The 144,179-nt window shown below is 47.3% G+C and overlaps 1 protein-coding gene across 1 annotated transcript; it reads left to right on the forward strand.

Moving 5' to 3' along the window:
- The first annotated feature begins 200 nt into the window (after window positions 1-200).
- CACNG3 (calcium voltage-gated channel auxiliary subunit gamma 3) lies at window positions 201-81,621 on the forward strand. The gene is made up of 4 exons (XM_070955112.1): window positions 201-411; window positions 75,916-75,999; window positions 77,126-77,266; window positions 81,006-81,621. The coding sequence occupies exons 1-4, from the start codon at window positions 201-203 to the stop codon at window positions 81,518-81,520; spliced, it is 951 nt and encodes a 316-aa protein (XP_070811213.1). The 3' UTR covers window positions 81,521-81,621.
- The last annotated feature ends 62,558 nt before the right edge of the window (window positions 81,622-144,179 follow it).

Genomic DNA, 144,179 nt, shown 5'->3' on the forward strand with positions numbered 1-144,179 from the left:
CCGAGCGCGCCCGGGGATGGGGCTCCGGCGCCGGGCTGCTCCTCAGCCGCGCGCCCCGTCCCAGCGGGGCCGGGCGGGCAGGGAGTCCGCAGCGGGGCCGCGGCTCGCCGGCGCGGCGCCTGCTCGGGGCTGAGCGCAGTCTGGCTCGGCCGGCCGGCTGGCCGCTGCCCGCCCGCCCGCCCGCGGGGCCATGCGCGGCGATGAGGATGTGTGAGCGCGGCGTCCAGATGCTGATCACCACCCTGGGCGCCTTCGCCGCCTTCAGCCTCATGACCATCGCGGTGGGCACCGACTACTGGCTCTACTCCCGCGGCGTCTGCAGGACCAAGTCCAGCGGCGACAACGACACCAGCCGGAAGAACGAGGAAGTCCTGACGCACTCGGGCTTGTGGCGGACCTGCTGCCTGGAAGGTAGGCATGCGGGCGGGCGGGCGGCCGAGGCTCGGCTCGGCTCGGCTCGGCCGGGGGGCGCCGGGCGGGACAGGCCGCCTCCTGGCCTGCTCCGGCCGCCGGGCGAGGCGGTCCCGGGCGGCATTCCCCGGGGGAGCCAGGAGCGGAGAGGGCGCTCCGGGCCGGGCTGCACCTGTTGCCCCCGCGCGCTTGTCCGGCCGAAATCAGCCCGAAGCCACGCGAAGGAGGCTGCCTGTCGGGGTGCGGACAAGGCTTGCTGAGTGGGCGCTCGCAGCCTCTGCAGCCGCGGGGAGGGCGGACAGCGGACGCCCGGGGGCCACTTCTCCTGACTCCTGGGCAGCTCCCCCTTGGTGCCAGTCTGCTGCGGGAGAGAGTTATAGAGGAGCAAATGCAGTGAGCCAGAGATCCTTCCTTCCTTCCTTCCTTCCTTCCTTCCTTCCTTCCTTCCTTCCTTCCTTCCTTCCTTCCTTCCTTCCTTCCTTCCTTCCTTCCTTCCTTCCTTCCCTCCCCATAGGCGTCTCCCATCTGCGGGAAAGCCAGAGGTTCCTTTCTCTGCATGTTACCTACTTGAAATCTTACAGTCCTAACAGCTACACGCAAACACGCACCACACACACACACACACACACACACACACACACACACACACACAGAGAGAGAGAGAGAGAGAGAGAGAGAGAGAGAGAGAGAGAGAGAGAGAGAGAGAGAGAGAGAGAGAGAGAGAGAGAGTGAACAGGCAGAGTGCGTGAAGAGGTGGAGCAGCAGGTCTGCAGGTCTGAAGCAAGTCCCCTCTGGGCAGGTTGGTGCCTCCCTCCGAAGCCCCTGGCAAAGCAGGTTGCAGTCTTTTGTCTCAGGGTTCCCCGGAAGGAAGGTTGCTGTGAGCCAGACAGCCTCAACTTCCCCAAAGCTGAGCCTTGAAACATATTTGTCCAGTGTGTGTACAATATGTGTGTGCATGCCTGCGTGTGTACAACCTCCTCTGGGAAGCAGTCCTGCCTCTGTCCACTGGTCTTCCAACCCCCCCAGACAGAGGAAGTGATGCATCGAGACCCACACCTCAGGAACTGCAGCATGAATCAAGGTGGGAGAAGAGGGCTGCTCTTTCTCATAGGCTCTTATGGAGGCAGCCCCCTCCCCATGGACCACACCACATAGTTCAGAGACCATGTTTCCAGTGAAACGGAAGCTTCCAGCCATCTTCCACAAGTGGCTCTTGTTCCAAGAGAGGAATGTTTGAGGAGTGGGTGGCACTCAGACCACAGACAGCGGAGGAAGCTTGATAGGGGGCTAGCTGGGGAGACACGGAGGGGAAGCTGACAGTCCCTTGTGCCTTGCCAAAGCATGAAAGTCCATGGGCAGCTTTAGAGAACCAGCTGGATGTCAAAGCTGCTTTAGAGATGCACCAGATCCCTCAGCACATCCGGAGAGTGAATGAAGAGGAGAATGGCTCACCATTGAGTTAGAAGGCAATTCCACTTGTCACTTTCTTTCTCAACTGAGTCCTTAATAGAACCCGTCTACTTCGCCTGGGCCCCACATTCTGTTCAGCTGCTCCCCCCCACCTGCCCCACCTGCTCCCATTTTTGGGGGGGAGTTAGTTTTTGGGTAGTTCAATTGCTTCTAAGTCTTTGTGATCCAATGAGCATTATTTCTTCAAGACTGTCCATCCATAAGCACTTCTTAGAGTTCTTGAAAGCTTCTGCTCCCACCATCGGTCATAATATCAACCGCCTGGTCTCTTCATATTTTGGCCTCTTCCATTTTTCCAAGCATCATGGTCTTTTGTGATTCTCGCCTTCACATGATATGCCCAAATATTTTGGCTTTAGCATCATTATTCATTCTTCTGGTGAGCAGCGAGATTTTGCTTCGCCATCTGGTATTGACTTGCCTGTTCTTCTGGCGATCCAACATATTCCTGACTATTTTCTCCAGAACCACAGTTCAAAGGATCCGGTTTTCTTTGTTTGGCTTTTCTCATGATCCAGCTACAGAGCCATATGTTGCAACAGGGGAAACTAGAGCCCTGACAATATATTGACAGTGTGGTGTCTCTGCAGTTCCATATTTGATCTAGAGCTACCGTAGTTTTCCTCACAAATAGCAGATGTCTCTGTATCAATGCTACAGTCAGCATCGCGGTAAATTTTTGTGCCTGGAAAGACAAAGTATGTTATCATTCCTCCTTTTTGAGTTGACATAATGCTTCCCCCCCTCCCTCTATTAATGTTGAGCAGGAAAATCTGACTTTTGCACTCTCTTCATCTGCAAAAAAATCCTTTTTTCCTCTCCGCTAGTCATCAACCTATTTGTGACTGTTGTGGTTTCTCACAACAAAAATTAACTTTGATTGCTTCCAGCCCAGCATTTCTCATGCTTTATCCTGCTCAGGTGCAACCTAGGCACACCCTTTCCCCCACTTTGGACCTTTGAGATATTCTGTCTTTCATTCTAACTGTTGCTTCCTGGGCGGTGATTCCCTTGCCGTCCCCATGACCCCACACAGCTTCAGGTATGGGGCCTCAGGTGCCCCTGTCCCTTCTGAACAAGGCTCCAACATCTGGCAATTTTCATTTTCAAGTGTTGCTGAAGTTGCAAAATCTTGAGCATTATCTTACAGAAAGGGTGGTGGTGGGTAAATGCGTTTCTCAGTTTCTCCCCCCTTTTCATGCTTTTGAATAGAAGTGGATCTTTCCTGGTCCCTTGGGCACAGCTGCGTTTTTCATAGCTGCTTACAAACAACATTTGTTATTGCAAGCCCTACACCTCACTGCACTGTGGTCATTGTGAGATCACCAGTACATCTCTTTCTACCTAAGCGGCTTTGCGTCTCACCTGCTGCACCAGCTCTGACACAGTCCTGGGTCTTATTTGGCAAGGGCAGGAGGGAGGAGGGAGGCATCTGTGTGGCCTGAATCCAAAGCAAAGGCCTCCATGCTTGGCAGCGGGCCAGGCAGTTGGACGGGAACTTTTGTCTGCTTCCAAGGGCCATTTCTTGGGGCCACCGAGCACAATCTGTCTCTGCCTTGGCTGCCAGGGGCTTCCGGCTGTTTCACTAGTCTCCATGTTGTGCACTTTGCAGTGGGGAATCATCCTGTTCCAGGGAAAGGCTTGTCTGCTTGCAAGGGAGGGGAGAAGGGGCTGAAAAGAGCCAGCCAAATGGAGCCTTGTTTGTGCATGTGGCTTGAATGACTTTATGGACAGCACTGCAGATATGCTCAGAGACCGTGTCATTTGGGAAGCCAGCTGTTGATCGGCAAAGTAGGTACTTGCTTATGGCTGGAAACAAATTTCTCCTTGCATTCGGCCTGCTGGAGACAGGGCTGGTCCTTCATAAGGAGTGTGAGAAGTGCAGGAAGGGGTGGCTCTGTGGGGGAAACCGGGGGCCTGCCTCGTGAAATGGGTGGAAGCAGATGCTTGGGTGGCATTTGGAGTGCTGGAGAGCCCTCTGCAGCGGGAATTCTGTTTCCAAGCTATGAATGGGGCTATGTGCAATTATGCCTAGGCTGTTTTTGAAGGGCCCAGCCCCGAGAAGGCAACCTGCCAAGAGGGGAGGGAGATTCAGGGGTTAGAGTTACTCGGAGGAGAACGAGGAACAGTGGAAAGGCGGCCTATCAGATTGGAGAGAGGGGCAGAAATCTGAGCCACTAGTACAGTAAATATCGGGAAGGAGAGACAGAAAAACCCACCTTTGCTGCTGACTAGCAAATACCTGCCGTTTTGCAGTCTGGTGTGTACGAGACTCCCCAGGGAAGCATATAGGAGTATCCAGAGGAAATCAGATCAGTGCCTTAACACAGGGCGGCTTTGGCTCTAATTCATTGATTGATTGTATTTTTTATCCTGCCTCTATTGCTTTATAAGTTGCTCAAGGTGGTAAACATACTTAATACTCCTTCTTCCTCTTATTTTTCCCCCAACAACAATCCTGGGAGGTGGGTTGGCCTGAAAGAGAGTGACCTGAGTCGGCTTTCATGCCTGAGGCAGGACTAGAACCCAACACTTCCTGCATTCGAGGCCAGCGGCTTCACCACGAGACCAAACTGGCTCTCTTAGTGGTCTCCCTTCTTTCTTTGGGTGGAGACTAAAAGGAATGTTTTGCACATGTTCTTAATTAAAACTAACTATAATGAAAGGGTATTCGTCTCTTGTGTTCCCACATTTTCCTCGTCCGTTCAATCCTGACATTTAGGAACCACTTTCAAAGGTTCTCCAGAGCAGCCACCAACGTTTCCATCTCAGGTCTGGCAACTCTCCCTGAATGGAGCCCCAAGTCGGACTCTGCCCCAGCCTCCCCCACTGACCGGCCCGAACACCTGAAGGAGATGGGCAGGGCAGGCAGGCACCATCAATCTCACCACAAGATTTCCCTGCCGCATTGGCCTGCCGGGGGTCTCTGCCAGGGACCAGACAGCTGCCCCAAGGGGGGCATTGCAGTCTCTGCAGGCCGCTGGTGTCCCAGCCAGGCTCAGAGCTTGTTCTGCAGATAAGGACGTTGGTCCAGCATTGGGCTTGCTGGGTGGTGCTTCTTCTATTGTAGGCTGTAACACGGCTGCCAACTTTTGAGGTAGCCTCTGAAGCTGTGCTCTGAACAATGATTTTTGCCAAGCTGATGGCTGGAAAGGGCAGGTGAGGACAGGGGCTGGAGTGCAAAGGCCAGTTGCCAACAGAGCAGGGGGCTGAAGTAAGGGGCTGTCGCGAGAAGATGTGGTGCCCCCTCCCCTTGTTCTCTGCCTCAGACTCCATCTTGTTTCGTGGCTTGTTCACTGAACCAATCCTTGGAAAGCCATGTTTGCCTCCAGCAAAATGAAGAAAGCAGGGCAGCGGTACCGGCGAGGGGGAGCTGGGAGCTGGCTAGAATTTTGCACGGCTCACCTGAGCTTCCATAAACAAACTGGGCTGGTGCTGGCACCCAGAGCCTCCCCAGCAGCTAGGCAGGTGGAGGCGCAGCCCCCTGCAGCTGACATTTCCCCCTCCTCATTCCTAAAATGGGCGATAGGAAGGGGGCTTTGCCACAGGTTTTTCCCCAATGAGGTTGCATCAACTACAACATACCACTGTTGTTCTGAACAACTGCTGGCTGTGAGAGCCAGGCGTAGCAAGAACAACATGACCTGTGAATATTCTGTCTTGGGTTTCCACTACATGCTGGAGACATGTGTGCTTCTGTCCATGTGGTATCCCTAAGTCACGTGCCCTGTTGCTGCTGTCTCTATAGAAGCAGGGCTCTCCAAACGTGGCAACCTTAAGACTTGTGGACTTCAACTTCAACATGCTGGTTGAGGAATTCTGGGAGTTGAAGTTCATAGTCAAAGTCCACAAGTTGCCCAGTCTGGAGACCCCTGCTCTACAGAGAATCAAGGAAGGGACATATTGATCCCTGGTAGCAAAAGCACTTAGACTTCTATACCGCTTTACAGTGCTTTACAGGCCTCTCTAAGTGGGCTTTACAGAGCCAGCCTTTTGCCCCCAACAATTTGGGTCCTCATTTTACCGACCTTGGAAGGATGGAAAGCTGAGTCAACCTTGAGCCTGGTGAGATTCAAACTGGCAAATTGCAGTCAGCCAGCAGTCAGCCGAAGTAGCCTGCAGTACTGCATTCTCACCACTGCACCACCACAGCTCCTGCTGGTGAGCGCGCAGTCTCTTGCCATGCCTCTTTCTAACCAAGACCCAGATGGAGCTTTCCAGGTTGCCCGAATTTGTGCTGTTCTTTGTTGTTTCCATCCTACCTACAGTTGATGTTTAGCACAAATGTTGGTAATGGCCACTGCTATTTGTACTACAGATACTATAGTAATATATTTTATTGCATTTTTAAAAAGTTTTATTCATGATTGCAGGTCTGTATGTTTTATTGATGTGCTTTCTGATCCAAAGGGTTTTGATTTGATTTGAGGGCAGATCTGTGGCTCTTTCCATGAGAGTTGCAGGACCTGAACCAGTTGTGAAATCCAAATTTTTTTACTACTGGTTCTGCGGCTTGGTGGGCGTGGTGTGGCTTGGTGGGCATGGCTTGGTAGGCATGGCAGGGGAAGGATATTGCAAAATCTCCATTCCCACCCCACTCCAGGGGGAAGGATACTGCAAAATCCCCATTCCCATCCCACTCTGGGACCAGCCAGAGGTGGTATTTGTCTCTGAACTACTCAAAATTTCCACTACCGGTTCTCCAGAACCTGTCAGAACCTGCTGGATTTCACCCCTGACCTGAACTCCATGCCATAAAGCAGAGGTGGGAAACGATGGCCCCTTTTATGACTTGTGGACTTCAACTCCCAGAATTCGTGAGCCAGCTGGAGTTGAGGTCCACAAGGAATAAAAGGGCCATGGTTCCCCATCCGTGCCATGAAGATTGGTGTTCCCAAGATGGACTCCAGCTGTTCCATGGAGCTGTATGAAGGCTGTGGCTCCCTGTGGATGGAAAGGCAACCTGTCTATTTATTTATTTCCTTATTATTTTTATAAATATCTCAAGGCAGTTAACATACCTAATACTCCTTTCTCCACTTTTCCCCACAACAACAACCCTGTGAGGCAGGCTGGGCTGAGAGAGAGTGACTTGCCCAAAGTCACCCAGCCAGCTTTCATGTCTAAGGCGGGACTAGAACTCACTGTCTCCCAGTTTCTAGCCTGGCACCTTCACTATTAGATCAAGCTGTCTCTAAAGTAATGTTCTGTTCTCGAGACCATTATTTGAGACATAATATTTGATTAACAGATTAACAAAGTTGGAAGGGACCTTGTAGGTCATCTAGTCCAACCCCCCGCCCAAGCAGGAGGAGACCCTACACCATTTCTGACAGACGGCAATCCAGTCTCTTCTTGAAAGCTTCCAGGGATGAAGCTCCCACAACTTCTGAAGGCAACTTCTGTTCCATTGGTTGATTGCTCTCACTGTCAGAAAATTTCTCCTTATTTCCAGGTTGAATCTCTCCTTGGTCAGTTTCCATCCATTCTTCCTTTTTAAAATTATCTTTTATTATTCCATTATTTGAGCTGAATTCCTTTTGAATTCCTTCATATCTGCTCTTGTCAAAGGAACCCCTCTTGCCCAGTCTATCCACCACAGAGGAGTGTCCTCTGCAGATGGATCAGAGGCAGCTAGAGCAGAATAGATGATTGGGGGCTGAGAACAGGTGGACTTGGAGGCCCAAAGCTACACCCAGGGTGGTTCAGACCACCTGCTTTGCCAGCTGCATTCACATAGGAGGATGCCACTGTAATTCTTCTCTTTTCTTCTGCTTAGGAGAGGGCAAATCCAGCCAGCTTGTTAGGTTATGATTCATTATAGTCAACTAAAATGATCAAAGGCCTGGAGAGCAAAACATATGAAGAACAGCTGCAGGATTTGGGTTTGCCTTGTCTAAAGAGAAGAATTAGGGGTGACATGATAGCAGTATTCCAATATTTGAGGGGCTGCCACAAAGAAGAGGGGATCAAATTATTCTCCAAAGGACCTGAAGGCAGGCCAAGAAGCAGCGGATGGAAACTAATCAAAGAGAGAAACAACCTGGAATTAACGAGAAGCTTCCTCACAGTGAGAACAATTAACCAGTGGAACAGCTTGCCACCAGAAGTTGTGGATGCTCCATTAGTGGAGGTTTTTAAGAAGAGACTGGACAGTCACTTGTCTGAAATGGTATAGGGTCTCCTGCTTGAGCAGGGGGCTGGACTAGAAGACCTCCAAGGTCCCTTCCAACTCTTTTCTATTCTATCTTGTGCAACCCAGGAAACCAACTGATTCGGTCAACCAATGAAGCATGTTGTATAAACCCAGAGCTGTCAGTAGCCTGAGTAGCACAAGGCAATGAAGTTTCATTGCAAATCGATTGGCTGAGAAAAGAGCTAGAATGATCTTGAGGAAGAAAACTCAAGTGGGACTCAAATGGGACTTCTTTGGAACAGGCAGACACAAGATTCTGCCAAAATCAAAGTTCAGAAGACTTCATCTGGCAGCTTCTCGGTTCTGTGTCCTTACATGGCATCGTCTTTAGGTCCTTCCGAAATACGTGCACTTTGTCATTTTCAATAGTGTTGGCTGGTTTTACATGTTGGTATGCATGGGTTCTATTATGATCCAATGTATGAATATTATAAAACATTCCAACGAGAGAGTATCAGCATCTCTTTGCAATTGAACACAAGCACAAAAGGATATAGAAAATAAAGATAGAAGGCTTGACCATAAAGAGGTAGGCTTTTTTCATAAAGTTTACCAGGCAATTGAAAGCAGATTTATGCTTTATAAATTAGCCGGTGCAGAAAAATAGATTCTAAAGCTTCACTGAAACAAGTTATCTATATTCTCTACATAGGGAAATAAAACTACTGCTTACCTTTTTGTTTTTTTAAATGAATCTCAACATGAGGTCACAGTATATTTTGAATTACAGAGCATAGAATAAAGGGTTCAAAGGGACCTTGGAGATCTTCTAGTCCAACCTCCTGCTCAGGCAAAAGACCCTATATATATTCCAGACAATTGATTGTCCAAACTTTTCTTGAAAGCCCCCAGTGATGGAGCACCCACAACTTCTGGAGGCAAGTCTTCCCACCGATTAATCGTTCTCACTGTCAGGAAAGTTTTCCTTAGTTCCAGGTAAGGGTCTCTCTTTTAAAAGCTTCCAGCCATTGCTTCCTGCCCTGCCCTCAGGTGCTATGGAGAACAAATTGATGCTCTCTTCCCTATGACAGCCCTTCAAGTATTAGAAGACAGTTATCATGTCATCCCTTACCCTTCTCTTCATTAGGCTAAACATACCTAGATCACTTAACTGTTCATGATTGAGCCTTCAGACCCCCTATCATTTTTGTTGTTCTCTGAACTCTTACTAGGGTCTCAGCATCTTTTTGAACTAGATGCAGTATTCCAACTGTGGTCTCACCAGTACAGTATAAAGCAGTAGTATCCCTTCCTATGATCCTGATGCTATTCTTCTGTTGATACAGCCTAGGACTGTATTGGCTTTTTTGGCACCTGTATCAGACTGCTGGCTCATACCCCTCACTACGACTCCTAGATCCCTCTCACAGTTATTACTCTTGAGCCAGGTACCTCCTATTCTAGACCTTTGCGTTTGGTTTTTCCTGCCTAAGTGCAGATATTGAGCCCAGTAGTTAAGAGTGCAGTACTACAGGCTACTTTTGCTGACTGCTGGCTGCCTGCAATTTGGCAGTTCAAATCTCACCAGGCTCAAGGTTGACTCAGCCTTCCATCCTTCTGAGATGAGTAAAATGAGGACCCAGATTATTGGGGGCAAGAGGCTGACTCTGTAAACCGCTTAGAGAGGGCTGTGAAGCACTGTGAAGCAGTATATAAGTCTAAGTGCTATTGCTATTGCATTTTGTTGGATAGGCCCAGTGTTCAAATCTGTCAAGATCCTTCTGAATCTTGAGTCTATCTTCCAAAGCCTTGGCAATTTCTCTTTGCTTGGTGTTGTCTGCAAATTTGATGAGCACTCCTTCAATCCCTTCATCTAGGTGCTCTGTTGAAGAGCACCAGCCCCAAGTTCTGAGGTGCCCCATTGCCTGCTCTCTCTATGTAGATGTAGCTCCATTGAGGATTACACACTGACTGTGGTTGGTCGGGCAACTGCAAATTGATCTGATAGTGATGTTATCTATTCCACATTGTTCTATCTTACCAAGAAATAGGCTGTGATCTACTTTGTCAAATGCCTTAGTGAAGTCCAGGTATACTATATCCACTGCATTTTGCTGCTCCATTAATTTAGTCACTTTGTCAAAGAATGAATATAAGGTTTGTCTGGCACGATCTGTTTTTAACAAGCATTTGCTGCTTCTATTACTTGTCTTATTTGTTCCTGGGTGCTTGATTATCACAAATGTTTGATTATCTTTTCTGGGATCTATCCAGGTATTGATGAGCCTGACATCAATTGGTCTGTAGTTTCTTGGATCCATTCCCTCCCCCCCCCCCCTTTTTTTTTTTTTTTTTTTTGGTAAATTGGAACCACATCAGCTCATTTCTAGTCCTCTGGTAGCTCCCTGGTACTTTAGGATCTTTGAAAGATTTTGTTCAGTGGTTCTATGATCATGTTTGCCAGCTCCTTCAGAACCCCGGGTTGCAATTCCTCTCGTCCTGATGATTTGAACTCATCCTGAATGGATAGGTGTTCTCTTACCAGTTTGTTGACTATTTTGACTTGTATTTCTATTTTTTCTTCTGCAGTATTGCTTTTGATAGGTTAGACTATTTTTTTCCTTTTGCATAAAGACAGATGCAAGGAATGAATTAAGCAGCTCCACTTTCTCCCTGTTACCTATCACCTCCGTTGTCTCCCAGTTGATGTCAGGATAGTGAAAGTCCCCCATTACTACTGTAGCACGCTTCCTGCACACTTTAATTAACTGATTAGCAAACAGTTCATCTATTTCCTCTGTTTGTTTGTTTGGTTGGGTGGCCTGTAGTATGGCAATATCATTCCTTTTTCCTTTTATATAAACCCATATGCACTCAAGAAGGTTTTCATCCTAGTTTTATGTATTTCTGTAGAAACTGTTATTTCTTACATGTAATGTAACTCCACTTCCTCTTTTGTTAGCTCTGTTTCTTTTGAACAGTTTAAATCCTTCTAGCACAGGGGTGTCAAATTCGATTTCATTTGAGGGCCACATCAGGGTTGTGTTTGACCTTGGGGTGTGTGTATGTGTGGTCAGCTCAACGTCACTTGGCCCACCCAGGCTCCATTTTCATCCACAACAGTCTCCTGCAGCCCTCTGCCAGTGAAAATGGAGCTGTGGGGGCTGCACACAACCCTCCTGAGCTCTGTTTTCACTGGCAGAGGCACTGTGGGCTGGTCCTTCCCTGTTTCCAGGGTGGCCCTGCAGGCCAGATCTAAGCACCCTGAGGGTCACATCCAGCCTTGAGTTTGACCTTGAGTTTGACACCCTTGTTCTAGCAGTATGTTCCAGTCAAGAGTTTCATCCCACCAAGTTTCAGTAATGGCAACAATGGCATACCTGCCCTCCTATACTGGGACCTCAAGTTTGCCCTGTTTGTTGCTCTTACTTTGAGCATTAGTGAATTGGCATCTGAGTCCTTTTGATTGATCCTGTGTTTGCTTCCTACATCCCTCTTTTTTTTTTTAAATTTGATTTATATGCCGCCCTTCTCCGGAGACTCAGGGCGGCTTACAATGCGTTAAGCAATAGCCTTCATACTTTTGTATATTTATACAAAGTCAGTTTATTGCCCCCACAAACTGGCTCCTCAATTTACCTACCTTAGAAAGGATGGAAGGTTGAGTCAACCTTGAGCCTGGCGAGATTCGATCTTACTTTAATTGCAGACAGCTGGTGTTAAATTACAGTGCTTAGTCGGTTGAGCTATCCAGGCTCCTTTTGTATCTGAGTTCCCCTTCCTTCTCACCACTTGAGGTTTATGTGTGGGATTAGGTCCTAAAGATCATCTCCCCCCACCTTCCAATTTTAGTTTAAAGCCCTTCACGTATGCCAAGTCAGTTGTTTTCCAAACACATTCTTTCCAGTTCTTGTGAGGGGGTAGCCCATCCGCTGCCAGAAGTCCTTCATGCAGGTAACGTAGATTGTGGTCTGGAAGTCCAAAGGACTCTTGATGGAACCATCCTTTAAACCAGTGGATTACTTCTAAAATCCTCCATTCTCTTCATTGGATGTTGTCCTTTCCTTGGAAGTACAGATGAAAACACCACCTGTACCCCAATCTTTTTGGCCTTCACGTCTAGCTGCTTATAATCTCTTGATATCGTTCTCAGGCTCTTTGTTGTATTGTTTGTCCCCACAGGAAAGAGGAGAAAGGGATAATAATCTGGGGGTTTAATTATTTTAGTAAGCCTCAGTCGCATCTTTGATATTTGCTCCTTGGAGACAGCATGACTCCCTTGATAGATTGTCCAGTCTACAAATTGCTGATTCCATTCCTCTGAGAAGTGAGTCTCCTATCACCAACACACTTTTTCCTCAGTATTTTATATTCCTGTTATTGGCCTTGGAACAGTTCTATTTAAAGCCTTATAGACTGATATGAAGTTGGGGGGGGGGGTGTTCCTTCAAATAGTGTGAAAAAATGTAAAAAAAATAAAAATAAAGGGTGTGTCTGCTTATATGTGTGTGAACATACCTGTATGAATATACAGAATATCAGAATCAGAATAGAATAGGAAGGGACCTTGGAGGTCTTCTAGTCCAGCCCCCTGCTCAAGCAGGAGAACGATACCATTTCAGACAAGTGACTGTCCAGTCTCTTCTTAAAAACCTCCACTAATGGAGCACCCACAACTTCTGGTGGCAAGCTGTTCCACTGGTTAATTGTTCTCACTGTTAGGAAGTTTCTCCTTAATTCCAGGTTGCTTCTCTCCTCTACTAGTTTCCATCCATTGTTTCTTGTCTTGCTTTCTGGTGCTTTGGAAATTAAGTTGACCCCCTCTTCTTTGTGGCAGCCCTCAAATATTGTAACCCTGCTATCATTTCACCTCTAGTCCTTCTTTTCTCTAGACTAGCCATACCTAGTTCCTGTAACCATTTGCACTTACAACCACTTGTAGTGACCATTCAAAGTTAAAACAGCACCGAAAAAGCTGACTTGCGCACTTCTATTACAGCATTCCCACAGTCACATGATCAAAATTCAGACACTGGGCAACTGGCATGTTGCAGCATCTTAGAGTCAAGTCCTCACCATCTGCAACTTTACTAGCAGGTTCCAACAAGCAACGTCAATTAGGAAAGCCAGATTTGGTTAACAACAAGATAGATAGATAGATAGATAGATAGATAGATAGATAGATAGATAGATAGATAGATAGACAGACAGACAGACAGACAGACAGACAGACAGACAGACAGACAGGGACAGGGACAGGGACAGGGACAGGGACAGGGACAGGGACAGGGACAGGGACAGGGACAGGGACAGAGACATGTATGTTTGTATATAGCATGGGTCTATTCTATTCTATTCTATTCTATTCTATTCTATTCTATTCTATTCTATTCTATTCTATACTTATTCTATATTCTATTCTATTCTATTCTATTCTATATTTATTCTATACATTCTATATTCTATTCTATTCTATTCTATTCTATTCTATTCTATTCTATTCTATTCTATTCTATTCCATTCCATTCCATTCCATTCCATTCCATTCCATTCTTCCTTCTTTCCTCCTCCTCCTCCTCCATTCTATTCTATTCTATATTTATTCTATTCTATTCTGTTGTATTCTATTCTCATGAAGAGGAGTGAGATTGCACAAGATGTTCAGTAGCCTGGGAAGTTTCTGGAATCAGTGAACCCTTCGAGTCCTTGATGAAAATGCTTTTGCTGCAATACGTTGGAGATTAAATCAGACATTTTGCTTGAATGAAGCGCCTGGGAAGAAAGCTTGGGGATGTGGGAGGCTGTCTTTGACTGAGAAGGTGGATTTATTCTGTCAGTGGTGGGCCAGCCTTGGCTCATCTTACTAAGATTCCTTTCCAAGCTGTCTCTGCCCCCAATTGACTAAATATGTGGAAAGATTTGACGGGGTAGTTGTAATCACCATTAGCTTAATCTTATAAGAGACCGAATGTTAAATAACTTTCAGGCTAAGAAAGTAACTACCTTGCAGGTAGAAATCTAGCATAGAAGGAAATGGATATGGTGGAATTGATCATCATGTGCAGGAAGCTGCTTTGCTTCTTAATGTGACGAATACTGGAGACTTCTCCAAATAGTGACCTGATTCAATCCTATATAAAGCTCCCCTCCGGTCAAGTAGATCATCCACATCAGTTGCAGATTACATTGACCTCTTAGAACAAGGGTCTCCAACCTTGGCAACTCTAAACCTGGAGGACTTCAACTCCCAGAATTCCCCAGCCAGCTGGGGAATTCTGGGAGTTGAAGTCCTCCAGGCTTAAAGTTGCCAAGGTTGGAGACCCCTGTCTTAAGAGATCGTCTTCTTGGCCCAACTTTTTGGGATTGTGACTTCCTCTTTTCTGGGAAGGTAGATTTGGGGGCAGGGGGGATTTATATACTTTCAGTACCAGGATTGCAGCCCGCGGGGAGAAACTACATCCATTGCATCTCACCCTTGACAGCTATGGGGAAACTGCCCCAGATCGAACCCCGTATTTGGTCCAATTCTGGGGAGAAAAGATTGTGGTGGCATCATCCAACATTGGCAGTGCATAGTACGGGCACAAAGCACCAGTAGCCATGCCCAGGTATTGAAAATGCTGCCATGGCTGCAACAGCCGACAAAGAGAAGGCAGTTGGTAGAAACCTCAAGCCAACATTTAGAAGCAGTTTGGGTTTCTTGACAATTCCATTATGCTGCAGGAAATACATCAACAGTTCCTGAATGCTGCCTTGGATTGTTGTGTGTAGGCCTCTCCAGCACTGTTGGTTGTTGCCTGTACGTGAAGGGGTTCCTGACGATTAAGTCTCTGGAAGGAAGGACACAGTTGCTACAGAAGGAGAAGGACGTTGCAAGGAGACCTTGTACTCGAGCCTTCTCTTCCTCCCTCCTAGTTCTGTAGTTGCCCCTCTTGGGGGCTAAAGATCCTGATGATTTAACTGAAATATTAATTTGAGTTTTAACTTTATAAGATATCCAGGAAAACCTCACATCTATCTCAGAGTAAGGCACCATCTATTCTCTGGCTCAGACTACGTTAGAAAATCCCAGCTAGCAAGCATTGCTTGGTTAGAATTAGCCACAGTCTGATATGGATCTTGGCATTCAGGAGGGGAGGCAAGCGGGGCAGAGGGAGAGGAGATGTAAGGGACCAGCAGGAAGCTGGACTGAACCTTTTGATCAAGCAGCATCATGCTGGGCTAAGAGTAGAGTCCTTGCCTGCTAACTGAAGTCTTTCCTAATTCCTCTCTTCATATGTATTGGCAGAACTCAGCAATGGTTCAATAATCAGCTGTCAGTGTGATAGAAGAAAACATAGCATCTAAGCTCTCATTATAACATCTGAAATTCAGGCATAATGGCAAGCCACAAACTGGGAAATGAATTGCTCTTACGTGAATTGCTCTTGGCCATTTGAGTTCAGATCCTTGATCCAATTGCATCCTTGGAAACAAGGACCAGGAACACACCAAGATTGATATTTAAATAAGGACAGCCATGATTGCACATTTCATTAACTGTCACCACTATCGGCATTACTCCCATTAATTGCAGACTCAGAAGTTAAATTGTTAATCATTTTGTGTGTGAGGTGGATTCATCTACAATCAAGGGGCGTTGCAAGGCTTCAGGTTCAGGCTGGTCTTAAGGTCTAGGAAGGATACCCTGCAGCATTTTCTTTGAAATCCGGTAGGAGATCCTATAATCTTCAAAATGTTCAGGATTTGTTTCCCACCTGATTTCATGGAAAAGATGAAATTGCATCAGAAACAAAGGTTCAAGTTGTCATACTGAAGTCAACGGAGAATACATGTCAGACCTGCCCCAATCTGATCTCTTTGGAAAGAAAGACCCTCGACTCCATTAGGTTGAAGCGAAAGGTCCTTTACTAAAAAGATGTTGGCTGCAGTAAATTTAGGCTAGCTCTGGATTTTCTGTGCTCAAAAGATACAAAAGAGTTTCCCCTCATCCCAGCCATCCCCCATGACCAGTCCATCTTCAGCCAATCAGAATTCGCCAATATGTTTTGAGAACGCTGAGATGTTTTGGGATGATAGACATTCTTTCTCAGGGTGCCTGGCCTTGGATTCTGTTGCAAACTGGTGCCAAGCTTCTCTGGTCTTCATCACCTGTCATTCCTCCTCCCTATTTCCCATCACATACACACACAGCTTTATCTCCCTCCCACCCTCACCCCCACCACCCCCACTTCTAGCCTTTGATGGCAGGATGCCTGTGAGGTGCCAAGCCAAGCCTGGCAGACTTGACAATACAAATGCTGTCCTCCATTCTACCACATCTACAGATGTAATGGAGGATATGACCTGACACCGAAATCTGCTGGTACCAGAAGAAACAGTGGTAGAAACGAAGAACCTGGTGCAGGGCGACCTCCATCCCCCTCACATCTGCAGAGCTGTGAGCACAGAAATGGCATGAAGCTGGAGAAGCAGCTCAGTGTCCATGGAGCACCAGGGAGTCTTCTTCTGCGGACCAAGAAAGAACCAAGGAGCCGAAAAGGAACCTTTGCTTTCTGAAAGCCTTCACGGGCAACCTTTGGGACTCCAGGTCCAAGATCTTCAGGAACCCCAACTCCTGCTGACACCTTCTTTGGAGGCAACACACCCAACATGGGCAAGCCACAAGAAAGACCACATTTAAAACCCAAGCTTTTACATATCCTCTTTAAGACTCTTCTCCGTGCCTGTGATCCCAGAAGGTCTTTCCTTTTCTACACCGTGAGCAATAGCACAATTATCCTGGCTTATCGTTTCCCTGTTACTCAAAAGGTATTTTGTCTTCTAGGTATTAAAGATAGCTGGTGGGGGAGACTCTCAGCCATCAGGCAGATCAGGAAGATAGAGTTCTTTATGACATGAGTGATAAATTCTGCCTTTCATTTTGCTAGGTCTTCGGAGCTGTTTTCTATCCACAACAGAAAAGAGCAACTGCAGCAAAATAAAGCGGAAATAGCAATCCCAGTAGAAGGAACGTTTCAGAGTAGGCCATTGTGATGCCTCCTTCTTCCTTGGTAAAGGAAGGCCCATGTCCCAACACTGGACAGGCTCTTGGCAGGAGAGGGGAAGCTAAGCTGCTGTGCTTGCAAAGGACATCCTCGTCCCTCTGCCGTTCATTCATGAGGACCTTCTCCTTGGAACCATCTTCTGCCAGTTCTCTCCTCAAGGAACCAGGCCACCGTTCCATAGGAGAGAGGACATCCTCTGGTGTGTCAGTGCCATGGGTCATGAGGAGAGTCTGCCACAAGAACACACGCTAATGAACACTCTTCTTTGGCCCTTTCACCAGTCCGACTCCTTTTTTTTTTTTAAATTTATTTCTTTGCAAACAAAATATATAACAACATATAGATCGCGTTGAGAACCTTACACAATACATTATCTTCAGTCCAAATATACAAATAAGAAATAAAAGCTACGCTAACCTTATCCTCTTTTTATTCTATTATTTAGCCAAGTATACCATTGGTCCCAACATTGAAAATATGCGGATTCTTTTTGATCTCTCAAAGTTCTTGTTAGCCTATCGGCTTCTGCATATTCAATAATTTTCCCTAAGATCAAGTCTGACGTCCGACTCCTGACTAAAGCGTGAGAAATGGAACCGGTGCCACCTGATCCAAGATGGGCAGCTTCTAAATGTGTGTTTCGGCTTCTAGGATTTCCCAGCCAACATGGCCTAGGTGGAACATTTGGGGGGTTGCTGCATGGTAGGGAAGTCCACAGCAGGCCCTCATTACTCTCTCCTGCTGTCAGATCATGCCACAAAATGGATGCCAGTCGAGCAAAGATTGTTTTATCTCTGCCTTCGCTCTGATAACTGATCCCTTTAGCTACCCATGCTTCTGACTCAAGAAACAAAAGAAGGGATAGAAGTTCTACCAGCTGAATATCACCATAGGAGGTGGGATCTTATCCCGATGGGCAGATCCCAACACCTAATTTCTTTCTTTTGTGCCTGCTGATAGGATAGATCAGCCAGCACTACCCTAAGATGACTGTGATGGGTATAATGATTTCCATGACGGCTGCATGGAAAACTCATGAAGATTGGCATGAAAATGGTAGGAAGAAGCAAGATGGGATGAACGTTGAGAAATGTGCAAAGAAATTCTAGGGCAGAGGGGTGTGTCTGGCATGGGACATATTCTTGTTGTGGTGTGTTGTGCTGTGATACTTGACTGCTATCCAGATATAGAGAACAATGTTTGCATGGATCTGCAATTTCACTCCTCTTTATTCCATAAAGAGAAGCCACACCGACTGTTCACTGTAGGAAAAGGACTGCAAATGTTGAAGGTTGCTGGTTCCTCCTGCTTTCTCTCAGGCCAAAGATATTGGAGGAGAAGACAAGAGGCCAGAATAGCACTTAGACTTCTAGACCGCTTCACAGTGCTTTACAATCCTCTCTAAGGGGTTTACAGAGTCAGCATATTGTTCCCAAACAATCTGGGTCCTCCTTTTACCCACCTCGGAAGGATGGAAGGCTGAGTCAACTTTGAGCCTGGTGAGAATCGAACTGCCAAACTGCTGGTAGCCGGCAGTCAGCAGAAGTAGCCTGCAGTACTGCATTCCAACCACTCGAGAGGCTCCTCAATAAAAGGGTTCTGGACATGTTGAGGAGAAAAGTGCCTTATTCAACCTAAGTAGAATATAAGATGCCCCAGGCTCATCAGCCTGGCATTCTGCGCCTGCCCACCCACCCCGCTGTCCCACCCCTAATTCCATGACCAAGCATGTGCCTCTTGGACAAAAGCCATGAGGGTTTAATCTTCAGCTCCTTTCAGTCAACCTGTTTTTCAGCAACCTATTCCTAAAATGATACTTTACAACATTCAAAATTGCCTAAGCACCCTCAGATCAGGCCTCATAGGAAACTAGCATCTTGGTTCGTGTCCCTGTGAGACAAGACTGAAGAGGGGTCCCAACTGGTGGTCAGAAGAGCCTTTTTTGAGAATTGGGTTGTTTCTGCAGCTGGTGCTGGGATTTTCCTCTTAGCTTCTGTAAACTGATATCAAACGTCTTTTACAGATTGCACACAATTCTGTCAATAATTTCCAAGGTAGACAATCATACAGTCACAAATTTTGGAAATGCCGTGAAATAGAAGGAGTACTTTTCCCACACATGGTGGACACTCAAAAGCATTGGAAAGATATACATAGTACATCCGGAGAATTTTAGAAATTAAATTTGAAATTAAAACACATTTTACTAAGTTATAATCCTAGAATACATTAACAAAAGACACCCTTTGAGATTCAGGCTAACAGCTGCGAGGATAAATTTTGCCCTACGTTAAATAATTATCCACTTCATTTGAAGCAACTCCTTTTTCTTTTTTAGGAAATTGCAAATAACCGTACGGTGTAGACGTTAAGGATGAAGCATTAAGACCCAAGGTCCAAAGCTTTTCCAGATTATAAACCATTTCAGGCTCACTGCGAGAGGGACTCCCTGAGGCCAGCCGTCCTCTGGCTCCCCTTGAAGGGAAAAGATGCTTCACCTGGGATTACGCCACAGAGTGACGTTCAGGGCTGCTGTTGCTGCAGGCAAAACCTGCCGGGAGGAAGGGGAGGGAGACATTAGATTTGGGATTTGGGGCGGTGGGGTGGAGAAAAGGAAAGATGACCTCCATCTGTCTGATGCGCCTGTGGCCATCCTACTTTGCCATGCTCCCATCTGAAGTGTTGGCCCAGGTGATTCTCACAGGAGAGCTGCCCCACCTGCTTTAGCCTGACCGAAGGCTGATATGGGCATCCTGGGGTTCTCCAAGCAAGGTGAAAGTAAAAAGCTTCATAGTAAAAAGCAACCAAGATGATGAGGGGACCGGAGGCTAAAACATATGATGAACAGTTGCAGGAACTGGGCCTGGCTAGTCTAGTGAAGAGAAGAACCAGGGAGATAGGATAGCAGTCTTCCAATATTTGAGGGGCTGCCACAGAGAGGAGGAAGAGGGTCAAGCTATTTTCCAAAGCACCCGAAGGCCAGAGAAGGAGTAATGGATGGAAACTGAACAAGGAGAGATTCAATGTGGAAATAAGGAGACATTTCCTGACAGTGAGAACAATCAGCCCATGGAATAGAAGTTGCCTTCAGAAGTTGTGGAGCTTCATCACTGGAGGCTTTCAAGAAGAGACTGGACCACCATCTGTCAGAAATGGTGTAGGGTCTCCAGCTTGGGGGGGTTGGACTAGATGACCTATAGTACAAGGTCCCTGTTAATCTGTTAAACCTTTTAGTAAAGCTTTGGTGAAGCTTGGAAGAGGTTTTCTTGGCCACTAACTATTGGGATCGGTTAAGTGAGACCCTCTCCAGCCATTCCTTAAAACTATTCTTACGCTCAGTGAATGGGGCCAGCTGGGGGTCAAGGGCGATAAGCACATATCTCCCACTTACCAGGAATGCCTGCGGGACATGGCCAAAAATATCCAGATGGTGGCCATGACGCTTGGGGTTGAAGCTCTGCCTGCCAGCCTTTCTTCCTTTTTCTGCCTCCTGCTTACCCAGGTGTGTGTGTGTGTCTTGAGGCCGTCTCTCGGGAAAGACCGGCTGGGTATTTACTGCTAACCCAGTGTGGCTTTCCCTGCATCCTATGGTGCAGCTCGGCTCCTTGACTGAACAAAGCGAGGGGTTGGAAGGCAAGGAGTCACTGAATTATTCCTACTTGAAATCACACCCCTCCCCCCATGATTGGCGATCATTCTAGGTCAACCTTTACCCAAGGGGGGAGGGGGCCTTGTAGCTGGGAAGCTGCCATGAGGGCTAAGAGATGCTCAAGGCTCTGAGGGAGCCACAGTGCATGGCAGGCAGGCAGGCAGCAGCCACCTCTGCAGCTGCCGAAGACCAGGTACAAGAGCAGGCCAGTGCCAGAGCCGATGCCCACGTGCCTCACATACATCAAAACTCTTTAGAAGGGAAAGAGGCAAAGCTGGCCTTGAACTGATTCTGAAGATGGATGGGTAATTTAATCCGATCTTCACTTGTCTGTCTGAGTGGCTGCAGGAAAAGGGGGGGAGGAGGAGGAGGAGGAGGGGGGGGGAAAGATGCCAGGAAAAGTCAAACCAGACTGATTCCATATTCTCCTCCAGCCTCAGCCATCTTGGCAGGGCTGCTAAAAGTTCTTCTATGATGCTATGGATGCTGCAATCAGGCACCAGAGAGGAAGGATCAATATCTCAGGGTCCCTTCCCCATCCTCGGGACAAGGGGGCCACAAACCCCTGCCAGCTAGGATGATTTGCATCCCTGGCACTCTGCAGCAGACAAGCGGGTGGGGCAGAGGCTTAGCAACCCAGCAAGGGGAAGCAAAGTAGCCGAGATGGGGGTTTGTTTCCCACCACCAGTTGGGCCAAAGCATGGCTCTGCTATTGCCTCTTTGCTCGATGGAACCCAGCTAAGAGAAAGGAAAAGGATGGGAGAAGGGGTGCTCTCTTCCATGGCCCCTTGCATGCTCATGGTCTCCAAGGAGACTGTCAGTGGAGAATAAATACCATGGCCTCAACCCAGGTTATGGGGTGGGAATCTTAGCCTTTGACCTTTTAAAATACAATTAAAAAATAGAATAACACAGTTGGAAGGGACCTTGGAGGTCTTCTAGTCCAACCCCCTGTTCAGGCAGGAAACCCTGGACTATACCATTTCAGACAAATGGTTATCCAACATCTTCTTAAAAATTTCCAGTGTTGGAGCATTCACAACTTCTGCAGCCAAGTTGTTCCACTTATTAATTGTTCTAACTGTCAGGAAATTTCTCCTTAGTTCTAAGTTGCTTCCCTCCTCGATTAGTTTCCACCCATGGCTTCTTGTTCTGCCCTCAGATGCTTTGGAGAATAGTTGACTCCCTCTTCTTTGTGGCAACCCCTGAGATACTGGAACACTGCTACAATGTCGTCCTTAGTCCTTCTTTTCATTAAACTAGACATACCCAGTTCCTGCAACTGTTCTTCATATGTTTTAGCCTCCAGTCCCCTCATCATCTTTGTTGCTCTTCTCTGCATTCTTTCTAGAGTCTCCACATCTTTTTTTTACATCGTGGCAACCAAAACTAGATACAGTATTCCAAGTGTGGCCTTACCAAGGCATTATAAAGTAGCACCAACACTTCACGTGATCTTGAGTCTATCCCTCTGTTAATGCAGCCTAGAACTGTGTTGGCTTTTTTGGGCAGCTTTGAGGCTGTGCTCTCCAGATTTATAGCAAAGACCTCCAATTGCATTGCGTTGAATGCAGCCAAAGGCTCCCTGATGGGCTATGGAAGCAACATGGAGGGAAAATAAGCTCCCATGATCCTTTGCTGACCAAAACAAAGCCAAATCCTTCATCTCTCTCTTCTAGGATTTCCAGAACAACATTAAGCATCTTGGACTCTTTTTCTATTTAACATATTCTATGTTTGTTTAATACATTTATATGTCACCTTTCCAAAGATTGGCAGGCTGGTCTACCCAGCAGCTGTTTTGCCTTATGGAATGCAAGTTTGGAAGAGGTGCTTGAGGCCACTTAGGTAATAAGTTCCACCATCCTGCTGTCCTTGCTGATCAGAAGATTTTCCAAATATTCAGCTCATTTCCTGTAGCTTAAAACCATTATTTCATGTCCTGCAGTCTGGAACCATGAGATGACAGGTCTTGATCTTTTTTGTGGGATATCTTTGTAAGTGTTTGAAAAGGGATCTCATAACTGCTCTTGCTCTTCTCTTCTCTTCTCTTCTCTTCTCTTCTCTTCTCTTCTCTTCTCTTCTCTTCTCTTCTCTTCCCTTCTCTCCTCTCCTCTCCTCTCCTCTCCTCTCCTCTCCTCTCTTCTCTCCTCTCCCCTCTCCTCTCCTCTCCTCTCCTCTCCTCTCCTCTCCTCTCCTCTCTTCTCTTCTCTTCTCTTCTCTCCATACGTGCCTAATGTCTTCACAATGCTCTTCTCTGATCATCCTGACTGCTCATCTGCCTCAAGTTGGAAGGTTTCTTAAGTGTGTGAACAGAATTCAAGAATATCCAGTTCAGTATGATCAATGCAAAACAAAGTGGAACTCTATTTGCAACCTACAATGGCACTTGGCTTTTCTGCAACCACAAGAGATGGTTGGCTCATGTTCAGTTTGCAATCAACCACTATTCCAAGTTCTTTTTTCAAGAATTCTTGCTAACAAAAGAATCTCTCATTTACCTATACATTAAGTTTATAAATAAACTTGGCATTTGTCTCTGCTTAGTTTGATTCCATATTATTTTAACCTTTTACCTAATCTTCCAAGATCATTTTGAAAGTGATTTCTGTTTTCTAGGGCAGTGGCAGAGGAGGATTTCTAGGGGAGGAGGAGTAAGAAGAGGATTTCTAGGGGAGAGAGGGCGATGACAATCTCAACTCGGTGGTGCAGCGGACTAAGTGCTGTTAAGTGCTAGCACTTAGCTGCCAGCTGCCTGCAATTAATGTGAGTTCAAATCTCACCAGGCTCAAGGCTGACTCAGCCTTCCATCCTTTCAAGGTAGGTAAATTGAGGACCCGGATTGTGGGGGCAATAAGCCAACTTTGTATAGAACAACACCGCTTGGGGGGGCCAAAAGCCCTAATAAGCAGGTATATACATAAAAGTATGCAGGCTATTACTATAATGCATTATAAGCCGCCCTGAGTCTACGGAGAAGGGCAGCATATAAATTGGACAAATAAATAAATAAATAAATAAATAAATAAATAAATAAATAAATAAATAAATAAATAACTGAGGCAGGGGGAGGGAGTGCAGAGAACTAACAGTATTAACAGAATAACAAGAGTTGGAAAGGACCTTGGAGGTCATCTAGTCCAACCCCTTGCTCAAGCAGGAAATTCTATACCATTTTAGACAGATGGCTGTCCAGTCTCTTCTTCAAAGCCTCCAGTGATGAAGCATCCACAACTTCTGAAGGCAGCCATTCCACTGGTTAATTGTTCTCATTGTCAGGAAATCTCTTCTTAGTTCTAGGTTGCTTCTCTCTTTGGTTAGTTTCCATCCATTGGTTTCCTCCACCATGATCCCAGGGAAGGTTAAGTCTCCTCCTGCCTGGACTTGGAATGGTGAAATCCAATTTTTTTTTACTACTGTTTCTGTGGGCGTGTCTTGGTGGGCATAGTGTGGCTTGGTGGGTGTGGCTTGGTGGGTGTGGCAGGGGAAGGATACTGCAAAGTCTCCATTCCCACCCCTCTCCAGGGGAAGGATATTGCAAAATCTCCATTCCCACCCCACTCTGGGGTCAGGCAGAGGTGGTATTTGCCAATTCTCCGAACTGAGCAAAATTTTCGCTGCCGGTTCTCCAGAACCTGTCAGAACCTGCTGGATTTCACCCCTGGCTTGGTGGTGGAAGGAGAGCTACTGCTGTCTCCAAGACCAGCTTTAGGACATCTGTTGGTTTTTAAGGGGGCTGGCCCTGTACTCTCTTCACAGATATGGAGTCCTCCTGATTTTGCTTCCCTGCCGCTCTTTCTACCTCAAATGTGCTCATGTACCTAGATGGAATTTAGACCTCAGGTTCACCTGGTGCCCAGGTTAATCTCTCCCGTCATCATTTGATTTGCTCAGGACAAGCAGCCTTTCACTGCATTACCTCTTGCCTTGTCTTAGCATGTCTAATCAGCTATTTATTTTGAAATGAATAATTTGTGAGCCTTCCTCTTTCATACAATTTCTGTATCAATCTGCATGTTTTTAGAGAAGAAAGGCGTACCAAAACAATTATTATTTTCGAAATATTTTGGGCAGAAATCCTGGAGGAACGTTGTCCGTGGGGTCGCGATGGGTCAGACACGACTTTGCAACTAACTACAACAAAAATATTTTTCTATGCATTCTGCCTTGGAGCTCAAATAAATATTGTTATCTTTGGGGTTTAAAAACTGCATCAAAATACGGAAAAAACAGCTCCAATAGTGGCCATCCCCTCTGGGAGATCTCTTCTCACTTAGGTATACAGAGGAGTTCGAAGGGACCTTGGAGGTCTTCTAGTCCAACCCCCTACTCAAGCAGGAGACCCTATACTCTTCCAGACAAGTGGCTGTCCAGTCTTTTCTTAAAAGCCTCCAGTGATGTGGCACCCATAACTTCTGATGGGGCAAGCCGTTCCATTAGTTGATTGTTCTTACAATAAGGAAATGTCTCCTTAGTTCTAGGTAGCTACCTCCTTTTTCAGTTTCCATCCATTGCTTCTTTCTTTCTTTCTTTCTTTCTTTCTTTCTTTCTTTCTTTCTTTCTTTCTTTATTTATTTATTTATTTATTTATTTATTTATTTATTTATTGGTTCGATTTATATGCCGCCCTTTTCCAGAGACTCAGGGCAGCTTACAATGCGTTAAGCAATAGCCTTCATACTTTTGTATATACCTGCTTAGTAGGGCTTTCGGGGGGGGGGCCCTAAGCAGTGTTCTTTTTTATACAAAGTCAGCTTATTGCCCCCACAAAGCGGGTCCTCATTTTACCTACCTCGAAAGGATGGAAGGCTGAGTCAACCTTGAGCCTGGTGAGATTTGACCTTGCAGTAATTGCAGGCAGCTGGTGTTACTTAACAGCACTTTAGTCTGCTGCGCTACCAAGGCTCTTGATTTGCTTGCAAGGGACCGCATGCCTGCTTGCTTCCTTCTGCTTTCGGGTGGGCAAAGGCTCTGCAGAGCAACCAGGGACATGCACCCCAGCTCATGTCTTGGGGCCATTTCCTCTTCTCTCTCAGAGACCCTCAGTCCCGGGGCAGCTCTGCCTTGCTTTCCACTGAGACCCGCCCAATCTGGAAGAAGGATTTCTCTTCCCAGGCAAACTCTGCCCCCTTATGAAATGGGAAGGAGCCTTCCATGCTGCTGGGAGAAGGAGACGAGGCTGTTCAAATTTTGATGTTCAGATCTTCCCTTGGAGCTCCTCGGGGGAAGGAGAACAAGGGATCTGGGCAGCACCGTTTTTGCCGAGGAGGCTTCTCGGTCCCTGCAGATTCTGGCGGGTCGCCAGAAAGGCTCCACAAAGATCCTTCTGCTTCCCTCAAACCCTCCCCCCTCCTATTTCGCTTGAGGGTCCGCCTCCCCTTTTCCCCCTGAAGCAGCCTCCGCCTTGTGATACTTTCACTGGGAGCATTTCCTCTCTCCCTCTGGTGGTGCAGGGATTGGGGGGGGGGAGGAAGGTAGGAAGAGCTAACAGCTGGTAGCTGCATCCTCCGTGAAGCTGAGCCAGGTGGGCACTTCTGCTCTCCCCACAAGAGAGCCAGAAGCTTCTCCACCTCTTGATAGCAAATTCTCCAGTGCATTGAATGCAATCATAAACTGCTAGTAAACATAGATGTAGCATAAGGAGGGAGGGGGGGAAACAGCGCAAAAGAGAGCTGCAGGTAGCGTTTTTCATTAAACAGAACCCCAACATCCTTCACTGATTTCGCAAGATCATACCTCGTGGTAGCAACCATGAAGGAAAGTTTGATGCTTATTTTTGATATCGTCAAATTGTTCTTCGGTACAGACAGTCCTTGTCTTACAACCATTCATTGAGCGATCTTTCAAAGTTACAATGGAACTGATGCTGTTCCAGAGAAGGATAGGGCTGGGGTTGGACCTCAGAAGTCTTGTAGTCCAACCCCACCGTGCCCAAGGCAGGAGACCTTAGAGAACTCACAACTCACAACTGGGAGGCAAGCTATTCCAGTGATTAATTGTCCTCGCTGTTAGGAATGGCTCTGTCTTTAACACCTTCCTCCCATTACTTCTTAGTCCTGCTCTCAGGTGCTTTGAACCCCGTCTTCTCTGTGACAGCCCCTCAAGTACCGGCAGGCAGCTATCATGTCCCCCCTAAGCCTTCTCTTCCATAGGCTAAACATACCTGCCCCCCTCAACCATTCATCATGCTATTTAGCCTCCAATCTCCTGATCTCCTTTGTTGCTCTTCTCTGCACACTTTCTCTGGATGTAGTGTGGCAACCAGAACTGGATGCAGTAACAGATTAACAGAGTTGGAAGGGACCTTGTAGGTCATCTAGTCCAACCCCCCACCTAAGCAGGAGACCATATACCATTTCTGACAGATGGCAGTCCAGTCTCTTCTTGAAAGCCTCCAGGGATGAAGCTCCCACAACTTCTGAAGGCAACTTCTGTTCCATCGGTTGATTGCTCTCACTATCAGAAAATTCCTCCTTATTTCCAGGTTGAATCTCTCTTTGGTCAGTTTCCATCCATTATTCCTTGTATGGCCTTCTGGTGCCTTGGAAAATAGCTTGTCCCCCTCCTCTCTGGGGCAGCCCCTCAAATACTGGAACACTGTTATCATGTCTCCCCTGGTCCTTCTCTTCACTAGACTAGCCAGGCTCGGTTCCTGTAACCGTTCATCATATGTTTTAGCCTCCAATCCCGTAATCATCTTGATTGCTCTTCTCTGCACTCTTTCTAGAGTCTCAACCTCTTTTTTATAGTGTGATGACCCAAACTGGATGCAGTATTCTAGGCTTTATAGAGTGGTATTAGTACCTCATTTAATATTGATTGTATCCCTCTGTTAATGTAGTTTAGGATTCCATTGGCTTTTTTGGCTGCTGCCACACACTGCTGGCTCATATTTAGCTGATTGTCCAAGATCCCTCTCACTGTTACTGCTATTAAGCCTGGTTTTACCCAGTCTATATCTGTACTTTTGGTTTTTCTTGCCTAAGTGTAAGACTTTACTTTTCCCTACATTGAATTTCATTTTGTTAGATAGGGCCCAGTGTTCAAGTCTGCCAAGATCCATCTGGATCTTGAGCTTAACTTCTAGGGTGTTGACTATTCCTGCCAGCTTAGTATCATCCACATATTTGGTAAATTCCCCTTCTATTCCCTCCTCTAAGTCGTTTATGAAGATATTGAAGAGTCCTGGGCCTAAGACGGAACCTTGTGGTACCCCACTGCTTACTTCCCTCTATGAGTCCAAGTGTGGCCTCACTAGTGCAATATAAAGTGATATTATCATTGCTCATGATCTTGATGCTATCCTTCTGTTGATGCATTATGAAAGTCTTTTTTTAAGTTCCTTCCTGAGTTCTTTGTCATTCTGGGCTTTGGCTTCTCCTCCTGGCAATTTTCCTCCTCTGGTCTGCCATCCAGTTTTCTTTCTTCTGTTTCTTGGTCTTTGGCAGTTTCACAGTTTCATCCTTCACCTTTTTGATTGTGTCCACAGTTCGTCTGGTTCTCTATAGTCCATCCCAGGTTAAAAATGTCCGGCTGAAGGAGAAGCCCGAGATACAAATGCACTGCCAATGACTAACAATGGCAGATAGTTTTCTCTTTCCTTGAGCTGACGAAGCACTGAAGCTACGGAAGGCTTTCAGGAACAGGGAAGCCGCACTTTTTAAATATGCAGCCTGTTTTCAGCAGTTTGTCAGCCCGAGGAAGGACAAGGCCATCCACCTTTTTTAGTAATAGGCAGTCCCTAAGTAAGAAGGAGTCCCGGCTTAAACAGAAATCTGGGTTAAAGACAGAGTTAGGGAACGGGGGATGCCCTGTATCTATGAGGTTCAGGACTTGAAAGCAATTCTTGTTGATCTGAAAATGGAGGGTTCAAGATCCAATCATGGGAATGGGGGAGGGAGACTTTGTTCTTCTGCTTTGGCTGACTTGGAACCTGCACATGAGCAACTCTTCCCCAGCGAGCCCCCCCCCCACCATCTCTTGGCTGTGCAGAAATTCTTGGCTTGGCAGAAACTGTTGGGTCCTTTCTCCACTTCCTGCCTGTTTCTTGGGCCACACAGTCCAGCTACATTGTCCTCTTTCCACCGTTGTCATTTCGATCTGCAGGCAAAAGCAGCACATCTGGGCTAGAGAATTGGGTTTGTCTGGTCCAGTGAAAAGAAGGACCAGGGGTGATGTGATAGCAGTGTTCCAATATTTGTCTGCAATGGTATAGGATCTCTTGCTTGAGCAGGGGTTGGACTAGATGACCTCCAGGGTCCCTTCCAACTCTGGTATTCCATTATCTCGCTTGCATCTTATTTCAGCTTGAACTTGACCGTCAAAATCATCAACCTCCTCCTCTTCCGCCTGAGTGGTTGGAGCATAAACGTGGATGATCGACATGTTGACGGGTTGTCCACAAAGTCTAATGGATGCCCTTCCTTTGCTCTCTCCTTCCTATGAAAGCAGCCCCCCTGCCCCTCCTTTCCTTGCGGTGTCCCGAGTAGCAACCAGAACCCTCTTCTGATGGCCAGTGTCAAATTCTACTCTGTTTCCATTCACTGGTGCCTGTCAGTGTGTGGCTGTTTGATTTCATCTTTCAGGGAGTTGAGCTTTTCCCCACTTCCTGCTTCTCCTCTTCTGTGTTCCCAGGTAGCTCTGCCTTTGCAGCTTTGGCTTTTCTTTTTCTGCCTTGCAACATCTGCATCTGGACCTCCCAAAGGCTTTAATCTGGCCACATCGTAGCCACCATAAACACCGATGGGGCTCCAAAAGGTCCACAGCTCTTCCTTGGTAGCATGTTGAATGCCATCTGGGTTGATGGGACCATCCTCCAGCATTACATGGTCAGAACAGAACAGAATAACAGAGTTGGAAGGGACCTTGGAGGTCTTCTAGTCCAACCCCCTGTTCAAGCAAGAGACCTTATATCCGTGATGGTGAACCTATGACACGCATGCCACCTGTGGCACGCGGAGCCATGTTGGTGGGCACGTGAGCGTTGCCCTAGCTCAGCTCCAGCATGCATGCATGCGCTGGCCAGCTGATTTACGGGCTTTCTGGGCCCAACAGAAGTCGGCAAACGGGCTGTTTCCGGCCTCCGAAGAGGTGGGGAAGGCTGTTTTTGCCCTCCTTAGGCTCCTAGAGAGCCTCTGGAGCCTGGGGAGGGCAAAAAACGGGCCTAACAGGCCCACTGTGCCATCACATGCCAAAAGTGGGGGGAGCATGGGGAGGTCGCTCACGCATGTGTTGGGGGGGCAGGGCGCATAGAATTATGGGTGTGGTCACGCATGCACGCGACCATCCCGCATTCCCCCAGCTTTTGACACACGATGGCAAAACGGTTAGCCATCACTGCCCTATATCATTCCAGACAAGTGGGCCCTCAAATATTGGAACACTGCTAGCACTTCTTAAAAGCTTCCAGGGATGGAGCACCACAACTTCTGAAAGCAAGCCATGCCACTGCTTGATTGTACTGTCTGGAAGTTTCTCTTTAATTCCAGGTTGCTTCTCTCCTTGATTAGTTTCCATCCCTTTTTCCTGTCTTGCCTTCCGGTGCTTTGGAGAAGCACCGGAAGGCTTCTTTGTGGCAGCCCCTCAAATATTGGAACGCTAATATTGTGTCCTTCTTTTCTCTAGACTAGCCGTACCGAACTCTGCAACCAATTTTTGGTATGTTTTAGCTTTCAGGTCCCTGCATCTTAGTTGCTCTTCTCTGCACTCTTTCCAGTCAATCGCTTTGTCTCTTCTATCCATAGTGTTCTTAGTTAATAAAAATACAGGAGTAGTTTATAATTGCCTTCACCTGAAATGACGCCCTTGCTATTGCTGCTCAAATGACCCAGTGCTCCAGCATCTTCCCCTATTTCTGCTGCCCCCTGCAGGTGCTGCTCGCTTTAGCTGGGCACCTGGGATGACCTCCATGTCTTGGGTGACCCTGATACAGTGGTGGGTTTCAAAAATTTTTACTACTGGTTCTGTGGGCGTGGCTTGGTGGGTGTGGCTTGGTGGGTGTGGCAGGGGAAGGATACTGTAAAAGAGAGGTCTCCAAACTTGGGGATTTTAAGGCTTGTGGACTTCAACTCCCAGAATTCCCCAGCCAGCATGGCTGGCTGGGGAATTCTGGAAGTTGAAGTCCACAAGCCTTAAAGTTCCCAAGTTTAGAGACCCCTGTTGTAAAATCTCCATTCCCTCCCCACTCCAGGGGAAGGTTACTGCAAAATCCCCATTTCCTCCTGATCAGCTGGAACTTGGGAGGTAGAGATGGGGGCAAGGCCAATCAGAATTTTTTACTACCGGTTCTCTGAATTACTCAAAGTTTCCACTACTGGTTCTCCAGAACTGATCAGAACCTGCTGAAACCCACTTCTGCCCTGATAGGACACATGGTTTCACTTCTCCTTGTGTTCTTTGCCCCTCCCTTGAGGAAGATCTCCCTGCCACCTGATGAGGCTTTTATGATTATTTTCAAGATTTGGGAAGTTGTTCGTCTAATCAAAGTTATTGATGTAATGGCTAGAAGTAGAGATCTGAGAAAAAAACTCCATGAAGTTCTCAAATCTGGGATATCATTCAGTCTTTGTTATTGATTTGAATGGCATCAAAGGAAAAAACCTCCATTTCTTCTTCGCGTATATAACCTTAGATATTTTGGTGTGTTTTCAAGGGAAACTTTAGGATGACTACCAAGAAAAGGCAAAATTCGTATTTGCTATGGTTCCCCCCCTCCCCCCCCAAAAAAGATCTCTATAATCGTTCTGTGTGGGCAGAGCAAGAAAGGTTTGCAAAATGGAGGACAGGTCTGTAGATGCAGGTATCTTGGAGCAGGGGTCTCCAACCTTGGCAACTTTAGACTTGTGGACTTCAACTCCCAGAATTCATCTAGAGGTCATCTAGTCCAACCCCCTGCCCAAGCAGGAGACCCTACGCCATTTCTGACAGATGGCAATCCAGTCTCTTCTTGAAAGCGTCCAGTGATGAAGCTCCCACAACTTCCGAATGGCAATTTCTGTTCCACATGTTGATTGTTGTTACTGTCAGAAAATTCCTCCTTATTTCCAGGTTGAATCTCTTCTTGTTCAGTTTCCATCCATTATTCCTTGTCTGGCCTTCGGGTGCTTTGGAAAATAGCTTGACCCCTTCCTCTCTATGGCAGCCCCTCAAATATTGGAAGACTGCTAACATGTCACCCCTGAACCAATGAAACAGCACGGCAGCCAAAAACAGAAGCACATTCCAGACATATCTCTCTCAAGGCTGTCTCCCAGAGTTACCCACAGCGGTACCCACAAAATGATACTTTTGCTGATGAAATCTAAAAATTGAGAAATCCTATTTTGCAGTCAGATCACATAATTGACACTCATTGTATAATAAACTATTTCAATATTTTTTTCACAAGGCCTATTACCATGCCAATAGTCCATTTTACACCTGGATAAATTTTATTCCATTACTCTTAGTCAACTCCTTGAATCTTCTGTAATTATATTGTTTTCAAATAAATTTCTGGTTTTAAGGTATTAGCTATAGCACTCAGACTTATATACCGCTTCATAGTGCTTTACAGCACTCTCTGAATGGTTTACAAAGTCAGCATGTTCCCCCAACAATCTAGGCTCTCATTTTATCAACCTTGGAAGGATGGAAGGCTGAGTCAATCTTGAGCTGGTAAGGATCGAACTCCAGGCAGTGGGCAGAGTTAGCCTGCAATACTGCATTCTAACCACTGCTCCACCAGGGTTCATTAGCTATCTCAGCTAATTTTGTGCAATTGACAATGCTGAGAACCATTCCTTCCAAATCTTTCATAGAAATGTTGTAAAGTGATCCTTCTGGCAACCCTCTTGGTAAGTGATTCCCATTGGATGAGAAATCTTGAATGAGCACTCTCGGACTTTGATTTCTCGGCCATCGATGAATCCACTTCATTGTCATGCCCTGATAATTAGCTTACTAAGCAGAGTGCCCTAGGCTACCTTTTCAAAGGTTTTGCTATAATCACATTATATGACATCTACAGCATTGCCTTATTATAAGAACATCAAAAATGGTTAAAAATTAGGTATCATTAGGTATTCAGGAAGTGGTCAATGTAGTTGGGACTTCCCAGAAGGCAATAGAATGATTAGAAAAAGCAAATGACATTAACGAGAAGAAAATATTACCTTAAAATTACCTTAGTTTAATTTTGCTGCTTGTTTATTTATTCCATTTTGAAGGCCCCTGACTCTGTAGCAATTCTGGGCAGCTTACAGGTAAAATAATTAAAAGCAAACAACATACACAAAAAGAAAAATAAACAATTGACAGGAGATAAACAATAGGAATTTCCTGTAGGCGAGTATTGTTCCACAGGGTAGGAACTCTGCCTGTGAAGGATGCCTCTTGAGTCTTGCAGGATGTGTGGGCACACTAGCTGAGCTCACCAGACAGGGGGTTCCTTAAGTAACCAGGCCCTCTTTAGAGGTGGAAAAAAAAGTCCTCAACTTATGACCACATTGGAGCCCAAAATTTCTGTTCCTAAGTGAAACATTTGTTAAGTGAGTTTTGCTCCATTTTATAACTTTTCTTTCCACCGTTAAGTGAATTAGTGCAGCTGTTAAGTTAGTAAAACGGTTGTTAAATGAATCTGGCTTCCCCATTGACTTTGCTTCTCAGAAGGTTGCAAAAGGGGATTACGTGGCCCCAGGACACTGCCACCGTCATAAATATGAGTCACTTGCCAAGTGTCTGAATTTTGATCATGTGACCGTGGGGATGCTAAATAGTTGTTAAGCGTGAAAAATGGCCATAAGTCACTTTTTTCAGTGTCGACGTAAATTCGAACAGGCATTAAATGAACTATTGTAAATTGGAGCTACCTGTACCTTGAATCAGGGGTGCTAACTATTTATTTATTTATTTACTTACTTATTTATTTATTTATTTATTTATTTATTTATTTATTTATTTATTCATTCATTCATTCATTCATTCATTCATTCATTCATTCATTCATTTAACAAGTACAAGGAAACAAGTAACAGTATAGACATAGACATGAACACATGAAAAAAAATTGGCACAAATAAAAGGATATAAATAGGCAAAACATAGCCATAGACACATAGAATGATTACATATAAATGGGGACAGTGGGACAGGGACGGTAGGCACGCTGGTGCGCTTATGCACGCCCCCTTAGGGACCTCTGAAGAAACATGAACGGTCCACGGTAGACAGTTTAAGGTAAAAGGTCTGGGGATTAGAGAGACTAACAACAGGATCAGGTAGAGTGTTCCAGACATTTACTACTCTATTGCAGAAGTCATATTCATCAGGTTCTGACAGGTTCTGGAGAACTGGTAGCAGAAATTTTGAGTAGTTCAGAGAACCAGCAAATACCACCTCTGGCTGGCCCACAGTGCGGTGGGAATGCGGATTTTGCAATATCCTTCCCCCAGGAGTGGGGTGGGAATGGGGATTTTGCAGTATCCTTCCCCTGCCACACCCACCAAGCCACGTCCACAGAACCGGTAGTAAAAAAATTTGAATTCCACCACTGCCTTGAATCCTATGCAAAAGAGAGGCCAGAAAAGTCCAAGGGACGCAGTGGGCTTAGGCCAGGGGTCTCCAAACCTGGCAACTTTAAGTTTTGTGGACTTCTGCCAGCCAGCATGGTTCGTGAAGCACTGGGGACATGAACATTAATGTGACACGACCTGCACGCTGCATTCTGGGCCAGCTTTAGCCTCCAAGGGTCCCTCAAGGACAGAGATAGCTGTTGTAGTTGCAGTGATAGTATTAGTATTATTAACAGGACATGGGAATGCAACATGCATAATTTATTTCTGCAAGGATGAGAAATTTCTTTGAACTGGATTTGCGCCTGTTTTGAAATTCCATGCAAGACCTGGATTTGCATAAATGCTAAGCTAGGCTACAACCGAGTTCGATATTTGTGCTTTGGTGTCTTATTGGAACCCAGTTATTGATTTAGGTATGTTAATCAGGCCATTGGATTAGTCCTGGACTGGTTTCTGTATCTGGGCACAGATACATCTCACAGAAACGCAGCGATTGGTTGTTATCCATCTTTAGGGTTTAGCATTTTAGATTGGCCCAGACAAAGTGATTCTTAACGGACCCCTCACCAGAACGAGGTTTCAGGTGGGATGTTGAAAGGCCTAGAACCCCTCCTTCCTGCCACCCACCTCTGGGAGAACTAAAGGGAAACTCCTGGCCAATACACTGGATCAAAATTCTGGGCATCTCCAACCAACCTTCCAGCTTCTCTTTGGAAACCTAATTTTATTTATTTATTTAAAACATCTTCAGATGTGCTCTGGGTGGCTTTCAACCAATGAATCCATATATACAAAACAAAAACAATAAAATCAACTCTACACCACCTCCCCTTTGAGGAAAATGCCACAACCACACTTCCCAGAGGCAGCCGACATTCTCATTTTACTCTGACCTCACCTATCCCTGTGCTTGTGGGAAGAGCCAGGCTTAAGTCCTCTCCAAAAGGATCAATCAATGTGGGCTGTTGGATCTGGAGTGGGGAGAGGGTCTTCCATTGGACAAGGGTTCGTTTTCAGATAACAGCACCTCCACCTGTGTCCTCACCCAAACCTTCCTTCTGGAAACATGCAGAAGAGAGGTCAAAGGTAACCAGGGAATGCAGTGGGCTAAAGACCAGAGGTCCTCAAACCTGGCAACATTAAGACTTGTGGACTTCAGCTCCCAGAATTCCCTGGGGAATTCTGGGGGTTGAAGCAGGGGTGAAATGCTCCCGATCTGGTAGCGATGGCGGCGGGTGGTTCGGAGAACCGGTAGCAAAAATCCCTGCCCCCCTCCCACATGCCCAGCTGAGCGCGCAATCATCAGAGGCTTTTTTTTTACTTTTAAAAGCATTTTTTCTACAACCTCTTTGGCCAAAAAAATGCTTTTAAAAGTAAAAAAAAAGCCTCTGATGATCACGCAGCTGAGCTGGGATTATCAGAGGCTTCTAAAAGCATTTTTTCTACAACCTCTTCGGCCAAAGAGGTTGTAGGAAAAAAATGCCTTTAAAAGCCTCTGACGATCCCAGCTGAGTTGCCTGATTGTCAGAGGCTTCTAAAAGCATTTTTTCTACAACCTCTTTGGCCAAAAAAATGCTTTTAAAAGTAAAAAAAAAGCCTCTGATGATCACGCAGCTGAGCTGGGATTATCAGAGGCTTCTAAAAGCATTTTTTCTACAACCTCTTCGGCCAAAGAGGTTGTAGGAAAAAAAATGCCTTTAAAAGCCTCTGACGATCCCAGCTGAGTTGCCTGATTGTCAGAGGCTTTTAAAAGCATTTTTTTACACCCTCTTCAACCGAAGGTGGTGTAGAAAAAATGGTTTTAAAAGTAAAAAAAAAAATGGCCACGCCCACCCAGTCACATTACACCCCTCACCAAGCCACACTCACAGAACCAGTAGTAACAAATTTTACATTTCACCACTGGGTTGAAGTCCACAAGTCTTGAAGTTGCTAAAATTGGAGTCCCTTAGCTTAGACCAACTCTCCCTCTGCTTGGTTCGGCTACGCTTCTTCCAGCTGACCCATAAGAAGGGGGATTCCCCTCAGTCTATGCACTACCTCATGAAGGTCAGATTTCAGGTTTCTGCAGGACCTATTTTCATTTTCTGGAGCCTCCTAAAGACTTATAAGATTTGCTTTGACCAAATGAACACCAGTTGGGAGCCCAAAATCCTCGGGCGATGTTACCAAAAGATTTATTAATCGTTGTGACCCAACAGCCCCCTTCTCCAGGAAGGCTTCTCCATCCTTTGACACAGATAAATGTCCAGAAGTTGGAGAAGAGGCTGAAATGAAAAAAGCAGCAAAACCTGTGAGATTTTTCCTTCAGGCAAAGGGTACAAAAATAGGGAATGAAAATGGAAGATTAAGAATTCAAACAAAGCTGGAAGCTGAAAGCCAGGAGGTTTTTCCGCGGCAAATCGGTTCTGCCAAGGAAGCAGGCAGGCAGGGAGGGGGCCAAAGGACATCCCGTTGCAGCCTGTCTTGGGGAAGGAAGGAAAGAGCAGCTTCCTTGACCCTGAGGCTGGAGCCTGATTGCTCCTGAACGGAAAGTGCGATCTTGCAAATGCTGGAAATTGCCCGTCCTTTTCCGCCTCTTGTTTGGTGCCTTCTTATTCTAGATTGTTTTCAACTTTCTAAACGACCCTGAGTAGGTTGTAATTATCCCACAGAATCCAGGTTGGGAACATGATTCATTGCTGTAGCGCAGACTCCTACATGCGGGTGGAAAGAGGGCCTCCTCTCTCCCCCCGAACTCCCCCCAGAGCTCCTGCTTCTCTTTATAACTCTGCTCCCTCCAGAGCATCCCCTGCCCACCTGCCTTCCACCACCGCCACCTCCCGCCCCTGATTCCTCTCTCTTTCTAGAGAAGCTCCTTCTCTTGCCTGCTCCCTTCCTCTTAGCAGCAACCAGTCTCCTGCCTGACAAATAGAGGAGGGGTCCCCTTCACAGCCAACCTGCTGCCCCTCTTAACAGAATAGCAGAGTTGGAAGGGACCTTGCTCAAGCACGAGACCCTATACCATTTCAGATAAATGGTTGTCCAGTCTCTTCTTGAAAGCCTCCAGTGATGAAGCTCCCACAACTTCTGAAGGCAACTTCTGTTCCATGGGTTGATTGTTCTGTCAGGAAATTTCTCCTTAGTTCTAGGTTGCTTCTCTCCTTGATTAGTTTCCATCTGTTGTTTCAGAGAATAGAATAGGATAGGATAGGATAGGATAGGATAGGATAGGATAGGATAGGATAGGATAGGATAGGATAGGATAGGATAGGACAGGACCTTGGAGGTCTTCTAGCTCAGCCCCCTTTTGCTTAAGCACAAGAACCTATATTATTTCAGATAAGTGGCTGTCTAGTCTCTTCTTAAAAACCTCCAGTGATGGAGAGCCAAGGATTTCTGGTGGCAAGCTGTTCCATTGGTTAATTGTCCTCACTGTTAGGACGTTTCTCCTTAATTCCAGGTTGCTTCTCTCTTTGATCAGTTTCCAACCATTATTTCTTGTCCTGCCGTCTGGCGCTTTGGAGAATAATTTGACCTGTGCTTCTTTGTGGCAGTTCCTCAAATATTGGAATACTACTAACATTTCACCCCTAATTCTTCTTTTCTCTAGATTAGTCAAACCAAATCCTGCAGCCGTTTTTCATATGGTTTAGTCTCCAGGCCTTTAATCATCTTAGTTGCTCTTCTCTGAACTTTTTCCAAAATTTCAACATCTTTCTTGTAGTGTGGTGACCAAAATTGGTTGCAGTATTCCAGGTGGGGTCTTACTAGGGCTTTATAAAGCAGTACTAACACTTGTCTTGGTTTTTGTTGGCTTTGGAAAATAGGTTGGCCTCCTCTTTTTTGCAGCAGCCCCTCAGACATTGGAATACAAATATCATGTCACCCCTGGTCCTTTTCACTAGACTAGAAAAACCCAATTCTTGCAACCAAATCCTCTTCTCCAAATCATCCAAATGTGATTGAAACAAGCAGCCCTGCAGTGCATGCCTTCCCCAAGTCACTTCAAGTGGTCAAGACAGGTTCCTCCTTTTCAGTGGCTTGCTTAGTGAGCATCCTTATTGACACTTGACTGGCCATAGGGGAGGGGTTCCTGTCTCACAAAAGCCCTGCGGAATTACCTGGTTGATTATGTCTATTGGAACTAAAAAAAAAATCCATGAAAATTGATTACTGGAGAAGTATGCAGAGCCATGTGTATATTCAAAATGCATATTTGCAGTCTGGGAAAATAGCACTAGCACTAGCATTTAGACTTATATACCGCTTCATAGAGCTTCACAGCCCTCTCTAAGTGGATTACAGAGTCAGCACATTGCCCCCAACAATCTGGGTCCTCATTTTACCCACCTTGGAAGGATGGAAGGCTGAGTCAACCTTGAGCTGGTGAGGATCGAACTGCCGAACTGCTGGCAGACAGTAGTCAGCAGAAGTAGCCTGCAGTACTGCACTCTAACCACTGTGCCACTGCTACAAAAAGGTGAGTACAGGTGGGCCTTGAATTATGCCCTCAACTGGGACCAGAATTTCTGTTGCTAAGGCAGTTGTTAAGTATGTCGCACCCGATTTTTTTTTTTTAATTTGATTTATATGCCGCCCTTCTCCGGAGACTCAGGGCGGCTTACAATGCGTTAAGCAATAGCCTTCATTCTTTTGTATATTTTATACAAAGTCAGCTTATTGCCCCCACAAACTGGGTCCTCATTTCACCTACCTTAGAAAGGATGGAAGGCTGAGTCAACCTTGAGCCTGGTAAGATTCGAACCAGCAGAAATTGCAGGCAGCTGTGTTAATAACAGGGTGCACTAAACCACTGTACTATCAAGGCTCTTTTATAGCTTTTTTGCCACAGTTAAAGGAATCATAGCAGCTGTGTTAAGCGAATCAGGCAATTGTTAAGTGAATCTGCTTCCCCTCATTGACTTTGCTTGTCAGAAGCCAGCTGGGAGGATTGCAGATGGCAGCTGTATGAGCCCAGGATGCTGCAGTCATGGTAAATACTCACCAGTTGCTAAGCACTCTGAATTCTGATTGGGGGACTGTAGGGATGCTGCGATTGTTTCATGTTTCATAACACCTGTAACAGTGATGGCCATAAGTGCGAGGACCAGTCACTTTTTTCAGCCCCATTACAACCACAAAAGATTACTAAAGTAAGGGTTGAAACAAGTCAAGGACTACCTGTAGAGATGTCAGAGCAAAGGTTTTAGGTAGAATATGGAAACTGATACTAACTGCAGTTGAAGTGAATTGGGGATCAGCAAAACTAGAAGGACAGTATAGGTAATCCTCGATTTACAACATTCATTTAGTGACCGTTCAAAGTTACAACAGCATTGTGACATATGACCACATTTACAACCTTTGCAGCATTGCCACTGTCATGTGATCAAAATTCAGATGTTTGCCATGTCCTGGGGTGATGTGACCCCCTTTTGTGACCGTCTGACAAGCAAAGTCAATGGGGAAGCCAGATTCACTTCACAGCCATGTTACTGATTTCACAACTGCAACGATATACTTAACAGTTGTGGCAAGGAAGGTTGTAAAATGAGGCAAAAGTTGCCTAACAACTGTCTCTCGTAGCAATGGAAATTTTGGGTTCAGTCGTGGTCGTAAGTTGAGGACTACCTGTAGAAATGGACAGATAGCCCAGCCTTAGCCCCCGGTTCCTGTGTAGTGGGATCCATCAATCAATCAAACCAAGGAATCTTACTGAATTATTTCAGAGACCGTGTGAATCTCTCTTCTCTGCCTGAAGAACTTCACAGCTTGAAGGTCTTCCAAGTTGCCACTCTCCTTGTATTCTCTGCTTGGCACAGCTCTCCTCTTCTCCAGATGGTTCCTTTCAGTGGCCAGAAGGACCCATCTTGCCTCTGTTGGCGAATGGCAGTGATGCCCATTCTCCTTATGCTCTGCAGGACCTGCAGTCGCCACTTCGCCAGCCTCCATGGTTGGCAGGGATCCACCACGCAAATCCTGTGCAGTTAACTTCCCAATAAAGGGCTCTTGACTCCATTCATTGCTGTTGCAGAACATGGCCACAAAACCACACAAACATAGATAGATGCAACAAATCTTTTTTTCCCCTCCTCTGTCAAGCCTGTCCACTTCGCTAGCACTGAGAAACAGATGGGGAATTCATAGCTTTCAGTCTCTGTACCTGGGAGAGAGGCAACCTCTGCTCCCTCTCTTTGGGGCAGGGGGTCTCTGCCCCAGGGGAGCCAGGCATATGGCATCCCAGCAAACAGACCAGGGCTCACACCTGCTGCGTGAAATTTTCAAGATGTTTTTCTTCAGATGTTCTTGTTTCGACTCTCCTGCTGTTGGTGGAATTTACAGGGTATCAACATTGCTGAAAACCCGTCAGATTTTGATGAGGATATTCAAGATGACAGAGATGGATGATTGATTAGAAGAGAGAGAGAGAGAGAGAGAGAGAGAGAGATGGGCAAGAGATGATGGATAGAAAGGAAATATTTTTTTCTTTCTTTTTTTTTAATATAATGATGGCCTGATTAAAAACTAGAATAGAGGTAGAAATAAGAATACACACTCTTATATAAAGTAATAGCTAGATGGAAAGATTAGAGGTTGAAAGATGATATTATTAAGTATGCTTAAATAATATGGTGATTGGCACTAGAATGGCGCATTGAAACATTGAATAATTAAATAATAAAGGACTATATCTTAATATAAATATGTGTATTAACATTAGGATTAGCAATGATGGCCTGACTAGAAGCCAGACTAGAGGTAGAAATAAGAAGTAGGGGGAATATTAGCAGACATATTTTTTATACAATAGAATAAAAGCAATAACCAGAGGGAAAGATTAGAGGATGAAAGATGGCATTACTATGTAAGCTCAAATAATATTGTGATTGGCATTAAAATGGAACATTGAAATATTGAATAACTACTTTAAAACAAACATATATATTAACACTGGGATTTCATAAGTTTGAATAATGTAACAAATATTATTAATATTATTATTGTCACTTGTCCCAAAATGAATGATACCCAGATGCCACACTGTTCATGTATTGATGTTGTTGTCTAAAAATAACAAGCCAAAAAAATGGGAGGGGGGGAGAGACAGAGTGGGACAGAGAGAGAGGAAAAAAGAGAGAGGAAGAGAGAAAAATAGATGAGGTAGATGAGAGATGAGAGATGAGAAAGAGAGAGAAAAGGAGGGAGGGAGGGAGGAAGGAAGGAAGGAAGGAAGGAAGGAAGGAAGGAAGGAAGGAAGGAAGGACCCTCCCACATTCCTGATGCAGGAAAGCCCTTAAAGAGAAGAAAACAACTGTAACATCCCATCTGCACTAGCAAGAGCAGCTTCAGAAGCACCTGAGGGGAAGACAGAGAAGGCTGGGTGGGGGGCGGAAAGTGGGGCTCCTGCCTTACACGCAAAGATTCTGGGTCTGAGGATCTTTGGCAATACTTGCAGTCAGAAAAGCAACCCAGCCACCAACGTGTCCACAGAAATCTCATGCAGTGCTTATGAGCTCCTTGGTCTGCCTGACTTTGCAGAAATATATTTACCATAACCATCACATAATATGAGGATCCATGAAAGGTTAAAGGAACCAGCCATTAAGTTGATTCTCTGTAGTCCCGATGCAACTCTAGATGCATCCCTTGGTGCCACCATAACTACAGCCCCAGATGACATGTTATTTTTTTTAAAAAAAGACTTTAAATCACTCAAGAAGCAGGCAGACAGACAGCCTTGACAATCATCTTTAATTCTAACTTTCCACTGGGATTCATAACCATCCTTAGAAAATAGAAATGGTGGATGATTTCAAGTTCGCTTTGGTCAGAAAATATTCCCATTTGCCCCCCAAAGCTGGAGAAAGCAACGGACATTCAAAGGAGATGGGCACAGGGGCCTAATGCAGGTGACAGGGGACAAGCTACCAAATTACCTTCCAGAACCATAAATAGTTATATTTATTTACTTACTTATTATATTTCTACACTGCCCATCTGACCTAAAACACCCTCCCCATATTGTGGCTATGATGGCAGCCATTTTGTAAGAACCAATTTTCAAACTTTCCAAGGTGGCCATCAGTCCATCACATACACACACACACACACACACACACACACACACACACACACACCATATCCAAGTAGATGAATCTATGGTCCTCTCAGAACCCCTTGTGACCAGGCACCCAAAGTTCAGGGTGCTGATCCAGACACCAGGGCCCATGTGGACTCTGGAAGGCCAAGTAGGGGATATCCTATTCCCCCACACCTCCCCATTCTGAGGCTCTCTGCTCCTGGGAGTCCTTTGCCAGTCTGGTGTAGAAACCAAGGAGTCTGGCTTTGAAGGAAGAGACCCATTGGGCACTCAGCTTCAGCACTGATTTGGTGCCAGGCCCTCCCTTGAATCCAAGACGTGGCACCAATTCTGGGATATTCCAAGGCATCCGAGAGAGATCATTGGGGGGAGGGGGTTTGCACATGAATGAAATATGGGGGATGGTTTTTAACACCATAAGTAGAAGTGCTTGGCTGTCAATTGCTGTGGGGTGTTTTCTAGAAAGAATAAATGTTTTAGGGTACTCTTGTATTTCCATTAATCTCCATGTTGACAATCTAGAATGTGTAGAAATTCTTTGAATAACAGAGGTCTTCTAATCTAATGCCCTGCTCAAGCAGGAAATCCTATGCCAAAATCAGAGGTAATATTCCAAGTGTGGTCTTACCAAGGCATTAATATCATTTTATAATGATGACGGAGAACCAGAATGAAGGAGAATCAAAGGAGATACCAGGACTTTAAAAAGGTTTATTAAGAAATTGCCCCACTTACAATGTCAGGAGGATACGACCACAATCAGCTGGGTGAGCCCTAATGGCAAGAAAAGTTTGTGTTCTGGAATTCGACTCACAAGGAAGTTGGGGATAAGGGGATAAGCTTATAGCCCTTTTTTCCCCCTTTCCCACCCTTTGGAATCCTCGCATCAGTTCAGGGATAATAATCAAAGGGAAATCAATGTTTGTATTTCCATTCATTGGCGAGAAAGGGATTAGAAGAGAATAAGCAAGCACACATGGGAAATACACATTGAAAGGAATAGCTTGGCTCTGGCAAGCTTAACATGCTCCTAGCCTGGCTGCTTAGGATAAAAAGGAAACCTTTGGGCTGAAATTGACTAAGATCATGCCAGTTTCATATAGCAGTTCAAGCTGGGGCCGGGTGCTAATTAACTCATCAAGGTTGCAGAGCTGAGTTGACCAGAGCAGTTAGCACCCTTCAGGGAAGTACAGCCTGCCCAGAAAAGAAAAGCAGTTTAGGAAGAAACAGCTTTTCCAAGCAATCTCCCTCCTCTGCAAGGGAGGAAATTCTGGGAGGGGGAGAAAGGGAGAAGAAAATTCAAAAACCACAAATTAGGTCAGTTCTGGCTGGGGAATTGTGGGAGTTGAAGTCCACCCATCTTCAAGTAGCCAAGGTTGAGAAACACTGAGTTAGGCAATCAGGCACAGGACATCTTATTATCAATGTATTGTTTTAATTTGTAAATTAAGTAATCAGATCTCTCCAGGCAACTCAAGGTTCATTTTTTTCTTTTCAGTTATTCTTTACTTTTCCAGCAACTACGTCTTCAAAGAGTTGAAAACATTCCTCTTTTCCCCAGAAATTGTACCTCTTTGACAAAAGAGTTAGGGTTTTCGCATGCTTTGATGTTCCACAAAGATAAATGAATCAAACATTCAGCCTTTGTCTTTGAGGTTTATTAACTGTTATGGCAGAAGCTCATAGGACTTGGTCATCTTAGTGTTTGGAAAGGAATTAAAGCATCTGAAGGAACGAAATCCAGCTTTGGAAGCAGTTTTGAATCTCAGAACCTGTTTTGAAACTGTCTTCAGTTTTTTATTTTATTTATTTATTTTTAAATTTATATACCGCCCTTCTCCCTGAGGACTCAGGGCGGTGTACAGCCAGAATTAAAAAACATGAAATACAAATATTAAAAAACAATTAATATATATATATAAATTTGGCCCAAAATTAAAAATACAAACCAATTAAAACATTTAAAATTTCTTCTTAAGCCAGCCCGGCTTGCTGGAAAAAGTGGGTTTTACGGGCATGGCGGAAGGCACTGAGGTCTTGGATTCTCCTTAACTCTGGGGGCAACTGATTCCAGAGGGTAGGTGCCCCCACAGAGAAGGCCCTCCCCCTGGGGGTCACCAGCCTACATTGATTGGCTGATGGCCCCCTGAGGAGGCCCTCTCTGTGGGAGCGCACGGGACGATGGGAGGTCGTCGGTAGCACCAGGCGGTCTCGAAGATAGCTAGGCCCGATGCCATGGAGTGCTTTAAAGATGATAACCAACACCTTGAAGCGCACCCGGAAGACCACTGGGAGCCAGTGCAGCTCGCGCAGGAGCGGTGTTACATAGGAGCACCATGCTGCTCCCGCCGCGCTGCTGCATTCTGGACCAGTTGGAGCCTCCAGGTGCTCTTCAAGGGGAGCCCCATGTAGAGAGCATTGCAGTAGTCAAGGCAAGAGGTTACCAGGGCATGAGTGACTGTGCACAGGGAATCCCGATCAAGAAAGGGCCGCAACTGGCGAATCAGTCGAACCTGACAAAAGGTCCCCCTGGTTACAGCTGTCAGATGTTCCTCCAAAGACAGCTGCATATCCAGGAGGACTCCCAGATTGTGAGCCCTTTCTGTGGGGGCCAAAGACTCACCCCCAATAGTCAGTGATGGAGTCAACTGACTATATCGGGATGCCGGGAGCCACAGCCACTCAGTCTTGGAAGGGTTGAGCTTGAGCCTGTTCCTCCCCATCCAGATCCACACAGCCTCCAGGCACTGGGACATCACTTCAAGGGCATCATTGGGGTGGCCTGGGGTGGAGATGTACAGCTGGGTGTCATCAACGTACTGGTGGTATCTCACCCCAAAGCCACGGATGATCTCGCCCAGCAGCTTCACATAAATGTTGAACAGAAGGGGCGAGAGGACCGATCCCTGAGGCACTCCACAGATGAGAGGCCTCGAGGTCGACCTCTGCCCCCCTGCCAACACAAACTGCGACCGGTCGGAGAGAAAGGAGGAGAACCACCACAACACGGTGCCTCCCACCCCCAACTCTTCCAGCCGGTGCAGCATGATACCATGGTCGATGGTATCAAAAGCCGCTGAGAGATCTAACAGGACCAGAACAGAGGAGCAACCCCTGTCCCGAGCCCTCCAGAGATCATCAACCAACGCGACCAATGCCGTTTCCGTGCTGTGCCCAGACCTGAAACCTGACTGGAACAGATCTAGATAAGATGTTTCCTCCAGGAATTGTGGGAACTGTCGCGCGACCACACTCTCAACAACCTTCGCCATGAAGCGAAGGTTGGAGACAGGACGGTAGTTGGCCAATATTGTCGGATCCAGGGACGGCTTCTTGAGGAGAGGCCTCACCACCGCCTCTTTCAAGGCAGCGGGGAAGTGGCCGTCACTCAGCGAAGTGTTGATAACACCCTGGAGCCAGCCTCGTGTAACCTCCCAGGAAGCCAGTACCAACCAGGAGGGACACGGGTCCAGTAAACATGTGGCCGCACTAAGTCTCCCCAAAATCCTGTCCACATCATCGGGAGCCACAGCGTCAAACTCCTCCCAGATAACATTCTCAAGACTATTCCTCATCACCCTTCCCTGATCTACCCAGTCAGAGTCCAAATCCCCCCGGATCTGAGCGATTTTGTCATACAGGTATTGTCCAAAATCCTCCGCCCTGCCTTCCAAGGGATCCTCCCGCACTCCCGGATGGAGCAGGGAGCAGGTCACCCTAAACAGGGTGGCCGGACGATTCCCTGATGACGCAATAGAGGCGGAAAAGTAATTAAACTTTGCTGTCTTTATCGCCACTAGGTAGGCCTTAATATGTGACCTTACCAGTGTTCGATCAGATTCAGCGAGACTGGCCCTCCAACCGCTCTCCAGGCGTCTTTTCCAGCGCTTCATTTCTCTCAGCTCCTCAGTGAACCAAGGAGCCGCTCGGGATCGGCACCGGGTCAGAGGCTGCAAAGGCACGACTCGGTCCAAGGCCCCACCAGTCGCCCGATCCCAGGCGGCTACCAGGTCCTCGGCCGAGTCATGTGCTAGATCCTCAGGAAATGGCCCAAGCTCCATCTGGAACCTCTCAGGATCCATCAGGCACCTGGGGCGGATCCATCTAATTGGATCTGCTTCCCTGCAGCGGGGGGCAGTGGTTCGAATATCCAGGCAAAGGAGTGAGTGGTCTGTCCATGACAAGGGTTCCATGTCTATATCCCCAATAACAAGACCACTCAACCACTGGCCAGAGATAAAAATCAGGTCCAGAGTGTGACCTCCCCTGTGAGTAGGGCCATGAACTAACTGGGTCAGGTCCATGGCTGTCATGGAAGCCATGAACTCCCGAGCCACCTCAGACGTTTCACCAACGGATGGCAAGTTGAAATCACCCATGACTAAAAGCCTGGGTGTATCTACTGCCACCGTGGCTATCACGGTGAGTAGCTCAGGTAGGGCTGTTGCCACGCGGCAGGGAGCCAGATACGTAAGCAACAAGCCCATCTGAACCCCATGACCCCACCTCACAAGGAGGGACTCACATCCGGCTATCTGAGGCACAGCGGTCTCCCTCGGACCCAGATCCTCGTTAATAATAACCGCCACCCCCCCCTCCCCTCCCCTGGGGGTTGTTTAGTTAGGAGGATCCGTGTTTGTTATTTACAATACCCTAGTGCAGTCATCCATTTTTTGAATATATCTCTCCTAAAGGTATCTCTGTTAAGGATGTCTGTAGGGTTTGGTCAAAACAGCCATGGGCAATGAAATAGATTAGAACCGTGATGGCAAACCTATGGCTCGTGTGCTCAAAGTGGCATGCGTGGCCTTGCCTGTTTGTCTTCCGAGTTTCTGGCACGCATGCCAGTGGTGGGTTGCTCCCGGTTCTGTCCGGTTCTATAGAACCAATAGTAAAACCGGAGGGAGGCTCCGCCCAACTGCCACGATGTCATTGTGGGTCAGCTGCGCGCACTCCCGCTGCAAACCGGTAGTAAAGGTAAGTAGAACCCACCCCTGATGCGTACGCAACGATCAGCTGTCTTTCGTGCACGCGGCAGTGCCGAAAACCAGTGTGCACATGTGTGCCAGACAGCTGATTGTCGGATGCGCAAGCGTGGCAGAACCTGGAAGTTCAACTTTTCTGGAGTGCGATCCCTTCACGCACATGGCAATGCCGAAAACCGGCCTGTGCATGCGCGCCAACCAGCTGATCATCGGGTACACATGTGCGCTAAAACTCCGAAGTTCGGCTTTTCCGGAGTGTGGTCCTGACAAGTGTGCATGCACATGCGCGACATTTCCATGCATCTCTGGACTAGAAGATCTCCAAGGTTCCTTCCAACCTCTTTATTCTATGCTCTTATGTTGTAAGATGGTGGCCAAGACAACACAATTGAACTTCTGCTTGTCACGACAGATATTAAAACCAAGCAGACTTCGACCATCCAGTCACGATCGGCAACTTGGCTTTTGTCACCACACTGGGTGGAACATCTCTGTTGAATTGACAGTGGGAGAAACCACCACTTCTAATAAACTGTGGGATGTTTTCCTGGGCACCAGTTTCTTCCATGAGACCCTGTCCACAATAGGTTGAGTTTTGCTTAGTTTCTCCACTTTGGGGCTGCTCGTGTTCTGTCTTAGCGCTTTGAGCCAGGTGGCATCTTCTAAGAAGATTGTACATCACCCTGTTCCAGCCTGTCCCTGAGCTCTTGGTGGTTATTCCCTGGGGACAGTATAGTAGAGCCTTTATTGTCATTGTACATCATATATACAATGAAATTGGTTACAGGCATAAGTTTAAGACACTTAGTTCAAGGGTCTGGATTTGAAGCAGGTGGTTCTCTGCTTTGATTGTCCAGAAGGGAAGACCCCTGGTGCCCACGAAACTAATGTCTGATGACAGACCTCCAAAAGTTTCTTGTCCTCCAACAGCCACTTCAGAAAGCCAGCAGGTATACACCCACCTTGGCAGCTCAACAACATTAGGAGGCATCAGTTGTGCCTGTATTGAAAACCCTACTGTTTTCTTTATTAAGATGAGGGAGGCAGAATGTTAGAGGACCATTAAATGCGTGGCATTTGCAGACGAAGGGAGCATTTATTTATCTTTACAAGTACAAAGAGAGAAATATATGAGAAAAAAGCAGCCAACTTAACAAAAAAAAAAGTAAAAACCAATAAAAAGGAGGAAACTAAATATAAACATATTCATCAAATGTTAAAACTGTTTCTAATTCTACATTAAAAAGATGGCTAACATTAGAAAGTTATCACTTCATCCATTCATACACCCACATAATTCATCCACCCAATTCTATAGTTCTCCTTTTTTATGCACACAAAGGGACATACCCAACCCACCAGGTTTCATGCCCTTCTGCTTTTTCACACGCACGCACGCACAAGCCAATCCACATGCTCTCCTCACTTGCCCCTTGGCCCCCATTGGTTACTGTGAATGTCAAGGAAGAAGCAGCCCCAGCCCTACCTCTGAGTCTCAGTGCCAAAGGTTCTGGACTGACAACTTGGCCATTTGCCACCACAGAACACCCCTTTGTTGCTCTCCTGTACTTGCAGAGACCCAACCGTATGCACTATTTGTATAGGCTTTATTGTATAGAGCAGTGATGGCTAACCTTTTTGTCATCATGTACCAAAAGTGCCGGCACCCATAATGCAATGCACGTGCCCCCCATGCATGCACCCTACCCCCACGCATGCACCCCCCATGCCCCCTTTTGGGCCTGGAAAGCCTCCTGCACAAACCTGGAACCCAAAACATGGCGGGCAGCTACTTTCGGCCAGTCGCTCCCCTGCGCCCGCCAGCCTGCCTCTCTTGCTGCCACTGTCAGAAAAGGCCCTGAAACTGCACTGCCCGGGATCGATGTTGGAGGTCGTTCATGGTGGCAAAGTGATACTCCTCCTGCCAGCCTCGCTGTCAAACCTCGGGGTTTGCTTTACTGGGGGAGAGAAAGGTCCTGGTGGGGGGAAGGAATGTCCGTAGTGCCAGCGACTGCAGCCACACTCTGGAGAAGCCCCTTTGGAGCACCGATCAGCTGTGTGCATGGCGGCTGCCAGCACAAGAGAAGCAGGACACCCAACGCTCAGGTGTGCACCCAAGATGCCATGCTCAGGCGTGCAGCCCCATGTGCAGCCCCGTGGAGCTGGTTGGCAGCCCCGTGGAGCCGTTGGGCGATTGGCTGGCATGGCTGGCTGGCTGGACGCATGAGGCTTGCAGGAGGAGGAGGAGCCACTGAGCCACCGCTGCCTCTGCAAAGCGGCCACCACCCAGCACGGTTATGTAGGCAAGCCACATGCCCCACCAGCGCAGGCCATGCTGGAAATCGCCCGACCAGCTCTGCGAGGCTGCACAGCTGATCATCAGGTGTCGCGGGTGCACAGCTGAGCATCGGGCATCCCGCTTCTCTTGTGCTGGCTGCCACCATGCACACAGCTGATCGGTGCTCCAATGGGGCTTCTCCAGAGTGTGGCTGCAGTCCCTAGCACCATGGACATTCCCACCACCACCCGGACCTTTCTCCCCCCCGTAAGGTTTGAGGTTTGACAGCGAGGTTTGACAGCGAGGCTGGCAGGAGGAGGGGGAGGAGCCATGTTGCTAATGTGAACAGCCTCCAATGTGGATCTCGGGCAGCGCAGCTTCAGGGCTTTTCCTGACGGCGGCGGTGAGGCAGGCAGACAGGCAGGCTCAGGGGAGCGACTGGTGGCAGCGCTCCTGGCTGGCAAAGGAGTGGATGCCCTGGGGATGCATGTGGGCGTCAACGGCATGGCCGGTGCGCACGTGCGCTAAGAGGAGCTGCCCAGTGGATATGCGCATGCCAGGAAATGAACTTCCAGTTTCCGGCGCATGCATGCACACTGGCCAGCTAGTCTTCTGGTTACTGGCACGCATGCATGCATGACGATCAGCTGACGAGAAGAGGAATGGGTGACGCCGTGCGTGCCAGGCAACATGGCTCTGTATGTACTTCCAGCACATGTGCCATAGGTTAGCCATCGCAGGTATAGAGAATTGTGTAGAAGGATATTTAGAAACCCACAAAGGATGTCATCAAGTTTTGCTTTGACCCAAGAATATCATAATTGTTACATAGCACCTGGAAATGAGTCTGCAAATATAGAAATGTGTAAAGCCATTTGCAAGTCATTCAGTTCCCAAACAAAACACTTAGATCAGGTTTTCAGTAAATCTAAATGTGTAGAAAGTGATTCTCATTTTCTCAAGGATTCATATTCCTTGCAGTCATCTGGTTGTTAGCACTCTTTCTGAGAGTCATTGAGGCCACTTGGAGGCCACCTCAGAGTCACCTGAATGGTGCAAATAGGTGTGGAACCTTCTTGGAACTGCTGAAGAGACTGTCTTGTAAACAGGAGGTAGGTGATGTCGTATCCCTCACCCTCTGTTGTGGGCACAGATAAACCTCCAAGTGGCCACAACAACTCTCAGAGAGAGTGCTAAAAACCAGATGACTGCAAGGAATATAAATCCTTCCATCCTTCACCATTCAGTCAGAACTGAAGAAGCTTCTTGGATGAGAAGCAAAATGTCTTCTGGGGGGGAAAAAACAAGTCCAGTTGCCTTTTGAAGAAGCATCTTTGGTTCAAACCGGTTTGCACCGAATTGGGACTGAAGTGGTGTGACATAAAATTTCCCAAAAAAGAAACAAAGGGAAGGAGGCAGCAGATTGCGAATGCTACCTACGGTTGGTCATTTGCAATAAATTAAAAATCAGTTTCTGAGAGAATCTCGGTTGCCACCAACAACACATAAATATCATTGAAGAATGTCATGCAAACATATCATTAGTTGTGCAGCTTTGTTGAAGTGCTCCAATGACTGGAGCTGCTCCCTTTTTGACCTCCGGTTTCACTAAATCTTGGGCGATAGTGTTCTAAATTATCCTCTGTGGCCGCATCCTTCTCACCCCACGGCCTCGGGAGGCGCAGCATGAGGGAAATTGCTGCTTTAAAAAAGCCAAGTAGAAATGGGCAGAGAAAACCGGGAAGCCTTAACCTAGATGTAAAGGAAGGGGACATCAACCCAATGAGCCGAAAGGCAGAACTGCAGGAGATGTAAACGCTTGCTCGGAAGGAGGGTGATAAGAGAGATTATTGATCTGTGGTTGAGGAAGAAGGATGGGGATGCGCAATGCCAGGAGACAAAGAAAGAGGGGGTGCAAGGGCTGGAGGTATTGTGATTGCAGGATGGAGTTCTGTAAATGGAGAACAGTTTTGCATTATTTTATTCCAGTGTTTCCCAACCTTGGCAACTTGAAGATATCCAGACTTCAACTCCGAGAATTCCCCAGCCAGCATATCCGGACTTCAATTCCCAGAATTCCCCAGCCAGCATATCCAGACTTCAACTCCCAGAATTCCCCAGCCAGCAAATGCTGGCTGGGGAATTCTGGGTATTGAAATCCAGACACCTTCAAGTTGTCAAGTTTGGGAAACACTTGATTTATTCAATTGATCGTAAAAGGAATTTATGAAAACAGACTAGAAATAAAACTAATACTCACCAATCCCTAGCAAAAACCAGATGATACCACAACAAGCCCCCCTTTCTACCAACTCCAGATTCCAAGCCAGGCTATCTGAGGCGGCTTTCTCTGCTGAGAGCTTGCTCAGCCATGGGGTCAACAGGTGAAGCCCTGTAATGAGTGCCTGGGCCTTGGTAGCTCACACATGAGGGCTCTGAACCGGCCCTGCCTGGTCCCACGGAGCCCTTCCTGCAATTCTTGGGGAGAGCGCCAGCAACCACTTTATTCCAGAGAAATCCCTGGTTTACTCAGGGGGGAGATGGGACAATCCCTTACTCCAGTAGCTTAATCAGAGATGGGGAAATGGCTTTCCCCAGAAGGAACATCACTGATCCCCGGAGGATTTAAATCTTCATGATGTATATCGAAGTTCAAGAATAGAAGTGAATCAGAAAGGCACTGAAGGAGAAAGGAAATAATTGTGTCAAAGGAGGGTGATCTCAATTCTTTTCTCAGCTGCAGATCTCTCTCTCTCTCTCTCTCTCTCTCTCTCTCCCCCCTCCCCTTTCTTTCTCACACACACACAAACAGTGTTACCAAACCCCATAGGATTGTCCTTAAAATCAAGAGAAAAGTTGTCAACCTCACATCTAGCTTCAGTGATGCTCCCCTCCTCCCAAGAAGATATGGGACAAAAGCCAAAAACGGGAGATTTCCCTCCTGTCAGCCTTGATTCTCCTGGCTTCCCTCCACCACCACCCTGGATTGGCAGAATGGGGGTTTGTCAGGGGTGAAATGCTCCCGGTTCAGACCAGATCGCCCAATCCGGTAGCGATGGAGGCGGGTGGTTCGGAGAACCGGTAGCAAAAATCCCTGCCCCCCCCCATTGCCCAGCTGAGCCGCGCAATCATCAGAGGCTTTTTTTTAATTTTTAAAAGCATTTTTTCTACAACCACTTTGGCCCAAGAGGTTATAGAAAAAATGTTTTTAAAAGGAAAAAAAGCCTCTGCCGATCAGGCAAATCAGTTGGGATCGTCAGAGGCTTTAAAAGCATTTTTTTACAATCTCTTCAGCCAAAGAGGTTGTAGAAAAAATGCTTTTAAAAGCAAAAAAAAAAAAAAAAAAAAAAAGTTGGCCACGCCCACTCAGTCATATTACCCCCACCCACCAAGCCACGCCCACAGAACCGGTAGTAACAAATTTTACATTTCACCACTGGGGTTTGTCCCTAATTCCTCTGTTTGAACCAGTGGTGGATTGCCCCCGGTTCGGACCAGTTCGCATGAACCGGTAGTAAATCGGCGGGAGGTCCCGCACACTGCCCTGAATGTTGTCATCAGCAATCTGCGCGTGCACAGAAACAAGGCACACTTGTGAGCAAAGCTAGCACAATCCTGTTGCGAACCGGTAGTAAAAGTAAGTAGAACCCACCCCTGGTTTGAACCCCTTGGAATCAGGTGTTCCCCCACTTTTCTTCTAGTCTACTAAAGACTGAGGCGAGGTGGCGCAGTGGTTAGAGTGCAGTACTGCAGCTACTTCAGCTGACTGCTAGTTCAGCGGATCAAATCTCATTGGCTCAAGGTTGACTCAGCCTTCCATCCTTCCGAGGTGGGTAAAATGAGGATCCAGATTGTTGGGGGCAATATGCTATTTAGTATACTGTCTTTGGTGTAAGCAGCCCAGAGTCCTCGGAGACTGGGCGGCATAGAAATATGAATAATAATAATAATAAATAAATAAAGAGGCCCTGGGCCATGGCTTCTCTCTGGGATGAAGGAGGAGATCTAACCATGCCTAAGCCCCCAGTAGTGGAAAAAATGGTCAAACCCCCTCTGTTTTCCCCAAATCTTTCCCTTTCAATTTCCCCTTTTAATTTATTATTTCAATTTTACATTCAAGCATCCTGTTTTTATTTTAAATTCTATGTAGTTGTTTAATCATCAATTAATTTACTTTTTGAGCGCTCCTGAAGGCAAAGATTAGTGACTGATGAAGATAATCCCCACTTCAGAATAGTTAAAGGCACCTTTTTAAAACCTCAGTGTGCACAACCAACTTGCCTCCCAATGGCTCCCCTGTCCAAGTTCTTCTGGAAGTCAGGTTGTCAAGCACCATGGAGCAAACAAGGGGTGAAATTCAATTTTTTTTACCACCGGTTTCTGTGGGTGTGGCTTGGTGGGCATGGTGTGATGTGGCTTGGTGGGCGTGGCTTGGTGGGCGTTGCAGGGAAAGGATCCTGCAAAATCCCCATTCCCTCCCCACTCCAGGGGGAAGGATATTGCAAAATCCCCATTCCCTCCGCAATCTGAGGCCAGCCAGAGGTGGTATTTGCTGGTTCTCCAAACTACTCAAAATTTCCGCTACCAGTTCTCCACAACAGTTCCAAGTGGGGAAACAGACACTGGATTCATGGAAGTTGCTTGGAAAGAAGGTTTATTGATGAACAGGATCACATGGCTTGAGATCCCGGGCAAAAAGGGGCAGAGATGCTGAGAGTACCTGGGTTTTATGCCCTCTGTTGGGCTTTGAATTTGAGCTTGTGTTCTGATTGGTTGTCAGACTCTCATGGGGTTATGCAGGGGTAACTTTTTAGGTTGTCTTTTGAGTCCCAAGCTTGGTTGAGTCTTGCTGGGTGATGATGTAATGAAAGGGCTTTGGGCAATTCCTACTATTGCTCTGCCTGAAGGAGGTAGATCTTTGTTATGTAAAATTTATTTATTTATTTATTTATTTATTTATTGGTTCGATTTATATGCCGCCCTTTTCCGGAGACTCAGGGCAGCTTACAATGTGTTAAGCAATAGCTTCATACTTTTGTACATACCTTTTTGTATATACTATTTTGTATATAAAATAGAGCGGCCCAGGCCTTAATGGCCCATTGACAAAAGTGTGGGGCTGAATTTCTGCCTCCCTTTTAGGGGAAATAATTCTGCCCTTTTAATATCTCCTAAAATATCTCATTTCCCTAGGAGAGGGGTGGGTCTTAACTTCCTACCCAAGGCCACATGGGAGGACAAAGAAGAACCTGGGACTCCAGACAGACAGGTCTGCCTACTTTACATTGGGGGGGGGGATGGACGGTAAAGAGAGATCCTGAGTGAGATTCTGCAGTGCTGCTTGGGCTCAGCCCCAACCCAACTCTCCTGTTCTCCCTCTTTTTAAAAGATCTTAAAAATCAGTGAACTTCTGACTTCCTTTCTTGGAGATCTATTTGGTTTGAAGGAATGTGCTGGCTTTATAATAATGGAAGGATTCTCCTCACCTCAAACTCCTTCCAGATTCCCCAGCTCAGCAGCTCTTGGGCCGGTTCCCACATGCACTTTCTCCTGACAGCACTAACCTTCTTCCATGCCTTGCCCCGTCACCATTCAAGAAGCCATGAATGAAACGGGCTTCAATTGCCATTTGCAACCTCCGTGCCTCCACTTCTGCTCTCTCGCTCCCTCCTTTTCCAGAATGTTCTCCTATCTCCTACTCTCAGGGCAAACAAAAGCCACAGGGATGGGTCAGAGGCAGCTGAAAGGTCTCCTTTGCCTGCCTTCCCCTCCCCACATCTCTCCTGGATTTCCAAAACAGAGAGCAGAGTACAAACCACACTGAATGTAGCAGGAATGTAGACATCATACCAGAAAAATAGCCTTTAAAACTGTCCAACCAGCTCATAAATTCCTATACAGATTCCAGGTCTTCATCCACAGCTTTTCCATTCCTGTCTTTAAGGGCTTTCCCGCTGTCTGGTGAGGGCTATCACCACAGATAAGGCAGGTGCTACACATGAGAAAAAAGGATGCGGTGGCTCAGGGACTAAGATGCTGAGCTTGTCGATCAGGAGGTCGGCAGTTCAGCAGTTCGAATCCCTAGCACCACATAATGGAGTGAGCTCCCATTACTTGTCCCAGCTTCTGCCAACCTAGCAGTTCGAAAGCAGGTAAAAAATGCAAGTAGAAAACTAGGGACCACCTTTGGTGGGAAGGTAACAGTGTTCTGTGCGCCTTTGGCGTTGAGTCATGCTGGCCACGTGACCACGGAGACATCTTCAGACAGCGCTGGCTCTTCAGCTTTGAAACGGAGATGAGCACCGCCCCCTAGAGTCGGGAACAACTAGCACATATATGCGAGGGGAATCTTTACCTTTACACATGAGAAACAGGAGATTCTCCCCCTCCCAAGAGATCCCGAGCAAAGTAGGGAGGTCCAGCCTGCAGACACTGGTGGCCTCCTCCAATTGGGGCTCCATTCATTCCTTGAAGCCATCTCAGCTGTTAGAAGAGCAGCCTTGAACTCACTCCTAACACTTCAAAAGAAGAACTGCATGAAGCCGTCCTAAAATGCATCTTTCTTTCCTCTGAACGTATTTTCTAGCTGTTCTTACACCAGATCAAACATTGCTTTCTGCCCAAATACACATGCCCACCTTAAATTTGAATGATATATATATTTAAGGCTGCAAATGATTATTCTGAAACTGTGGCAAAAGAGTTAAGGTTAGGTAACCCCACTGTTAGGTTAGCTCAACTTTCTTGTGGTAACCCGAGAAAAGATCTGATGAATTGAGGAAGATTGTGCTGGTTCCCTTAGATAGTAGGATGGGTTACAGTGTACACATCTGAATGCACAACTGTGGTGTCGCAGGCGAGCAAGAGGCAACAATGGACAGGCCTAAATCTGGCAGTTGTTGTGGGTCTTTGTGGCTCAGCTCTGCAGTCCAACCTGAAGAGCCTCCTTGCCCAGTTGGGAAGCAATCTTCTCTTTGCTTAACTATCATCCTACATTGTTTCCTACAAAGTCTGAGAATATTTCTGGATGCTACATGACTAAGCCGTTACTATGGAAACCATTGTAGGGTTTTAATGAATAGGGTGGAGTGGCGCTTCTTTAAGAGCCCAAGATAAATGTCATGGATAAATCGGATGGGTGCCCTCATGAAACCAGGTGATGGGCAGCAAGGGAACCCCCGGAGGGCTGTCTCTTGTGGTCTCAGCTTGCTGGCCACAGTCCCGCCTTTCCAGGAGAAACTTCCTCACAGTGAGAACAATTAACCAGTGGAATGGCTTGCCTTCAGAAGTTGTGGAAGCTCCATCACTGGAGGCTTTCAAGAAGAGACTGGATGCATATTAAGAGGGTTTACAATGTCTTGTTAGAAAGAGATTCGGAAAATGAATTGGTTAAAGATTGTATGATAAAGTGGGCGCAAAATTTTACAGAGCCAGTGATGTTGGAATGATGGGAAAAAATATGGGTCCAGAATGTTAAATTTACACAGTCGCAGAATTTGAGGGAAAATTTTTATAAAATGTTTTATAGGTGGCACTTAGACCCTAAGAAATTATCGTGTATGTATCCTAATGTTCAACCAAAATGCTGGAGATGTGACTGCTTAGATGCCACATATTACCATATGTGGTGGACTTGTAAGAAAGTGAAGGCTTTTTGGATAAAAATTTGGTGGGTTATGCAAAATGTTTTGAAGAAAAAACTACAGTTTTCTCCACAATTGTTCTTATTGGGTATAGTTAAGGGTTTCACATTGGATGAAACAAAATTGATATTGTATATGGTGACAGCAGCGAAATTATTGATAGGTCAATATTGGAAAAATGATGTTATGCCTACTATTGAAGAATGGACTATGAAGATGGCCAGTTTTGCAGAAATGGCGAAGATATCAGCATATTTAAAAGACCGGACTCAAGAGACTTATGTGTGGGAGTGGAAGAAATGGATAGATTATGTGCAGAATAAATACCAAACTAGGAAGTACCAGATAGCTTTTAACTGAATGTACTAGCTTTTAACTGAATGTACTATATAGGGACAGAATAATTGAATTTTTATGAAGATTTGAATAATATACAGTGGGTGGTTGGGTTCAAGTTTTACAAAATGTAATTTTGATTTGGATTATATTCTGAGGAAGTCATGGGGGAGGGGAGGGTTAGGGAGGGTTAGGGAGGGTTGGGGGGAAATTGGGAAGAAAATGTATTTGTAAAACTTTTTAAATAAAAAAAAAAAGAAGAGACTGGACAGCCATTTCTCTGAAATGATATAGGATCTCCTGCTTGGGCAGGAGTTGGTGTTGTGGCCCACCAGCGGCCTGCGCGGATTGTGGCTGATCCCGACGAGGAGGAGGCTGGTGTGTCGCGCCAGAAGCCTGCACAGCCGGCACTCACGTCGGACAGTGAGGAGGCTGAAGAGGATGTGGTGCCAGAGGCAGAGACTCAGCCAGGGCCTTCAGAACCTCCAGAGGCTCCTTCCAGTGGAGAGAGCGAAGTGGAGGAGCCTCTCCTCAATGCTCGGGCACGCAAGGTTGCCAAAAGGCAGGAGTGGCTACTCAGGAGGAGGAGGTCTCCTCAAGAGTAAGGCTTGAGGATAATTGGCCACTCCCTTAGCCTATTTAAGTCACACGCCATTAGTAAGTTTCTTGCTGGAAACAACTTGAAATTATCATCAGAGCATTTTTGGAAAAGTCTTATCGTATCTTGTTTTCTGGGCTGGTTGCCAACCTTTGCCGGACTTTGGTTTATTCTTGCTACTTAATAAATTTGATAAGGACCGTTGGTGTATGTCAATATCCTCAGGAATCCGGAGCTGGGGCAGAACATTTGGATTGGAGGACCTCCAGGGTCCCTTCCAACTCTATTATTCTGTTATTCTTTCTATCATTATATATATATTCCATCCCATCAAGCTCAAAGAAAGTCCAGAATGGTGTTGGATATCCTGCCACGGGCGGGGAGTTGGACTGGAGGACCTCCAAGGTCCCTTCCAACCCTATTATTTTATATTCTAATCCCCAGCATGGTGTGGAGGGGCTTCCTTGGCCTGCCCTTCCTTATGGACGGCCATTTGTATAGCAAAGTAAAAAGTTATAGCCTCAGGTGGTTGGAGAGACCCCGGATATCAGTGGTGGGTTGCCCCCAGTTTGCACCGGTTCTATAGAACCAGTAGTAAAACCGGTGGGAGGCTCTGCCCCTTGATCCTGATGTCATCAAAACATTTCTGCGCATGCGCAGAAGTTTCTGCGCTTGCACAGAAGAGCGTACATGCACATGAGTGAAGCGTGCAGGCCCGTTGCAAACCAGTAGTAAAGGTAAGTAGAACCCACCCCTGCCGGATATGTTCTGTTCTCAGACCAGTGCAGGCAAGTGGCGTCCAGCCTTTGCTTGAACTCTCTTGTGATGGAGCCCCCATTAGTCTGCTGTGCCACCAAGCCTCCAGTCCCCTAATCCTTCTGGTTGCTCTTCTCTTTCTAGAGTCTCAACATCTTTTTTATAGTGTGGAGACCAAAACTGAATGCAGTATTCTAGGTGTGGTTTTACTAGGGGTTTATAGAGTGGTATTAGTACCTCCCTTGATCTTGACTGTATCCCTCTGTGCAGCTTAGAATCGCATTGGCTTTTTTGGCTGCCGTGTGACATGAGTAGCAGGCGCTTTCACTCACAGCTCCATTCACATGAGTGGCGGGTGCTTGCGCATGAATTTGCACAAAAATGGAGCTGTGCGCCTGTGTGCACATGCCTACCACTCACCAGAGCAATCCCCTCTAACCCCCTCCACCACGCCACTAAGCTGAAAGGTTGAGGACCACTGCTGGCAGTGATGGTAGCCAAACTTAGCTTGGGACAATTTTGGAGGACTTGCAAAACAGAGAAACGCCAGAAGTCCCTGAGGAAGACGTAAGTGCTGGTGAGCTGTCTGGCAAGCTTCAGATGATAATTTTCCCACTTCCTGCCTCCTGCCCCTTCTGTCCCCCCAACATTTTTCTGATTCCCCTCAAACACCCCCTATGATCTGCAGGGAGTCAGCAAGCAGTAGGTGCATCACTGCTTTTTCTTCCCTCCCGACTGCTCTGGCAAAGTTCATTAAGAAGATGGTAGACAATAGAGGAAATGTGTGGGAAGGGTTGATAGATGCATAAAGGTAGCTTTCTACCTCCCCCATCCACCCAACTCCCTTAGCAACCAAAATTTTGGGCTCAATTGTTGTAAGTCGAGGACTATCTCTGCCTTCCTCTGCATGGCAGCCTTGCCTGGTAAACTCCTTCCCTTTCTGGGAATTCCTCCTCTATGTTAGAGGCACATCTAAACATATTAAGATGATATAAGGCCTCCTGCTGGAGCAGGGATTTGGACTGGATGACCTCGGAGATCCCTTCCAACCCTGGATTGCTGTGCTATTTCAAAGCATCCACTGAAGCTGCGTCTAGTGCCAGCATTTGTGGTCCTTCCTTCCTCTCCTTTTCCTCTCCCTCCCTTCCAACCCTCTTTCTTTCTTTCTTTCTTTCTTTCTTTCTTTCTTTCTTTCTTTCTTTCTTTCTTTCTTTCTTTCTTTCTTTCTTTTTTCTTTCTTTCTTTCTTTCTTTCTTTTTCTTTTCTTTCTTCTCTCTCTCTCTCTCTCTCCCTCCCCCTTCCCTTCCCCCTTCCCTTTCTCTTTCTAAGGCCAGGATACTCACTCGAAACAAAAACTCCTTTGGATGAAGCCGGCTTCTGGCTGCCAGCATTGGCAACTAGCCGATTGGCTGGAGGCTAACTATCCCAGGAGGCGAAAAGCCCAGGACTAACAGTGTGCCGTCGAATGGGCCATGCCGAAGCGTGTGGGACGGAGGGACTGTGGCCAACTAGCCATGGCAAATGGACGGGGACTTGTCAGCTGAGGAGAAAAGCTAGAGGAGAATCCCCCGAGGTGGAAGCCTAGCAGAGAAGCAGGCACGGCCAAGGGTAAGAGGCGAAAAGTCCTAAACCTGCTCAGATGGACCACTGTTCTGGAGAAATGAGTTCAAGGGTTGAACTGTAGATCTTCCCCAGTAAATCTGAATTGTGCAGAGTTTAGTTGAAGTGCCAGGTAGTGTTTTACTGGTAACAAGCAAACTTTGGAAAGCCAGACTGAAACGGCAGTTGAAAAGGTTCTGTTAAAAATTATGCATGAGTTTCGTTCTGCAGCATGTCCTTTCTCTGGCACTTTCTCACCAGGTTTCTAAGCAACACCATGGAGGGAAGGCTTCTTCAGGAGCTCCTCTGTGGGTGGGTGGGTGTGACTTGATGGATCCCACTCGCTTCTCTTCTCGGTGTAGGCGGCCAATGTGTTTGGGGAAGGCACAGTCAGGCTCCCAAACTCTCACATTCTTCATTGGCACAGCTGCTCATAAGGTTGATGAATGGAAGAGACCACAGAGGATTACACCTAGGAGCTGCAGAAGGAGACAGGGAAGCCCATCGTTCAAAGGAAGGGACCTGAAGTGTTTTCTCAAGAAAATTGCAGTTTAGAAGTCCCCCCTTTGGCTCTAAATTAAATATATAAAACCTGCCATATGCCCAGAGATGCTTTAGGGTTTCCCTCCATGCCCAGCGCCTCCCATAATCCCATACTGGGCCCAGCTAGTCCTGTTCTTCAGCTGATGAGGCTGATTTCAGGAATGAGCTTATTTCCCCTTGCTATAACTGGGGACAGAGCTGACTGAGGAAGACTTAACTCTCCTCCTCCCCTCTCGGTCTTCTTCACATGACCTTTCAATGCCCTTATTAAAAGCACAGAATCCAGAGATCCTTCTATGAAGATTCTCAGTCATCGGTCATGGTTGTCCCAAAAGGCAAGTAGACTTGGTTTTTCCTTGATGACCTTTCACTTCTTATCCAAGAAGCTTCTTCAGTTCTGATTCAAAGAGGCCATCTACATTAAGATTGAACAGCCCTCTCTCAACAGAGGGGAAGGAATAAGACACTACCTATCTCCTGTTTATAATGCAGTCCTTTCAGCAGTTCCAAGAAGGTTCCACATCCATTTGCATTTTTCAGGTGACCCTGAGGGCACAGATAAAGTTCCAGTGGCCTCAATGGTTCTCAGAAAGAGTGCTAATGAACAGATGGCTGGATGGAATATAAATCTTTCTATCTTCCACCATTCAGTCAGAACCTAAGAAGCTTCTTGGGTGTGAGGCAAGATGTCTTCAAGGAAAAACAAAGTCCAGTTGCCTTTTGAAAAACCACGTTTGGGAAAAAGCTGATGGTGTTACTGTGACAGGTCAAACTCTGGGAGAACCTCTACAGTTCCTGGTAATTATGCCAAATCCATAATGGGTGTCCTTGGAGGAGATGTTCTCTGGCTCTGGGCATCGAGGTCCTCTGAGTCTCCAAGCACTTCAGTAGCCCAAAAGGTCATTGTAGAGCTTACTTAAGATTGCTTAAAATGTTTAAAGGCAAATCAGCTAAATGTTGGAAATGTCACCAGTTACCAGGATCTTATTACCATATGTGGTGGACATGTCCAGAAGCTAAAAACTATTGGAATAAAATCAAGACGTGGTTGGAAGAAATGGCACAACAACGTATTGATTTAAAACCAGAGCTGTTCCTACTGGGTATCCTTCCAGAGAAATTTTGTAAAGAAAATATTTATTTGATTATACATGTAATAACAGCTGCAAGGATTGTTTTTGCACAAAATTGGAAAGCAGAGAAAATAGCTTTGGAAGGAGAAGTAATTAAAAAAAATTTTAGACTGTGCAGAAATGAATAGATTAGCTTTGATGATTAAAGAAAGAGAGGATTCAGAATATTTTAAGATATGGGATCAATTTTATCATTGGTTAGAAAAGAGATATAGACAAGTAAATCAACAGTCATGTAAAAAAAATGGTATAATTAGAATATTGTACCTTTGGAGACATATTGTAATAGATTGGGTGATAATGATGACAGAAGAAGCTACAAAAAAATGAAATCATGGAGAAAACACCGAGATGTCACATGGAAGGAATGACTGATGTATTAAATGTTTGTTTGTGTATAAAATAAAAAAAACTTTTTCAAAAAAAAAGATTGCTTAAATATTACAGCTGATTTGTAGCATGCAAGGCATGAATGCTTCATCCATCAAACTGGTTATTAGGAAAGGAGTTGTGCAGCTTAGCTCTCTTGTGGAAATCTTTACAATGGAACAAGCTAGAAAACAAAGGAAACAGTTTAAATAAGAAGGAATAAGATGAGCATCTGTGACTGTAAACCACAAAGCCTCCCTCCTTCCTTCTTTTCTAATGCCTTATTCCTTTATGTTCTCTTCTTCTGTCCCAACTGGGAATTTGTGTGGATCCTCTTTCTGCTGCCTTCAGCCCATACCTCTCCTGGAATGACCTTGGATTTTGACCCTGAAGTCCATCCTGAGCTTATTCCCTAAGCAGCATGAGATTCTCAAATCAGGAAAGCAGCGTACAAGCAGGATACTTTGATTCCCATAATGGATGACTGGCTGCAAAAGTTGATGGAGTTAGCAGAGGTAGCTAAATTGACAGCTTTGATTACAGAAAATAACACAGTTAATTTTGTTTCTGCTTGGAAACCGCTTCTGGACTTTGTGCTTGAGGTGGGGAAAAAAATGAATCTTTGATTTGGGGTTTTGCTCATTAGATACCTTTGAAGAGGCTAGTACTGTATATACGATCATATAAAAGTTAAAAAGTTGAGGTTTTATGTTACTCCTTTATTCTACTGCACCAAAAGATTCAACCTGGGACTAAGGGAAAATTTTCTGACAGTGAGAGCAATCAACCCATGGAACAGAAGTTGCCTTCAGAAGTTGTGGGAGCTTCATCCCTGGAAGCTTTCAAGAAGAGACTGGACTGCCATCTGTCAGAAATGGTGGAGGGTCTCCTGCTTGGACGGGGGGTTGGACTAGATCAGCGGTTGCCAACTGGTGGTCCATGGACCACTGGTGGTCCATGAGAAAATTTTGGTGGACCACAGAAAAATTATTTGCATTTTTTATATTGCACTAAATCAGGAGTACTCAAACTACGGCACCTGGGCCGGATACACGCAATGAACGTTTGTGTTGCTGCAGAGAGTCTCCCCCTTCGGATTTTTTTGTGCGGGTCAGAGGGGGGCAGAAATTCCAACTTGGGGGCTGCTTCAGCCTCCTGGTGCGGGGTTTTGGGTGAAGGCTGGAGGAAGTGCTGCTGAGGGCGAAGAGCCGGAGGTCCTCGTTCCATTGGGACTGCATCATGGTCTGGAACTGGCTGACCATCTCAGCCCGCTGAGCCTCCAGGCGCCGGTACCTGGCCTTGCACTCCTGCAGGTCTTCCCTCTGCTTGGAAAGCCTATGCTCCTAGTCCTCAGTGAGATGCTTCTGCTGAGCCTCCTTCTCGGTCAGATCCAATTTGAACTGAGCTGTTTTGCCAACTCTTTCTCATGGTGGCTGCTTAGATCCAACAACTGCTTCCTGTTGGTGCCCTTAGGAGCCCGGGCGGCAGGCGAGGAGGGGCTGGGAGGGGAGGGGTGAGTAGAGGCTGGCAAGGCGCCCCTCAATGTGAGTGACATCAAGTTGGCCACACCCACCCAGTCACATGACCACCTAGCCACACCCAACCACTGTGTCATTAGGCAGATTATATTAGTGGTCCGCGGGATTTAAAATTATGAATTTAGTGGTCCCTGAGGGCCGAAAGGTTGGTGACCCCTGGACTAGATTTGCCCCCACCTCCCCTTCTTGTGGTGTCTTCCATTCCTGGATACAATAAAACTTCCGTTTCTGGCTTTTTTCAGGTTGCCTTCAGAAAAAAGGTGCTTTTTTCAGAAGGCAACTAGACTTCTTTGTTTTTGCTTGAAGACATTTCACTTCTCATCCAAGAAGCTTCTTCAGTTCTTTAATAACGTTTGCCTTTTGAAAAAGTACCTTTGGGACAAGACCTGGATGACTGAGAATCCCCATAGATGTTCCTGGCTGCCTTGCTATGCCTCTGGGAAGCTTCTCCCCAGTTCAGGCTTTGGGGATCCCTGGCAGGAGCTGCTCTATTGCTCTAAAGTGGGTGAGGTGAGGTTTCTGGGCTGTTCTTCTGAATCGCTGGAGGTCCACCTCAGTAGTGGGTTCCACTTACCTTCACTACCGAACCTTCTGCGCATGCACAGAGTGTCCGTGATGACGTCCGGGCGGGTGGGCGGAGCCTCCTGCCGCTGCCACTACCGGTTTGCCCAAACTGGGGTGAACCAGTAGAAACCCACCACTGGTCCACCTGAGAGAAGCCCAATGTTGGCTTCTCAACACCCAGTTTGAGTGTTGGCAAGCTTTGATGCCAGCAAGGCAACTCCCTCCATATTTGCATCCATAGCAGTGGCCTAGTGGGACCCTTAATATGCTCAGCAGGCGTGGTTGTGGTAGTCTGCCTGCACTCACAGGGATGGAGGCTGCTTTTGAGCCAAGTCTCTTCTTGCTTGTTGCTTTGGTCACCACAGCCACCCTGGGACATTGTCTTGCCTCCCTCTCTTGCTTCTGGGGACGCTTTTGGGAGCCATCTCCAAAGTTAGACAAGCAATTGCTTTGTGATTGTAATAAGCAACTCACTTTGATTCTCCCAATGCTTCCACCACGCTATTGCCTTCTGAAAAGGGCAACTGATCTGCCCTCCGAAATGCCAGAGTTTGGAGCCTCCAAAAAGACTTTCTATGAACCCAACAGTCTGAGGATAGCTCAGGAGATATCCTCATGGTCTGTGTGACATTGTCATGCTTCCCTTGCCAAGTTGGCTTATGAGTAAGGAGGAACTGTCTGGTGTAGGATAATGTTCACAGAGTTTGGCTCTCTTCTGGAAGGTTGGTTCAGAATTAGTCATGCCACAGACTTGAGGAGGGACAGTTTGATTCTTTGCTAGCCCGGTGGAAATGTCGCTTAGGGCATCAGAGAAGCAATAGCACTTAGACTTACATACCATCCCCATAGTCCTTTACAGCAATCTCTGGGTCCTTATTTTTCTGACCTCGGAAGGATGGGAGACTGAGTCAACCTTGAGCCAGTCAGGATCGAATTCCAGACTGTGGGCAGAGTCAGCCTGCAATGTTGAATTCCAACCACTGAGCCACTAGGGCTGCTAAGAATTAGTCCCTGGTGGTCCAATTATTGGAAGGTGCTTGGATGCTCCAGAATTATATTTTGATTTACAGTCCCACTAAATTTGAACACAGCCCTAGATTTCCTAAGGGCCCAATGGCTACTTATCTGTGGCATGGGGTGACTCTGGGGCCCTTCTGTTCCTGGAAATAGCCACACCCTCACTGAACATTCTGAACAGCCCAGAATGTCAGACCTGCCCTAGTCTGATCTCAGGAAAGAAAAACCCTCGACTCCATTTAATTGAAGTGAAAGATACTTTTACTAAAAGATGCTGGTTGCAGTAAAGTCAGGTGGAATCTGAGATTCCGGCACATCAATACAAAATTATTTTCTTCATTCCCTTCCATTCCCCCATGACCAGTCCAAATCCAGCCAATGTGATGCTGCCAAGATGCTTTGGGAACACTGAGGTATTTGGGCTCGTAAATTTCCATACTCAGTGTAAACAATCTTGAAATTGCCTGGCACTAACTGGTTCCATGTTGATCTGCTCTTCCTCAGCTGTCAACCCCCCCCCCCCAATTCCCACAATAGATACATACAGGTTTATTGCCCATATTTCCCCTCCGCCCCAGTCCTTTGATGGCAGGATGCCAGTGAAGCGCTACTGAAGATGGTGGACCTGACATGCCACCCCACTTAACAGGGATGTTAGTCCTGCAGAGGAGAAAAAAGGGGAAGAGGAAACATAACAAACATACAATTACATAAACAAATTACTTTGATTTGTCAGGATATTGGTTGTGGAAACGTTTTATCAGATTAGACATTTTAATGTGCTTCACGTCCGTCCATGCAGTCTCAGAGGGAGGAAGGTCTTTCCATGCAACTAAATACATCTTTAACTTCAAAATGCTGTTCACCTTCAATCACGAGAGGTTCAGGTGGTGGTGGCAGCATCAGCCATAGTGGGAAAAGGATTTCAGTTTTAAGGCAGCTGCAATGAAAAATTGGGTGAATACATTTAAGGGATTTTGGCAGCTCAGATTCAACAGTCACTGGGTTAATAATTCTCTTAATAGGGAAAGGACCAACATACTTAGGTCCCAGTTTTTTGGAAGGTTGCCTGGATTGCACCTATCTAGTGTACAGGTAAACATGATCTCCTATTTTAAAGTCTCTAGGTTCCTTTTTATCCCTTGATTCCCTTGCTTCCTCTAGCATTTTTCTCATCATTGGCCAGGTGTTTTGTAATTGCATAATCCATTGCTTCAAAGATGCAATGGGAAGGGGTGACTAGGGGCAAGTCAGGCATGGATGTACAGTCCTATCCCGTAGCTAGTTTGAATGGGGTAAAACTAGTGTTGCTATGCACGGAGTTGTTGTAAACCACTTCAGCAAATGGGAGGAGGTCCATCCAGTTGTCCTGCTAGTAATTAACATAATACCTGAATTGTTCTAAGATCCCATTCATACATTCACAATCTCCATTTGTTTCTGGATGATGACAAGAACTAAGCCCCTGGGTTGTTCCCAAACATTTTAAAAACTCCTGCCAGAATTTTGAAGTGAATTGCACTCTGCAGTCAGAGATTATTCACTATGGAACACCATGCAGCCTATAGATATACTGCACAAACAGCTTAGCCAGTGTGCATGCAGAAGGGATTTTTTGACAACACACAAAGTGTTTAGAAAACAGATCAGTTATCACCCAAATCACTGTGTTTCCCGAAATTTTGGGGAATTCCTCTATGAAGTCCATGGAAATTTCCTTCCATGGGGCATTGGACTCTGGCCACTGGTTGAAGGAGTCCTGGTGTTTCCCCCTATCATTGTTTTGCCGAAGCACACTCTGGACAACTAGCTAGCTTTCAATGTCTTTTTTAAGTGATGGTCACCAAAATTGCCATTTGATCAAGTGTAGGATTTTTACAAAACCAAAATGTCCCGCAGTTTCATGACTTTTCTTTAGCACAAGTAATTGTTGACTTTCAGAAACGTATACCTTGGCTCCCACCCAGTGTCATGCCCCTGTCGGAGTCTGACTCTGAGATGGAAGAGGAACAGTTGACAGAGAGCAAGAGAGTGGCTCTGTTGGCTGTGGAGGAAACTGGGGAAGGGCAAAGTCAGGCTGGGTAGAACAGGGGAGAGTTAGAACAAGGGAGGGGGGTTCTGATGAAGACCAAAGCCTACCCCCTCCTCATCCTAGGGCATGCAGGGAAGAATGGAGAAGAGAGCAACGTGGGTTGCATGGCTTACAAGGGAGGAAAGGGCCCCGATCCCCTTCACAAGATACACCTGGAGCTGGAGTTTAAAAGGAGAGGCAAATGGGAGGGGCGGTTGTCGGGAACAAACACTGAGCTCATGTGCGTGTTGACTGCTTTATCTGAGTTCCTGGCATCCTCCCATCTGGCTTAATTTATGGCTGTGCTACTTCAATTCTGGAATTCCTTATCTTGCTTGCCCTGCCGGGTTAATTACGTTATCTTGCCCTGTTGGATTTATGGTTGGAAATTTTGTCTGCTTACAGGTTTGTGGAAGGGTTTTACTCCAGACCGGAGAGTAAAGGGATGCTGGGGCCAATGTTTGGACCTAATAAAGGGACTTGTACTTATTTTCTGGCTGTGTTGCCTTTGTGCCACGCCCTGGGTCATCACACCCAGGCTATTACCATTCTGCATTGCGCATTTGCCTTTGTGGTCTTGGAACCACTTGTCATTATCTAATGCTGCCTTAGGAATCTTCTCTATATCCTTGTCTATCTGGGGCTTCATTTTTGCTTGCACCCAGATTGTTACTGGTGCTGCAAGATGGATTGACTGTTCTGATCATTTCTGGCTTAGAGCTGTTACATTGCAGCTCTCTGGACAAAGCATCTGCTAGGAAATTTTTCCCTCCTGGGAGGTACCGTAAGGTGAAATTGAAAGTGTTAAAACATTGAGCCCAGCTGATCTGCTTGGGTGACAGCCTCCAGGGGGCTTTAGGGCTTCCAAGTTCTTATGATCTGGATGGGGAGGAACAGGCTCAAGCTCAACCCTTCCAAGACTGAATGGCTGTGGTTCCTGGCATCCCGATATAGTCAGTTGACTCCATCACTGACTATTGGGGGTGAGTCTTTGGCCCCCACAGAGAGGGCTCGCAATCTGGGAGTCCTCCTGGATATGCAGCTGTCCTTGGAGGAACATCTGACGGCTGTAACCAGGGGGACCTTTTGTCAGGTTCGCCTGATTCGCCAGTTGCGGCCCTTTCTTGATCGGGATTCCCTGTGCACAGTCACTCATGCCCTCGTAACCTCTCGCCTTGATTACTGCAACGCTCTCTACATGGGGCTCCCCTTGAAGAGCACCCGGAGGCTCCAACTGGTCCAGAACGCAGCAGTGCGGGTAGTGACGGGAGCAGCGTGGCGCTCCCATGTAACATCGCTCCTGCGTGAACTGCACTGCTCCCGGTGGTCTTCCGGGTGCGCTTCAAGGTGTTGGTTATCACCTTTAAAGCGCTCCATGGCATAGGGCCTAGCTATCTTCGAGACCGCCTGCTGCCACCGACGACCTCCCATCGACCCGTGCGCTCCCACAGAGAGGGCCTCCTCGGGGTGCCATCAGCCAAACAATGCAGGCTGGTGACCCCCAGGGGGAGGGCCTTCTCTGTGGGGGCACCTACCCTCTGGACTCAGTTGCCCCCAGAGATAAGGAGAATCCATGACCTCAGTGCCTTCCGCCGTGCCCTTAAAACCTTCTTTTTCCAACAAGCCGGGCTGGCCTAATTCTTTTTAAGTGTTTTTTAATTGTTTTGTTTATCGTTTTAATTAATGGGGCCAAATTTATATATATATTTTTAACTGTATTTTAATATTTGTATTTGATGTTTTTATTTGGCTGTTCACCACCCTGAGTCCTCAGGGAGAAGGGCGGTATACAAATTCAAAATAAAATAAATAATAAATAAATAAATGATCAGTCCACACCTCAAAAGGTGTTTTATCCCCTTCCAGGAAATGCCTCCAAGTTAGGAGGGCCCAGCACACCACATAAGCCTCCTTTTTCACAGACTGCCCACCGCTGTTCAGTCTCGCTTACTTTTTTGGAAGTATAGGGACACGGTTGTAGTGCACCCTATTCATTGCATTGCAAGAGCACTGCCCCCACAGCCACATCTCTAGCATTTGCCTGAATAATAAATGGGCCGTGAGGGTCTCGGTGTTTTAATATTGGCTAAGCTGCAAACAGGCATTTAAGCTTCTTCAGCGTCATTTAGCATTCCATTGTGAATAGAATAGAATAGAATAGAATAGAATAGAATAGAATAGAATAGAATAGAATAGAATAGAATAGAATAGAATAGAATAGAATTTAGAAGGGACCTTGGAGTCCAGCCCCCTGATCAAGCAGGAGAACCTATACCATTTCAGACAAGTGATTGACGAGTCTCTTCTTAAAAACCTCCAGTGATGGAGTGCCTACGATTTCTGGAGGCAAACTATTGAATTGGTTAATTGTCCTCACAATTAGGAAGTTTCTCCTTAATTCTAGGTTGCTTCTCTCTTTGATTAGTTTCCAACCATTATTTCTTGTCCTGCCCTCTGGTGCTTTGGAAAATAATTTGGCTCCCTGTTCTTTGTGGCAGCCCCTCAAATATTGGAATACTGCTATCATGTCACTCTTAATTCTTCTTTTCTTTAGACTGGCCAATTGACTGAAACTAGCTAGTTCAGTGGCTGGCTGGGCTTTTGCAACAAAACGAACAGGGTGCCCTACAACCATGTGCCTATACTGCTGTCGCAGAGGAGACTTTTGGCACGATGCACTGCACTGCCTTGGAATATTTCTACCACAACTGATAACAGCCCTACCCTTTATGTCAACTGCTTAAAGAAGACGCTGCTCCACAATGAGGACCCTCAAAAAATGAAGCTATCAAAGATGTGAAATTTAACCCAAAGCTCAATGCTGGCATTCTAAAATGTCAATGGATGCAGAGACTGTAGTGTAGGCAGGAGGGGGGCAGGATGGTTATTTCTGTGATGATAAAAAAAGAAATACTGAGAAAATACCAATGCAGAGCCCAGCAGCACTAAATGCAGAGAACTGAAGACGAGCTGTCGCAGGGCCATGACCCAGTCAAAACTTGTTTAAGAAGGCAGCAGGCTGTGAGTTTTGCCTTTAAGAAGAACCACGGCCAATCCACTGCCATCGCAGTTACCTTGGTTAACAACAGCAATTGGGACTGGAATTTCTGTCGCTAAATGATGCAGTCATAAAGCCCAACAGAACATGATTGCATCACTCAGCAACAGGAATCCCAGCCCTGGGTTGCTGTTGTTTAACAAGAATTGTGGGTCATTAAGTGAGTCCAGGGGATTGGCAAGCAGGCAGGTGAATGGCTGCTACAGGTGAGGGAGAGGGTGAGCATCTTACCAGAGTGACTCGCATCTTCCCTGCCAGTTTTGCTTGAGGGAAGCCAGAAGGAAGGTTGCAAAAGACAATCCTAGGATCGTCATAAGTTGAGTCTACTGTAAGGTGACCAGACGTCCCGCTTTTGGCGGGACAGTCCCGCTTTTGAGCAATTTGTCCCGCGTCCCGCGGCGTTTTAAAAAAGTCCCGATTTTTCATTCTGCCTCCTGGTTCCCGGCTGCCTCCTGAATCCCCGCTGATGGCTAGAGGGAAAAAACCTGTTTAAACTCTTGCCGCGGGGCTTCAAAGGGCCGCCCTACGTTAATTAGCTAGGCTTCCCCCTCTCAGCTGATTTGCACAGGGCTCTGCCTTGCTAAATTGCTCAGTTTTTTTTTCCTCTTTGTGCAAACCAAGCTCAAAACGAAATTGAAAGTAAAACAGGCTGTTGGCTTTGCGGTTTGCTTGCAACGTTGGAAAATTAGGCAGCAGATTTATTTTCCTTTTCCTCACCAAAAAAGGTAAGTGCAAACAATGGAAAATTATTTAGGGCAAAAGAGGAGAGTTCAAGATTTTAAAACACAAAAGAAAAAAAAAGCTCTTTTTAACTAGGGAATTGTAATAATTGAGATACTATTAATTGTATATTGTGTTGAAAGCAGAAATGGTTAAGTTGTGGTTTGGAGGAATATATGGGGGAAATTATTTGGTTTATTATTATTGGTAAGTATAATTAATTGATTTGTAAGAAATTGGATTGCATGGAAATAATTGGAATATTCATGTTCATATTGATTAATATACAAAAAAGATAGTTATATAACTAATTGATTTATATTAAAATGTTGAATTTGTATTAAACAACTGTATTACATAATTACATAATTAACCAATGTGAGGATGGATATAAAAATAGATGACAATGGGAAGGGGTATAAAATAGAATAGAAGGGAAAAATTGAATTTGATTAAGATTAGAAATGAGGATGAAGGGTAATATTGTTTTTTTAAAAAAAATAGATGAGGAATAAATATGGCAAAAAGGAAATATAGAAATTGTAAATTTAATTGAAATGACTAAACACTGTTTAAATTTGTGAACCAGCCAAATATTCTGTTCAAAGAAAATACATTGTATGTATGTGTGTTTCTAATTATTGCTATTTATTCATATTTGTTCTCTTTTATTCTTTAAAGTTTAACAATTCATTCTTTATCTTAATATCTTTATATTTGTTTGGGGTTGGCTTTCTTCCCTTTCATCTTTTTTATTGTACAGCAATCTTTCTCCTCAAACCTACCACCTCTCTTTTCTTTCCTTCTTACTTTCTCTTCCCCCCCTCTTCTTCTCCTCCCTACTTCCTCTTCCTTTCTCCTTCTCCTCCTCTCTTCCTCCCTCTCTTACCCTCACTCCTACTCTAATTTCCCTTCCCTTCCTTCATCCCTCTCTATTGCTGTATCCTTTTATGCATATGGACTACTCAGAGGGCTGAAAAAGTTATTTTTGACTGGTCTTCGCACTTTTGACCAGTCCTCGAACTTACGACTGTCCTCACATTTTACATTTTTGCCCTATCTTGTCATCATGGTGAAGAGAAGCAGTTGTGAAATGAGTGACGTGGTTGTTAAGAATGCTGCACGGGCATAAATGTGAGGATGGTCATAAGTGTGAGGACCAGTCAAAAGTGTGAGGACCTGTCAGAAATGACTTTTTTCAGCCCTCTGGTTAGTCCTTTTGTGCATATGGACTACTCAGAGGGCTGAAAAAGTTATTTTTGACTGGTCCTCGCACTTTTGACCAGTCCTCGAACTTACGACTGTCCTCACATTTTACATTTTTGCCCTATCTTGTCACCATGGTGAAGAGAAGCAGTTGTGAAATGAGTGACATGGTTGTTAAGAATGCTGCACGGGCATAAATGTGAGGATGGTCATAAGTGTGAGGACCAGTCAAAAGTGTGAGGACCTGTCAGAAATGATTTTCCAGCCCTCTGAGTAGTCCCTATACACATAGCCATGGCCACCCGGTCACATGACCAGCTAGCCACGCCCACCCAGTCACATGGCCTCCAAGCCACGCCCACACAATAAGCCACGCCCACAATGGTGTCCCTCTTACCAATGTTAAAATCTGTTCACCTTACCCTATACACATAGCCATGGCCACCCGGTCACATGACCAGCTAGCCACGCCCACCCAGTCACATGACCAGCTAGCCACGCCCACAATGTCCCTCTTTACCAATGTTAAAATCTGGTCACCTTAGTCTACTGTCAAGTGCCTAAATCACGATCATAGTGATGCAGCAAGTAAGTGAAGACTCCCCTGCTTAAAAACCACCATGGCTAGATCGTAGTCTCATTAAGAAGTGATAACAGGCATTGCCACACAATTAACGGGGGGGGGGAGAGATTGAACTGTTTACAAGGCAATATTACTCGTATTGCAATTAGCTCTCATTGTGCAGAAGGCCACTGGGAAGCAGGAGGGGGGGATGCGAACTGATAGGTGAATTCAAGCAAAGGAAGATCACTTTATTTGTTTGTGTGCGTTTTTTTTCCTTTATTAAATTATAGAGCAAGGCGGCCTCTAAGTCCTGCCAATGCAGCCCCAGGCTGACTGCCACGATCTCCGGAACAAACATGGCCGTTCCCTGGCCTGATTTGTGCAGGGGCACATTTGTTGTGCAACTTTGTCCATTGTTATCACCATCATGGGACGCAGGCTTGAGCAAGATTGTCTCCTGGCCGAAGGGCAAGTTAAATTAGATGGCCAAAAAGGATGATCAGAAGCAGGACCTCAACGGAAGCGAGTGCGAGGCAGCCAGGGCCAAGAGGCCCAATTAGTATGTGCAGAAGACCTTCGTGCCCCATCCAGAAACAGGGTCAGGCAACTGCTCAAGATGTGGAGAATTGATCCCACCACAGGGCAGCCTTCACCTCCAGCCCCCAGAGAGTCCCTTGTCTTGATGCAGGAAGCTTGTTTGCTGCACATGAACTGGGCCTGGCTGGTCTAGTGAAGAGAAGGACCAGGGAAGACATGTTAGCAGTCTTCCAATATTTGAGATGTTGGCCACAGAGAGGAGGAAGAGGGTCAAGCTATTTTCCAAGGCACCTGAAGGCCAGACAAGGAATCATGGACGGAAACTGATCTAGGAGAGATTCAACCTAGAAATAAGGAGGGATTTTGTGACAGTGAGAGCAATCAACCAATGGAACAGAAGTTGCCTTCGGAAGTTGTGGGAGTTTCATCCCTGGAGGCTTTCAAGAAGAGACTGGACTGCTATCTGTCAGAGATGGTCAGAGATGGTGTAGGGTCTCCCGCTTGGGCGGGGGGTTGGACTAGATGACCTACAAGGTCCCTTCCAACTCTGTTAATCTGTTAAAACATGGCCGAGGGGAATAGTCTATGCAGGTGGGAGCTGCCACAACCTGAGCGCAGAATCATTCCAGGTGCTCTTACAGGTGACCACAGGGTGACTTCAGAGTTGGAAATCGGGAACATCCATGATTTGGTTTGTCATTATTTTTGTTTTTGTGGATTATGACTCCAAGTAGACAGATGTTACCTGCACAGCAAAAGCTGATCCCATCTGTGGTGAGGACGGAGACAGAAGGAGAGAAGTTACAACCAGGGGAAGCAGCTCAAGCTTGCGAGCAACTTAGAGATTTGTGTTATTAAAAATAAAATTGCACTTGCTTGCTGGAAGGTTTCTGGGCAGGTACTCAAACCAACCACGGAGGCCTTTGCTAGGCCTGGGGCTGGTCCAGCTGCACTCAGGTGGCTCGGGGGTGAGGGAGGAGGGGGGGAGGGGAGGCGAGGTAAGCCTGGCTTTGCTTTCAGCCTCCTTAACCGAATTTCAGTTGAATTTTAGAGAGATTGTCAAATTTTGCTGTCTCCTCAAGGGATTAATCCTGTTACAACAACAATATCAATTTAAATAAAGGAATCAATATTAAGCGGACAAACAGCTCTGCTGGAAAACTAGGAGTATGTGATGGGGGTGATAATCCAGAAGGAGCCTGGCCAGCAGGGGATGGACTGACGTGATGTTCACAAGGAGTGCATGCGTGTGTATGTAGGCATGCATGCATGCATGCATGTATGTAAGTATGTACGTATGTATGTACGTATGTATGTATGTTTACAGTATGTTAAATTCAGCCCACCTCAGGCAACCCAATGTAAAATATAAAACCCAAGATGCACAGCCCACACAACCATCGGCTAAGAATTGCATGAGTTGTACCAGGTGTGATTGGGAATTATGGGCAATGTGGCCCCAGCAACCGCAAGACCTTTACAGCTGGGAGTGATTTAGAGGTCCAGCTCTGTCTGTATGTCAGGGCTTTCTGTCTAATTTTATTGGACTCTTTTAAAATAATTATGATGGATTCTCCAGGAGAAGAGTTTAAATTTTTGAATGGGGAATCAACAGCTAAATGAATTCTGTACACAGGTTTGGGATGCTTGCCCACCTTCAGTGGTGGCTGCAGGTCTGTTTTCTCTGTCTGTCCTTGCTGGTGGGGCACAGGATGACTCTGCACAATACCCGGGGGCTGCCAAAGGGGAGAGAGGCGGGTGGTAACGTCAAGGAGACCCTCCTTGTACAGAGAGCTCACCTTGAACAGCTGGGCTGGCTTGGAGCTCAGCCACCTTGGTTAAAAAGCAGGCATGGCAACCACTTGTTCAGGGTTGTAAAATGGCCTGGGAGGATGGATGGTGGCTCCGCATCCTCTTTCTCCACTTCTGGAGCCAGGCTGAGGGACTGCGTTGTCCCGAGATGCAGAGGCCTTCACAGCCCTGGCTGGTCTGGTCCAGCATCCTGGTGCTTCTGAGAATCTTACATTCCCACCCCCTCTTTTCCCCTCAGGGACCTTCCGAGGAATCTGCAAGCAGATCAATCATTTCCCAGAAGATGCTGATTATGAACAGGATGCGGCTGAGTATCTCTTGCGTAAGTTGAGGGATCCTGATGGGGCAAGAGGTGGTGACTCAGTCAGGAAAGGCTGTCTCACCCACATGTGGGGCAACCACACCGTGGGCCCCATGGGGGGGGGGGAAGTCAAATTGGGGTGTGCCCAAATCCTGTTTTGAAACAGGGGCCCAACTCTTTTCTAAGCACTGCATTCATTCTAAAGCAGTAAAATACTGTAACTACTGAAGATTACCTTCGTTCCTAATTTTTGTTAGAGCAGTTTTCCAATATTTGAGGGGCTGCCATGAAGAATAGGGTGTCAACCACTAGAAGGCAGGAAAAGAAGCAGCGGACGGAAACTAATGAAGGAGAGAAGCAACCTAGAACTAAGGAGAAATTTCCTGACACTGAGAACAATTAATCAGTGGAAAGGCTTCCTTTTGGAAGTTGTGGGTACTCCAACACTGGAGATGTTAAAGAAGAGATTGGATAACCATTTGTCTGGAATGGTATAGGGCAGGGGTCCCCAACCCCCTGGACCACGGCCCATTACCAGGCTGTGGCTTATTTGCAACTGGGCTGCATGAACAGCGGGCTGGCGCACACACACAAGAGCATGGAGCTCAACTTGTAGTCAAGCTGTGTGTGCATTGTGGGACTCAAGTTGTGCACACATACGTGTGTGCCAGCCCACCACTCACGCGGCTCCCAGTTCCCCTCTCCCTCGCCACCAGCCAGGCCATCAAGCCGCAAAGGTTGGGGACAGCTGGTATAGGTTAGGTTAGAAGATCTCCAAAGTCCCTTCCAACTCTGTTATTCTGTTAGAGCAGATAATCCAAATAGTGTCTCTTCTCTAGCCTTTTTCTCAAACCCAGCACAGGTGATATGCTGATATCTCAAAGTGGCTGGGATGTTCTGCTGAAAGAGAGAGCAAACAGTCTGATTTCTCCATGCAGGGAGAGTGCCTGGAAAAATCAAGATGGTAGCCGTCATCGAAGTCTCTGTGCATGTATGACACCTGCAAAATGGGCTTTAACTGCACAGTCCCAGCTGTCCTCTTGGCCCCTCTGCAGAGGCTGCTGCCACCCTGGGATAGTCTCCGGCCTTCCTGGGCCAGCTGCAACTGCCCTCTCCAGGCCCCAACCCTCTTCTTGTCTCCCTCCAGGTGCTGTAAGAGCCTCCAGCATCTTCCCCCTCCTCAGCGTGGGTCTCCTGTTCTTCGGAGGACTCTGCGTGGCGGCCAGTGAGTTTTACAAGAGCAAACTCAACGTCATCCTGAGCGCAGGCATCTTTTTCGTCTCCGCAGGTGAGTTCCATTTTTACCCAATTCACCAGGTTTGACACCAGCCTGGATCGGGGCCATGAAATACGCTTGCAACATTAAGTACTCTGATTTCATATTGGAGCATTTTCCATATAGATATAATAGAAGTGGATTACAAAACAGTACACAGATAAAATACAGAAGGGGAGAAAACAAGGCTTATTCATTAATGATTTGTTTTAACAAGCCACAATATTTGTTTTCGTGCTTTACAGTAAGTCATAATTTATTTCGACCATGGTTTATCAGCTAAGCCACAGCTGGCTGTTCTTAGCACTAAACATGCCTTTTATGCATGTTACACGTTTAATCACGGGCTTCCACACCTTCAAGGTCACATCCATGGAACATCATCTTATCTGCATAACTGAAATCCATCTTGCATTTTTCCTGTTGCTCCTCTCATTCCAAATCTGAACCTTTGTGGCCTTTTAAAAAGAAAAATCAGATACAATCTTTTAAAAAACAGATTTGGGAGATGCTAGCCCACCCTGGCCTTAGAGTGTCTCACCTGTTGCCTATTTTTGTTCCTCTTGATGTTTGTTTGTTTGTTTGTCTGTCTGTCTGTCTGTCTGTCTGTCTGTCTGTCTGTCTGTTTGTTTGTTTGTTTTGTCAAGCATATATAAGATAACAGGTAAAACTATAAACATAATTTGAATACTAGGAATATTAGGACAAGGACGGTAGGCACGCTGGTGCACTTATGCACACCCCTTACAGACCTCTTAGGAATGGGGTGAGGTCAACAGTAGATAGTCTAACCTGAAAGTTTTGGGGGTTTGGGGAAGAAACCTCAGAGTCAGATAGTGCATTCCAGGCATTGACCACTCTGTTGCTGAAGTCGTATTTTCTGCAATCGAGTTTGGAGCGGTTTACCTTGAGTTTGTATATTATTTGCTCTTGTATTGTTGTGGTTGAAGCTGAAGTAGTCATTGACAGGAAGGACATTGTGGCAGATAATTTTATGTACTATGCTTAGGTCAGACTGAAGTTGGCATAGTTGTCACTTATTTATTTATTTATTATATTTCTATACCGCCTTTCTCCCGTAGGACTCAAGGCAGTGTACAGTCAAGAAAAATATAGACACACAAACATCATAAAATTGCTAATTAAAATTATTACTTAGTTTGATCAATTAAATAAAAACCCAGAATTAGATAACATTTAAAAATCATTCACATGTTCATATGTTTAGCCCCGCCTGTTGGAACATCAGAGTCTTGAGGGCACGGCGGAAAGCACGGAGATCAGGGATATTCCGTATCTCCGGGGGCAGTTCATTCCAAAGGATTGGAGCCCTCCCCGAGAAGGCCCTCCCCCTGGGAGTCGCCAGTCAACATAATTTGACTGATGGTACCCTGAGTAGTCCCTCCCTGTGAGAACAAACTGGTCGGTGGGAGGCTATTGCTGGCAAAAGACGGTCTCGTAGGTACCCAGGTCCTAAGCCATGGAGCGCTTTAAAGGTGATAACTAACACCTTGAATCGCACCCGGAAGACCACCGGGAGCCAGTGCAGCTCGCGTAGGAGAGGTGTTACATGGGCGTAAAGAGCTGCGCCCATAATCACCCGCGCAGCTACGTTCTGGACCAGTTGGAGCCTCCGGGTGCTTTTCAAGGGGAGCCCCATGTAGAGAGCATTACAGTAGTCCATACGGGAGGTAACTAGGGCATGAGTGACCGTGCGCAAGGCGTCCCGATCCAGAAAGGGACGCAACTGGCGGATCAGGCGAACCTGATAAAAGGCACCCCTGGCCACGGCCGTCAAATGATCTTCTAAAGATAGCCTTGAATCCAGGAGGACACCCAAGTTGCGGGCCCTCTCTGTGGGGAGCAAGATCTCATCCCCTATTGTCAGTGATGGTACCAGCTGACTATACCGGGACGCCAGAAGCCACATCCACTCGGTCTTGGAGGGGTTGAGTCTGAGCTTGTTTCTCCCCATCCAGATCCGCACGGCCTCCAGGCAACGGGACATCAAAGCAAGGGCATCATTGGGGTGGTCTGGGGTGGAGATGTATAGCTGTGTGTCATCAGCATACTGATGAACACTCACCCCGAAACAACGGATGATCTCGCCTAGCAGTTTTACATAAATGTTGAACAGAAGGGGTGAGAGGACTGACCCTTGTGGCACCCCACAAATAAGGTGCCTCGAGGTCGACCTCTGCCCCCCTGCCAACACAAACTGCAAACGGTCAGAGAGGAAGGAGGAGAACCACCGAAGCACAGTGCCCCCTATTCCTAACCCCTCCAGCCGATGCAGTAAGATACCATGGTCGATGGTATCAAAAGCCGCTGAGAGATCTAATAGGACCAGGATAGAGGAGCAACCTCTGTCCCGAGCCCTCCAGAGATCATCCACCAATGCGACCAATGCCGTTTCCGTGCTGTATCATGACCTGAAGCCCGACTGGAATGGATCCAGATAGACAACTTCATCCAGGTATCGGGGTAGTTGTCACGCCACCACACTCTCAACAACCTTCGCAACAAAGCGAAGATTGGAGACTGGACGATAATTTGATAATATAGCCGGGTCCAGGGAAGGCTTCTTGAGGAGGGGCTTCACAACCGCCTCTTTCAAGGTGGCGGGAAAGACACCCTCACTCAGAGAAGCATTTATAATCCCCTGGAGCCAGCCTCGTGTAACCTCCTGGGAGGCCAGTACCAACCAGAAGGGACACGGGTCCAATAAACATGTGGCAGCATTAAGCTTGCCCAGAATCCTGTCCACGTCCTCAGGAGTCACAGAGTCAAACTCTTCCCAGATAACGCTCTCAAGACCTGCCCCCGTCTCCTCCCCTGGATCTACCCAATCGGAGTCCAGGCCTTCCCGAATCTGAGCTTGAATTTTTATTTATTTATTTATCATATTAAAGAACTACCCAGCTCTCTCATAGAGCGATTATGGGTGGTGACCATTGCTAATACCATATTGAAAACAAAAGGCTAAAGAGATCCAATTGCTTCTTTGGTTCTGAGGGATGAACTTCCCTCTCCATGAGGGATCTGTTGCTGCCCTTCGGAGGTTTGCACAAGACAGATCCAGACCATATCTACCATAGGTTGACCTCCCTCCCAGGGTCAAAAAATAACCAGGAAATATAGTTCCCCTGAGTTCTGGCGTCACAACAGAAGCACTTTGTGGGGTCTCCTCCATTGCCAAGAAAGTCTGGATGAAGGAGGATGATCCTAAATAGAGCCAGGCCTTATCTTGATCCAGAAATACCAGGCATCCTGGTTTCAGGCTTGAACACCTTGCTGGTTGTGATTGCATTCTGCCACTCTAAGTGGTGAAGCATATGGATCACATAATGGACATTTGTAAATTCACTGGAAACCCTACAGGCCTATTTATAATACTGACACTAGAAAGGTGTCTGCAGTTTATCTGGGTAAGTTGTGGCTGGGGGGGATACTAAATCCAGTATCTTAAGGTTGCCAGGGTTGAAAAACACTGATCAAGAGCAGAGGTCTTCAAACTTGGCAGCTTTAAGACTTGTGGACCAACTCCCAGAATTCTCAGCCAGCATAGCTGGCTGGAGAATTCTGGGAGTTGAAGTCCACAAGTCTTAAAGCTGCTAAGTTTGAAGACCTCTGATCAAGACCATCAGAAAGATAGTGACGAAAGTGACAGCAGATGCTGAGCTGGATCGTATTCCTTTTCAGACTCCAGAGACCCAACTGATGTTGCCTTGCTCTCTGCTCTTCCTTTCAGGGCTCAGCAACATCATTGGGATCATCGTTTACATCTCGGCCAACGCGGGAGACCCCGGGCAGAGTGACTCCAAGAAGAGCTATTCCTACGGGTGGTCCTTCTATTTTGGTGCCCTCTCCTTCATCATTGCCGAGATGGTTGGTGTCGTTGCTGTCCACATGTACATCGAGAAGCACCGTCAGATCCGGGCCAAGTCTCACTCCGTGGCCCTCCTGAAGAAGTCCACCTTTGCCCGCCTGCCCACCTATCGGTACCGATTCCGACGGCGATCCAGCTCCCGCTCCACAGAGCCGCGGTCGAGGGACCTGTCTCCCATCGGCAAAGGCTTTAACACCATCCCGTCTACTGACATCTCCATGTTCACTCTTTCCAGGGATCCTTCCAAGGTGACTATTGGGACTTTGCTGAACTCAGAGAGAGATCATGGTTTTTTACAGATTCACAACTCCCTCCCCAAAGAGTTCAAGGAATCTTTGCATAACAACCCCGCCAACAGACGAACAACTCCTGTCTGAGCCCAACCTGTCCCTGGATGGCCTTGGATCAGACCGCTGGAGATGCCGTGTGTACAGAGATGTATCATTGAGACTGCATGTGTGACCCACCCTCCCCTTCAATGGCGTAACCAGCAAAACCTTGTTTCTAAAGAGTAACCCTCGCTGTGCTCCCTGTCCACGGGCAGCCTAGATCTGAACCGGATGCCGTTTAGGGTGTCACATCCTAAACTGCCAGTTGTTTGGCTGAGTGATTGTGGCCTGGGTCTGAATGCATGGGGGCCCCTCAAGAACCCGTCCTCTTCGCTCGGTTGCCAAGATGGAATACCGGGCTTGGCCTCGTGCCAAGGGGACCTTGGGAATGATTCTGAGGGTGACCGCTTGGAGGCCCATCAAGAAGGTGGAAAGTGGTGCTGGGCCCCCATGGCTCTTCCTCCCCCTGCCCACCCCCTCCATCACCATGAAAACAGCCTTGGACTGTGGTCTCAATCCAGACGTAGCATCTGGGAACAAATCCAAGCATGAAAACGCGAAGCTGAGTGCTTCCGAAAGACTTGGGCGATGCCCCCCTCCTTCCTTTCTGGATGCCCCGAAGGAGGCAGGCTCTGGGGGTGAGGCTGTCTGTTCTTGTGTGCATGCATTAAACAGCCTGGAATCCAATTCCCTCCCACGATGCAGGAAGAGAGGTGGCTCTGAGCTGTCTTGGTGGGCTTTGGAAGGGCTCTGTATTCTCTTGCATATTCAACACTCTTTGTCAAGGTGTCAGGGGCAGAAATGCCCCCTCCCCTCCATTCCTGCCAAAGTTCTCCCAGCGGACGAGCATTTAATGTCACCCTTGGTTCAAGAATCTGAAAAGATGGCTCTGTATCTAGGTAGATGTTTCGCCACACATCTGCTTTTTCAGGTTTAACATTCGTGTACCGCCTATGCCGTGGGATGATCTGAAGCACTTGAGATGTTAAAAGGGAAACCAATAAAACCCCATTGAATCAGTCTTTGTGTTTGAGCGACTCTTTGTGTAAGGAAAGAAGGACCTGATGGGGCAAGGGGAATCATGTGAAGTCAGGGAAGAGAAGTGGCACGAAGGGGAAGGAGACTATTTCAAAAAGGCCCAAAGAATAACAAAGTTGGAAGAGACCTTGGAGGTCTTCTAGTCCAACTCTCTGCTCAAGCAGGAGACCCTAGACCATTCCAGGCAAATGGCTATCCAGTCTCTTGTTGAAAGCCTCCAGTGATGGAGCACCCAAAACTCCTGAAGGCAAGCCGTTCCACTGATTCATTGTCCTCACTGTCAGGAAGTTTCTCCTTAGTTCCAGGTTGCTTCTCTCCTTGATTAGCTTCCATCCGTTGCTTCTTGTCCTGCCTTTAGATGCTTTGTAAAATTAGTTGACCCCCCCCTCTTTTTTTTTTTTTTTTTTGTGGCAGGCCCTCAAAGAAGCGGAGGGGGTCAGCCTATTTTCCAAAGCATCAGACTAAACTTGAATTCTGTTGCAGTCTATCTGGGAAATCAAATTTGCAGAGTGTAGTTTTTTTTCAGCTTTGGCTGTATCTAACTCGATGACGAGAGTGGCCAAGAATAGCAACAGGGCTTTCATGCAGAGAAGAACAACTGAGGAACATCTATTTTCCTTGGTATTCCACACTGTTTTGGGTAGCAGCCTTCTGAGGATGAAGAGCTGGGGGCTTCAACAGGGGTCTTTGAGCTGGTTCTGCATTCTTCCATCTGGATTCTTCTTTTGATTCTAGAAGAACCTTGAAACCTTCTCACTTGCACTAAAAAAATAGATTGTCATTTCTCTCTCTGAATCTTCTCAGGAGCAGGAAAAGACAGAAGGGAAAGTAGTTCAATCTGAATTTTAATAGAAGTGCCCAGTTCACACCTTTAGAAAATCTTTAGAAGGGAAATCAAATGCACCTGTGCACCGAAATTCATCCTTTCCTGAAGTGAGAAGATAAAAAGTACATTTTGTACAATATGTACACAAAAACATGCAAATCTGTTGAAGTACCTAAAAGCACACAGAATTTAGGGGAAAGGCCAAGAAAACCTGTATTTTTTTTTGCATCTTGACTGTATGCTTAGTGGCCTGGAATGCTTTGGAAGATAAGACCTATCCCGTCAGGTTTCCTTGCCACCTGCTAGGAGATCAGCCAGATCTAAAAAGATCTAGTAGAAGTGACATTCTAAATATTTCTCTCTGATTCCTGTGAAGGGAAACTGATGGAGGGACCATGGATAATCTGAAAAGCTAATTTTTGGATGGCCCACCCATAACCATTCTTGCAAACATCTTTTAGCCAATACAAAGGAAGTTCAATTTTACACCTTACAGCATTATGATCCCCCAAGCGAGCCTTTCTGTAGACGAGGCAAAAAGCTTCCCAATCCACCCTCTTTATCTATCATCCTTGACCAGGAAGACAACTTAATGGCCACCGGCACAAAGAAGCAAAAGGTGGACAGAGTGGAGGATTAGGTGGTTGGTTGGTTGGTTGGTTGGCTAATTTCTTTGAAGCTTGGAAAGAAACAGCTGGGGCCACCGTGAACTGGCATGAATAAACCCTGCTTGGCTTTTCTGGGGAAATGTGCTCCTTTCTGCTTCAGAGTACAGTAGAAGCAAATGATGAATAAGGAGTGTGCCTACACCGAGCTGAAGCCCAGGTGGAATTTTTATCCACCTGGATAAAAATTTATGAGAAGCTCAGTTTTCTTTGACAGGCATTAACCAGGAGGAAGCTGGAAGCCTCTTTTCAGGCTAAGAAAGTGAATTAAAGTGTATTAAAAGACAGACGGTGTGAGCTACAGATCGCAAAAGCGTCTGCCTTTTAATAAAGACTTGTTTTCTATACCAGGGGTCTCCAACCTTGGCAACTTTAAGACTTGTGGACTTCAACTCCCGCCAACTCTGGGAGTTGAAGTCCACAAGTCTTAAAATTGCCAAGGTTGGAGACCCCTGTTCTATACCACCATCTCACCTAGATGACTCCAGGCAGTTTATCCTTTAGATCTCGCTTACGCCAAAGAGGGATTCATGAAACCAAGTGGTTCTCCTGATTCCCATTACTGGAAGGAACACGAGTCACAGTTGTTCAGATTAGACTTGGTGGGCTTTGGAAGGGCTCTGTATTCTCTGAACAGGGGCTACCAGGTTCCTCCTGAGTTTTGACTACCACGCAATAACATGGCTATCCTCCTACATGTCTACCTGATAAGCGTATATCCATTTTATAGGTTAATTTTTTATTAATATGCACCTTCCTCCAATAGACAAAATCAGAGTGAGGTACTGGTCCTTCTGGAAGCAAAGGTCCCCACCCCAAACTGCACACCTGCACCATTGAGAGGCCTCCAGCCCAATCCGGAGGAAATTGCAATGCTTTTTCCTAGAAATCACCAACATCTCCCAGCAACTCCATGCTAAGACAGCCCTTCTGTTTTCCGGCCACTGTCCAGCCCCGGCTGAGCCAAGACATCTTCGCAGCCAATGAATCAGGACAGAATACCACCCCTCCACCTTCTTCAGATTGTCCAGTGTCCTTGTCCAGCAGCTCTATTCAAATTACTCAGACCATGTGGAATCAGGTTTCCTGGTGGAACAGAAGGTTTTCTAGGCTCAGGCCCAGATCGAAATGGGTTCTGGATCGTTCCTTTACTCCAATAGTGCTTGAAAAAGCGTCACAGCTACCTCTCTCAGAATGATGGCCACGATGTGGGGAAGGGGGAGCACAGATGTCTACTTCAGTTCCTGACACCCTTCATATTCAGAGGTAGAAAGCAAGAGATCTCTTTCCTCTTCTCCTCACTAAGGAGGGTGGACCTTCAGGGAAACAGTGGGCTTCAAATCCAGAACGGGAAGAATTGACACCGCTAGCTCAATACGGCCAGCAGGGGGCTGCCTTCTCCCTACTGCCGAGTCCTCGCTGCCAACTCGCTGCTGCCATCTCTTTGCAGGACATCTCAACACCGTAAATTTGCTGCGGGGATAACTCTCTGCGGGTGCTGGATGGAGAGTCAGGTGGGCAGGCGGGCGAGTGGACTGTCAGAGGAGGGTAGCAATGCCTTCCCAGTCAAACATTAAGCAATGAGGCTTTAAAAAAACCCTTGCTGCGGGGATAACTCTCTGCGGGTGCTGGATGGAGAGTCAGGTGGGCAGGCGGGCGAGTGGACTGTCAGAGGAGGGTAGCAATGCCTTCCCAGTCAAACATTAAGCAATGAGGCTTTAAAAAAACCCTTGCAGGTGGCAGGGGCTTCCCATTTTGACACCCCACACCCACTCGGTTCCCATCTGGCACAGCCCTGCCCATCACTGCCCTCCTCTGAGAGCCCCTCTGAGAGCCCACTCACTCACCAGCCCACCCGCCTCTCCATCCAGTGCCTGCAGCAAGTTATCCCTGCAGCAAATTTACAGTGTTGAGATGTTCTGCAAAGAGATAGTGGCAGCAGGCTGGCAGCGGGGACTTGGCGGTGGTAAGGCGGCCATCTCCTGCTGGCTGCTTCAAGCTAGTGGCATCCAGTTGTCATAGATCTCCCAGCTATATCATGCTTCTTTGGGCTTGTGGGCAGCTGTTGCTAAGTAAAATCTCAAAACCTGGAGTGGCAGAGACATGGCAGGTGCCACCACATGACTTGTCAGAGGTTGACAGGGCTCCCTCCTGCTCCTGGAGCAACACACACGATGCCACCAGTTTGCCTTCAGCAGTTAAAAAATGAAGGCGGACTTTGAGAGACAGCATCATTTGCAACCAAGAGTTTTTGGGATCAAGATCCTGGGTACTTTTAAGACCCACCCACACTGAGGAGGTTTGAGCCACTGCTGAGCAGAAAGGGCTCCTCAGGCCACGCTGGAAAAGAATCAGAAAGCCCACCCACCCACCCCTTACAAAACTCAGCAGAGAAAAAAGTGGAATTGGCTGGACCAGCCAGGACAATCTCAAATTTCCCTTTGAGTCTGAGACTGCAGAATTGTTCCCTGTCCTTTCTGGCCAATGGGCAGCCATGTCCTGAATCCTGCCACGCCCTCACTTCAACTCCATCACACTTTCCCTCCAGTAACCCCATATCCTGCCCTATTTATTTATATGCTGCCCATCTCACTATCAAACGACCCTGGGTGGCTTACAAACATCACAGAAAAAGGGGTACAAACATTAAAAAGTTAAATGAGGAGCCTGTGAAGGCTAATGCCTCCTACTAAGGCAGCATTTAACATCCAGCTGCCTGCAATTACTGCGAGTTCAATTCTCACCAGGCTCAAGGTCGACTCAGCCTTCCATCCTTTCTAAGGTGGGTAAACTGAGGACCCAGTTTGTGGGGGCAATAAGCTGACTTTGTATAAAATATACAAAAGTATGACGGCTATTGCTTAATGCATTGTAAGCCACCCTGAGTCTCCGGAGAAGGGCAGCATATAAAAATAAATAAAAATAATAAATAAATAAATAAACAGAAATAAGTTAAAAGCAGAAGACAATGGGGTGGGGTGGGATCTTTTTCCTAGCCCACTAATCACCCCCAGCATGGAGGGTCCCTATTGGGGTCTCAGTTTTAAGGCCCCTTCGGAAGGCCAAGAAGGTGGGGCAGTCTCACCATGAGGGGCATGATGTTCCAGAGGGTGGGGGCCATGCCAGAAAAGACCCTTATCCTGGACCCATGAGATGGAATTCCTTGAGTGACAGGGTCCACAAGCGTGCTCTGTGGGGACCCTTGGCCAGGAGAGAAGGCTGGTGTGGGGCCACTGCAGAGCACTTGCGCTGGAACAAGCAGCCAGAAAGAGACCATGGAGACCGACTGAGTTCTTCTCTCATGCATGAACTCCTCGCAGAAGACCTGCCTGGTCTCCTCTTTCTCCTGCTGTGCCTCCACTGGGCTGCCATTTTCCCAAGCCCGGATAAGGAACTGAGGGCAATTCCTGGAGCAACAGGACTGGGGGACTGCTTGGAGGCCTTGCAGGGAGCCATGATTGTGGGGGCTTGGAAGAGAGACTTGGGAGGGGTGGGAGAAGCATCTGTCAGGCCAGTACTCCAATTTCCTGCCAAGTCAACCAGGAAGGGGCAGAGAGAGCACACACACACACCCCAAGGGATTTCCACAAACACCCTTTGCCACTCAGCCAAAACATAACCTATCAAAACATCCTGATCGGCTCAAGCGTCACCCTGTGGGGCAAAGAGCCCCCTGCCCCCTTTCTCCAGGGAGCCCTTGCCCTAAGATAGGACAGGCCACCTGACACCATTGGACATTTTCACCATAAATGCAGCCGGCCTTTCGTATCATACAGTCTTGTCTTGTGTGTCCTTGGGAAATGCTTAATATGCAAAGCCTATTAATATTAAAGGCCATATTGTGTCCAGCGACAAGTTCGGGCTGCTGATGGTGAAGCATAAAATTAGGAAGTGCTGCCCTGGCTGGGCGCAGCCAGCAAGAAGAGCCCCTGGTGGGGGAAGAGATGGGTTGTGCGGGGGAGGGGAAAGAAGGGCCTCCTAAGTGACCCCGATGACCAGCATCTGACTGATGATGGGTCTGCAGTGCCATCTCACTGAAACTGTGGAGCTGTTGTCATTGTGCCCTTAGGGCAGTGTCTCTCAATCTTGGCCACTTTAAGACTTTTGGACTTCAGCTCCCAGAATTCCACAGCCAGCTTGCTGCCTGGGGAATTCTGAGAGCTGACGTCCATCTCTCTTAAGGTAGCAAAGGTTGAGAAGCACTGCCTTAGGGTCTCTCTCTCTCTCTCTCTCCCTCTCTCTCTCTCTCTCTCTCTCTCTCTCTCTCTGTTGCTTTGGGGTCTCCAAACCTGGCAACTTTAAGACTTGTGGACTTCAACTCCCATAATTCCTCAGCCTGCAAAACTGCCTGGTCCTTTTAGAAGCTGCAGCTGAAACCTGGGTTGTAAGTAAAGGGGGGGGGGCTTTCCCACTTCTGAATCTCTGGAGGCAAGAAAAGAGGCGAAGGTGTTGGAGGTCAACCATGGGCACGTGGGCAGGGTAAGAGGCAGGGCATCCAAGGGAGGAGGATGCTGGCATTCACTCCCAAGAGAGAACCAGATGCTTAGTGGGAAAACTGGGGCTCCAGGGTACAATAGGGGGCGGGTGTCAGCCTGCAATGGAACCCTTTGCAGCTATTTCTCTCCTGGTGTTACGTGGGGAGCTGCGTGGGGCTAGCAACTCTGGGTGGGAGACAGACAGCTGGATCGGAAACTACAGCATGGTGGCAAGCAGGAAGGTGGCACTGGGGGTCACCTGGAGGAGGCAAACAAGCTGGCTAGAGAACTTCAGTTTGCTTGCAAATATTCAGCTCCATGTTTTACTTTTCACTAAGAAAAAGACCATTTCCTATTACCTGCTTAAATTGGGACTGGAGGGTCTAACAAAGAAACACCACGTTACAAAAAAGATGTTGAGACTTTGGGAAAAGTGCAGAAAAGATCAACTAAGATGATCAAAGGCCTGGAGACTAAAACATATGAAGAACGGTTGCAGGAATTGGGTTTGGCTAGTCTAGAGAAAAGAAGAATTAGGTGCGACATGAGAGCAGTATTCCAGCATTTGAGGGGCTGCCACAAAAATGAGGGGGTCAAATTATTCTCCAAAGCACCAGAGGGCAGGAAAAGGAACGATGGTTAGAAACTAATCAGGGAGAGAAGCAACCTGGAATTAAGGAGAAACTTCCTAACAGTGAGAAAAATCAACCAGTGTCTTCAGAAGTTGATAGTGCTCCATCACTGGAGGCTTTCAAGAAGAGACTGGACAGCCAATTGTCTGAGATAGTACAGGTTCTCCTGCTTGAGCAGCGGGATGGACTAAAAGACAGATTACAGATTAACAGAGTTGGAAGGGGGACCTTGTAGGTCATCTAGTCCAACCTCCTGCCCAAGTAGGAGACCCTACACCATTTCTGACAAATGATAGTCCGGTCTCTTCTTGAAAGCCTCCAGTGATGAAGCTCCCACAACTTCCGAAGGCAACTTCTGCTCCATCGGTTGATTGTTCTCACTGTCAGAAAGATTCTCTTTATTTCCAGGTTGAATCTCTCCTTGATCAGTTTCCATCCATTATTCCTTGTCTGGCCTTCCAAGTGCTTTGAAAAATAGCCTGACCCCCTCCTCTCTGTGGCAGCCCCTCAAATATTGGAAGACTGCTGTCAGATTCTATCCTATCCTATCCTATCCTATCCTATCCTATCCTATCCTATCCTATCCTATCCTATCCTATCCTCATCTTCCAGTGCCATCAAGGGATGCCTCTCGGCTGCTGTACCACCAGGTGCACCTTTAGGCTCAAGTGGATGAGGGAAGCACGCTCTACATCCAGCTTTCCTGGACGTGTCTTTTACTTAACATGCTCTGTCACCTGGGAAGAAAAACCTTCAGCAAACGTGTGATAGTGTTGCAAAGCAGCAGTGGTGTCGGAACAGCAAAGAGCCGTGCTTGCCAGTTGTGGCCCTTGGGAAATTTTCTCCCTCCCTGCCGGTTTGGATCAGCATCTGGAGCTGAACTAGGACAGGTGCCCGCATGGGGACATGTTGGTGGCTGGAGTCCTCTGAATCCAGTTCTTCCTCTGGCCTTCTCCAGGTGAGCGTGAGGAGGGAGGATCTCCCATGGGAGGGGGCAGTTTCCCCATCTCAAGAGGAAGATCCAGACTGGCAGCAAGAGCAGATTTTCCTGCGCTTGAGAAACGCAAAAGGGCCAGAAAAAGACGGTTCTCTAGAATGGGTTGGCTTTTATTGTCCTCCCTCCCGGTGTTTTTCCTGTTGGGCAGGTACATGCTGAAATGACCCCACATGGTTCTTTGGGAAGCAGCAGCATAGCAGATTCGCACCCATGGCAGAAGGAAGGGGCCAGCAGGGCTGGACAAATGTGCAGTTGGGGAGCTTTCAGGAAGCTTTTGCTCAAGGGTAGTGCTGGCAGCACCCCTGATTCAGGGGATCCCAGGGTTGGAAGGAGCCATTCAGTGGCTCACTGGTTCTGGAGAACCGGCAGTGGAAATTTTGAGTACTTCAGAGACAAATACCACCTTTGGCTGGCCTCAGTGGGGTGAGAATGCAATATCCTTCCCCCAGGAGTGGGGAGGGAATGGGGATTTTGCAGTATCCTTCCCCTTGCCACGCCCTCCAAGCCACACCACACCCACAGAACCAGTAGTAAAAAAAATTGGATTTCACCACTAGTCCAATCCTCAACAATGCAGGAACCAGAGAACAGGGGGCTCCCTGGCTTAGACACATCCAGAAAGGGAGAGACCTTCACTCCTCTGGACCATTGGGTCCTGTCAGACCTGCTCTAATTTGCAAAGAAGTCCCAAAGGTGTTTCAAGAGGCAGCTGGACTGCCTGGTTTTTCTTTGAAGACGTTTCGCTTCTCCTCCAAGAAGTTTCTTCAGCTCTGGCTGGATGGTCCCATCCCCCCTCACCACCATCCAGTCAGAGCTGAAGAAACTTCTTGGAGGAGAAGCGAAACGTCTTCAAAGAAAAACCAGAAAGTCCAGTTGCCTCTTGAAAAAGCACTTTTGGGACAGCTATGACCTGGATGACTGAGAATCTCCATAGATATTTTGCAAAGAAGTTGTTTTTCTCCCTCCCCCCAGGTAATTACCATATTTTTCGGACTATAGGATGCACCTTTTTGTCTCCCAAAAGGGGGTGAAAGTATCTGTGTGTCTCATAGACCGAATATTGCCGAAGTCCCGCCCACCCACTGGCTGTTTTTTTGCCTCCGCATGGCCCATTTTTGGACCTTTTTCAGGCCTTTTTTCGGCCTGTTTTTGGCCTGTTTTTGAGGGTTTTTTGACCCATTTTTGATGCTTTTTTGGCTATTTTGGGGAGGAAATGGCCTGGAAAAAGCCTCAAAAATGGGTCAAAAAAGCCTCAAAAACAGGCCGAAAAAAGCCTTGAAAATGGACCAAAAAGCCTCAAAAACTGGCTGAAAATGGGCTGGAAAAAAGCCTTGAAAATGGACCAGAAAAAGCCTTGAAAATGGACCAGAAAAAATTTCAAAAATGGCCCAAAAAAGCCTAGAAAATGGGCAGAAAAAATCCTTGAAAATGGGCCGAAGAAAAGTTGGAAAAGGCCCCAAAATGGGGCCCATAAAGGCCAAAAACTTTTTTGTGTTGATTTCCTCTTCTAAATTTAGGTGTGTCTTATAGTCCGAAAAATACGGTACTGCAAAATGAAAGCGATTGACATTGGAGTTTGGCACGTGAATACTTACTTCTGGCTCAATGTCAGACCTGCCTTAACTTGATCCATTGGCACAGAAAGACCCCCAATGCCATTGGGTAGTGAAAGGTATATTTTTTACTCAGAGCCAAATGGATTACAATAAAGCAAAGCCAGAATTAAGTATTTGCAGGCCAAACATTAACTTTTCCTCAATCAAACCTTCCCAGTTCCTCCCCTTTGTAAATCCATTCTGTCCAATTAACTTTTAACAAATTGTCTTTTCCAAGGCGGGCTAGTTGGTGAGCCCTTAGCCGTTACATTCCGAGCTCTGTAATTTGACCTTGATTTGTTGTCTCCTCCCTCCCCCAGTCTTCTCCACAATACCATTTCCATTCATCTCTCTTCACAGGATTTATTTCCTTCTGTTTTTCCTAAATTAAAGCTCTTGTGCTGTGTACAAGCTGCTGCGCCTGGTTAGTTAAGGAGTGGGGCTCTTCTGTCACAAGCAGGAGCTCACTTCTGCAAAAGTGCCCAACCCAGGTGACATGTTACTTCAGGTGTTTTGGATCACAAGACAAGTGCTGTTCCCCAGACCAGATTTCTACTGGTTCGCCCCCGTTCGGGTGAACTGGTAGTGGCAGTGGCGGAAGGCTCTGCCTACCTGCCTGGACATCATCATGGATGCTCTGCGCACACGCAGAAGGTTCTGTGCATGTGCAAAAGTGCCATGCATGAGCAAACTGAGCACGCACGCACATACAGTTACAGTTCTGAACTGATAGTGAAGGTAAGTGAAACCCACCACTGCCCCAGACAGCTTGGGTCAGTCACCAAGGTAGAGGCAGGATGACACGGGAAGCAGGACATTGCTCAAACCCCATACGGGGTTTAGAGCAGACTGGCAGCTCCATCTACTAAAGCAAAGAAAATGTAAGTCTTCCTGTCAAGAGCCTTACAAAGTCTCCTTTAACAAGATTTCTTTAAATCAGTATCTCAACCTTAGCAACTTTAATTCCCAGCATAGCATAGCATAGCATAGCATAGCATAGCATAGCATAGCATAGCATAGCATAGCATAGCATAGCAGGCTGGAGAATTCTGGGAATTGAAGTCCACAAGTCTTAAAGCTGCCAAGTTTGGGGACCCCTGACTCAAGACATAATGCTTGAATGGAAAGCACCGGTCCAACTTGACCCAGGCAGAAGCATCTGCAGCAGCCGGGGCCTGACCTCTCCTGCAGACCAGGCTAAAGGGGCCTGGGAGGAGAGTAGCTCCCAAGCAGAAGCTCCCAAGTATAATACATGTACCTCTGTAAAAACATACGTATGAAATCAATTGTATCCTTCCTGCATTAAGATCTAAATGACTGAATTTTACAATGTAGATTATATGCTTTGTGGAACTTTTCTCCCATGTCTAAGGTGCATATGCTTGGAGAAGGACATGTGGGCATTATTCTGTTCTTTGGCATAGAGAGGGGCCTGCTGAGGGTGCACGGAGACATTCCTTAAAACTGAGAGATGCTATGTAGATGTGTAATGGACAGGTACGAAGAGGTACGGGAGGTGCTGAAGAGAAAGTAATCTGAGAAAACAAAGAGAGAGATAATGTATTCCTTTGAGGCATCTTGGATTAGCTGAAACCCCGGAGGACCTGTCCAATAAGTCCAAAGGAGGAGGGAAATGGGCCGTCAGGATAGGGAACTATAAAATGTAATGCTTTTGAAACTTTAGGTGTGGCTTCCTGGCTCAAACTCCTCTGTTGAGATCTGCTGGGATATACCCACCCTATTTTGCAAAATAGCTTTTATTATTTTCTTTTAATAAAATCTCTTTGTTTCATCGATCCATGCTTGTTGGTTGAATTCATTTCCAACAGGAGGAGACAACGGCTGCCGTGACATCTTCAGTGGGGGAAGGATGAGGGCTGCAACTAAGACTTGCCCCTTTTTTGCACGTCACACATGCAATGCATGCCCAAAAGGGGGCGGGGCTATGTTCACGCTCTCCCACCTGCCATCTTGAACTTTTTGATCTCCTCAGCCGCCACCTTGGGCAGGCTGCACCACGTCCTATCAAAATGCTGAGAGGTCTCTTTGTGCAGTGAGGGGAGGGGCGGAGGGATGCAGGGCTGAGGCAGATGCCCCCCCCAAGAGCTCTGGCATCCACGCACAGCATCTCATGCCCGGCCATCACCCACAAGGCCCCCTCCCCAGCACAGAGCCCATCATGGCTTCCTCTGCCCCCTCTTTCTAGCCAACCTTCCCCAGAATCTTTCTGTCAGCCTCCGCTCTTTCATTGCTTATTGCTCGGCTGCCATGAAACAGGGGGAGTGGGGAGCTATTGGGATTCTTGAGGGAGGGGAAAGAGAGCTGGAGAAGAAGAAGGGGGAAAACTTTGCTTCAGCGTCTTCTTTGAAGTTGATATGGCTCAAGGTCAACAGCCCTGGCAGAGCCGGAGGATGGCACCACCAGACGTGGCACCCACATGACCCCTGGGGAATTTCTGGATTGGATGATGGATGCTAGACAGATGGGGGGGGATGCTTTCTATATGTAGTTTTCGCGCCTTTGCTTCAGACCTTGCTTTTCTTTGACTGCATTCAGTTCGTACCCAGTAAAAGATACCTTTCTCTATGAAAATGGAGTCGGGGTTTTTCTTTCTTGGGTAATGAAAGGAGGCTATCCTGACACTTTCAAAGATGCTCACTGCTCAGTGTGAAGCTTTGTTGCTTCCAAAGTGCAAAATAGATAGATGTGTGGCTTTTTTAAGGGCAAACAAAGCTCAGCTACAGTAGCTCTACTGGAAAACTGCAGAGGGAAACTCTAAGAGGAGTGAGTTGGTAAGTTTATTTTGATGAAATACAATAATTATCAGCCTTAGCAGCTGTTGCTATTTAAAACAAGAAGAAAAAGGCAAGCTTTGCACGAAGAACTGTTTTGTAAACCAGTTGCACCGACAATCTGTTCCAGGCAAACCAGCCATTATAAAATCCGTATAATAGCAGGAGCTCATTACAGAAAAGTTAAATTGCAAATCATATATTCCCCCCACTCCATCCCACCCTCTCTTTCACTCACTTTCAAAAGCAGGGAGATGAATACACAATTTTGTCTCAAAGAGAGTTTCTCAATTTTGATCTGGCTGCCAAACGACACCTCACTCCAAGCTGCAGCTGCTCGGGAAGCCTGATTGTCCCTTCCAACAACAGGAAGTTTTTCTTTTTCAAAGTGAGGATTTAGAAGCAAAAATAAAACAGAAGTTTGGAAAATTGCTCTCTCTTTCAAAGGCAACCTGCTTTCAAGCACTCAAGATCTTGCCAAGAGCAAATGGCTATGTGTGTTGCTCTCATTTGCAATGTTTACTGTGCTTCATCCATTAAATCTAATAGATGCGCTGCCAGACCAGCTCGGCCTGGTTCACACAAAGTACAAAACAAACCCCCGGCTTCGTTAACCACATTTCACCGAGATTAACTGACAAATTGCCAGCTTTGCAGCCAAATTATAAATCGTGGCTTATAAAAAATGGCCAGGTTCATACAAGCCGCCTAGAGTAGCCCACAGCAAGATAGGCAGCAAATAACAAATAAATAAATAATACGGCAAATGACCGTAAACCCCAGTCTAAGATTCAAGGAAACAAATTGCATGTGGCATGAACACAGCTGTGTCCTTGTGATGCTTTTCTGTACCTCACGGAAACGACTTGAGGCCACCTGAAGGGAGATGGATGCCCCTGAAACAACGGCTGCCCATTAACCATTTTTGGTTAGCATACTTGAAGTAGTATTCCATTTCTTTTTCATTGTTTCTTTTATTTTATTATTTTATTTCTCTTTACACTCCTTTCCTTTCCTTCCTTTTCATTGCTGTAAGCCCCCCCCCCCCCCGAGTAGCCCCACAGCAAGACAGGCAGCAAATAAATTTATTAACAAATAAAGAAATAACTGTTGTGCTAAACTTTGGGCTCCATGTGTGATACCAAGCCAGGCAAGAAGTTTGTTCAGGCGCCAAGTTGTGTGTTGTGTACATTCACCCAAAGGGGATAGCAGAGGGGAGGGAGAGGATTGCTGTAGGGCAGTGATGGCTAACCTTTTTTTCCTTGGGTGCCAAAAGCAAGTGTGTGCGATAGCATGCATGCGTGCCCACACCCATAATGCTATGCCCCCCATGCCCTGCCCCCTGCACATGTGCACGCAATCCCCCACGCGCTGCCCTGCCCCCCTGCATAGGTGCGTGCGACCCCCTCCGCCGGACAACCCCCGGCGCGCATGCACGCGCGAGCCCTGCCCGGGCCTCGTTTTGGGCCTAGCAGGCCTCCCTAAAGACTCTGGAGGTCAGAAACGGCCCATTTCCAGTCTTTTGGTAAGCCCATTTTTTGCCCTCCACAGGCTCCGGAGGCTCCATGGGAGGGGAGGGGCAGCATGGGCATGCATGCACGTCTCCCGCATGCGTGGCAGAGACCCAAAAATCAGCTGGCCGGCGGCAGGCGCACACACATGTGCGGTGGAGCTTACCTAGGGCAACGGCTCATGTGCCTGCAGAAATGGCTCTACATGCCACCTGTGGCACGCATGCCATAGGTTCGCCATCACGGATGTAGGGTATTCTGATGTTTTTATGCGCTGCCTCTCAGAGGCTTGGAAGGGGGAGCCGTAGGAAAGAGGAAGGGGCCCGCTTACTCTCAGGGTCCCTTATGCTAGAGCAGATGGAAGTTGTGCCCCAGAAGTAAACAATCCACAAATGGTACAACTGTTTGTACATGAAAGCAGCACATATTAGCAATGACAGAGGGCCAGGACCTCCCTAGAGAAGCTCCCAGTTGCAATTCCTTAGACAGATTCAGATTTCTGAGATCTGTTTATTGGCAGTTAATAATCGAGAGATTTCAGAAGCAAGAAAAATCCCTCCGCTGTCTGGAAGAGAAAGATAATGTCTATTTCCCAATTTCCCTCTTGTGGGTAATAAATACAAGACTGCACTGGAAGCTTTAAGAAATATTTTTGTGCCCAGAGTGATTGTGGTAGCTGATCGTTGCAAATTTTGCCAGCAGGAACAGAAACAGCGGTGAGTCTATTCTCTAATATTTTACTCCTTTGAGGGATGTGATGGTCCCAGGTGAGCTTGAGATCAGAGCAGACGAACCGATTCCAGAGCAGCAGGCTGAGAAAAGACGTCGGTCTGCCTCCTATTTGGAGATGCGGCCCTTGGAGACCGAGCTGCCTTTGCGAGAGGCCAGGCGCCTGCCGACTGAGCAGCAACCAGGGGCAGGAGAGGCAGGAGGGAGCCCAGGCGGGGGCCTCAAAGGGAGGATTGGAAGGAGGAGGAGAAACAGATTGGAACTCCGATCAAGACGACAAAGGCAAGATCTTGATTCACAGAAGACAGCATTCTAAAACAATGCCCAGCTGGGATGGCCCAGAGCACGCAGAGGAAAAACAGATGCTTTGCCCCGGGGTGGGTTCTACTTACCTTTACTACCGGTTCACAATAGGGCCGCATGCACGCGCTTGCTTCGTTCGCGCACGTGCGCGCTCTTCTGTGCATGCGCAGAAGCATTTTGGTGACAGCAGGGTCGGTGGGCGGAGCCTCCCACTGGTTTTACTACCGGTTCTATAGAACTGGTGCGAACCGGGGGCAAACCCACCATTGGCTTTGCCAAAATATGCCCTAGGAATGAGTTCAGTGGTAAAATCCAAATTCTTTTGCTACCAGTTCCTGTGGGCATGGCTTGGTAGGCGTGGTGTGGCTTGGTGGGCGTGGCTTAGTGGGCATGGCAGGGGAAGGATACTGCAAAATCCCCATTCCCTCCCCACTCCAGGGGGAAGGATATTGCAAAATCTCCATTCCTGCCCCACTCTGGGGCCAGCCAGAGGTGGTATTTGCCGGTTCTCTGGACTCAGGGGTGAAATGTAAAATATGTTACTACCGGTTCTGTGGGCATGGCTTGGTGGGGGGGGGTAATTTTTTCTAATGCTTTGAAAAGCCTCTCTGCCAATCAGGAACTCAGCTGGGATCATCAGAGACTTTTCAAAGCACTTTTCTTACCACCTCTTCGGCCAAGAGGTTGCAGAAAAAAATGCTTTGAAAAGCCTCTGAGGATCCCAGCTGAGCCGCACAATCATCAGAGGCTTTTTTTTTTTTTTTACTTTTAAAAGCATTTTTTCATCGGAAGAGGTTGTAGAAAAAATGCTTTTAAAAGTAAAAAAAAAAGCCTCTGATGATCGTGCAGCTCAGCTGGGCATGGGGGGGGCAGGCGCAGGGATTTTTGCTACCGGTTCTCCGAACCACCCGTGGCCATCGCTACCGGATCGGGTGATCCAGTCCGAACCGGGAGCATTTCACCCCTGTCCGGACTGCTCAAAATTTCCACTACCGGTTCTCCAGAACCTGTCAGAACCTGCTGGATTTCATCCCTGAATAAGTTTAACCGCCAGATGAGCGATACTAGTTTTATTTCCCATGCAGAGAAAATTGTGCTCAGGATCACTGTTACAGCACCGTGAATATCAAAAGAGGCAGAACTGCTGCTAGGCTGGCTCTTCCTTTAATGCCAGAGTCAGTTTGTGTGCAAACTCTGAGGAAGGATTTGCTCAAGGAAAACAGGTAACAGTGAGGATGCTGTTTGAAAAGTCTTTTTTTTGAAGGGAAACTAACCATAAAAATAAACTGGTGGTATCCCTATTCTTGAAAGATTTGCTGCATTCAATTTTGGGGAAAGATAGAATAGCATTTCCCCCTCATCTACAATTCAGTTACAACAGCCAGGAGAGAGGCGGGAATGTTATCCATAAACTGAAAACGAAACAGTCAAAAAAACAGGCCTGGCAATCTCGGAGGCGCTGAAGGGGCTGGGACTGAGGAGACCCAGCATCATCCAAAGGAGTCCCTGTAGCAGACAGGAGGGAGGGAGGCAGGAAGAGGCATCTTTCGGTGGATTTGAGGAAGCCAAAGAAATATCCCCTTTTTCACATAGACCTGTTCAAGCTTTGATGTGCAAAGTGCAAACGATCTGGATAATATGACAGAGATCTCACAATATGCATTACATGTGATGGATTTAAACTTGTCTCCTATGGGCTTGCATTGGCACTGGTTCTGTGTGTGTGTGTGTGCGTGTGCGCACACACACAGACAGTGGTGGGTTGCTACCAGTTCGCCCCGGATCAGGCGAACCGGTAGCAGCAGCGGGAGGCTCCGCCAGGGGTGGGTTCTACTTACCTTTACTACCAGTTCGTAGCAGAGTTGCGCACACGCGCGCAAGCAAAGAATCTTCTGTGCATGTGCAGAAACATTTTGATGACATTGGGGTCAATGGGCGGAGCTTCCCACTGGTTTTACTACCAGTTCTATAGAACCGGTGCGAACCAGGAGCAACCCACCACTGGGCTCCGCCCACCTACCCAGGCATTTTTGCGCATGTGCAGAAGTTTCTATGCATGCACAGGAGCGTCGCGCGCAAGCACGTGCACACAAGCGAACTGGTAGCGACGGGTTTTGAAACCCACTAGTGGCACACACACACATTTTACAAAATGCTAGAGGGAGGGGGCAGAACACCTCTGCCACGCAAGCAAATCCCAGGGCCCTGGGTCTTAAGAAACAAAGCTGCTGTCAGGCTCACAGCCACCCACCCACCCACCCCTGCTGGGGTCTCTTCCCCAGGCCCTCCGGTTGAGACCAGCCTCAAGAAGATGTGGCTGCCCCTGAAGAGCTTCCTGGAGCCCTTTCAGCCAAGCCTGGAAAGCGGGTGCTTGTCAGGGCACAAAGTCTGTGATTCCGCACCCCAGAAGGAGGGCCGCGGCTGTTTAGATTCTGTTGTACGCTTGGGCAAACAGTAGAAGAATGTGAACGTAATTTGAGGTCAGCTTTGGGTTGCATTAAGACAGCAGGCTCAGGGCTTAATTTGGAAAAATGTAGGTGGAAACAAAAAGAACTTTCCTTTTTGGGACAAACAATTTCAAAACAGAGATTGAAGCCTAACCTGAATACATGCTGGCAATTTCTCCTCCCAGGAGATACAGACACAACACTTTGCAGGCGGGGGGGGGGGGGGGGTCTTTCCTTTAGTATGAAAAAGGTGTTCTAGATTAGGCACTGGGGGGTGGAGTTAATTGTCATAAATCCCCTCCAGAAGCTGTTTTGAGAATTCGAATTTGGGGTGGAAAGGGTTGCCGAGGCAAATTTTGAGAAGAGAAAGGGCCTGCTTGTTAAAGACCTTGTTTGACCCTGCTTGGTGACCACAGATTCTTCCAATTGTGGATCAGGAGATGCATTTGCACAATTATAGGATGGGAGAGCTGAGAAAACTTCTGCATTCACATCTGGAACAGCCACTGATGCCGTAGGACAGGGGTCTCCAACCATGGCAACTTTAAGACTTGTGGACTTCGGCGCAATATTGGAAGAAGGAAGAAACACCTACTATTGAAGAATGGACATTAAAAGTAGCTAATTTGGCGGAGATGGCTAAAATCTCTGCATATTTGAAGGACCGTTCGAATGAAAGATATGTACTGGAATGGAGAAGATGGATTGACTATATACAAAACAAATATAGGACTAAAAAATTGCAAATAGCTTATGAATGAAATATTTAAATGATTTTTCTTTTTACTTTGATATTTTAGTACCTATGGGGGAGTTAAAGAGTAAGGGGAAGTTAAGAGTTTATAGTTAGTTTGTTTATGTTAGATTATGTTTGTTAAATGCAATACCCTGTATTTTGCTCTGGGAAGTCCAGCAGGGGGGAGGGAAGGGAAGTGGGTGGGGGAAGTTGTTTGTAAAACATTTTAAAACTTTTCAATAAAAAAAAAAGAAGAAGAAGAAAAAAAGAAGACTTGTGGACTTCAACTCCCAGAATTCCTCAGCCAGCTTCACTCTGGGAGTTGAAGTCCATTAAGTAAATGGACATTTGGAATACTGCAACAAGTTTTGGTCACTATGACATAAAAAAGATGTTGAGACTTTGGAAAGAATGCAAAGAAGAGCAGCTAGGATGATTAAAGGCCTGGAGACTAAAACATATGAAGAACCGTTGCAGGAACTGAAGATGTCTAGTCTAATGATAAGAAGGACTAGGGGAGACATGATAGCAGTCTTCCAATATTTGAGAAGTTGCCACAGAGAAGAGGGGGTCAACCTATTCTCCAAAGCACCAGAAGACAAGACAAGGAACAATGGATGGAAACTAACCAAGGAGAGAAGCTCTGTTCTGTATCATGCAGTCATTAAGTAAATCCAGCTATCCCCATTAATTTAGCTTGTCGGAAGCTAGCTGGTATGGTTGCAAATGATGATTATGACATCTGCAACCATCATAAATAGATGTTGGTTGCCAACCACCCAAATTTCTGACTCAAATGACCATGGGGATGCTGCAATGGTCATAAATGCAAGGACCAATCATAAGTCATTTTTTCAGAACTGTGGGAACTTTGAATAGCTGTTAAATGAATGGCTGTAAGATGAGGCCCACCTGTATGTGTTGCACTCTGGATCAGTGGTGAAATTCAATTTTTTTTACTACTGGTTCTGTGGGCGTGGCTTGGTGGGTGTAGTGTGGCTTGGTGGGCGTGGCTTGGTGGGCATGGCAGGGGAAGGATACTGCAAAATCTCCATTTCTCCCCCACTCCAGGGGAAGGATACTGAAAAATCCCTATTCCCTCCCTTTCTGGGGGAAGGATATTGCAAAATGTCCATTCCCACCCCACCCTGGGGCCAGCCAGAGGTGGTATTTGCCGGTTCTCCAAACTACTCAAATTTCCACTACCGGTTCTCCAGAACCTGTCAGAACCTGCTGGATTTTACCCCTGCTCTGGATACTGCCAGACGAATGACAGCGTTATATTGTTGGCACACAAGGTGTGAGAACAAAGCAAAGGAGGTGCAGCAAAATCATGCGCCAGCAATAAGAGAGTTACACCATTACACTGTGTGCCTCTTCTGGGTGCTATTGATGTTGTGAGTTCTTTTGACAACGGGTGGATTGTCATTACACATACAGTTGGTGATCAGAATGGTTTTCACACCACAAGGCACTGAGACCACAGCTATTACATTTCTTTCTCTTGTTTTTAATGGGAAAGGCATCCTTAAGTTGGCCTCTAATTCTGGTTTACTTAACAGAATATCAGAGTTGGAAGGGACCCTGGAGGTCTTCTAGTCCAACCCCCTGCTCAAGCAGGAGACCCTATACCATTTCAGAGAAATGGTTGTCCAGTCTCTTCTTGAAAGCCTCCAGGGATGGAAGCACCCACAACCTCTGAAGCCAAGCCATTCCACTGGTTGATTGTTCTTACTGTTAGGAAATTTCTCCTTAATTCCAGGTTGCTTCTCTCCTTGGTTAGATTCCATCTATTGCTTCTTGTCCTGCCTTCAGGTGCTTTGGAGAATAGCTTGACCCCCCTCTTCTTTGTGGCAGCCCCTCAAATATTGGAACACTGCTATTCTACTATCCCTAGTCCTTTATTGGAAGTGAAAGTTTTCTAGCAAAAGAACTAGTATTACACATGAGAGATGTATTATCCACCAGTAAATGCAGACTTTGAGAGTTCACTGGAATGCAAAGATCACTTAGATAGCAGAGATGAAAATGGTGGAGGACATGTATTCCTAAGCCTTTATGGAAATGCACAGAGACATCACCAGCAGAAGTCTTGCAGAAAGATGTGTTGGGTAGCTAATAAATTCAAATGGATGGATGGATGGATGGATGGATGGATGGATGGGTGGGTGGGTGGGTGCGGTGAAGACCAGACATGAAGACAAGATGGAAAAGAAATGAGGAATTTCAAAATTGTTCCAATCTGCAGAAGAAGCTAAAGGACTAGAGTAAAAGAAAGAGGAGATGCTACATTTTCTCACAAACTTCTTGGAAGAAAAAGGACATTATAATCATAAAAGCTACATGGGTGGCTACATGGTATTACACCGTACTTCCTCCTTTTTGCAATATTTGCAGAGAAAGATGGCAGCATCGGACACCTTGGCTTAGCCTTGGGACTGCAAGGCAGAAGGCCCTAAGGGTAACCTTGAAGGAAGAGAAGGAAGAGCCGCAGCCGAGGCAATGGGCAGAGAAGAGTGATCTGAGTCCTAAGCAGGAATGTAATGTGAGAAAGCATCTCAGACTTCACTCTTCTGGGTTCTCTGTTGGATAAAGTCATTTGGGGAGGTGAGGGGAGGCCCATTCAGACTTGATTCTGTTGCTGTAACTGTATCATCAAAGTAGTTTTAATATTCATGACTTTGGTGTCTGAATCTGGTCTACCTTGGAAGCCTGACAGGTAAGGAGTGGAACCAGTTAGGAGCTGAAGGTGAAATCTGGCCATTTTGCCAGTTTGAAATTGATGCTCTGTAAATATGAATTCTTCTCTGGGAAAGAAATGTGAAAGGTGACTATTGTCATTGTGTAATGTGATTTTTAAGGACCTTGGGTGGCTCAGCTGGTGGGAAGAAATGAGTAGGTAAAAACGGGGGAAGCAGCTGTTGTCCTTAGTCATGTGGTTCTAAATCAGAGGTGGAAAATGATAGCCCCTTTATGACTTGTGGACTTCAACTCCCAGAATTCCTGAGCCAGCAGGAATCCTAGTTCAGGAATTCTGGGAGTTTAACAGTTTAACAGAGTTGGAAGGTGTTCTATCTGGAGAACTAGGCAATAACGAGGAGGCTTGGCTAACGAACACAATACTTTATTGCTAACAATAGGAACACTTGAACCAACAACTCAGTGCGCGTGCGTTTGCTGTGTGTCAACTTGTTGCCGTCTGACAGCTGCTTAAATAGAGGCTGTCAGATCGGCGGGGCCCAATAGGAATGTAGCGTTTTCCCGCTAGCTGCCTGCTCGCATCTAACCCAATCAGAGCAGGGCAGCAACAAGGAAGGCTCCGGCAGAGGTCGTACTTGTGAGGACTTAACACCCCTTCCCACCCAAGTGGCGCATGCATAGTCCGCCAGATACGTCAGCTGACATCAGCTCCGCCCAGATCTCCTCAGTTCCGGGGCGGCCGCAGTTGGAGGCAGAGCTGGAGTGTCGTGCTCCGGGACTACAGGAGTCTGCGCCCTGGCGGTGGCCGGAATCAGCATGGAATTGGAAGAGCCTGATTGACCCGGTAAGGGTGCCGACGAGAACGATTCGGGTATAGTCAGGTCTTTGGAGGCCGGCATAGCTGGAGAGGTGTTAGGAATCATCACGCCGCCATGGGTTGCCTGAATAGGTTCAGTTTGGGAGTAGGCCTCACTGGCGACCCTCCATCAAAGTTGGTTTATGTGCCTCCGGCACACCCATCCGTCATCAAGTTGGACCCTATAAGAGTACGGTCCGGTTAGTTGGAGCACACACCCTGGTAACCATTGTACACTTGACCCATAGTTTGGAACATATACAAGGTCCCCTGGTGCAAACGTCCGGAATCTGGAGGTTGTGTCTTGGAGCGGGTCAGGGGCGTATGATGGGTGCAGCCGGTCTAACAGTGTCCAGAGCCTCCGTCCCATGAGCATTTCAGCCGGACTGACTTTGGTGACTGGGCACGGCATCGTATGTTGTGTGAGTAGATATTGGCTAAGAGTATGATGCCAATCGGAGTGGGTCAGGTGGCTCAAAGCTTCCTTGGCCGACCTCACGGCCCATTCCGCCAATCCATTCGCAGCCGGGTGGTAAGGGGCCGTGGTGGCATGGCGTATGCCCAGCTTGGCCAGAAACATCTGGAAGGGTGCCGCGGTGAACTGGGGCCCATTATCTGTCACTAATAAATCTGGCAACCCATGGGTTGCGAATAGCCCCTCGAGGACCCTGACTACGGCCTCAGAGGTAGTGGAATGCATCAGAGCCAGCTCCATCCACTTAGAATACGCATCCACTACAACCAGGAACGTGCGGCCAAGAAACGGGCCAGCAAGGTCCATATGGATCCGCACCCAGGTCCATATGGATCCACACCTAGGGGCTTCCCACTCTTGGACAGGAGCCGCCAGAGGAGCCGGCCTGGAAAGTTGGCACGTAGTACACCCGGCCACCCAGCGTTCAATCTCGCTGTCCAGCAGGGGCCACCACACATAGCTGCGGGCCAGGGCCTTCATGCGCACTATGCCAGGATGGGCCTCATGGAGGCAGGCCAGGACCTGGCACTGCAGCGCTGGGGGATGATGACCCTATTACCCCAGAGGAGACAACACTTCTGGACGGATAGTTCCTGCTGACTGCGATGGTAGGGCAAGAGATCAGGTGGTACCAGACCTTTCGACCCCCTGCGAACATGATCAAGGACCCGCAAAATGATAGGGTTGGAGTTGGACAAGGCCCAAATGTCCGAGGCGGACATCAGCGACCGCAGCTCTTCTACCAAAAGGACAGTGGCTGCAGGGGCAGGATCATGAACGGGACGAAGAAGCGGGCAGCGGCTAAGGCAATCTGCGTGTCCGATGGCTGAGCCCGGTTTATAGAGGAGCTGGTAGGAATAGGCGGATAGAAATTCCACCCAACGGGACATGCGGGGGGACAGAATTTGCGAAGTCTGGCGGTCGCCGGCCAGCAAACTGAGGAGCGGTTTGTGGTCCACAATGACAGAGAAAAAATGACCATAGAGGTAGTCATAGAATCGTTTGATTCCAGCTACGACAGCCAGCGCCTCCCGATCCAATTGACCGTAGTTACGTTCAGGGGCAGATAAAGTGCGGGAATAATATGCAATGGGGGCCTCCGTGCCATTTGGAAACATATGGCTTAGAACGGCCCCCACGCCATAGGGAGAAGCATCACACGTCAAAGACAGGGGAAGGCGCTCATCATACTGGATGAGGACAGCCCGAGAAGTCAGGGAGTCCTTGACAACTTGGAACGAGGCAGCAGCAGCCCAGTCCCAATGCCAAGGCGTCTTGGAATCTAGGCGCCGATGCAGAGGCTCGGCCAGGGACGCTTTATGGGGCAGAAACACCACGTAAAAATTGAGGAGGCCTAAGAATGCCTGTAACTCAGATTTGTTGGTCGGGGCAGGGGCATGCTTAATGGCCGCTATCTTGGATGGGGTGGGGTGAATCCCTTGTGCGTCAATAAGAAACCCCAGGAATTCCACCTGGGGAACCCCTAGTGTGCATTTATCCCTCTTGAGCTTGAGCCCAGCATTGCGCAGGCGGGTCAGGACGGCCCTCAATTTGGATAGGAGGTCGGAGTGATTGGCAGCGGATACAATAATGTCGTCAAAATATGGCACCACTCCGGGGATTCCTTGCAGCAACCTTTCCATTATACTCTGGAATATCCCCGGAGCGACGCAGACCCCAAATTGAAGGCGCATACATTTAAACGCGCCCCTATGCGTGACTATGGTTTGGGCCATCACAGTCTTCTCATCAACTGGAAGCTGCTGATAGGCCTGCGCCAGATCTAATTTGGCGAATACCTGGCCATGACCCAAAGAATGCAGCATGTGTTGGACCACGAGGACCAGATACCGATTTGCCTGCAGCGCCTTATTAGGGGTGCACTTAAAATCAGCGCAAATCCTCACGGACCCGTCTTACTTAAGGGGAATTACTATTGGTGTCTCCCAGCTAGAGTGGTCTACTGGTACCAATATTCCCTGTGCTATAAGCTTATCTAATTCCTTATCGACCCGTGGCCGCAGCGCCAGCGGCACCCTTCAAGGTTTTAGGCAGATTGGTGTGACTTAGGGGTCCAAATTAAATGAGATAGGGTGCCCAATATATTTACCAAGGCGGTCATCAAAGAGATCTGCGAACTCACGGGCCAGCATTGCAGACACATCCAGAATTGTTGAGTGGACACTGGAGACATTGAGGTGCAGTGCAGCAAACCAATCGAGACCTAAAAGGCAGGGCAGGTCATTAATGGCAATTTGCCAGAAAACGACTGGTAAGACACCTGGAAGGTGTCATAGCCCACAGTAGGAATAGCCTTTCCCTGGTAATCTTTCAGGGCAACAGGGCACGGCTTCAGCTGGCATCTAGAGACATTGGGCAATAGCCAGGATAGTGTAGACCAAGCGATAAGGGACTTGGAAGACCCGGTATCGACTTCCATCTTACAGGAAGCGCCTTCTAATGAGACGGTGAGGTAAATCTTATTGGCAACTGCCACAGACGTGGCGTGATTCACCGTGATGTCAAGGGGCTCATCGTAGCAGGACACCTCGAAACAATCGTCATGCCGGGCAGCCGGTCTTTTACCTAGGCAGCGGTTCCGAACTGCCTCGGTTGGGGCCGTACTTGCGGAGAGGGTCGCCCGGCAGACCCTGGACAGGTGGCCTCTCTTTCCGCAACGGCGGCATATGGCAGTTTTAAAACGGCAATCGGCCCTAACGTGGTTACCACCGCAGCCTATGCAACCGTCCGGAGGAAATTTAGTGGTTAGAAAGCCCCTCTTCCTCCGGGTTGACTTGAGGCGGCTGACAGCCGCTTCATCCTCGGAGATGCCATCTTGGTCAGACTCTTCATGATGGACAGACAAAGGCTTTGCGGCGGGCGCAGCTCCTGGCTGGAAATGTTGGATTTCCGCGGCGGACCAGTCTGACATTTCTGCCACCCTGGCCTCATCGAGAGCCACCTTAAGATCTAAGTCCGAACGGGCCAGCAAGCGCCGTTGGAGCTTCAAGTCCTTGACGCCGCAGACTAGTTGGTCTAGTAGCATCTCGTCAAGGTTGCGAAATTCACAATGTAGGGCAGCCGATCGCAAGGAGGCCATTTAATCATTGATGGATTCCTCATCTTTCTGCGATTGTTGCCAAAATGCATGCCGCCGCACGATACATGAGGGAGTTGGGGCGTAGTGATTCCTCAACTTCTCCAACAGCAAGTCCCAAGGCACGTCAAAAACTTGTTGAGGGGCTGCCAGGGCCCTGGCAGTTCCAAAGATTTCGCTACCACACAAACTGAGAAAATAGCCCCTTTTCCGTGAGCTAGATAAGTCAGTCAGGTCATTCGCCTGTAGGAAACATTCAAATCTCTCAAGATAGGCGTCCCATGTCTCTGACACCGGTACGAACGAGGTGAATGCCGGCAAGAAGGTAGACATGGTCACTACTTGCCGGAAATTGCCTTGGTGTGCTGTCTTGTCTCTCGTGACAGAGAGTACCCTGGTGGGTTGTCACAGTTCCACAATTATAACGTCAATAGCCATTGCCTCAGAGTGATCCCACCTTCGTCGCCAATGTTCTATTTGGAGAACTAGGTAATAACGAGGAGGCTTGGCTAACAAACACAATACTTTATTGCTAACAATAGGAACTCTTGAACCAACAACTCAGTGCGCACGCGTCTGCTGTGTGTCAACTTGTTGCCGTCTGACAGCTGCTTAAATAGAGGCTGTCAGATCGGTGGGGCCCAATAGGAATGTAGCGTTTTCCCGCTAGCTGCCTGCTTGCGTCTAACCCAATCAGAGCAGGACAGCAACAAGGAAGGCTCCGGCGGAGGTCGTATTTGTGAGGACTTAACAGAAGAGGTCTGTAGGTCATCTAGTCCAACCCCCCCACCCAAGCAGGACACACTACACAGAGGTAGGTTTCAGCAGGTTCTGACCAGTTCTGGAGAACCGGTAGTGGAAATTTTGAGTAGTTCAGAGAACCGGCAGTAAAAATTCTGACTGGCCCCCCCCCCATCTATTCTCTGCCTTCCATGTCCCAGCTGATTGGGAAGAAATGGGGATTTTGCAGTATCCTTCCCCTGGATTGGGGAGGGAATGGAGATTTTACAGTATCCTTCCCCTGCCACACCCACCACTGACCCTACACCATTTCTGACAGATGGCAGTCCAATCTCTTCTTGAAAGCCTCCAGTGATAAAGCTCCCACAACTTCTGAAAGCAACTTCCATGGGTTGATTGCTCTCACTGTCAGAAAATTTCTCCTTATTTCCAGGTTGAATCTCTCCTTGGTCAGTTACCATCCATCATTCCTTGTCTGACCTTCGGGTGCTTTGGAAAATAGCTTGACCCCCTCCTCTCTGTGGCAGCCCCTCAAATATTGGAAGATTGCTATGATTGTCTCCCCTGGTCCTTCGCTTCCCTAGACTAGCCATGCCCAGTTCCTGCAACCGTTCATTGTATGTTTTAGCTTCCAGTCCCCTCATCATCCTGGTTGCTCTTCTCTGCAGTTTTTCAAGAGTCTCTAGAAAGTTGAACTCTAGAGTTGAAGTCCACAAGTCATAAAAGGGCCATCATTCCCCACCCCTATTCTAAATAGACATTTATGTGGCCCTTATTAGTATTTGCAGCAGGGTCTACAAAACGGCTTTTCGGCTTTGTTCTGAAAAGCATTCCTTTGAGGCTGACCCCCTTCTCCTGTGCCAAACAGGGCCTCTTCTTCACTGTGGGGCTCTCGGACGGCCCTCAGTTCTTGATTTCAGGCAAAGGAGGGTGGTCCCCAGGACTGGCTCCTGCTTGGGTATCCCCTCTTATCTCCTTCTCCTCCTCAAACTCTTGGGGAAGGCTGCCCTTTGGAGACATCTGGAGCCCCAGCACCTTTGGGGCCCCCTGGCTGCCATCTGAGCCAGATCTCAGGGTTCAAGTAAAAGATCCATTGCAAGCAAAAAGTCCGAGGAAAATGGATTCCTCAAAGAATAGCTTTATTGGAAATATCATATTGGCACAGAACTGGTGAAAACCAACTCTGAAGGTTCCCATGGTTTTCACCTAATTAAAAGTGAAAGTTTCCCCCCCCCTCCCTTTTTTTTAAAAAAATTTGATTTATATGCCGCCCTTCTCCGGAGACTCAGGGTGGTTTACAATGCGCTAAGCAATAGCCTTCATCCTTTTGTATATTTATTTATACAAAGTCAGCTTATTGCCCCCACAAACTGGGTCCTCAATTTACCTACCTTAGAAAGGATGGAAGGCTGAGTCAACCTTGAGCCTTGGAGAGATTCGAACTTACAGTAATTGCAGGCAGCTGGTGTTAATCACAATGCTATCAGTCTGCTGAGTTACATGGCCCAATCAAGGTAGCGTCCACTTGTCTAGTGACATCACTCCTCCTTTCTCTTGGCCAGGTGTGAGAACGTCCTTGGTTCCCAGGAGAAAGTATTTTATTTTGACTACACAACCCCAGCTATCTCTAATCCTCCCCCTCCCTATCCCTCAGCTCCAGTGTGGCAGCACTGAAGCTCCAAGATGGCTTCGGCCAGGCCAGTTTCAGGGTTGACACCAGGCATGTGGCCGGCTGGGTGCGCTTCCATCCTGCTGGGTCAGAAGTCCTGTCAAATCCCACCACTGCTGCATCGTGTTCTGCCTAAAAATATTCCTCTTTAGGCCTGAGCGCATAACATATAAACATGAAAGCGCTTATTATCTTTTAATCACCAGCTTTGTCCTCGCCGCTTTTAGCAGCGCTGTTATGTTCCCATCAGGATGAAAATTAATTTGTCATTTCAGCAGTATTTTTAGGAAGGTTTGCATCTCCTCCACTTTCTCTCCCACTCCAGAGGAAGGTGCCGGAAGGTCCTCCGTGTGTTCCCCCTCCCCCTTTCTGCTTCCACAGCACTTCCACTTCCTGGGCCTGGGGAAGCCCCACAGCAAAGGATGCCAACCAAGGAGGCTCCTGCCTCCACTCTTCAAGCTCCAGGAACACGAGATGGAGAATTCTTGCCAAGCTTCTTCTGGAAAGAGTAATAAACTCTGCAATAAACTTTTGAAACAGTCTTATTTATTTCTTTAAAGAATTTATATGGCCGCCTATCCAAAATCAAATAATTCTGAACAGCTAACAAAGCACAGGCGTAAAATAACACACAACAACAGCCACCAGGAAACACATAATCAGAAAGTCCTCAGGAAACCACTTCATGGCACAGTAGGGATAAGGTGGCACTGTGACCCACCCCAGCCCTCTTTTGGGGTGGTGGGCAATGTGTCTGGAGTGATTCACTCTTTCACCTGGTTGCTTCTTCGCTCTCAGCTTGACAACAGTCGGGAGGGGAGAAGGGTGGGAAAGGAATGCCAAAACTCCATCTGCAGATCATGAGACCCTGCTACCACCCTCAAGGCCATGCCACACCGGTGTTTGAGCAATCCGGACTGTTCCCATAACAAAAGAAGCGGATGCAATTGGACAACGCAATGAATTTATTTTATTTATTTATTATTTATTGTATTTCTATACCGCCTTTCTCCCGTAGGACTCAAGGCGGTGTACAGTCAAGAAAAATATAGACACACAAACATCATAAAATTGCTAATTAAAATTATTACTTAGTTTGGTCAATTAAATAAAACACAGAATTAGATCACATTTAAAAAATCATTCACATGTTCATATGTTTAGCCCCACCTGTTGGAACATCAGGGTCTTGAGGGCACGGCGGAAAGCACGGAGATCAGGGATATTCCGTATCTCCGGGGGCAGTTCATTCCAAAGGGTTGGAGCCCCCACAGAGAAGGCCCTCCCCCTGGGAGTCGCCAGTCGACATAATTTGACTGACGGTACCCTGAATAGTCCCTCCCTGTGAGAACGAACTGGTCGGTGGGAGGCTATTGGTGGCAAAAGATGGTCTCGCAGGTACCCAGGTCCTAAGTCATGGAGTGCTTTAAAGGTGATAACTAACACCTTGAATCACACCCGGAAGACCACCGGGAGCCAGTGCAGCTCGCGTAGGAGAGGTGTTACATGGGCGTAACGAGCTGCGCCCATAATCACCCACGCGGCTACGTTCTGGACCAGTTGGAGCCTCCGGGTGCTTTTCAAGGGGAGCCCCATGTAGAGAGCATTACAGTAGTCCATACGGGAGGTAACTAGGGCATGAGTGACCGTGCGCAAGGCGTCCCGATCCAGAAAGGGACGCAACTGGCGGATCAGGCGAACCTGATAAAAGGCACCCCTGGCCACGGCCGTCAAATGATCTTCTAAAGATAGCTGTGAATCCAGGAGGACACCCAAGTTGCGGGCCCTCTCTGTGGGGAGCAAGATCTCATCCCCTATTGTCAGTGATGGTACCAGCTGACTATACCGAGACGCCGGAAGCCACATCCACTCGGTCTTGGAGAGGTTGAGTCTGAGCTTGTTTCTCCCCATCCAGATCCGCACGGCCTCCAGGCAAAGGGACATCACAGCAAGGGCATCATTGGGGTGGTCTGGGGTGGAGATGTATAGCTGTGTGTCATCAGCATACTGATGAACACTCACCCCGAAACCACGGATGATCTCGCCTAGCAGTTTTACATAAATGTTGAACAGAAGGGGTGAGAGGACTGACCCTTGCGGCACCCCACAAATAAGGTGCCTCGAGGTCGACCTCTGCCCCCCTGCCAACACAAACTGCGAACGGTCAGAGAGGAAGGAGGAGAACCACTGAAGCACGGTGCCCCCTATTCCTAACCCCTCCAGCCGGTGCAATAAGATACCATGGTCGATGGTATCAAAAGCCGCTGAGAGATCTAATAGGATCAGGATAGAGGAGCTCTGTCCCGAGCCCTCCAGAGATCATCCACCAACGCGACCAATGCCGTTTCCGTGCTGTATCGTGACCTGAAGCCCGACTGGAATGGATCCAGATAGACAACTTCATCCAGGTATCGGGGTAGTTGTCGCGCCACCACACTCTCAACAACCTTCGCAACAAAGCAAAGATTGGAGACTGGACGATAATTTGATAATATAGCCGGGTCCAGGGAAGGCTTCTTGAGGAGGGGCTTCACAACCGCCTCTTTCAAGGCGGTGGGAAAGACACCCTCACTCAGAGAAGCATTTATAATCTCCTGGAGCCAGCCTCGTGTAACCTCCCGGGAGGCCAGTACCAACCAGGAGGGACACGGGTCCAATAAACATGTGGCAGCGTTAAGCTTGTCCAGAATCCTGTCCACGTCCTCAGGAGTCACAGAGTCAAACTCTTCCCAGATAACGCTCTCAAGACCTGCCCCCGTCTCCTCCCCTGGATCTACCCAATCGGAGTCCAGGCCTTCCCGAATCTGAGCGACTTTTTCATGCAGGAATTGTACAAAATCCTCAGCTCGACCCTTTAAGGGATCTTCTCGTACCCCCCACCTGAAGTAGGGAGCGGGTCACCCTAAACAGCGCGGCTGGGCGGTTCTCTGCAGGTGAAATAAGAGCGGAGAAGTAGCTAGACTTTGCCGCTCTTATCACCACTAGGTAGGTCTTAATATAAGATCTCACCTGTGTTCGGTCAGATTCAGATCGGCTTGTCCTCCAATCGCTCTCCAGGCGTCTTTTCTGACGCTTCATCTCTCTCAGCTCCTTGGAAAACCAAGGAGCTAGACGAGATTGGCATCGGGTCAGAGGCCATAAAGGCACGACGCGGTCCAAGGCCGCAGTAGCCGCCCTGTCCCAGGTGACCACCAGGTCCTCAGTCGAGTCGTGAGCCAGAGTCTCAGGAAATGGCCCAAGCTCCATCAGGAAACTTTCAGGGTCCATCAGGCACCTGGGACGGAACCATTTGGTTGGTTCCGTCTCCCTGCGGTGGGTGGAAGTGACTTGAAAGTCCATGTGAAGGAGAGAATGATCAGACCATGACAAGGGCTTGATGTCTATATCCCCTATTCTTAGATCATTCAGCCACTGATCAGAGACAAAAATCAAGTCCAGAGTGTGATTCCCCAAGTAGGTGGGGCCTTGAACTACCTGGGTCAGGTCCATGGCTGTCATGGAAGCCATGAACTCCTGAGCCGTCTCCAACATCTCACCAGCGGATGGCAGGTTAAAATCCCCCATAACAATAAGTCTGGGGGTTTCCACCGCCACCCCGGCTATAATGTCGAGCAGCTCAGGCAGGACCGCTGTTACGTGGCAGGGAGCCAGGTATGCAATCAGTAGGCCCATCTGAATCCCCCGACCCCATTTCACAAGGAGGGACTCACATCCGGCTATCTGAGGAACAGTGGCCTCCCTCGGGCAAAGACTTTCTCTAATGATTGCTGCCACTCCCCCACCCCTTCCCTGAGTCCTTGGCTGATGGAATGCACGGAAACCTGACGGGCACATTTCCACAAGGGGAACTCCTCCCTCCTGGCCTAACCAGGTCTCCGTAATCCCTGCCAGGTCAGCACCCCCCTCTGAAATAAGATCATGAATGAGGGGGGCTTTATTTACCACTGACCTGGCATTACATAACATCAGCCGTAGACCCAGGGTCTGAGACTCTGAACAACCCGGGAAACGAGCAGTGCTTTGGGGGTCGGAGTGGGCAATCGCTCGTAAACAACGAGTGCGCACTCCCGAAATATGGCCCCTGCAGCCATAATATGGCCCCCTGCAGCCATCATATCTGCCCCTCCCACTTACTATACTAATGCCCATCGCTTCATCCCCCTGCATCCTTGTCAGATTTCTGTCCCCATCCTCCCCACCATGATCATCAGACCCATTACCCCTTTCAGTGGATTTATGGATCCCCCCAGATCCATTCCCACAATCCCTCCCAGAACCCCTTAAAATAGAACTTAAAGATTTATCTAAAAACCCCCAAAGCCGTCGGTTTTTTGCAGACCACCTCTCGGGGTTCCAAAACCCGTCCTCAAGGGCGGCCCTTGATAACTGAGAGGGCCAGACATGCGGGAGGGGGGAATCTCGCAGTGCAACGAGCTCCGCAGTTGAATACATCAAAGATAGGAGCGAGTTGAAGTAGATGAAGGATCATTTTCTTCTAAGAGTGTTAGAGATGGTTAAGACAGGTAATTTAAAATAAGGGAGGAAATAGATGTTAAAGGAAGACCAGTATGTTACAAATGTCAATACATTGGAACATCATCGCCCTCTCACGATGATGGGAAGTCTTGTGGTTGTAGTAAGTCCATCCAAAGGAGGTGGAGGTAGAGGTCTCAAAGGGTCGTCCTCTCACAGCGACCAAACCATTTGAAACAAACAAAGAGAAGGTGGTCTATCTCCCCATAATCCAAGACTCTTGATGTCTGTATCTCCTCCAGTCCTGATACCAGCGATGGCCAAGGATTAGATCAAAAAAGTAAGGCAGAGCCATTGGACAAAGTATTTAGGGTTAAATAATCAGGGTAATCTTGGGGGAATAGGTGGTAAATAAAGCTGCAGATCAATCTAAGATTGCAAGTTAACACTGAGTGGTCGTAATAGACCTAGATCTGATAAAGGAGAGAGGGACAGTTGAGGGGGAGAGTAAGTCATCATCTCCAGTTTGTAATCCTCAGTCCCTATCCATCACCTTGCTCAGGCTACTTAGTTCAATTAGTTTAATAAGTCTTCAGAGTTTCAAGAAAGAGGAGTGCAACAGATCCCTAGAGGTTGAAGGGATCCTAACATTTATAGCCTTTGCAGCATTGCCCTCTCCTATATTAACAACGAGAGCTTCCTTGCAGCCTCCTGGTGTTGCCGTCGCTGCCATTAGCGCCATTCCCCTCGCCATTGTGGTAACCCCCCTTGCCATAGACATCATCGCCACCGTGTTGCTACATGCAGCACCTATTAGCGCAGGCATCATTATCAACACCCTATCCGGAGTCGCTGTTGCCACCGTCTCGCTAACCATTTCATCAGCTGTATTAGACTCAGTGGTTAACCCGGTCGTGACAGCCAGGCTTTAATGTTGACATCCTCCGCACCGCCCTCAGTCTTTTTACCAACAAACAGCTGATCTTCGGGCTCCGCTTGGGTTTTATCCTTGGGCTCCATCCACAGCTCTATTGAGCCGAAAACACCTCAGCTTGCTGGGAGGGGGGTCTATGGATGGTTAATTGACCCCCACACTCTTGAAAATGTCGAAACATCTCCCTCCTAGCTTCGGAGTTTCAGCTCTGAGTTGCCATTTTGTTTTGCAACTGTCAACGGAATTGAGGGGGAATGGCCAAAGGGAAATCAGAATCTACAGCGTCTGGTAGTGACAACGGACGCCAGCCTGACGGGATGGGGAGGTCATCTTCTCTCTCACGTCGCCCAGGGTACGTGGTCAACAGAGGATCGCCGCAAAGGGATCAACAAGTTTAACTATGTGGACCTTCACACGGGAAAACCAGAGCTGGTTTCGCTTCTTCTGTGATAATGTAGTATATTCAATAAAGATTTACTTTTGGGAAGCACAATGTCCTCTCTTTGGATTCTCTAGCTAGACAGCTGACAAAGTGATTTATATTCAAACGCTTGGCAACTAACTCACATTTATGACGGTTGCAGTATCCCGGGGTCATGGGATCCCCTTTTGCAACCTTCTGACAAGCAAAATCAATGGGGAAGACCGATTCACTTAACAACCATGCTACTAATTTAACAACTGCAGTGATTCACTTAACAAATGTGAATCAAATGTGAACAAATTCACTTAACTAGAGCTGAGGTGGCGCAGTGGTTAGAGTGCAGTACTGCAGCTACTTCAGCTGACTGCTAGTTCAGCAGATCAGCGGATCAAATCTCAAGGTTGACTCAGCCTTCCATCCTTCCGAGGTGGGTAAAATGAGGACCCAGATTGTTAGGGGGCAATATGCTATTTAGTATACTGTCTTTGGTGTAAGCCGCCCAGAGTCCTCAGAGAGTGGGCGGCATAGAAATATGACTAATAACTAACTAACTAACTAACTAACTAAATAAATAAATAAATAAATAAATAAATAAATGTGGCGAGAAAAGTCGTCAAATGGGGCAAAACTCACTTAACAAATGTCTCTTTTTGCAGCATAAATTTTGGGCTCAGTTGTGGTCGTAAGTCGAGGACTACCTGTATATCGTTTGCAAGGAAGCACAACTGCAGGAAAGGTGCGGAATCTGGAATGCTGGGCAGGCCCCTCTTCTGTCTGCTGCAAAGAAATGGCTGCTGACTCTGATTTGCACTCTGGGCTCAGTGGGGTGACTCAGTCAAATCTTTGTTTTCGACGCTTGGCACAGCCCTACTACACATCATTAGTCCTAGAACAAAAGGATAGAACCAATGATGAATTAGTCAAATTTGGGGACACATTGTGATCTAAATGAATTCCTTTGAACTTCCCCTTGATTGTAGTAGCAAGTTTTCAAAACAAGAGAGCAGATCTTCTCCCTGGATACAAAGGATTTTGCTAATCATGCCTAGCCACAAATATCCCTTCATTTGCAAGGTGGGTGAGAGGGTGCAGTTGACATTCTTGGAGGACACAGGTTCTCTTGACCTCTTTCGCCTGGGTTCAGGCCTGCTTTGGGAATACACAGAATGAGGCATGGTCACCCCTGGAGATGTCCTCTTGTGGGAAAGACCCAGGCAATTGATCTTGCTTGGGTCCTTTGTGACAGGGATGCTAATGGTACTCTTTCCGGGGTCTTCGGTGACTCAACATGTCTACACTTCTACTTATTGATAGAAGTGTTCCTGGTGACTATTCCATCTCCAGTGGTCCTTAACATCTGTATGAAAAAGGGTTAGGAACTGGGAGCCATTCAGATGACTCTCAGCTCTCTTTCTCCATAGCATCTGGATCAGAGGGAGATTCAGGAGGGGTGCATCATGAACCAGTGTCTCAATGTAGAGATGCAGGGATTATGAACCAATAAAGTAACACAGTCTTAATCAGATCCTATGTGTCTTTGGGACAAGATGTTTATCTGTCACCTTTTCTCACGATAGATCTGGCTGTCACTGAGATGATTACAAAAGATCACCAAGAGCTTCAGTAGGAAGGACATGAATTTTCCTCTTTGAAATTATGAGCCAACTATGAACAACTCTCGGAAACTGGAATTCTAGATTATTGGGAGATATGGCCAACCCCCACAAGGGCTGACGGCGAGGCTTTACAAAACCAAATCCCAGGATCATACGAACGATTTTGCTTTCCTGCCTGAGCAGGGGATTGAATTAGAAGACTTCCAAGATCCCTTCCAACTCTGTTATTCTGTTACTCTGAATGATTTGCTGAAATCAAGGCATACGGTGTCCACTGTGTTCCCATAATCAACTAATCAGGTCACTGTTAGAAAAAAGAAATCAGATTTGGTTTGCCATAAGAACTATGTATTTAGCATGCCAAATAACTGGAGGAGGATAAATATTCCTCCCACATTCAAAAGGCAGAAAAAGAGGATTTAGGATCATAAAATCATAGGCCTGGAAGGGACCTGAGAGGTCTTCTAGTCCAATCTCCTGCTCAAGGCAAAAGTCCCAGACAAATGGCTTAAAAACCTTCAGTGATGACACACCCACAATGCAGGAGACAAGCTATGAGCCTGAGTGGCACAGCAGGCTAATGCTACTGTTAAAGGTAGTATTTAGCTTCCAGTTGCCTGCAATTACTGCGAGTTCAATTCTCACCAGGCTCAAGGTTGACTCAGCCTTCCATCCTTTCTAAGGTAGTAAAATGAGGACCCGGTTTGTGGGGGCAATAAGCTGACTTTGTATAAAATATACAACAGTATGAAAGCTATTGCTTAACGCCTTGTAAGCCGCCCTGAGTCTCCGGAGAAGGGTGGCATATAAATTAAATTAAAATAAAATAAAATAAAAAATTCACTGAAATTGTTCTTACTGTCAGGAAATTCATCCTTATTTCCAGGTTGGCTATCTCTCTGACAAGCTTCCACCTATTGCTCCTTATCCTGCCCTCGGGTGCTTTGGAAAATAAGTTGACCCTCTCTTCTCTGTGACAGCCCCTCAAGTATCAATAAAGGAGAATATTTGTAGCTTTGGGTTGAAATGAGGAGTCCTCGGTGCTCTCTGAGCTTGATTGTTTTCTTGCAGATGTTTCATTAGCACTGATGATGCTGCCTAGTTTGAGTAATTAAACATGTACAAGAAAACCACCAAGCTCAGACAGCACCAAGGACCCCCAACCCCTCAAGTACTCCAAGGCAACTATCATGTCACCCCTCATCCTTCTGTTTGTTAAACTAGACGTACCTAGTTCCTTCATTTATTCTTCATATTATTTAGCCTCCAGACACCTAATCATCTTTGTTGCTTTTCTCTGCACTCTTTCTGGGGTCTCGGTATTCTTTTTTGTATTTTGATAACCAAAACTGAATGAAATATTCCAAGTGTGGTCTTATCAAGATATTATAAAGTGGTCCTAACATTTCACATGATCTAAAGTCTATCCCTCTGTTAATGCATCCTAGGACTGCATTTGGCTTTCTTTGGCAGTTGCAGCACCCTGCTGGCACAAATCAAATTTAGCAAATTACACAAAAGACATCTGGAAGATGAATTGGATTGGATTGGATTGGATTGGACTGGGATTTTTACATGTGTCATGCCCCAGCATATAACTTTTATATACTGTTGTTGCTCTCTGGACCCATCTAGTGGTCAGAGGGACAAATATACCTCAACAAACATCTTTATATACTGTTGTTGCTCTCTAGCCCCATCTAGTGGCCAGAGAGACAAATACCAAGTAGATTGTTTGAAGCTGACCCAGCCCATTTTACCCATCAGCCCGCATTCTCAAATCAAGCGTATGCTGGGAAGCCAGACTCCATTTCCTTTAGCATTTGGAGAAGGCAGAATCACAAAGAAGAATCCATCTTAATCTGTGGCACATGGTCATCCAAGGACAAACCCACATTCCACATATGGAGCATTGCTGATGAGATTTAAATTGCTTGTATTTATTAATTGTTATGTTCAGCAGTAACTCAATACTGTCTATCTTGTATTGGATTCTCATTGTATGTATTCCTATTTTTCCCAGTTTCCCCATATCCTGTTCTTTCAATAAAGCATTCAGATCTATGCACACAGTCTGCTTTATTGAAGGATAGGTGGGTTTAGCTGTATGTCAGGCTGCACACAGACTAACATGTAGTGAGGACAACATGTGAAAACATTGTGTTAGTTATCAGGCCAGCATGTAGGTGCATTGAATGTGGTCTCAGAGTTCTGTTATTGCTCTAAGGGTAAACTCCCTTAATCTATTGTGAGCATTTAACAATGAAACATACAACCACCACAATTTCTAATTAGCAATTATTTGTGTGGGCTGGATGACATGAAAATTAAATGAACACATAGTCTGCTCAGAAACAACCCGCAAAGATTGTGGAACCAGGCTCCTTATCTGACCAAAGACGCAAACTGACTGCGGTGACACAAAGTTCAGATTTGAGTCCTCCGTTCTTCCACCTGAATGAAGAGGCAGGGTGAACGCTTATGAAATCTGTAGCTGACTCATAATTTAGTGGGAGAGCTAATATTCTAGAAGACAGAAGTAAAATCCAAAAGGATCCTGACAGATGAGAGAGCCAGGTGAAGGGCAGAGCATGAAATACAACCGAGACAAATAGATGGGAGATTCCTGGCTTGGGAATGGTACTTATGTAAAAGATCTTGGAACAGGAGTTGGTTGCAAACTGAGCCAAAATGTGATGTGGCTTCAAAACAAAGAAACTTTAGGCTGCCTCTACAGTATTTCCCAAATCGGAGGAAGGAATCGTTCCACTTTATTAATGCAAATTATTAAGTCAAAGAGAATTAAAAATATAAATTGACAAAGCAGTATTAAAATTGTAATGCCAAGGGAAGTTGAAAGCTTACATCGCAAACTCTCCAATAGGTTTGCAAACCACCAGCCTGCAGAAACAGCCCCCTCTTGATGGCAGCAGGTTTTGGGCCACAGGGACCTTGTGGGGGGGGGGCTGCTCTTCTAAGGGGCAGGCATGGGATCTGTGTGAGGGGAACTGACTTGAAGGGACCTGGAGCATGTCAACTCTGTCAAATTTTGCAGGACAGACACGGATAATTGGAAATAGGTAATCCTGCAATTAGCCAGGCCTTAAATCATCAAAGGCTTTATAGATGACAACCGGCGGCTTGAATGACACCTGGAAGCCAAATGGCCATCAGTACAACTCACAAAGCAGAGGTTAACAGAAGCTGGAAAACGGTCAGATCCCCAAGGATCCCCACCCCCACCCCAAAGTAAGTTAAGGCAGCCAGGCCAGGGTTAACGGAGTCCTTGTGGGGGGAAGGCAACTTTGTGCAACAGGCATGAAAAGTGAAAGTATTGGAATTGCCATGGCAAGATGGGCAGCAAATAAATTTAATAAATAAAAATAAAAATAAATAAAATGCTTCTCATAGGTCAGTTGAATCAGAAAAGTGAGTATCGTAAAAAGTAATGAGAGTTTCAGCAGGAAGGCAGAATGTGGACAGAAGTTACTGAAATCCAGGAAAGACCGAGCCAAACAGTGGGTTGTGCAGCAGAAGGACAACCGGCTAGAAATGGTGGTAGAGATTGGAATTGGGTGACCAGAAGATGGCAATAGCAATGGCACTTAGACTTATATACTACTTTACAGTGCTTTATAGCCCTCTCTAAGCGGTTTACAGAGTCAGCCAATTGCCCCCAACAATCTGGGTCCTCATTTGACCGACCTCAGAAGGATGGAAGGCTGAGTCAACCTTGAGCCAGTCGGTCAGGATCGAACTGCTGGCAGTGGGGGAAGGAAGGAAGGAAGGAAGGAAGGAAGGAAGGAAGGAAGGAAGGAAGGAAGGAAGGAAGGAAGGAATAGCACATATACCATTTCATAGAGCTTCACAGCCCTCTCTAAGCCGTTTACAGAGTCAGCCTATTGCCCCCAACAATCTGGGTCCTCATTTGACCGACCTCAGAAGGATGGAAGGCTGAGTCAATCTTGAGCCAGTTGGTCAGGATCGAACTGCTGGCAGTGGGGGAAGGAAGGAAGGAAGGAAGAAAGGAAGGAAGGAAGGAAGGAAGGAAGGAAGGAAGGAAGGAAGGAAGGAAGGAAGGAAGGAATAGCACATATACCGTTTCATAGAGCTTCACAGCCCTCTCTAAGCCGTTTACAGAGTCAGCCTATTGCCTGCAATAATCTGGGTCCTCATTTGACCGACCTCGGAAGGATGGAAGGCTGAGCCAACCTTGAGCCGGTGAGACTCGAACTGCCAAATTGCAGGCAACCGGCAGTCAGCAGAAGTAGCCTGCAGTACTGCACTCTAACCACTGCACCACCATGGCTCATATACAGATCACATATACAAGCAATGTCATGATAAATGCCTAACTATTACTTCTCCCTGACCACCCGGTCCTTCAAGGGTTAACTAACCACATATCCCATAATCCCTGTAACCACTCCTTACCTCTTGACCCCTCCTCCTGGGTACAAAAGGGCCAACCACATGTTCCACAGTTGATTCCAGATGTATACCTGAAAGAGAAAGGTACAAGGTCAGTGACCTCCAGTACCAACAGACCAACAATAAAACTACTGAAAAGAATTGGGCTATGTCTTTGAGTTATTGGGCTAGATCCAGTTTCTAACAAAATGGTAGCAGAGGTCGGTTGCCCATAACTCCAGACAATGACTGAACCCAACACCTATCCTGAAGAAGCAAACAGAGCACAGACCAGAGCTCTTACCAAGAAGATGGCTGAGAAGCTTGCAACCGAAGCCACAGCCATGGAGGAGACAGAAGCTGGAAGCGAACAGGACTCCAGCCTGGACTCACAATCAGATGAAGAGGGGCCATCCAAGGAAATCATCGCCCCGGAAGAAGAAACAGCACAGAAAATGAATAAATTCAAACTCTCCATCCTGAAACTGATGGAGGGAAACAGCAACAAAGAAAACCTCATCGCGGACCTTCAAAGCCTCTTCGAGCAACAAGAAGCAGCGATCGAGGCCCCAAAGACCACAGAGAAAGAAAAGCCAGCAAAAAAGGGTAAGCCACCCCAACCCGATGACCCTGAGCCGGCAGAATCCATCTCCGCGCCCCCTTCCCGGCGGCCATCTTGGGACGAGCACCAGCCAATGGGAAGCCAGGATTTGAATCCCTTGGCGCGAAAATGCCCGAACCCCGAAACAGACGAGGGAGACTCAGAAAGTGACTACGAAGAGCCCAACTCTGAAAGCGACCACGAAAAGATCGCAATAACAAAAAGAAAAACGCCCACCGATCTCGAGTTGCAAAAGGCAATCGAGACCATCACCGCTGCCCTAGGCTCTGCTTTCGAGCCTCCCGCGACACTCAATAAATCGAAGAAAAATCCCGGGGGGCACAAGAAGGCCAGGACAACCAACAGAGACCAGGCAACCGAGGCACAGCCCACAAAAAACTCCGCGCGCACCAGCAACCGGCACAAAAGACCGCCCGCCTGCAGGAAAAGTCAACCGCAGGACTCGAACTCACCACCCGCTACACCGACAACGCGAGGCCCGAGGCAGAAGAGAAGGACCGGCTACTCACCAACGCCACGACACCCATCAGGCCAGTCCACGCGACCAGGGACCAGCGACCACGAGGGAGGATCAGCCGCCGCCGCCGCCATTGCCGCCGAGCCGCCGGGAGCAGGAAGTCCTCAACCTACGACCTCCGCTGCTGCCGCGCCGCTGACCCGCGAAAGTCCTCGACTTACGACCGCGTCGCCCCCTCACCTTCTGCCCTTCTTCGCCGGGGATCCGGCCATCCAGCAGTGGTGTCCACCTCAGGGAGGGATCTTCGGACCCACCGGAGGCGGGTCCAGCCTCCCACCGACGGGCCTAGGCCTAGGCCTGGGAGCTCCAGCAACAGGAACCTCACCCGATGGACTCCAGCGCGGAATGAGCTTCGCGCATGCCCAGTACCTGCCTGTAATAAGAGAAGCAAGTTACATAGATCCAAGCAAGTACAGAATGGCCACAGACATCCCAAAGCCTTATTGTGAATTTAATCACAACTTGGACCATGGACAGCTCCCCCCAGTAAGTAACCTTACTAACATTTCTGGGGCAAATTATGCCAATTTGCCAAAACTGCAGTTAGATGGGGGTAATATTATAGAGTGGAGCCAACAATTAAGAGTTGCTCTCATGAGAGAGAATGCACTGTTCCTAGCTAACAAACCTCCCCAAAAGCCCTGGTCACTGGAAATTGACTGCATTCATCACAGGGCATTTTGCATCATGTTAACCTCCATTCCATCCGCTATGTATCCATCTATTGAGGACAATCTAACTGTTTATGATATTATGCAAAAATTATGTAACCTGTTTTATAGCCAAAGCAGAGCCACCACCACTAGACTATCCAGGGAGTTCCACTCCACCAAGCATAAGGCAGGGGTCCCCATGAGTGAGCACATCTTAAAGATGAATGCTGCAAGGACAGAACTCATGCAGAGGGGGGAAATCATCACTGAAGAGAGCATGATAAGCATAATCATAAACTCTCTTGATAGCAGCTGGGACATATTCATGACCCAACTAAATAGCCTCAACATGCAATACCTCACACTAGGCTCACTGACCAGTCAGCTTGTTGCAGAGGACACCCTGAGGAGGGAACGCCAACTAGCCAAAGGGGACCCCAGACCCACAAAGAGGGTGGATTTCCAGGATAGGGCCAGGGATACCTCAGAATGTTATGCTTGTGGATCGAGGAACCACTTAAAAAAGGATTGCCCCAGGAACCATAGGGATAGGGGGCAGCACGACAGTAGAGGGGGAAGGTCACCTGAACGCAGGTACCCAAAGGAAAGGGGGCGAGGATGGTCACCCAACCCCAAGAAACACCACGAGCGCAGAGACCACTCCAGGGAGAGTAGCTCTGGCTCCATGTACGGGATCAGGCACGATGACCCAGATGACAAACACAAGATAGAGAGAAACTCATGGCTTCTAGATTCAGGGGCCACAAGTCACACTACCTGTAACCCAGAGCTGCTAGACTCACTCACAAAAATAGACTCAGAGATAAAGGTGGCAAACCAAAGCAAGGTCAGAGTAGTGGGGAAAGGAAACGTACACATCACACAGCTAGGGGACTTAAAGGAGGTACTGTACATACCAGAGATTCCCCACAATGTGCTGGCCATCACGAGGCTAACACGAGACACAAATATAGAAATAAAGTTTAAAGATGGAAAGGCACACTTGATCAAGCAGGGGAAAGAGATAGGAAAGGTAACCATACACGAGGGACTCCCCTACTTCACACCCAATGCAAGAGAGGAAGAAGGCATTGATACCAGCACAAACCACAGGATAGATAAGTATCCAGAAACAGAGGGGGTGCAGCAGGAGGCAGGAAGTAGCCATGAGAAGACAAGCAAGTCCGTATCTATCGGCAAGCCACTGCATGATAACTGCGCCCATCTCCTCCACAGGAGACTGGGACACATAAGCTTCCCCATTGTAAAGAAAATGACGGAATGTACCGAGGGTCTCAAAGTAAAGAACTGCGAAAACTACTTGGAGTGTTCAGTTTGTAAGCGTTCTAAGATCAAGGTTAAGGCCATCCCCAGGGGATCCAAACGAACCACGGAATACCCCTTCCAATTGGTGCATATGGACTTGGTAGGGCCAATGAAACCCTCTGTAGGACATAGGAAGCGATTCTTCCTCACGATTGTAGATGACTACACCAGGTACGGGTATGTCTACTCCCTGAGACACAAAAATGAAGTGTTCCAAAGGTTTAAAGAATTCCACAGGAGAGTAGACATGCAACACAACATGAGAATAAGGCAGATAATGACCGATAGGGGCTCAGAGTTCATGGCCAAAGAGTTCACAAGGTGGCTGAGGGAGCAGGGCATAGCGCATTACACCTCTTCACCTTTCTCCCCCTTCCAAAATGGAGTCTCAGAGAGAAAAAACGGGGTGTTGCAAACCATGATGAGATGCGCCCTGGAGGATGCTGAGATGGGGCAGCATTTCTGGTCAGAGGCATTACACTACGCCAATTACACCCTGAATAGACTGTGGTCAAGCTCTATCAATAAGACACCATACGAGATGCTATACAACAGAAAGCCCAACATTGCTCACTTACACATATTCGGCGCCCCAGCTGATGTCCACATTCCCAGGCAGCTAAGAAGAAAGGGGGAAAAATTATCAAAAAGGTTAAGGTTCGTGGGTTACGAACCGGGCACAAAGGGCTACAGATTTGTCGACAACAATAACCGTTTTGTGGTTTCCAGATCAGCCAGTTTCCACGAAAACGCAAACTGGTCGAGGGTACACTCCAATGACATCCCAACCAATAGGGTCACGTTCGAGCATGACCAAGGGGAAAGGGAGGTCAGAGAGGTCACAGGGCACAAAGCCAACCATCGCAAGGCAAGCGTCAAAGGTTGGAAAGAAGGGCACCCCTCACTGAAGATAGATGACCTAACGGATAATGAGGCAGACAACATGCAGGAAACCGAACCAACCCCCAGCAGGCCTATCAGAGGAACCAGAAACAAGCTACCAAAGAAGTTAGAGGACTACGTTATGACCATCCACAACACCCATTTCACGCCCAGCTCATATGAGGACATCCTCGGGCTCCCCCAGGAAGAAAAAGAAAAATGGATGTCTGCCATGGAGAAGGAGATGGAAAGCCTAAGGAACCTCCAGGTATACTCACCTGCCCAAGTTCCAGGGGACAAAAAACCAATAGGAACCAAATGGGTGTTCAGGGTCAAGACATTAGAGGACAACAAGGTCCTATACAAGGCAAGATTAGTCGCGCAGGGTTTCGCCCAAAGATACCCCGAAGACTATACAGACACCTACTCGCCAACCGTCAGGGCGGAGAGCGTCAAAAGCGCCCTGGTGATAGCCACCATCCTAGGCTTGGAGGTCTTCCAGTTCGACGTGCAAACAGCGTACCTGCACGCCGAGTTGGACAAAGAAATATACGTCAAGGCGCCGCCTGGATACAACAAAGGCGAGGACCAAACCTGGCTGCTGAACAAAAGCCTGTACGGACTCAAGCAGTCAGGCAAAAGGTGGTATGACTGCCTGGCCAAGGCCCTCAGATCCATGGGCTTCGAGGCCACCTCAGCCGACAAATGTTTCTTTACGAGGAGAGAAAACAACACATTCGAGGGTGTGCTCGTTTACGTGGACGACATCTTGTACATCAGCAAACACAAGGACAGATGTGACAAGTTCGCCACCGACCTGGGTAGCCACTTCTCCCTAAAGTCACTCGGGAAGATTGACAGGTACCTAGGGGTCCAAGTGATAAAAACCAACAAGGGCTTCCGCCTCTCCCAGAGAGAAAAGATCATCGAGCTGCTGTCCAAATGCAACATGTCCGAAGCAAAACCCAGCGAGACCCCCATGCAGCCTGAGTTCCTGAAGACCATGTATGAGGAATCTGAACCCTTCACAGACAACAAACTGTATAGATCAACGATAGGGTCACTGCTATACATATCCAACTGGACCAGGCCCGACATCGCCTTAGCCGTCAATCTACTGTCCAGGCATGTAAGCAAGCCCACGTTAATACACTGGAACGCCATCAAAAGACTACTCAGATACTTAAAATTCAGCGCGGATGCCCTACTCTGCCTAGAACCAGAAACATCCGAGAAACCAAAGCTAACCTGCTATGCTGACGCTGACTGGGCTGGGGACATAGGATGCAGAAAAAGCACCTCTGGCTACGTGCTACTACTCAACAATTGCCCCATCCATTGGTACACTGGAAAGCAAAAACTGGTGGCCACATCAACCACGGAAGCAGAATTTGTTTGCCTATCAAAGGCCGCAAACAATTTAGTATGGTTCGATGACCTGCTCTGCGACATCTGGGCTGAACCCTCATATCCAATAGTTATCCACGAAGACAACAAAGCAGCAATAGAGATCTCTAGGGCCGATGCCATAGGTCAGCGTTCTAGACACATTGACATTAAATACAAACACGTCAGGCAGTTTTCAGAGATAGGATTCATTAGAGCAGTACACTGTGACACAGAGGAGCAAACAGCAGATATTCTCACTAAACCCCTACCACATAAACAACATGCTTACCTAATGTCAAAAATGCGTGTTTGCTTGTAATTCATGTCTGTACTTGTGTATTTCCTGTATGTGCGCATACATTACCCCTGGTATCCAGTTAGGCATTTAGAGGGGGTTTTGTCATGATAAATGCCTAACTATTACTTCTCCCTGACCACCCGGTCCTTCAAGGGTTAACTAACCACATATCCCATAATCCCTGTAACCACTCCTTACCTCTTGACCCCTCCTCCTGGGTACAAAAGGGCCAACCACATGTTCCACAGTTGATTCCAGATGTATACCTGAAAGAGAAAGGTACAAGGTCAGTGACCTCCAGTACCAACAGACCAACAATAAAACTACTGAAAAGAATTGGGCTATGTCTTTGAGTTATTGGGCTAGATCCAGTTTCTAACAAGCAAGGCTGTTGGAGACGTGGGTTGGGTTTCAAGGGGTGAAGGGTTCAGAGGAGATGGGATAAGAGGATTGGTGTCAGGCTGCAGTGGAAGAAGAGGAGAGCAGAATAAGGTCAGGTATTTGAGCTGGTTTGAGCCTTGCAGTTGCCCTGGGTGGACACATCTGCTTCAATCACCTGGTCATTGCTGGGTTTCCTTCCTAAAGAAGACTCTTCAAAACATGAGTCAACCTAGGTATGGAGAAGACCTGGCCTCATGAAAGGTTGGAAGTTTGGGAGATTTTGGGAAGGTGTAGCATGATAAGTGGAAGGGTTTGAGAAGGAATGGAGACATTGGAAGGACAGGAGAGACGAGATGGAAGGTTGAACATGGCTCACTTGTGGGGAGGGTCAGCTCTCTTGGTGAGACCCACAGAGGGCTGTTGGAACTGGGTTCCTGGGAAAGCAGGCCAGGAGCGTTCCTTTCCCCGCCAATCCTGGATATCTTTCCTCCTTTAACTGCCTCCCATTGCTCACACACACACACACACACACACACACACACACACACACACATCATGTCCAATCAGGTTGAAGCAAGATGTTTTCAGAATGGTCACTTCAAGCATAGGTTGGTATTATGCAGCTGCGTTCTTCTCCCAACCAGGGGACCCTGAAGCAACGTCTTGGGGAAATATGCAGCAGTTTCATTTTTCCCCCTTTGAGGATTCCACCGTCCCACCCACCCTCCCCAGAGTCCATGGCAGCCTGTCACCGCACCGCACCACACGGCAACGAAGCACAAGCAAAGCGTGAGGTGGCAGCTGACGTTGTGGCTCTTTGAGAAGGAAGGGAGGAGATTGGAAGTGGAAGATGACCACTGACACCAGTTACCAGGAACAGCACCGAGTGACTTTGGATCTACAACCCAGAAGTGGCTGTAGAGAAGGAGGGGGTGGGGGCTTATGAGACATCTGCAGGAACTGGGTATGTCTAGTTTGATGAAAAGAAGGACTAGGGGTGACATTAATGGCAATCTTCCAATATTGGAGAGATTGTCAGAGAGATGAGGGGGTCAAGCTATTCTCCAAAGCACCTGAGGGCAGGACAAGAAGCAATGGGTGAAAACTAATCAAGGAGAGAAGCAACCTAGAACTAAGGAGAAATTTCTTGACAGTGAGAACAATTAACCAGTGGAACAACTTGCCTCCAGAAGTTGCGAATGCTCCAACACTGGAAGTTTTTAAGAAGATGTTGGATAACCATCTGTCTGAAGTGGTGTAGGGTTTCCTGCCTAAGCAGGGGGTTGGACTAGAAGACCTCCAAGGTCCCTTCCAACTCTGTTATACTTCAGAAGACATGGGCTCTTGTGAAGGTCACCCAGAAACATCTTTGCCTGCTAATTGGGGCAAGAAGGCTTTTGCCTGAAACCAGAAGCTGTAGATGGCGCCTGTCCTTCTCCCCCAATTCATTCCCAGGTCCAGTTCCTTCCTTTGAATCTGCAAAAATGCTTCTCCCAAGGACGCCTCCCCATCCCTGCCGTGACCAGGGAACCATAATCCTTGGGTTGGAGGTGGCCAAGGGCTGCAGGGGAAAAGATAAAAGGACATCATGGCAACTGGATCTTATTTTGTTTTTAAGTGGTTTTGTGGATGCCCTGCAGACTTATCGGATGGATGACTAACAAAACATAAGCCCACATATACTTATCTTTAATTGGGTTCAGACATATTGATTTTCCTTAATTCTATTGTGCCATCAGAAGATTGAGTGGCAAGGCTGAGAACAAGGAGTGGAGAAAGAGGGGAAGGGGAAGAAATGGAGGCTGGGGAAGGGCGGGTGGCATTTTGAGCAACCAGTTGTCATCTCCAAAGTTTTGGCTGCAGGGAGATGCCTGGCCCAGAATGCAGCCTGCCCAGGCTTCCAAGGCACAGGACCAGCTGCCCTTGCCCCTTTCCCAGGTTGCTTGCTGTCTACCTGGACCCTCTGTAAGGAACTGTTTGGGCGGCTGCAAGATGGAGGCTGATGGAGACCTGCTTCTGTTGCTGAAGTCAGACCTTCTGGTGGGCATGGAGGAAACAGACTGCCATGAGGTGGTTCCCTCTTGGAAAACCAGTGTTGGAAGAAATGTCCATCAGGTTCAGTTCCAAGCCGGGAGAAAGACACTGTATAGTATAGTATAGTTTATTGAATAGCCCGAAGGCCTTTTCAAACAAAACAGAAAAGAAAAAGGGAAAAAGATAAAACAGTTACAAAAATAGCAAATCTAAAAATATATGATGGATGACATTAAAATTTTACAATATCAAATTTCAATAGCTAAGTTGCCAAGACTAGATAACCCAAGTAGGATAGCTCCTCTCTAACTGAGCTCATCTTCCTTACAATCGATAAAATGTTTTTTGATATAACTGGCTCGTATTGCCGTCATTCTTTTAAGGTATCGAGTGATCGCTCTTACCAGGGGAGGAGAGTCAGCCCTCAACAGAAATGCTAATTTTTGGCTTATATTCCAGTGGGGAAGAAAGACACTGGAAACATGGAGGCTGATTGGAAAGATGGTTTAATGATGAAGCAGAACCATCAAGCACATGGTCCTGGTGCAGCTAACCACATGGAGATGAGAGTGGGGGGTATTTATACCTTCTCTTGGGCTTTGCACTTGAACTTCCTGTTCCTGTGCAAGAACATGTATTCTATTGGCTTTTATCAGACTCCCACGGGGCCATGTACAAATCCTAGGAGTTTGGTTGAAGTTTGGCTGATGCAATGAAGGGGCTTGTTGGGCAATTCCTATTGTAGCTGAGGGCTAACCCTACCTTTGTTCAGAGCCAGACCTTGCTGCAGGCAGTAATGGATTACCAGATCTGCATTTCTAAAGCTGCCCTAGCTCAGTATCTGCTTGGGAGGGGCAGGGAGCGGAGAGTCTCAGTTTCTGTCTCCCTTAAGATTTTTATTTCTCTTTTAGGGGAAATATTTTATCCTGCCTTTTTAAAATATTTCTTAAAATATTTCATTCCTCTAGGAGGGGGAGGTAGCTTCCCACACCAGGATCCTATTTTGGATTGATCCTGGCCATGTGTGGTCGAGTACCTTTGCCACCCAGGGCTGGCATAACCACTGTGTCTTTCCTAAGGAAGAGCTGGGCCAGGTTATTGCCCAGTGCTCCTGCTGAAGCCATTTGCAAAGGTCCTTCAAAACACCCTTTGATTTGGGATGCAGCAGTGAGTGGTTTGAACCCCCTGGTGGAGCATTTCTCAGGTTGGGCCTGGGAGAAAACCACTCCAGTTTCTGTCCATTGTTTGGATGGAGCTCCGGTTGCCTAGTTGTTGATCTTGCCTTTCCTCCAGAAGTTCAAAGTGGCAGACCTAGCACTCCTTCCTCCCACAAACCTTTGGGGCAAATGAAGTTGAGAACACAGGACTGGCCCAAAGTCAGGAGGCTTCCATGGCTAAGGGGGATCTTACCAAGCTGGGTCCTCCTGGTTCTACTCATCTTGATCTTGACTCACTTCTAGGATAGTGTGTCAACCTCCTACCTTGCTTTGGGTTGAGCCACATTTGCCTGCATGAGTTCCTGAGGCCACCCCCTCCTCATCTGCCTTGGTATCTCCACGGGCAGGCAGGATGGAAAGAACAGCACTGAGCCAAAGCCATTCTGCTCTCCCTTAGGGTGGGAGTAACTCAATATCAGGGTTGTGGCCACAATAAAGCCAACAAGCTGCCATTATCACCCAATCAAAGTTGAGAACACAAAAACAAGCCACACTGCAACACAGATATCTGAAGGAGTAAACAAACTGGTAGACCGGTTCCAAATACAATAGCAAGAGCATTTAGACTTATATACCGCTTCACAAGTGCTTTGTAGCCCTCTCTGGTTTACAGAGTCAGCCTCTTGCCCCCAACTATCTGGGTCCTCATTTTACCCACCTCGGAAGAATGGAAGGCCGAGTCAACCTTGAGCCTGGTAAGATTCAAACTGCCAAATTGCAGGCAGCCGGCAGGCAACAGAAGTAGCCTGCAGTACTGCACTCTAACCACTGTGCCACCACAGCTCTTGTAGCTCTGAGTCCAACAGACAAGGAGTCACAGAGGCCTTCATAGACCAACAGGTTAAATGTTTCCTTAAATAATAGAAGCTGATCTCATGAAACACGGTGAGCCCCGGCCAGACCGGATTTTCTTTGGCGGTTTACTCCTGAGTAGCCCTATCTGGTTCAGCTGTTCCTCTTACCCCTCTGGGTCTTCTGACTTCCACCCACAAAAGGGGCCTTCTGGGGGGTGGAGGCAACTCCAAAGGTAGGCCAAACTGCCAGGGCTGCTCAAGAGTTAGTTCGTGCGACCTGCACCTCCTGTCTTCCTGCTTGTCCAGGGGAAGATGGACCAGCAAAAATGGTTCTGCGCCTGAATTAAGAAACAGCCTTTTGTATTACCTTCCAGCGCCCTCTGCCGGCCAAGATGCTACATGAAAATGTGAAAATGCAAGATGCTACGTTATTTCCATAAGAACTGAAAGGATTTCACTTGGCAAAGGAAAGCAACAAAGAAAAAAACAAATACAGATTATTTAATTCACAAAAGTTTTAATTTTCCAGGACGTCTAAGAAGATTCTCAATTATCCAGGTCCTGGTTGTCCCAAAGGTGCTTTTTCAAGAGGCAGCTGGACTTTCTGGTTTTTCTTTGAAAATGTTCCACATTGTCATCAGAATTGAAGAAGCTTCTTGGATGAGACGCAAAATGTCTTCAAGGGGAAAAAAAAGAAAATTCAGTTGCCTCTTGAAAAAGCACCTTTGGGACAACCATGACCCGAATGACTGAGAATCTTCATAGACTAATAGTGGCTTGTTCAATGAAACAAACCATAGCTTAGTTTTTCATTTATGGTGGAATTATCCACCATTCATTCAGAGCTGAAGAAGCTTCTTGGATCTGAAGTGACAGTTCTTCAAAGAAAAACCAGAAAGTCCAGTTGCCTCTTGAAAAAGCACCTTTGGCACAATTTTCCAGGATATCATTTCATGCTGTTTGTGAGTAACTGAATATATTTTATCAGTTTAAAAACCTGAAAATCGCTATTAAACTCTGAACATACTGTAGCATCCATCACATCCATATTATTGAAAGTATGTTCTAATTTAGAGTCACTGTGAAATTGAAATGGACATTTGATACATAAATCCAAATTTTGGATGTGGTATGAATCCAGAATAAAGTTACAGTGCAGTACAGGGCTTCCAATTTGAATTCTATATCGGATTTCCTTTTAAGGTACAAAGTTATTCTAGATAAGAAAGGCATAAAATCCTGCTAACTACCTAATTAGCTCACTCAGTAAGCTTTATTTCAAGCCTACCAAATTGGGGGATCCTGTTTGGGGGTGAAATTTTGAATTAGGTTTGATTTTTAACGAACTGGAGTACTTCATTTCTATGTTCTTGTATTTTCCACCCCCAAGTGGCAACAGGCAGTGCTGTCATCTACCCACAGTTAGCAAAAGCTCCAAGGCTCCAACCCTCCCCACACACAGGCTGGGTGGAAGGGGCAAAACAGATTGCCTGCCTCTCCCCCTTTTTCTGCTTGCCCATAGCAGAGGTGGTGCCCCTCCCCATTCTTTCACTGCCCCTCTCTGGGAATGAGAGAGGCTGCAGTCCTTCTTAGCTCTGCTGGTGCCATTCCTCCAAGGGGGCTCACCTCTGCCAGCCTTTCCTGGAAGTGGGGGTTGCAAGACGTGTGAAGGCTGGGAATTTCATAGTGAGATATACTGCAAGAGAGCAAAGACTGCCCAAGGCCAGCTGCAAGGAAGTGCCAAGGGGCTTGGAAGGGCAAGTGGGAAAAGGAGTCTTCCACCCAACTGGCTCAAAGGAAGAATCACTGCCATCCAGCAGCTGGGGAAAGCCAGGGAGCTGAGTTGTGTTAGATACCGAATTCAGCTTCGGGAAAGGGGGTGGACTTCTTTTCCATCAATTGTGAGTCTCCGTTCTGGAAGATATGGATGTGGAGGGTAGACATATGTTAGCTGAATTTTGCTCCATTTAACAGCCGTTCTTGCCACAGTTGTTAAGTGAATCTGGCTACCCCATTGACTTGGCTTGTCAGAAGGTTGTAATAAGGGATCCTGTGACCCCAGGGACACCGCGACTGTCATAAATACGAGTCAGTTGCCAAACCTCTGAGTTTTGATCACATGACCATGGGGATGCTGCAACGGTCATAAGTGTGAAAAACGGTCCTTAGTCACTTTTTTCAGAGCCGTTGTAACTTTGAACAGTCACTAAATAAACTGTTGTAAGTCAGAGACCACCTGTATCTCCCAGCTCCTACCCACCCACTCCGGTTACTCTTAAAGGGATTCGGGTGTATCAGCATCAGCTGCTCACAGCCCGGAGAGCCAGCTGAATGGCTCCTCATGTGGAGCTGTGAAGGAGATGAACTCCGGAGCTCCCCGGATTGAGGCAGGCATCTCACCACAGTTGGCATTCGAATGAAGAGGCCGCAGCTCAGAGCGGCTGGAACGACCCTGCAGGCGCATTCATCCAGCCTGCTGAGCATGGAAATGCTGAGATTCAGAGCCACATCCCCGATTCCTCTGTGGCAGCCAGCAGGGCGTTTCAACCTAAGTACCTTTTCTTGCAAATCCAAGTGGATCTTACTGGCAAAGGCAGATGGTCAGGCAAACGTGGTATAATTACATTGTTAAACAGCCCCTTACTATGTTCGGCTCTACCTACCAGCTGGAGAAGAGCAGAGCGGCTCCCGGCCCCACTTTCCGGAAAATAATCTGACTGTCATCCAATGACAGTACATCACATCTAGCATGTTACTTAGGATGAGATCCTTGCTAAGAAAATTCCCAAATAGCTCCAGGAAGAGGTTTTGTGGATTCTTGACTGCTGTGACAAGGAAGAGCTGGCAGTGAGTGTAATAACATGAAGCAGAGCGTGCCTAATTTTGAAGATAAACTTAATTAGTCGAGAGAAATAACAAAAAAGGATATCATTAAGTGAAGGTTTCCTGAAGGGCCTCTACAGCCACATAAGAAGACAGGAAGAAATATTTTCGCTGAGGAGCATTTCTGATCAGATGGGGAAGGGAGGCACAGCAGCTGGTCTATCAGAGCCTGAATGGCAGTCTTAAACCCCGCCAGCCTCAACCAACCAACCTGGAAAATCAATCAGTCAGAATAGAGTTGGAAGGGACCTTGGAGGTCTTCTAGTCCAACCTCCCGCTCAAGCAGGAGACCCTATGCCACTTCAGACAGGGGGAATGTCCTACCTGTCAATGACTGCTTCAGCATCAACCACAACAATACACAAGCACACAATAGATACAAACTTAAAGTGAAACGCTCCAAACTCAATTGCAGAAAATATGACGTCAGCAACAGAACGGTCAATGCCTGGAATGCTCTACTTGACTCTGTGGTTTCATCCCAAAACCCCCAAAATTTTAACCTAAGACTGTCTACTATCGACCTCACCCCATTCCTAAGAGATCTGTAAGGGGCGTGCATAAGAGCACCAGCATTCCTTCCGTCCCTGTCCTAATATTCCCTTTAATTGTATTCATTTTATGTATTCAATTCATGCTTATACTTATATATATTATCTAATACATACTCGTCAAATAAATAAAATAAAGATCTTAAAATAAAGATCAGTCTCTTCTTAAAAGCTCCAGTGATGAAGCACCCACAGCTTCTGAAGGCAAGCTGTAACACTGGTTTATTGTTCTCGCTGTTAGAAAGTTTCTCCTTAATTCCATGTTGCTTCTCTCCTTGGTTAGTTCCCATTCATTGTTTCTTGTCTTGCCTTCTGGTGCTTTGGAATTGACCCCCTCCTCTTTGTGGCAGCCCCTCCAATACTGGAATACTACTAAAACTACAGATGGTTCTCGATTTACGACAATTAAGCCCAACATTTGTGAGACATTTGTTAAGTGAATTTTGCTCCATTATGTGGTAGATGTTAAACAGGAGGAGGATTTAAACACCCACAAGCATGACCAATTCCTAAAAAGGGAAGGTTGGAAACTGGATGAAAATTCTTCAGAGCTGTTGGGCCAAGTAATGGCATCGCTGCCCCTTTCATTGCAGACAGAAGCACCCCTCCCTCAACAAAACAAGGACTCGCACCATCTCCTGAGCAGCTTTAACCAGTCAAGGGCATGGAACTAATACTGGGGGCCAGATTAGCAAACCTTGAGGATCTTGCCCACCTCCTTGGGAGTTACGGGCCCAAACTCCTCCCAACTAACCACACAAAACCTGATTTCCAACACCTTGGCAGGAATTTCCCAGTCAGAGTCCAACTCAGAGTGAATCCAAGCAACTTTATCTGCCAGATGCCTAGAAGGTTTCCTCACTCTGGCCTTGCAGGTTATCCTGTGAGTCATCCCTCCCTAGGAAGGAACAACTCACTCTTTAAAAAGGTCACCGGGTGGTTATTTATATCTGCGTAAGAGAGGGCAAATAGTTACCTGTTGCCACTCTTACGGCCTCATGTCATCCTCAGTATTGCTCCCCCCCCTCTGTCCAGCCTTCGAGCTGGGCCAGTTCAAGAGACAAACAGCGCGGATTATAGGATGCTACTCCATTGTGGTAGGGTATAAAAATAGATTTTGAAAATCTGTCAAGAGTTTTCCTCTGCCTCCTCTTATACATAATTAAGTCTTTCTCACATCTATCTCTCTCTCAAGCCTGAATTGTCATTTATTTTCCCTTAAGGGCTCCTGCATTCTCCTGTCAAGGTTAACTCCGTATTCCCTCTGGAACCCTTCAGGGTCTGTTAGTCATCTGGGCCAAGGCTCATTTAGCAGCTCATTCCGTCCTGCAGCAGGAGGCCACCGGCAAGAGTGTCACCTGTCCATGGATCTGTCCTCCACTTTCGGTTGATATTTCAACTGGCCCGCAACAAAAATTAGCTCTAGTGTGCGGCCTTTGTGCGTTGGGCCCTCAATTACCTGGGTCAGGTCTATGGTTGCCATGGTGACCATAAACTTGCAAGGTCCTCCAGGCTCAATGCTACCTGGGCAAGACTGAAGCCACCAAGGATTATGAGTCTCAAGGACTCCACCACGCATCTGGCAATGGAACCTCTCAGGCAGCGATATCCTAACGCAGCAGCAAGGCTGATAGAGTATCTAGGGCCCAGCTACAAAGGGTCCCACATCTAATTACTTGGAGCAGAGCTCCTGCAAGCCCTCAAGGCTTCTTAGATAAACAGCAGACATTACATCCCTCCTGCCCTTAATTCACAGCTGGTGCCAGCCTAGAAACTTGGATAGGCATATCTCCAGGAAGGGAACTTCTCCCCTTTCACAACATGGATTGTTGGATGAAAAATCCTGTCCTGTTCCAAAAGACGCTGGGAATAAAATGTAGGCTTGCTGCAAGGAAAGAAGTTCTCTGTTTATTTGGTTTTTCAGAAACTTTAGTGGCAGCAGCATGTTTCTGGGGTGGCTGACCAATTGGCAGGGTCAGCCAATTTTTATAGGGTTCTGGGGTTTGGTGATTGAGATGCTCCAGGGGTTATGCTATCTAGTGAGACTTGTGTCTTTTGCTATTTCAATGGTGGTGGCAGGGGTGAAATGCTACCAGTTCGCTCTGGTTTGGGCAAACTGGTAGAGATAAAAACTACCAGTTCAAGTGAACTGGTAGTAAAAATGCTTTAAAAAGTAAAAAAAAAAATGGCCATGCCCACCCAGTCACATGATACCCCCCCACCAAGCCACACCCACCAAGCCACACCCACAGAACCAGTAGCAAAAACTTTTTGCATTTCACCACTGGGTGGTGGGTTAATCCTATTATGTCCTAAAAGTCATGTCCTATCCTTAGAATTTGGGTGGGGGAATGTAGATTTTAGGAGTCTTTGTTTTTCTACTTTTTTAAATCCCATCAGCTCCAGTCTTCTGTGGGAGCTTGTGGCTGAAGGTGTTTTGTTGATTGGCCCAGTCTTTCTGAATAGGTACCAAATCTCCATTTCAAAAGACCAGCTTCTTCTGCTTGAGACTGTTTTCCTATGGCAGGAAGACTGGGGCTGCTTTCTGACTTTAAGAACATGTTTCTCCGTTTCTCCTTAGGTGGAAATATAATATTCTGCCTCTTAATATTCCCCCAAAAATATTGTTCTCTTGGGGGGGGCTTCCCACAGGAGTTAAATTGTTCCACTGATTAATTGTTCTCACTGTCAGGAAATTTCTCCTTAGTTCTAAGTTGCTTTTCTCCTTGATTAGTTTCCACCCATTGCTTCTTGTTCTACCCTCAGGTGCTCTGTGATTCCCTTAGATATTGGGAAACTGCTATTGTGTCATCCATAGTACTCCTGTTCATTAGATCAGACAAAAGCCAGTTCCTTCAACTATTCATTGTACGTTTTAGCCTCCAGTCCCCCAATCATCTTTGTTGCTCTCCTCTGGACCTTTTCTAGAATCTCAACATTTCTTTTTTTGGTATCATGGTGACCAAAACTGGATGCAGTATTCCAAATATGGTCTTACCAGTGCAGTATAAAACAGTACTAACGCTTCAACTGATCTTGATTTTATTCTCTGTTGATGTAGCCTAGGACTACGTTCAGTGGTGGGTTCCTCCCGGTTCGGCTGAGCCGGTAGCGGTGATGATATGACGTCACCGAACCGGTTCTCTTTGTTCGGGAGCTGGGCCCTCCCACCCCCGCCCCCCCCACCCACATTATTCTTACCTTTTATTTGGCCCTGCCTCCAATTTTTCACTGCCTCCCGAGTCCCAGCTGATCGGCTGGAAGGAAAAAACCTGTTTAAACTCTTGCCCCGGGGCTTCAAAGGGCCGCCCTACAGCTGATCAGTGTTAAAAGGCAGTGTGGTGGTAGACCAGTGCGCTTGAAAACAAATGGGTAGACCAGGACGCTCCAAGAACAAATGGGTAGACCGGTAATGTCAGCCTCAGTTTTGCCTGCTTCAGCTGCCATAAGAAACGGGGGAGGGATTAGTAAAGGGGGGCGAAAGGGTGGGGAAGGCGCAGGAGGTGTTTATCTATTGTAGGACGTGTCTTCCCAGGAATCGAAAGTGAATCTTCAAAAGGGGCTGACTGACCAACTGCCCTACATTCCTGATGAATGATGTTGCCAGACGTGATGCCACCTGACCTTTGGGAGACCTTTGGATTGGCTTAGGGTCAATGGACACGGGGGGGGGGGGGGAGAAGCTTAGTAGATGCTATTTCGCGCGTTTTGCTCACTTCCAGCTTTACCTGGGTTGCGATCACTTCATATTCAGTAAAAGTACTAATCTCTTCAAAATGATTGAGTTTGGGGTTTTCTTTCCTGGATACTGAAGGAAGCATACCTGACAGGTACAGCTCTACAAGCAGTTAAAAGCCTGGTAGACCAGTACCTCTGCTAAATCCTAAAGAATTGTCACATGACCATCAAACCACGCCCACAAAATAAGCCATGCCCACAGAACCGGTAGTAAAAAAATTTAGAACCCACCCCTGACTATGTTGGCTCTTTTGGCAGCTGCAGCACATTGCTGACTCATACTTAAGTGGCTGTCCACTAGGACATCTAGATCCTTCTTACAGTTACTGCTGTTGAGTGAGGTACTACCTATTCTATAACCCTTTCAGCAGTTCCAAGAAGGCTTCACACCCATGGCACTACTCAGGTGACCCTGAGGACACAGATAAACCTCCAAGTAGCCTCAATGGTTCTCTAAAAGAATGCAAATGACCAGCTGTCTGCAAGGAATATAAATCCTTCCATTCCCCACCATCCAGTCAGAGCTGAAGAAGCTTCTTGGATGAGAAGTGAAATGTCTTCAAAGAAAAGTCCAGATGCCTCTTGAAAAAACACCTTTGGGACAATCATGACCTGGATGTTGGAGAATCTCCATCTCTGCATTTGGTTTTTTTTGCCTAAGTGCAGGGCCTTTAATTTTCTCACCACCAAATTGCATGTTGTTGGATGAGGTCTGGTGTTCAAGTCTGTCTAGATTCTTCTGGATTTTGAGTCTATCTTTGAAAGTGTTGTCTGTTCCCCAAAGCTTGGTGTCACAACCTTAATGGAACTACTGCACCCTCTGCCCACCACCCCTGCTTCCAGCCCTCCTCTCCCCCTTCTCCCAGGCTTGGAATACATCCAATCATTCTGCATCTTCACCTCAACGTCAATCCCAGCAACCTTCTCTGACCACTCCTGCACTTCAGCTTGGAGCCAGGGCTTCTGAGGCTAAAACTGTTGCTCAAATCCTAAATGAGGTCAGGTTAGACTTCACTCCAAGGAAACTGCCTTAGGTTAGATTGCTGAAGCTCATACTTGCTGTGCTTCAGTATTCAGGCTGGAGGCAAGGCTGCCCAACTAGATGTGAGACCATGGAGACAAGTCACAACATACTGGCTGAAGATGGAACTCTTCCCGGGATTCACACCTTCCTTTCTAGAAGATAGTTATTTTTCACCAAGGATGCAGCAGTGGAACAGAAATTAGAGTTATCCGAGCTTCCCAGAGAATCTCTGTTATCCTCTGGTTATCTTCAGGCTCCAAAAGCTATGCAAGATTGAAAATCAAAATTCAGTTAGCCTGTTTTCTCAGAGCAGAAGAACGTTGATAATAAAGGGAATCAGAGAACCCATAAGTTGTCTATATGCCATAAATTAGGAAAGTGAAGAAATGGGACTAAAATTGAAAATAAAATCAAACTAGAGCTAGTCCTTAACTTATGATCACAATTGAGCCCAAAATTTCTGTTGCTAAGTGGGACATTTGTTGAGTGAGTTTTGCCCCATTTTACAATCTTTTGTGCCACAGTTGCTAACTTAGTACCATATTTTCTGGCGTATAAGACGACTTTTTAACCCAGGAAAATCATCTCAAAAGTCTGGGGTCGTCTTATACGCCGGGTACCCGAATCTGAGTTGCTGGCGCTGACCGATGACACTTTGGGAGCGCCGGCAACATTGAGGGGAAGCTGTACTCCAAATTAGTTCCAACCTACAAGAGGTGCCTGGCAGTGCGCGGCCCACGAGAAAGGAACGCGTTCCCACTCTACCCCAGAATTCGGGTCACCTTCCTTTCTTTCCCAGCAGTCCACGGTGAAAGCGGCGCCGCGGTCGACCTGGGCCAGCGCCTTGCACACCTGGCTCTGCGTCTCCATTATGAGAAGCTCCATGTGACTTCGCATGTCTCCGCCCCAGTCGCGCAGCTCTTGCAATCCGCTCACCGGAGGAGCCATGAAGTGCTCGCACCGCCTTGCCAGATCTTCCTCGTCCTCCTTTCCCCATGGCTTTTCCGGTTGTAATTGCTGTTGCTGCTGCCGCCGAGGCTGCTCCTTCATCTCCGCCTGTCGCACCAGACCCAGTCCGGCCAGCACTGCCGTGGCTCCCGCAGTCCAAGCGGATCGGCACCCGGGCTCGCAGGCGAAGGGTGGGAGTGCGCAGCGCACTTTCCTGGCTTGGCGCCGATCCGGACGGCTGCAGAAGGAACTGGGCACCGGCTGTCATGTCTTTTCTGCTGTGCGGGATTCAGCACCTGGGCTCCCGGGGTTTAAGCCTCCGGGCCAGCCCGCGCTGCTCCAGGATGTTCGCTTCGGGCTCCTTGGAATCACTGCTGGGCGGTTCTTCCCGTTGGGGCGATGGTGGGTGGCAGCGATCGGCGTCGCTTGGACTGCGGGAGCCACGGCGAACTCCTTCCCCACGAGGTATTGCTCTGCATTTCACCACCTCTTCCAGGCTCGCAGCCACCCACCATCGCCCCAACGGGAAGAACCGCCCGGCAGCGATTCCAAGGAGCCCGAAGCGAACATCCTGGAGCAGCGCTAAGTTACCTTCCGGAGTGGAGGGGTGTGTGTGGAAGAATAGGTGAAGCTAAAACGGCTTTCTCGTTCATCCCGGTGTCAGGAGAAGCGGCTTGAGGGGCGCCCGAGCTTTTAAGATTTTAACCTGGGCTAATCGGGCGGGGGAAAGAAGTGCTCTAGTCTGCAAACGAGGCAGGGTCTTGGGTTTAAAGGGGGGGGCAGAGAAACTTTCAAGGCAGTTTTCTCTCAGCCAGAGGTAGAATCTGAACCGGAGAATATGGGCATCGCTGCGTGGATTGCATTATTTCGCTCATTTCTGGAAATATCCCTGCGCCCCTTTTTGCCTCCCGGAATTATGTGGCTCCCACCCACCCCACCCCACAACAGATCTGCGCGAGAGGCCATAAAACTGTGGGTTTCGTGTGTGTGTATGTAACAAAAGGTGCAGATGTCTTTCCCCCCCATTTCTTTCCGGCTGCAGCCTTTCTTCTGAATGGGGTCGGGCTGGATACGCCGCGAAAGAGATCGGCTTGGGGGAAAAAAAAACGGTCTGCCGCCTTTACCACTACCTCCCCTCTCCACAAATACACACTTTTTCTTGTTGTTTGTTGCTGATAACATTCCCCCTCTCCCCCCCCAATTCCACGGGTTCAAAGCCGCAGAGAGAGAGAGAGAGAGAGAGAGAGAGAGAGAGAGAGAGAGAAAGAAAAAAAGAGTTTTGATTCTGCCGGCTTATCGCGAAGGCATTGGAACAAGCAGCCTAAAACTAGGAGGCGTGTAAAGTCGCGGCTTAACGTTGCCGCAACGAGACTTTAGTGCCTGTATGTGTGGACGGTGTCCATGCTCGCCACGTCCTCTGTATCGAGACCTCTTTTAAAGCTCCTTTTTGATAAACCCCCCTTGTGCCTCTTCTCCGGGTTTCTTGGTAACTGGGATCCGCTACACGTGCAAAACGGAGTCCCGAAATGGCTCTCCCGAGGTTGCCCGCTCTCACCATTACTGCAGCCGTCCAGATCGGCGCCAAGCCAGGAAAGTGCGCTGTGCACTCCCACCCTTCGCCTGTGAACCCGGGTGCCGATCCGCTTGGACTGCGGGAGCCACGGCGGTGCTGGCTGGGCTGGGTCTGGTGCGGCGGGCGGAGATGAAGGAGCAGCCTCGGCGGCAGCAGCAACAGCAATTACAACCAGAAAAGCCATGGGGAAAGGAGGACGAGGAAGATCTGGCAAGGCGGTGCGAGCACTTCATGGTTCCTCCGGTGAGCGGATTGCGAGAGCTGCGCGACTGGGGCGGAGACATGCGAAGTCGCATGGAGCTTCTCATAATGGAGACGCAGAGCCAGGTGTGCAAGGTGCTGGCCCAGGTCAACCACGGCGCCGCTTTCACCGTGGACCTCCTTGGAATCGCCTTGGAATGCTGGAACCAGCTGGTTGCTGCGTGGAGCTTCCCCCAGGCATCCAGGGAGATATTACCGACGCTCTGACTTCCCCAGACCGGTGGAGCTCGCCATCAGTGGGGGTCAGCTGGGGAAGTCGGAGCGTCGGTAATACCCCCCTAGATGCCTGGGAGAAGCTCCGCTCAGCAGCCAGCTGGTTCCAGCATTCAGCAGCATGCAGCCTTGACTAGATCGGCACAGCTTTCTGTCAATGTTGTCGGCGCTCCCGTAGCGTCATCAGTCAGTGCCAGCAACTCAGATTCATGAAGCTGTGCGGATCTCGACAAGGCTGCATGGGTGAAGGAAAAAAACCTGGTACAAAATAGCCCTCTTGCCACTACACGTAGCGTAGCCCATTACCTTTCTCTACAGTACAGCAACAGTACATACAGTATAGTATACAAATATAACAGTCAAGACCCCATCATGGCTCCACCAGCAAGAAGAAAGAAATATGAAGCCAGTTTTAAACTTAAAGTTGTAAACTTTGCCATGGAACATAATAACTGTGCTGCTGCAAGACAATATGGAGTAACAGAAAAGATGGTTCAGGACTGGAAAGCAAATGTAAAAGCATTAAAAAGTATGCCAAGGGGTAAGTGTGCATTAAGAAGAGGCACCCCACATTGGCCAGAACTCGAAAAACATGTAGCAGACATGGTGAATGAGCATCGCCAAAACGGTTATGTAGTGACACGAAATAAAATACGTTTGTTTGCACTTCAGTGGGCCAAATCTAACCCAGATCACAGCAACAGATTTACGGCCACTGTATCCTGGTGTACTAGATTCTTGGAAAGGCATAAGCATTTGAATTAAAATTACCATATTGAAATCAAATCTGATGTTTTTTAATTTTTATTTGGTGTGCGTTGGAAGAGGGGTGGTCTTATACGGCGAGTATAGCCCAAACCCTATATTTTAACAGGAAAAGTAGGGGGTCGTCTTATACGCCCAGTCGTCTTATACGCCGGAAAATACGGTAATATGGTTGTTAAGTAAAACTGGCTTCCCCCATTGATTTTGCTTGTCAGAAGTTTGTAGAAACTGATCACGTGACCCCGGGACACTGCAACCATCATAAGTATGAGTCAGTTGTCCAGTGTCTGAATTTTGATCACATGACCATGGGGATGTTGCAACGATCGTATGAAAAATGATCATGTCACTTTTTTCAGTGTTGTAATTTTAAACGGTCACTTAGCAAACCGTTGTAAGTCAAGGACTACCTATAATGACAACAGGCAGTCTGGATAATCATTTGTTTGAAATGGTATAGGTTCTCCTGCTCGAGCAGGGGGTTGGACTAGAAGACC

The sequence above is a fragment of the Pituophis catenifer genome, unplaced genomic scaffold (assembly GCF_029215685.1).
Source record: "Pituophis catenifer annectens isolate HBS135680 unplaced genomic scaffold, rPitCat1.0.hap2 SCAF_16, whole genome shotgun sequence".
Classification (NCBI taxonomy): Eukaryota; Metazoa; Chordata; class Lepidosauria; order Squamata; family Colubridae; genus Pituophis; species Pituophis catenifer.

Excerpts from the sequence above, each read along its gene's own strand:
- CACNG3 (XM_070955112.1), top strand. The coding sequence starts at position 201 with ATGAGGATGTGTGAGCGCGGCGTCCAGATGCTGATCACCACCCTGGGC. Across the intron at positions 412-75,915 it reads GCGGACCTGCTGCCTGGAAG|GGACCTTCCGAGGAATCTGC; the intron begins GTAGGCATGCGG and ends TTTTCCCCTCAG. Across the intron at positions 77,267-81,005 it reads CATCTTTTTCGTCTCCGCAG|GGCTCAGCAACATCATTGGG; the intron begins GTGAGTTCCATT and ends TCTTCCTTTCAG.